At 48.1% G+C, this 142,297-nt stretch overlaps 1 protein-coding gene and 1 non-coding gene across 2 annotated transcripts; one reads left to right on the top strand and one right to left on the bottom strand.

Annotated features, from left to right (window-relative positions):
• Positions 1–21,445: 21,445 nt before the first annotated feature.
• On the top strand, positions 21,446–100,157 carry SEC14L1 (SEC14 like lipid binding 1). The gene is made up of 17 exons (XM_033182324.1): positions 21,446–21,647; positions 23,139–23,243; positions 24,056–24,148; positions 74,295–74,444; positions 74,576–74,707; positions 77,206–77,334; positions 78,417–78,651; positions 79,943–80,052; positions 83,882–84,071; positions 87,065–87,153; positions 89,043–89,113; positions 90,005–90,176; positions 90,498–90,632; positions 93,122–93,256; positions 95,746–95,997; positions 97,098–97,276; positions 97,701–100,157. The coding sequence occupies exons 3-17, from the start codon at positions 24,086–24,088 to the stop codon at positions 97,804–97,806; spliced, it is 2,148 nt and encodes a 715-aa protein (XP_033038215.1). The 5' UTR covers positions 21,446–21,647; positions 23,139–23,243; positions 24,056–24,085; the 3' UTR covers positions 97,807–100,157.
• Positions 33,360–33,494, bottom strand: LOC117068150. The gene has a single exon (XR_004431002.1). It is a non-coding gene; the product is annotated as a U4 spliceosomal RNA (small nuclear RNA).
• Positions 100,158–142,297: the final 42,140 nt, after the last annotated feature.

The raw sequence follows: 142,297 nt of genomic DNA on the forward strand, positions 1-142,297 counted from the left end.
GGATTATATAAACCCACCTGCACTTACACCCACCAGCTCCACCCACCCTTGCCAAAGCTGTCACTATAAGAAGAATTAAAACCTTTGCAGATACATTCTGATCCAATGCCAGAGAAAAGGCAGCAGCTTGGAACGTCAGGAACAACTTCGGGAATCTGACCTTCAGGACATTCCCCAGGCTGCCCTGACCCTCGTCTGGATTTGCCCTGACTGAAAATACTTTCCTGTATTGCACTGAAAACATTTTCACCTCATTTGTTATACTGCCTAAGATCCCATCAGCTGGAGATTAGACTGACAAGCATCTTCTTAAAAATGTGAATCATGGCCAGATGCAGTGGTACACGCCTGTAATCCCAGCACTTTGGGAGGCCGAGGTGGGCAGATCCCTGAACTCGGGAGTTCAAGACCAGCCAGGGCAACATAGTGAGACATCCTATCTTTAGAAATAAAAAATAGGCCGGGCACGGTGGCTCAAGCCTGTAATCCCAGCACTTTGGGAGGCCGAGACGGGCGGATCACGACTTCAGGAGATCGAGACCATCCTGGCTAACATGGTGAAACCCCGTCTCTACTAAAAAAATACAAAAAACTAGGTGGGCACCTGTAGTCCCAGCTACTCCGGAGGCTAAGGCAGCGTAAACCCGGGAGGCAGAGCTTGCAGTGAGCTGAGATCCAGCCACTGCACTCCAGCCCAGGCAACAGAGTGAATCTCCGTCTCAAAAAAAAAAAAAAGAAAAAGAAAGAAAAAATAAATTTAAAAAAAAGTGAATCATGAAGGGCCCATTAGACATGTACATCTAGGAATGAAGTATTGTAACCACCTTGTTTTGCCACTCACATAGGAGCTCAGCTAGGGATTTCCTGGAGCATATCACAACAGTAATGCCATCACAGAGGGACAAGGACAGAGGTCTAGAACATCACTGTGTGTCTGCGTGTTCTACTCCCCAAGTGGGAAATGCATCCACAATCTGAGGCTGTCCCGGAGTTTTTAATCCTTCCCTCCACATTCTTTTTTTTTTTTTTTTTTTTTTTGAGATGGAGTCTCACTCTGTCACCCAGGCTGGAGTGCAGTGGCGTAATCTCGGCTCACTGCAACTTTGGCCTCCCAGGTTCAAGCGATTCTCCTGCTTCAGCCTCCTGAGTAGCTGGGATTACAGGTGCCTGCCACCACGCCCAGCTAACTTTTGTATTTTGAGTAGAGATGGGTTTTCACCCTCTTGTCCAAGCTGGTCTCAAACTCCTGATCTCAGGTGATCCACTGGTCTCGGCCTCCCAAAGTGCTAGGATTATAGGCGTGAACTGAGACTGGCCCCCTTCTCTCCATACTCTGATTATAAGCATCACCTTTCCAACACAGAAATGTCAGCCCTGCTTGGGCTCCGATGTGTGACTGAGATGTAGCTAATTGCATGTCCCCACAGGAGACTTGGACTCGGAACTCACTGAGGTGACAGAGGCAGGGAACAGAGCATCGTTTTGCTATTGTGGGTTGTGGCAGAGGGAGCTTGGCTCTGGAGACAGGAACCAAGGCAGCAACATCCTGACTTGGCAGCTGCCTAATCCAGGTGAGGTGGCAACTCCGTCGGTGAGCTGGTTCTTCAGCGTGATCCTGAGAGTTGGTTGTCCCTGGAAGCCTGCCTAGTGCCTGTATCGCTGGCCCTCCTGCCAGTTACATGAGCTCTCTCTATCCCTTCTTAAAGCTCTTCTGGCTTGAATTGGCTAGGCTGGATCCTGTTGTCTGCAGCTAAGAACCCTGTGGCTACTGCAGACAAAGCAAAGACAAGAGGCGGCAGGGTAAAGAGATGTGGAGAAGCGGTAGGAGAGGCAGAAAGAGATTCAGGAAGTTGGCAAATATTTTGAATAATGGCCACTATTTATTGAGGCCTTGCCATCTGCACTATCTTTTTTTTTTTTTTTTTTTTTGAGACAGAGTCTTTCTCTGTCACCCAGGCTGGAGTGCAGTGGCACAATCTCGGCTCACCACAACCTTTGACTCCCACGTTCAAGTGATTCTCCTGCCTCAGTCTCCCAAGTAGCTGGAATTACAGATGTGTGCCACCATGCCCAGCTAATTTTTATATTTTTAGTAGCAACAGGGTCACTGTATTGGTCAGGCTGGTCTCAAACTCCTGATCTCAGGTGATCCACCCACCTCAGCCTCCCAAAGTGGTGGGATTACAGGCGTGAGCCACCGCGCCCGGCCCATGTGCGCAATCTTTAACCCTCACCACTCTGTTAGGCATTATTCCCATTTTACAGATGAGGATACGGGCTCAGAATGGTTAAGGGGCCTGCCCAGTGCCACACAGCCTTTAACAGTGAATCAGGAACTCGAACTCCAATCCTTTGTGCTCAAAGCCTAGGCTCTCCCTGCTTTGTTAATTTGCCCAGGCCAACACTGCCTGCAGAAAAGAGTGGACCCTCCTTTCCCCATTCTTTTTGCTCCTCTTATCTTCCAACTCTCAGGACCCGGACATTCAGCTAAGCCTGAGGAACACCACAGTTTGCTCTTCTGGCCTTAAAAGGCTGTGTAAACATGCGTTAGTCAGCAGCAGCCCACACACTGGAAAACATTGATATACTGGGGCAAACGTTCCCAGAACAGATGACAAACCGCCGAGTCCACCACTCAGGGGATGGGATTCCAGGAACTATTTGCTTTCTGCCTTCAACAATTGTGCTATTTGAATTTTTTACACACAGTAGGTGGATTGCTTCTGTTATCACACCATATATTGCAATTAGTGCCACCAAATCAGTTGTTGAAGAGAGAAGGGCAGGCAAGAAAACATAAATTGTGGCCGGGTGCGGTGGCTCATGCCTGTAATCCCAGCACTTTGGGAGGCCGAGGCGGGCGAATCACAAGGTCAGGAGATCGAGACCACGGTGAAACCCCATCTCTATTAAAAATACAAAAAATTAGCCGGGCGTGGTGGTGGGCACCTGTAGTCCCAGCTACTCAGGAGGCTGAGGCAGGAGAATGGCGTGAACCCGGGAGGTGGAGCTTGCAGTGAGTCGAGATTGCATCACTGCACTCCAGCCTGGGCGGCAGAGCAAGACTCTGCCTCAAAAAAAAAAAAAAAAAAAAAACATAAATTGTGATTATTATTGAATAGTGAGATTATCAGTAATTTTTATTTTCTTTCTTTTTTTTCTTTCTTCCTTTTTTTTTTTTTTTCAGAGTGACAGGGTCTCACTCTGTCACCCAGGCTCAGTGCAGTGGCACAATCTTGTCTCACTGCAGCTTCAACTTCCTGAGGTCAAGTGATCCTTCTGCCTCAGCCTCCTGAGTAGCTGGGACTACAGGTGTACACCACCATGCACAGCTAATTTTTTATTTTTTGTAAAAACAGGATCTTACTATGTTGCCCAGGCTGGTCTCGAACTCTTGGGTATCATGGGAGCGGTCCTCCTGCCTTTGCCTCCCAAAGTGTTGGGATTACAGGCATGAACCACCATCTCCACTCTATTTTCTTCCTTAGGCATTTCTGCATTAAATGTATTTCTAAGATGAGCATGTGCTCTTGTTGCTGGTAGCTACCACGAACAGATAACCCTGACTCACCCTGGGTTGCACCATGAGGACACTGATAAGAACACAGGACTGCAAGGCAGAAGGAGGGCCCGGTTTGGCCAGAGCAGCAATGCCACCCAAGGCTCTCTTTGCTCTTTCTGCCTCTCCTCTCTGCAGTCCCCGCGTCTCCTCTATCACCTCATGGGCACAGCATGTCTGCAGCAGCCCAATAATCACACAGCATCCAGACACAGAAACAGGGGTTTTCTTTTTTGGTGTCTCCTTTTTTTTTTTTTTTCTTTTCGAGATGGAGTCTCACTCTATTGCCAGGCTGGAGTGCAGTGGTGCAATCTGGGCTCACTGAAACCTCCGCCTCCCTGTTTCAAGCGATCCTCCTGCCTCAGCCTCCCGAGTAGCTGGGACTACAGGTGCCCACCACCATGCCCAGCTAATTTTTTGTATTTTTAGTAGAGATGGGGATTCACCATGTTGGCCAGGATGGTCTTGATCTCTTGACCTCATGATCCACCTGCCTCGGCTTCCCAAAATGCTGGGATTACAGGCGTGAACCACTGTGTCTGGCTGGTATCTCCTTTTAAGAGTGTAGGAACCCTTCCAGAACCCCCTGAACTGGTTCTCAGGCCCACTCTTTTTTTTTTTTTTTTTGAGACAGAGTGTCACTGTGTTGCCCAGGCTGGAGTGCGGTGGCGAGATCTTGGCTCACTGCAACCTCCACCTTCTGGGTTCAAGCAATTCTACCACCTCAGCCTCCTGCGTAGCTGGGACCACAGGCACATACCACCACATCTGGCTATTTTCTTTCTATTTTTTTATAGAGACAGAGGTCTCACCATGTTGCCCAGGTCTCGAACTGCTGGGCTCAAGTGATCTGCCCGCCTTGGCTTCCCAAAGTGTTGGTATTACAGGCGTGAGCCACCACACCTGGCCACCCAGGCCCACTCTTAAGTCAGTCCCTGGCAGGGGGATTAGAATCAGGTCCACCTGCTGGCTGGGCAGGGGTGGGCTTCCCGGCATGTGGAGTGGGGTGGACACCTAGAAAAAGTTGGGGCCTTGGGAAGGAAGATGTGGCGAAATGGATGTCATGTAGACAGTCTGTGTGTCCTCTATGGCAGATTATTTTATAATTTTAAAATTTTCATTGACATGAAAACATTAAAAAAATTATCCTTGCTGTGTTTCGAAGCCCCGCTGAGAACTTTGGCAGGAGCCACGTGGATGTGTTCCTCTGTGAAAGCTTCTGCTCCTTGTGGACAATAATCACAGCCTGCACACAAACAAAAACCATGTCTTGGTCAGGGGTGGTGGCTCACACCTATTATCCTAACACTTTGGGAGGCTGAGGCAGGTGGTCACTTGAGCCCAGGAGTTCGAGACCAGCCTTGGCAACATGGCAAGACACGGTCTCTACAAAAAATACAAAAAGTAGGCCGGGCGCGGTGGCTCAAGCCTGTAATCCCAGCACTTTGGGAGGCCGAGACGGGCGGATCACGAGGTCAGGAGATCGAGACCATCCTGGCTAACACTGTGAAACCCCGTCTCTACTAAAAAATAGAAAAAAATAGCCGGGCGAGGTGGCGGGCGCCTGTAGTCCCAGCTACTCGGGAGGCTGAGGCAGGAGAATGGCGGTAAACCCGGGAGGCGGAGCTTGCAGTGAGCTGAGATCTGGCCACTGCACTCCAGGCGGGCGACAGAGCGAGACTCCGTCTCAAAAAAAAAAAAAAAAAAAAAAAAAAAAAAAAAAAAAAAAAAAAAAAATACAAAAAGTAGCCAGGCGTGGTGGCATGTGCCTGTAGTCTCAGCTGCTTGGCGGGGCTGAGTAGGGAGGATCATTTGCGCCCAGGAGGTCGAGTCTGCAGTGAGCTGTGATCATGCCACTGCATTCCAGCCTGGGTGACAAAGCGAGACCCCGTCTCAAAAAAAAAAAACAAAAACAAAAACCGGAAACCATGTCTTGTTTCTGCTTCAGGATATTGTTCTCTGGGAATGTCAGGAACCAAACAGGCCCCACGAGCCCCACACTTCCTTAGCTGCGTATCACTGGGTCACGGGAGGCAGGCTACTGAACTGGGGTCCCTGTGTTGGCTAGTAACATCTCTTTCTTCAGCTGTAGTGGCTCAAAATTAAGTTTTGTCCTTTGCTGTGAAAAGCACTAAGCTTTTATCGGACATGATTTGATGTAGACCTAAATATTTAAAGGCTTAGCCAAGATAAATGAAATGATCTTAAAGGTGACTCACATTCCAGCATTGCAAAGTTGAGGGTTGGAGTGAGTGAGGCCACTGGAGGCAGCTCTGGTTTACTGAGTCCATTAGTGTTCTCAGTGTTCCTTTCAGCAGGTTGGAACTGGCTGCAGGAGAAATCACTGATCCCTTTCAGCGTATGTTGTACGGTCGCTTAACTGTTTAAAGCAAGTGACACAGAAATTAAGGTGGGGGATCTGATGTCTTCCAGCAGAGAATAAGCTTTACTTTATATTGAGATCCAAATTGTCCTAGCAGCCTTGGCTGCTAGAACATAAGAATAAGTGGATTTATTATTATTATTATTATTTTTTTTTTTGAGACGGAGTCTCACTCTGTCGCCCAGGCTGGAATGCAGTGGCACAATCTTGGCTCACTGCAAGCTCTGCCTCTCGGGTTCCCGCCTTTCTCCTGCCTCAGCCTCCCGAGTAGCTGGGACTACAGGCGCCCGCCACCTCGCCTGGCTAGTTTTTTGTATTTTTTAGTAGAGACGGGGTTTCACCGTGTTAGCCAGGATGGTCTTGATCTCCTGACCTAGTGATCCACCCGTCTCGGCCTCCCAAAGTGCTGGGATTACAGGCTTGAGCCACCGCGCCCGGCCGCTACTTGCTATTTAAAGAATGCATGAGTCAAACCAATCCAACTGCCACACAGGGACCATATAGAAATAATTTAGAGTTGAATATGTCCATGGTTTGCCTGGTCAGTAGGATAGCCCAGCACGCACAAGCATCTACCTCTGCTAGGCCTTCACGCAGGGCCTTCCTGTGCTGGAGGCCCCTAGCCACCCCACATGCCTTATGTGCTTGCCACCAATAGGATTTTCACCATGACACCAGGATGTATAAATCTTGAAACTGGTGACCTGGAAGGAAGAACAAAAAGCCGAAGAACTGTGAAGAACTGTGAGTTCAACAGAAGGAATGGGGCCGGGCGGGGTGGCTCACGCCTGTAATCCCAGCACTTCGGGAGGCCCAGGCAGGCAACTCACCAGAGGTCAGGAGTTCGAGACCAGCCTGGCCAACATGGCAAAACCCGATCTCTACAAAAATACAAAAATTAGCTGGGCATGGTGGCACATGCCTATAATCCCAGCTACTTGGGAGGCTGAGGCAGGAGAATCACTGGAACCCGGGAGGTAAAGGTTGCAGTGAGCCAAGATCATGCCACTGCACTCCAGCCTGGGTGACAGAGCGAGAAGGAAGAAGGAATGAGAGTGCGATAGGAAGAGCTCTGTGAACACTGGAGTCAGACTGTTGGGTTCGGATTCTCTGCTCTGAAAGTCACTTATCCTCTCTGTATCTTGGTGTCCCCATCTGCAAAATGGGCTGTGACGAAGATCATGGTGATGCTTGTTAAGTGCCTAGCACAGGGCCTGGGCCTGATACAATTGGTAGAAAATAGAGGGGAACTGTGTTCATTCTTCAAGGAAACTATAATTGAATTAAATAGGACACTGAATTTAGGCATCATATGGGGAGACAGGAACCATGAACTGGCTCCTAAGCCCTGAATGATCTGTAGGGGTTAAACATACAGAACTCTTTGTGCCTCGGTCTCCCTGGATGTGGAATAAGCTCAGGTTGCCAGCATCGTAGTGGTTCCTTGCATGCTCCTGGAATTGCTAAGAGGCTGGTTCCCAGAGAAGCCCTGTGTGTGCCCGAGTGTGCCACGTGAGCCAGGTCAAACTCTTCTCCAGGTGCACGGGAACCTTGGAACAAGGCCAGCCCTGCCAAGGACAGCAACATCCTTTGTTCTCTGGCTTTCTCAAAGCCCGGAGTCTACAACGTGATGAGCAAGCCAGCCTTGCCCTTCCCTTGGTGTCGTGTGCTTTGTGGGCAATGGTGGTGGGTGGGTCAGGCAGGAGTAGGCACCCTCGGGGTCCAGGAGGCTTACCCTGTCGGGTACAGGCGCCTTTTTCACTGCTCTGGGGTCGACGAGGCAGATACCATTGGCGGGAGAGTGAGCAGGGGCGCCTCCCTTCCCTCCAACAGGAGTTTCTTTCCTTTTCTTTTTTTCTTTTTCTTTTTATTTCTTCTTAAAACAACAACAACAACAAATAGGATACATGTGCAGAATGTGCAGGTTTGTTGCATAGGTGTACGTGTGCCGTAGTGGTTTGCTGCACCTACTGACACGTCCTCTTACGTTCCCTCCCCTCACCCCTCACCCCCAACCAACAGGCCCCAGTATATGCTGCTCCCCTCCCTGTGTCCATGTGTTCTCATTGTTCAACTCCCACTTATGAGTGAGAACACGCAGCGTATGGTTTTCTGTTCCTGTGTTAGTTTCCTGAGGATGATGGCTTCCAGCTTCATTCATGTCCCTGCAAAGGGCATGAACTCATTCCTTTTTATGGTTTCAAGGGGTTTGTTGGTTTGTTTTCTCTTCTTTTCTTTTCTTTTCTTTTTTTTTCTGAGATGGAGTCTCGCCCTGTCACCCAACCTGGAGTGCAGTGGTGTGATCTCAGCTCACTGCAACCTCGGCCCCTTGGGTTCAAGCAATTCTCCTGCCTCAGCCTCCCAAGTAGCCAGGATTACAGGCACCCACCACCACGCCAGGCTAATTTTTGTATTTTTAGTAGAAATGGGGTTTTACCATGTTGACCAGGCTGGTCTCAAACTACCAACCTCAGGTAATCCACCCATCTCAGCCTCCCAAAGTGCTGGGATTACTGGCGTGAGTCACTGTGCCTGGCCAAGGGGTTTGTTTTCTAACCAGCTGTAGAGGGTTGAATGTGGCTCCTCAAAAGATGTGTCCAAGTCCTTACCTTGGGTACCTGTGAATGCGATTTCATTTGTAAAATAGTGTTTTTGCAGATGTCATTAAGTTAAGGAACTTGAGATGAGATCATCATGGATTTAGGGTCCGTGATGATCTCATTCTGGTGGCTTTATAAGAGAAAGAAGAGAGATTTGAGACACAGAGGGGAGAAGGTAGAAGTGGAGACTAGCAGGAGGTGGCCACAAGCCAAGGAACACCCAGGGCAACCAGCAGCCGGAAGAAGCCAGAACGGACCTTCCAGAGCTGCAGGAGGGAGCACAGCTCTGCCAACACTTTGGTTTCACCTCCAGAGCTTACGGCCTCCAGAACAGTGAGACAATGAGTTTCTGTTGCCCTCAGCCACCCAATTCGTGGTAATTTCTTGCAACAGTGCGTCAACCATGGGCACTCCCTGAGCCTTGTGTGGTGAAAAGTTCAGAGCCGTACCTTGTATCCCCGGGGTATGGAGGAAGGTCACGCAGGCTGTTGGTTTTGCGTCAGTGTGGTTGTTCCTTCCTGGGGCACGCCACATCTCCCTGCTAATGTCCGGTAGGCAGCTGGGGGTCACCTCTTAGCACAAGCACAGCGCCTGACCAGAGATTACAGGGGTGGGTGGGGGTGAGAGCTGACAGGTGCAGTGCCTTTTAGGACAAGTTATGCATTCACACTTGAGCATTTTATTTTATTTTATTACTTTTTTTTTTTTTGTTCTGAGACAGATTCTCGTTCTGTTGCCCAGGCTGGAGTGTGGTGGCATGATCTTGGCTTACTGCAATCTCCGCTTCTCAGGTTCAAGTGATTCACCTGCCTCAGCCTCCCGAGTAGCTGAAAACACAGGGGTGCACCACCAGGCCCAGCTAATTTTGTATTTTTATTTTGTTTATTATTATTATTTGAGACGGAGTTTTGCTCTGGTTGCCCAGGCTGGAGGGCGGTGGCTCGATCTTGGCTCACTGCAACGTCCGCCTCCCAGGTTCAAGTGATTCACCTGCCTCAGCCTCCCGAGTAGCTGAAAACACAGGGGTGCACCACCAGGCCCAGCTAATTTTGTATTTTTATTTTTTATTTTGTTTATTATTATTATTTGAGACGGAGTTTTGCTCTTGTTGCCCAGGCTGGAGGGTGGTGGCTCGATCTCGGCTCACTGCAACATCTGCCTCCCAGGTTCAAGCGATTCTCCTGCCTCAGCCTCCTGAGTAGCTGGGATTACAGGCACGTGCCACCAGGCCTGACTGATTTTTGTATTTTTAGTAGAGTTGGGGTTTCGTTGGCCAGGCTGGTCTTGAACTCCTGACCTCAGGTGATCCACCTGCCTTGGCCTTGCAAAGTGCTGGGATTACAGATATAAGCCACCACGTCTGGCCATACTTGGGCATTTTAAAGTTGAGTGAGTTTTCTGAACGTGAAGGGGTGATAGAGACTGTTGTGCCCAGCTAAGCCAGATGACCATCTCGCCATGCTCCCCTAACCCTTGGAGTCCATTTAGCTTATGTAGCTCATAATTATAGACAATGGTTTGCCAAGAAATTGCTTTGTATTTTTTTCAGCCTGTCTGTGCCAAGAGCCGTACAAATGAGCATTGGTCTTTTAATCATATTTTCATATCGGTCTTTTGAACAATTTTCATATTGTTTTTCTGTTGGGGGAAATTTAAGATGGGGAATGATTTATCTAAATATAGACGATGTTGCTGGCAACCAACTAGAGGGGTAGGCGGGACGATAATAATAATCTGTGTGTACAGAACATTCCGGAGGCAGAGCCGTAGGACGCCTGGCGGTGGGAAGCATTTACATAGACTCTAACCATTTACAAAGTGTTTTCATCAACATTTTCTTATCCAAGCTTAACAACCCAGTGAAATTTTCTGACACCAAATTCCATCAACATCCAATTAGTTTTTTTTTTTTTTTTTCCATAGGAGGAGGAAAACCCTAAAAGCTGCTTTGGGCTACTGAGGTGGCTCAGTCAGACCCACAGGTCCTGCCAGCGTGGGAGACGGAATTTTCACTGCAGTGTGAAGTGAGCACGTGTGATTCTCAGCTGGAGGTCACACTGTGTATGTAGAACCTTCCGGGGCAGAGCTACAGGGTGCCTGGTTATGGGATGCATCCCAAATAAGGTATTGAACTGAAACCCTGTGAGTTCGAATCTCCTGGTGAAACAGGAGATTTGGGGGTCTGAAAGATCCTCTCTTTCACTCACATCAAGGAGAACGCAGGAGAGCTCTGGCCTCTGACGAGCCCTGTGTGTCTTCAGTTCTGCCCGCAGAACTGAGGTGGGGGAGGGTTTTCTTTCCCACGGTTAGCCTTGAGACAATTGCTTTAACTAAATGGACTGAGGCTGCTCGACTGTTTATTCTTCATCTAGTCACGCCTTGCGATGCGGCCTCTGGTCTATACCCTGTTAGCGCTACATTCCTTCCTGGGGGTTAATTAAAAGCAGCAAGTCAAGCCTCCCTCCAGTATGACCCACAGCTGCACAGCCCAGGGACTCACTGCTGGACTTGCTAACCTAAGTTCTGGTCCCGCAAAGGAAAGGGAGTGCCAAGCAGCTGCATCAGTCGGTGAAGTGAGGACTATATTTTGTGAAACAAACAAGCCAAAAAGAAGTATGATTGGGTAGGCTATTTTTATTTCTCTGAGTGGGAAGCTGAAAGGCTTGGGGCGCTCCTTTGTCACCCTAAATCTCATTAGATGCAAGCTGTGCTTCCTGCTGCAGAAACTCACCGCCTAAGCCAGGCCTCTTCCCTGGACTTGATGTCCTCGCTGGGTGACACAAGGTACAGTGTGTCTAAAGGTGCCAGTGTGGGGTGGAGGGGTAGTGACAGCATCGTCCCCAAGGATGCTTCAGCTCAGTCCATGGCGGGGGGTGTGGTTTTTCTTTATTTAATTAATATTTGTTTATTTATTTATTTATTTGAGACAGAGTTTCGCTCTGTCACCCAGGCTGGAGTGCAGTGGTGCTATCTCGGCTCACTGCAACCTCCACCTCCTGGGTTCAAGCGATTCTTATGCCTCAGCCTCCCGAGTAGCTGGGATTACAAGTGCACTACCATGCCCAGCTAATTTTTTTGTATTTTTCAGTAGAGACGGGATTTCACTTCACTGTATTGGCCAAGCCGGTCTCAAACTCCTGGCCTCAAGTGATTCATCAGCCTCGGCCTCCCAAAGTGCTGGGAAGACAGGCGTGAGCCACTGCGCCCAGCCTATTTATTTATTTTTGAGACAGGGTCTTGTTCTGTCACCCAGGCTGAAGTACAGTAGCGTGATCACGGCTCACTGCAACCTCTCTCTCCTGGGGTCAAGTGAGCCTCCCAAGCAGCTGGGACTGCAGGCACATGCCACCATGCTCAGCTAATTTTTGTATTTTTGTAAAGACAGGGTCTTGTCATGTTGTTCAAGCTGGTCTTAAACTCCTGGGCTCAAGGGATCCGCCCGCCTCGACTTCCCAAAGTGCTTGGTTTACAGACTGCCTAGGCTGACATGTGTTAAATGCACTCAGAATAAAGGCCTCATCAAAGGCTCATTTAGTCCAACCCAACAGATATTTAATAGGGTTCTAGAAAATGCCAGGTGCTATTAAAATAGGAGAAAATTAGTGACTATGGTACCTAAGCAATGTACAGTTCAACAGAAGACACAGATCCCATTCTTCTACAGTCTAGTTTTAGTCAACATGCCTTATGATGCAATTGCGAAGTGCGTGGGCCATTGGAAAGAGGCATCAGAAAAGCCTTCAGGGAGGAGCTACATTGGGCTGTTGTGGAACTGAACAGACTGTGTTTCAACTGCTAGGTGTCTGTCCTGTAGAGCATGCTGGCACCTTGTAGGAAAATCCGCTTTTCTATAGTGGATCTTTCTTTTTTTGAGATGGAGTTTCGCTATTGTTGCCCAGGCTGGAGTGCAATGGCGCGGTCTTGCCTCACTGCAACCTCTGCCTCCCAGGTTCAAGCAATTCCCCAGCCTCAGCCTCCCAAGTAGCTGGGATTACAGGCACCCACCACCATGCCCAACTAATTTTTGTATTTTTAGTAGAGATGTGGTTTCACCACGTTGGCCAGGCTGGTCTCAAATTCCTGACCTCAGGTGATCTGCCTGCCTTGGCCTCCCAAAGTGCTGGGATTACAGGCGTGAGCCACTGCACCCAGCTGTAGTGGATCTTTCTATACCCCAGTGCTCACTGTGTTCGGAGTAAATTAAGGTGCTGAATAAATGTTTGTTGAATCCACAAAGTAATGAATAAATAAACGAATACAGTGGAGATGAATATAAGATCATTCTGGACAAACGGAAGTTGGGGGCAAGATTTACAGAGGATCTTGAATGGTAGGCTTTGAAGTTTAAATTTAATTCTGTAGTCAACGTACTTTTTGCACAAGGGAATGAGTTGGTATTTTTGAGAGAGAATTCTGCTAGTAGTGCGAAGGGTGTCCTGAAAGAAGGAAGACTCTTAGGTAGATAAACCAACTCGTTATAGGGACTTTGCTTCTCCAGACTGAAATGAAATATTTTGGAAATATGGAAGGTTGGATGATAACTTTTGCAGATCCAACTTCTTGGCCTGAAGTTTTCCCAGGTCAGGAGTGGTGCACTGTGTTAGCTCAAGGCCACTGGCTTATTGCCAGGGCTCAATTAGGAAATTGTGCCTGTAGGGTAACCTACATTTTCTATACTTTTTCAGGCTGGAAACTTTGCCAGATGGTCCATGTCGGGAGAATCAGTCATGCCTTGCGAGGCTGTCTTTAACTCTTTTACTACCAAATGCCAAAGTGCTCGCTTCCTTTATTAGGCCTTTATTCTGTGTGCATTTTTTTTTTTTTTCTTTTTCTGAGCCGGAGTCTGGCTCTGTCACCCAGGCTAGAGTGCAGTGGCGCTATCTCACTGCACCCTCCACCTCCTGGGTTCAAGCGATTCTCCTGCCTCAGCCTCCCAAGTAGCTGGGATTATAGACATGCACCACCACACCCAGCTAATTTTTACATTTTTAGTGGAAATGGGGTTTCACCATGTTGGCCAGGCTGGTCTCAAACTCCTGACATCAAGTGATCCACCCACCTCTGCCTCCCAAAGTGCTAGAATTACAGGCATGAGCCACTACGCCTGGGCAAGTCTGCGTGCATTAAACACACATCTCCCCAGCATGGGCTCTGACATGTCCCTGTAACTGACTGAAGTGAAGCACAAATGCCAGGGTGTATAAGGCCACCAGAAAATAAGGAGTAAGTGCCCCTGGGTCTCTTGGCACAGCCTAGATTATTTGCTGGCCCTGACTCTCAGCATTGTTTAAAGGGATTATTGAGCATTATCTCTTGTTTCTTTTGCTATGGTAGTGAAGGGGTTGGGCTCTGGAGGGTGAAATTTTAGTGTAAGATTGTTACTTGCCTTCCACTGTCTTTCTTGGAGTGACACTCCCCTGAACTATACCCCCAATCCTCCTTTTTTTTTTTTTCCGAGAAAGTCTCACTCTTTCACCCAGGCTGGAGTGCAGTGGCGCGATCATGACTCACTGCAGCCTCAAACTCCTGAGCCCAGGTGATCCTCCCACTCAAGGATCAGCGTCCCGAATAGCTGGGAGCACAGGCGAGTGCCACTACCCCCGGCTAATTTTTATTTATTTATCTATTTTGTAGAGACAGGTCTCACTGTGTTCTCCAGGCTGTTTTGGAACTCCTGGGCTCAAATGATCCTCCTGCCTCACCCTCCCAAAGTGTTGGGATTACAGGCATGAGCCACTGCACCTGGCTGCAGTCCTCTTATGCCACAAATTCCCATGCTGCTTTTGTTATGGTGGAGAAGAGGTTGAGCTCTGGAGGCTGAAATTTCAGTGACTCCTAATATCATGCTAAGAGCAATGGAGGCGACATGGCCCAAGGACCCAGCAACAGCGCCCCTACCTCAGGTTAATCCTGCGGGGGGGAGATGTCCTGCCATGATGCTTCTGCCCACCTGCCGGTGCCTGTGCAGGTGTGACCAGCCTGCTGATACCCCGTCCTGAGGTCAGCTCCAGGCGGCCAAGTGGAACGGCAGCTTCAGACTCAGGCTCCTAATGACGGCTTCTCAACTCACAGTGTCTTGCTATGAACTCTTGGGAATCCTGTGCTTCGGTCCCAAGGGCACCTGGTAAGTGTTGCCTTTACCTGGCACCCATCAAGGCTTCCATTCACCGAGAGAGGCGACAACAGACAGGTGAGGAGCGCTCATTAATAAAGATGCTCTGCGCCAGGCATGGTGGCTTACACCTATAATCCCAGCACTTTGGGAGGCTGAGGCGGGTGGCTCACATGAGGTCAGGAGTTCGAGACCAGCCTGGCCAAGATGGAGAAATCCCATCTCTACTGAAAATACAAAAATTAGCTGGGTATGGTGGCAAGCACCTGTAGTCCCAGCTACTCGGGAGACTGAGGCAGGAGAATCACTGGAACCCAGGAGGTGGAGGCTGCAGTGAACCAAGATCACGCCACTGCACTCCAGCCTGGGCAACAGAGTGAGACTCCGTCTCAAAAAAAAACAAAAAAACAAAAAAAAACCAGTGCTCTGGAAGCGAGGGGCACAGTCACGGTGTTTCAGAGTGCCCACTCTCGTAATTCGACTTTAAAGGGATCCTGTCTGAGGAAAGCAGGAGGTGTGCTGCAAGACAAGGGCAGCAGCCTTCTCTTCTTTGCTGCAGCGCTGTGGTCCCACCAACCTGCCTTCACTGTTTGTTACCTGATGTCACTTACCTTGCCCGGCATTGACTCCACCCTGTTCAGCCTGTGGATGACACTATTAGCTCAGAGAACAGAGAAAGGAGCAGTGCCACTTGAACACAACATGCAACACACAAACACTTTTTTGTTTTGGGAGACATGGTCTCTCTCTGGCACCGAGGCTGGGGTGCAGTGCTGCGATCATAGCTCACTGCAGCCTTAACCTCTTGGGTTCCAGTGATCCTACCGGCTCAGCCTCCCAAGTAGCTGGAACTATAGATGTGAGCCACCATGCCCAGCTAAATTTTAAATTTTTTGTTGAGGCCGGGCGCAGTGTCTCATGCCTGTATTCCCAGCCCTTTGGGAGGCAGAGGCGGGTGATCACTTAAAGTCAGGAGTTCTAGACCACCCTGGCCAACATGGTGAAACCCCAAATCTACTTAAACAAACAAACAAAAAATAAAAAAATTAGCTGGAGGAGGCTGAGGCGGGAGAATGGCGTGAACCCGGGAGGCGGAGCTTGTAGTGAGCTGAGATCCGGCCACTGCACTCCAGCCTGGGCGACACAGCGAGACTCTGTCTCAAAAAAAAAATAAAAATAAAAATAAATAAATTAATTAATTAAATAAATGAATAAAATAAAATATTTTTTGTTGTTGTTGAGACAGGGTCTCACTGTGTTTCCCAGGTTGGTCTTGAATTCCTGAGCTCAAACAGTCCTTCCACATCAGCCTCCTAAAGTGCTGGGATGACAGGCGGTGGCCACCGTGTCCAGCTGCAAACAATTCTTATGTTCTGTTTTTGTTTTTGTTTTTGTAAAAAGATTGTGTCCTGTCACATTGGCTTGAATGTTTATATTCATTGTCCCAGCTTCCATTCTCTCCCCAACCCACTGCTATCTATCTTCTGTCCCTGAAGCCTGGGGAATTCATGTCTAGCAAGGACACCAGAGGTCCTCTTATTACCGAAGCCCAAGAGCTGTCTTATTTCTCCTTCTGTTACCCATCTTTTGACTCTGTTGACCCCATACAACTTGACACTGTTGGGGAGCAGGACATCACTTCTCTCTCCTGGTTCTCCTTCCACCTCTCTGCTTATCAGCATCCTTCCCTGGTTCTTGTTCACATCCTGACCCTTAACAGCTGGAGTTCTTTAGAATTCTGCTCTTGATTTTCTTTGCATCTGAGTGATACCATACTCCCACCAATAACGTCATTCAACCTTGGGTATGTCCCTCCCTATTCAACTGTTTCCGCTCTGTGAGGCTTTCCTCAACTCCCCAGAAACTGGCTCCATAGCACTGTCCCTATTTCTCATTTCCAGCATTTATCACACTGTATATAGACTTCTTTATTCTGAAATTCTTTCTCTCTCTCTTTCTTTTCTTTTTTATTTTCTTTTCTCTCTCTCTCTCTTTCTTTCTTTCTTTCACAGTATTGCTGTGTCTCTCAGGCTGTCTCTCAGACTGGAGTGCAGTGGCACACTGCAGCCTCGACCTCCTGGGTTCAAGTGATCCTCTTGCCTCAGCCTCCTGAGTAACAAGGACTACAGGCATGTACCACCATGCCTGGCAATTTTTTTTTTTTTTATTGTTTGTAGAGATAGGGGTCTTGCTATGTTGCCCAGGCTGATCTGGAACTCCTGGGCTCAAGCAATCTTTTCAACTTGGCTTCCCAAAGATTGCAGGCATAAGCCATGTACCTGGTGCCTCTGTCTTTCTCTCTCTTTCTGTCTCCTTCCTTTTCTTTTTCTCTTTCTTTCTTTCTCTTTCTTCTCTTTCCTTTCTTTCTCTTTCTTTTTCTTTCTCTCTCTTTTCCTTTCTTTCTCTCGTTCTTGCCCTGCCTTGCCCTCCCTTTCCCTCCCCTCCCCTTCCTTCCTTCCTTTCTTTTTTCTTTGTCTTTCCTTCCTTCTTTCTTTTGAAATTTTTCAAACATACATTACCACTACATTTTAATAGTTTGATTATATCCTTGATGAGAGAGACTGTTAGTTGCCACCAATATCATACATCCTTTGCTGCTTTCTTTTTTTTTTTTTTTTTTGAGACGGAGTTTCGCTCTGTCGCCCAAGCTGGAGTGCAGTGGCCGGATCTCAGCTCACTGCAAGCTCCGCCTCCCGGGTTCACGCCATTCTCCTGCCTCAGCCTCCCGAGTAGCTGGGACTACAGGCGCCTGCCACCTCGCCCGGCTAGTTTTTTGTATTTTTTTTTAGTAGAGACGGGGTTTCACCGTGTTAGCCAGGATGGTCTCGATCTCCTGACCTTGTGATCTGCCCGCCTCGGCCTCCCAAAGTGCTGGGATTACAGGCTTGAGGCACCGTGCCCGGCCCCTTTGCTGCTTTCTTAGCAACAGAACTCACAGTTTGTAGCTGGGTATGTGGTCACTTGGCACAGGCTACATTTCCCAGCCTTCCTTGCTCTTCGGTGTACCCAAGTGATTAAGTTCTGGCCAATGGGAAGTATGTATGTGTGCTTATGTGTGTGCACACATGTGTGCGCGCATGTTTGTACATGCACATCATTTCCAAGGAAGTATTCATCAGGGAAGCAGGTTTGCTCTTCTTCACCTTTTCCTCCAACTTGCTGGCTGGAGAGCGAAGACACATTGTGTGGATGGCAAAGTAGCAATACAGAAGGGACCCACGTTAGGCCATTCTCGAATCGCTATAAATAAATACTTGAGACTGGGTAATTTATAAAGAAAAAAGGTTTAATTGGCATTCTTAAGAGAAAGTAATAATTTTTCTTTCTTTTCTTTTTTTTTTTCTGAGACAGAGTTTCACTCTTGTTGCCCAGGCTGGAGTGCAATGGCACGATCTTGGCTCACTGCAACCTCCACCTCCCAGGTTCAAGCAATTCTCCTGCCTCAGCCTCCCGAGTAGCTGAGATTACAGGCATGTGCCACCATGCCTGGTTAATTTTGTATTTTTAGTAGAAACAGGGTTTCTCCACATTGATCAGGTTGGTCTCAAACTCCCAACCTCAGGGGATCCGCCTGCCTTGTCCTCCCAAAGTGCTGGGATTACAGGCATGAGCCACCGTGCTCAGCGACAAGAAAGCAATAATTTCTTAGTATCATCATATGTTCGAATAGTGCTTAAGAGGTTCCACAGGCTGTTCAGGAAGCATGATGCTGGCATCTGCTTAGCTTCTGGTGAAGCCTTAGGGAGCTTTTACTCTTGGTGGAAGGAGAGGAGGGGCAACAGGTAGGTCACATGGCAAAAGCGGGAGGAAGCTCCAGAGAGTAGGGGGAGGTGCCACCCATTTTTAAGTGAGCAGATCTCATGTGAACTCAGAGAGAGCTCACTTATGGCCAAGGGGATGGCCCAAGCCATGCATGAGGGGTCTGCCCTGATGGTCCAAATGCCTCCCACCAGGCTGGACCTCCAACACTGTGGATTACAATTCAACATGAGATTTGAGTTCAGACTATCTCAGGGCCTACATTCCTGATGATGAGGAATAAGACCACCTGCATCCACACAGCTTAGCCAGCAGGACTGAGACCTAAGACCTCTGGGTCAGCATGACTTACTATTTGATCCAGGAGATTCTTGTTCAGGAATATTAGACTGTAAACGAGTACGTGCCTTCACTGTTTGCCTCAATAAATGCATGAAAAGCATTTATTATAACAAAGATTGCTCATCTTGGCAATGAACCCCCTTCTCCGGATGATAGTATAGCCACCCAAGAGGTTCACCTTGCCTGCTGCCTACAGAGAGCTGATTTATCAGGACAGGGGAATTGCAATAGAGAAAGAGTCATTCACACAGAGCTGGCTGTGCAGGAGACTGGAGTTTTATTATTACTCAAATCAGTCTCCCTGAACATTCAGGAAGGAGAGTTTTTTAGGACAACTTGGTGGGTGGAGGGAAGCCAGTGAGCCAGGAGTGCTGATTGGTCAGTGATGAAATCATAGGGAGTCAAAGCTGTCTTCTTGTGCGGAGTCAGTTCCTGGGTGGGGGGGTCACAAGATCAGATGAGCCAGTTTGTTGATCTGGGTGGTGCCAGCTGAGCCATCAAGTGCAGGATCTGCAAAATGGCTCAAGCACTGATCTTAGGAGCAGTTTAGGGAGGGTCAGAATCTTGTAGCCTCCAGCTGCATGACTCCTAAATCATAATTTCTAATCTTGTGGCTAAAGTTAGTTCTACAAAGGCAATTTAGTCCCCAGACAAGAATGAGGTTGGCGGGCTGGGCGCTGTGGCTCACACCTGTAATACCAGCACTTTGGGAGGCCGAGGCGGGCAGATCACGAGGTCAGGAGTTCGAGACCGCCTTGACCAACATGGTGAGGCCCATCTGTACTCAAAATACAAAAATTAGCCGGGCACTCGCCTGTAATCCCAGCTACTCGGGAGGCTGAGGCAGGAGAATAACTTGAACCCAGGAGGCAGAGGTTTCAGTGAGCCAAGATCGCACCACTGCCCTCAAGCCTGGTGGACAGGGTGAGACCGTTTCAAAAAAAAAAAAAAAAGGAAATAAAGTTTTTTGTGATTGATGTCTCAAGTCTGCTTTTTCTTCAAAATGTTTAATTGAAGTATAATACACATATAAAAGCTTGCAAATCATAAATGAATGTATGGCTCAACAAATTTGCCAGTCTCTTTTAATCTGTAGATTGACCCTTCCCCTCTTTTTTTCCTTTGGAATTTGATAAAGAATATATTTGTCTTGTACTGTTTCCCACGGTCTGTACTTTGCCAATTTTTTTCATGGTGTCATTTAGCATGTTCCTCTATTCTGTACTTCCTGTAAATTGGTGGTTACATCTAGAAGTTCATCAGATCAGGTCAAATTTTTTTTTTTTTTGACACAGTCTCGCTCTGTTGCCCAGGCTGGAGTGCAGTGGCGTGATCTCGGCTCACTGCAACCTCCCATGTTCAAGTATAATTCTCCTGCCTCAGCCTCCTGAGTAGCTGGGATTACAGGCGTCTGGCACCACTCTGGGCTACTTTTTGTATTTTTAGTGGAGACGAGGTCTCACCATGTTGACCAGGATGGTCTCAAACTCCTGACCTCAGGTGATCCACCCGCCTGGGATTACAGGCATGAGCCACCGCACCCGTCCTTAAAGCATCTTTTGAAGGTGGATGTGATTTCCACAAACAGGCAAAAGCCAGTCAGACTGAGTGTAGTGAACAATGTGGGTGACCAAGCTGGAAGATGATGGTTTGACGTGGAACACAAGGGGTGATGAGGCCATGAATGATTTGCTTGTGTGTCTGGTAAACTGGCTTTGATGGAAATTCCTAAACAGGCCCAAAAACGTTCTGTCCAATGGCAGCATGAAATGTACAGCCACCCAGGGTGACTAATGTGAACGGAACAACAGTGACATTGACGGTGAAATTGCATGTTGGTTATAAAACCAGCTTTGCTGTGTGGGTGGACATACGAAGTGCCCCTTTGTGGTCATGAGCTCCTCTTAAGGACCCCAAAATGTCTCAGTGGTACCCGATTGAAAATTGGAGCTGGACTGTGCTCTCCTGCTGAAATTCGGGAGCTCCTTAGCAACCCCACCGAGGACCCCTCGATTCCGAGGGGCAGACCCTGGGCGCGTGTCTCATTTTCAAGCCCGCGGCCCGACACTAGAGCCGTTGACAAGGATGCCGCTGGGCTCCACCCGGGCCCTACCGAGCCCTGGGCCGCGCAGCACCGGCGTCCGCCTCCTCCCCATTAGTCGCCGAGAATGCGGTTGGGGCACTGCGCGCGAGCAGGCTGGTGCTCGTGAACAGTCAACAAGAAATGAGGAAGAACGGGGGCAGCCGCCAGGGCGACCAGAGGCAGGCCTCAGAGTAGCAGCCAGGCGGGAGGGCCTAGGTGGCTCTAACCTCCCGCAGACTTCCTTTTCCCGCTCAGCGGAACCCCTCCCCGGCAAGCTGGCAGTCCCCAGAGGCCTCACTCAGCCCCGCCCCCCGCCCCCCGCCCCCCGCCCCCCGCCCGCTACTCGAGAAGTCCCACCCCTGCCCCGCCCCCAACACGTGACGCAAACTGGGCGAGGCCACTAGGACCTCGGGCATAACACGCCGTGCGTCAGGGTCGGCGCCTTCTCCGAGCTCCTCCCGCGCCCGCCGGTCTGGAGCTCACGCCTGCGCAGTTTGGACCCAGGGTGTCACCACCCCCCACCCCCCGCTCCCCTTCCTTAGCAACCGTCACCCGCTCCCGCCCCCGCTCCCTCGGTCGCGGCCGCGCACGCGCGCCCCTCCGGTGCCCGGCCCCGCCCACCCCGTCACCCGTAACAACCACAAGTGCCCTCGCCGCGCCCCTTCCCCCTCCCGCCTCCCCGGCCCCCTCCCTGGAACCGGCGGTCGAGCTGCGGCCGCCGAGCAGTGGAACCGCGACTGCCCAGCGGAGCCGCCAGTATGAGCGTCCCTCGCCACCCCGCGTCCCAGGCTCGGCCTTTCTGACAAGAGGTAGGCGCGTCGTCGCGGCCGGTCCGAGTGCGCCCCCGCCCCGGTCCCGGTCTCCGTGGAGTCCGGCGCCTCTCGGACGGGCCCAGCGGAACTCCCGGCCGTCCGCCCGCTGCGCCCGTGCCTCCCCGGCTCCGGCTGCCCTTGGCCCGGCGCCCGAAACGGGCTGTGCCCCGCCCCCCTGCTCGCCCCTCGCCGCCCCTCTCCCCCGCCCCCACCCCGCGAGGCTTCCAGCTCCCGGGAGCCGCTTTTTGCTGAGAGCGGAGTTTCGGGTCCGGAGCCAGTGCCCGCCCAACTCTCCCCTCGGCCCGGGCTTTGGCCCCGTGGGGCGCAGCCGCGCGGGACCCCTGCTAAGCGGCCCCGGGCGCTGGCCGCCCCTAGAGCTTGCTCGGGAAGCGTTCAGTGGGTCTGGCCATTGGCTCCTGTTTAAACAGCGATTGTCATGCAATAGAAGCCGCCCGGGTCCTGGATGCCACTTGGTCGTTGTCACTCCGGATGCCCGCGTAGGGCGTTATCTGGACCAGAGCATCGGCAGCTGGGACCTGGCTGTGGTTCACGAGCTCGTGAATTAGCAGGTTCTTAAGTGAGTGTAGCCAGTTCTACCAGGCGGTGGAATCCTGAATGGATGTTACAGTTTCTTAAACGAGCATTACGCTTTTTTGCTTCCTCCCCCCACTCTTGTTTGTACCCGGTGATCGTCCTCTTATCTGGGAGAGAATCCTAAAATTAATTTTCCCAATAAAATTTTTAAAAGGTGATTGGATTCCCACTGTGCACCAACACTGTAAGGTTTGCAAAAGTAAAAAGAACGTGGTCCCAGCACATCAGGATGTGTCAGTCCCGTAGTCAAGATCAATATTAGAAAAGCGTCGAGTTGAGTTTGGAGAACTTGGGAGTTTAGCTCTGATTCTCATGATTTTAGAGGTGAAAGTCTTTCAAGATTATCTCCCCGAAAACCTCATTTTACAGAGATGAAACTGAGTCCTAGGGAAGGCAAATGGCTTACTCGTGGTCACCCAGAGTTATTCCTTAGCCGTTTTCACACTGTTAGATGGTGGTGGTTTCCACCATGACCTCCTTCTCTGAGAGGTATGCCAGACATACCAGAGAAAGTTCCAAAACTGTTTAAACGTAGTGCTATAGATAGGAATTTAATACCGGGCGCGGTGGCTCATGACTATAATCCTAGCACTTTGGGAGGCTGAAGTGGGCAGATCCCTTGAGCCCAGGAGTTTGAGACCAGCCTGGGCAACATGGGGAAACCCTCTACAAAAAAAAAAATGTATGGTGGTGCGTGCCTGTGGTCCCAGCTACTTGGGAGGCTGAGGCTGGAGGATCACTTGAGCGCAGGAGGTGGAGGCTGCAATGAGTGGAGATTGTGCCACTCTTGGGCAACAGAGAGAGACCCTGTCTCAAAAAAAAAAAAAAAGGAATCTTAGAAGTTTCTGAAATAAAATATATCTTTGTAATTTTTTTTTTTTTTTTTTTAAACAGCTAGACTTTGGGCTCCTTGAGGATATTCAGTTTTATACGTTTGAATATCCTCTCACCATGTTAAGCGGAAAATACCATTCTTGATGATTATCCTCAACAAGACAGGTAGGCTCATTCGATTTTTCTTTCTCACTTTAAATGGAGGAGACAGAGGACTGGCAAGTCCAAGTGTGTTCTTAGAGCAATCCATGTAGGCTGATGCTAGAGAATGATTGTGCGCCCCTAAGGATGGCTCCCCTACTGTGAATTAGGTGTGAACATTTAACCGATCACTTACAGATAGTAGCTATTTGAGGCTAGAGATTTCAGTGGAGCCTTTTTAACCAGAGTACTTGGCATCTCTGCCACTTGAAGACAGGTCGCCAAAGCTGTAGTGTACACAGTTAGAAACTAGGAATTGACACTTTTCCTTTGAAGCTAGCTTTTGAGGAGTATTCCATAATTTGAGATACAGTCGTATTTTTTTCCAGTTTTATTTCTGTTTTCCCAGAGGTAATATCTTAACATGAGATCATTTTTATTTGACTTCTAGTAGAAGTTGTTTAAGAGAAAATGATCCAAGCACTAATTATGTTGGTTATTAGAATAATAGAATCATAACAGTTCATTGCTGGAAAGGACTCAGGTCAGGTCATGTAATGAATGCAGAATCCTAGTAAGTCGATGAGGGGATTGGAGCCCCTCTCACACCAGTACTGTTTGCCTCATTGCACTTTGTCTGCTTTTTCTTATCGTTTAATTACCTCCCCCTGCCCTTGTGTATTTAAATATCATCTTTTCATTTTCATGTGCATAGAATTATGACCTATAGTGGTCTTTTTCTGTTGTTAGAATGTGGTATGATGTGTCAGTGCAAACTTAACTAATAATTTGTTTCTGCTTTGTGGTTATTTATCACATATATTTATGTTTTGCAGGTGTGAGAGGATTGCTGTTGTATTTCAATCATGGTGCAGAAATACCAGTCACCAGTGAGGGTGTACAAATACCCCTTTGAATTAATTATGGCTGTAAGTACTTGACATTTCAATTTACTCTTTGACTTCTTATTTATAAAATACAGTGTTAGAATTTGATGATCTATATAGATTTATTGTTTGTCTCCATGACATCACTTGTACTTACTCTGTTTTTATGCTTATGAACTGTATCTAGGGTGTGTAAAATGTTTTTAAAACATAAGCCTCTGAAAATAAAAATCTGCGCGTTAAAAAAATGCACCTCAGGGTAATGTATGAATTGAAGTTAATTCTCCCTTTGAACACACGGAAGTGGGATTCTAAGCACTTCTTCTTCGGGATTGTGCTCTTTTTTTTGTTTGTTAGAGCAGCAAAGGGATGTGGAGTGTGGTCTCTGCTGCTCATGTGGAAGAGTGCTCTGCCTGTGAGTGAATTCACTTTAGGTAGTGTTAGAACTGAGCACTGTGCGATGGAGTTTTACTCACCTGATTTAAATGACTCTGTTGAATGAGTTTTTCCCCCAGTATCAAATCCATGAGTTCAGTTAGAATTCCACATATGGGGTAAAGTCTTAATTTTCTTTGTTATTTACCTGAAGAATTTGACTGAAAATAAGCATATTACTAGATGCAAAGCAAACCTTTTCCAGTCATTTTTAGATTAGGGTATTCCTTCTCTTCCTTTCTCTTTTGTGTTACTATTAAGATATACCTACCAGAAAATATGATACCAGCAGGAGGATGTGTCTTTCATGAGCACACACCTGATGAAAACACGTGTGTCACGCTCTGCACACCTGGGATACTGGCACCAAGGTCAGGTAGTCAGGAACCAGAACATAGGCGACCCAGGAAGAAGTCCGCCCTGGTTCAAGTGAGCCACTGTTTTGACTCCTAACACGCAGGGGACTGTTACCTGTTTCTGTTCCTTCTATAAATAGAAACGCAGGTGTTTTAGCAGCTGGCTGCTTCTGCTCAGTGTGTGTTTGTGGGATTTATCTAGATCAATAGTTTTGAAAAACAAAAAGTCCTCTTACAGGAAAAATTTACACGAGAGGGTTTGTTTTAAAATTTATTTTTATTTATTCGTTTAAGACAGCGTCTCGCTCTGTCACCCAGACTGAAGTGCGGTAGCGTGATCTCGGCTCACTGCAACCTCCGCCTCCTGGGTTCAAGCCATTCTCCTGCCTCAGCCACTCAAGTAGCTGGGATTACAGGCTTGCACTACCACGGCCACCTAATTTTTGTATTTTTAGTAGAGACCGGGTTTCTCCCTGTTGGTGAGGCTGGTCTCAAACTCCTGACCTCAAGTGATCCACCCACCTTAGTCTCCCAGAGTGCTGGGATTACCAGCGTGAGCCACCTCTCCTGGCCTATTTTTATTTTTTTATTTATTTTTATTTTTTATTTATTTATTTTTTGAGACGGAGTCTGGCTCTGTGGCCTGGGCTGGAGTGCAGTGGCCGGATCTCAGCTCACTGCAAGCTCCGCCTCCTGGGCCTATTTTTATTTTTGAGATGGAGTTTGCTCTTGTCCCCCAGATTGGAGTGCAATGACATCATCTTGGCTCACTGCAACCTCCGCCTCCTGAGTTCAAGCGATTCTCCTGCATCAGCCTCCCGAATATCTGGGATTACAGGTGCCTGCCCCTGCACCTGACTTTTTTTTTTTTTTTTTAGTAGAGATGGAGTTTCTCCATGTTGGCCAGGCTGATCTCGAACTTCTGCCCTTAGGTGATCCTCCTGCCTCGGCCTCCCAAAGTGCTAGGATTATGGGTGTGAACTACCATACCTGGCCCATTTTTTAAATTGAGGTATAATTTACATCCAGTGAAATGGTCACATGTCAGGTGTACAGTTTGATCAGTTTTTTTTTTTTTTTTTTTTTTTGAGATGGAGTCTCGCTCTGTCGCCCAGGCTGGAGTGCAGTGGCCGGATCTCAGCTCACTGCAAGCTCCGCCTCCTGGGTTCACGCCATTCTCCTGCCTTAGCCTCCCAAGTAGCTGGGACTACAGGTGCCCGCCACCTCGCCCGGCTAATTTTTTGTATTTTTAGTAGAGACGGGGTTTCACCGTGTTAGCCAGGATGGTCTCGATCTCCTAACCTCGTGATCCACCCGCCTCGGCCTCCCAAAGTGCTGGGATTACAGGCGTGAGCCACCGCGCCCGGCCGTTTGATCAGTTATAACAGAAGAATCCCCAATACTTTTGTCAAAAGACAGGACATTCGCATCCATCCCCGGTGAAGGTTCCTTGGTGCGCCTTCCCTTTCAGGTGTGAGGTTTTGGTTTGTGTGTGTGAGTAAGAAGTTCTGTGTTACTCTTAAATATGTGTAACTAGGGCTGTTGAGTATTTTATGTTGTTGACTTACCATGTTTGCCATTTGCATGTTATCTTCGCTGTTTTGGCTTTTGGTTGTATGAGACAAAGACCCTCTCCAGCCAGCTTGGGAAGGAGTTTTGTGAGTGAGAACATGTATAGTGTGATAGGAATCGCACAGGAATCCGGGAATTCGAGCTGGGATGGGCTGAACTCCAGAGCCTGGTGGTGGAGGGAGGTTCCTCGCTGCTCTGGGGGCCTCAGCCACAGTTTTTGTCTAGGATTTTGCCCCGTGGGACTGTGCCTGGCTCCATGTGCTGGAGCCTTCTCCCCCTCCACCAGCTGACTGCTTTGCTCACTCCTGGTTTCCCTTCCTTGTGGCTTCAGCTAGAGGACTTGCTTAGCTGTCCAAAAGCCCTCTGGCCCCAGTTCAACTCCGTGGCATTTCTTGTTGCATTCTTTCAGTTTCTAAGTGACCAATTCCTATCACATTTCATAGTTCACATCCTTGAGAGAAACTTGATCTAGTTCATTCCCCACCCCCACCCCTGCCCTGGCCCTGGGTTTGAGGATATTGGCTAGCCTGCGGATTGTCTGCCTTGGGTGGGAGGCCTGACCCTTGTTCAGTGAGCTGGGCTGGTGGAGCTGGGGAGGAGGCGTTGGGGTTGTGGGCAGTGGGCAGCGCCGGGTAAGGCAGAGTGGCTGCTCACAGCCCAGGGTGGACACAGGACAGAGAGTTGGGCGGGGTGGGGGATGTTTTCCAAAACACTTGAGTGTGACTTAAAAAGCTTCATGCAACCCTCATAGTTTGAGGCAAAGGCTGGTTTCTTTGCCAAACGTTAGATTGAACAAAGAGGAGGTGTTTGGATTGTTTAATGTTTGGACTTCCTTATTTCCCTTACTTCACCATTTTCAAAAGTGTGACGTTTGCCTTGCCAGTTTATGCAGGACTTTACAGAAGAACTCGAAATTCAAATTCTGAGCTGCCACCAAGTTTGTACAATTAAACCATTTTAAAATTATTGTTCTGAGGTAGTGGTTAATTTCCCTTCTTTTTCTTTCTTCTCCTTTTTTTTTTTTAATGATTTAAAACTTACTAGTTAGAAACTTTTCTTTTTGCCTCACCAGCTTCAGGAAATTTTCTTTTGAATTGTTAGACAAAAAATAAATAAATAAACCCACAGGCGCATGCACACACATGTATATTCTTCTACCCTGTAGTAAAAAGAAAACATTTTGAAATCTGAAAATGAAGTATGTTACCTTTTTCCTTTCAGAAGTAGACTGTGAGTGATGTTTGTGTGGTGTGTTTTGCCCACATTTCTTACTGTAGTTGTATGGTATAAAATCCTCAGTATTTGCTTCATTTTTTTCTCATTGAGGAAAACTAACAGTAAAATGAGTTAACCTGAGAATGCCCTTTCCAGTTCAGCATTCAGAGTGAGGAAAGAGGTATAGATCCAGTTAAGGTGAGAACGAAACTGTATTCCGCCAGCGTATTTGTGAGCATGTCAGAAAGCGAATGTGCCTCACTAGAATGCACGATGGCGTCAGGAGTGGCCGGCAGGTGCCTGGCACGCCGTCACAGGAGGTGGGTCCAAGTCCTGGTTTATGTGAGTCCTGTGAGGTGAGAGAGTGGGAAAAAATGCCCCCTGCTCAACTTAATGCCCTTGTTTGTTTTAACCAAGAGTTCACTTGTAATTTAGTATTGCCAGAAAACTGTTCCGGTAAAAAGTGTTGAGTATAAATAGGTACACAGTCGGGTCAGATATGTTAATTGCATCTCACTTGATTTAATGAAAATTTACCATTTGTTTTGAGGTCAGTACCATTAAAAAAACATGTTAAAGTTCTCATTAACTCGCTTCAGTGATATTTACATAAGCAAAATTGAAGTGGAGGTTTTTCAGTAGGCATTTGCGCGGTGTTCTTTTGTTAGATACCACCCCAGAAACAGAATGTCAGAGCTTTCAGCGAGTTGGAGAAATCACCTAGCTCAACCCTCCCTCGGAGGGAGGGCGGGGAATCTGACACTCTGAGGTGGTGAAACTTACACAGGTAGTGCCGAGATCTGATTCTGGAGTTTGGTGTTCTTTTCTCATACTGCGCTTTTTCCTCCTACCCACGGATGTGTACCTGAAACATCTTAGGAAAGAGAAATCAAAACTTCTTGGCCACACACAAACGAAAGCCTCACACCTGACAGGGAGGGCACACCAGGGAACCTTCTGGTGGGATGGTTGCAGATGTCCTGTGTTTTGACAAAGGTGTGAGGGACTCATTTTTTAAATTGAGTTATAATTTACATACAGTGAAATGGTCACATGTCAGGTGTACAGTTGGATCAGTTTTAACAAAAGGGCTACGCTTCCTGGCTTGTGGGGAGGAGAAATGAATCAGTGAAGGACACTCTGATTGATTGTGCTTTAAAGGATTTATGATCTCATGGGAGCATAGTGATATGATCCCACAGATTAGGAACTTAGAGTGGGAGGTATAATTCTAGGGTGCTTGAGTTGAAGTGTTTCTTTTGGAAATTTCTAAGATAAAGCACAAGCTTTAAAAGTTAAACATTGTCAAATGCAATTCCCCCCCTCCCCCCATGTTAATGGCTCCTTAATAAAGGCCTCAAAGGGAAAATGAAGGAGGCAGGAGGCCACCTAGCGTAGGAGGGCGGGGTGGGAGAGGTCAAGGTCAGGAGCCCTTGAGAGTTGTGGGAGAGAGGGAAGAACGTGAGAGGCCACCTTCTGGACCTGATTTCTGTGGTGGCAGCCGCAGGTGAGACGATGGCTTGGACTCCGGTCTGTCTTCTGCTGAGGACAGCTGTCCTCATTGTGACCGGTGGGGAACACACGAATAGGCTCCACTAGCTCCTGTGCATCCCAGAAGCTGCTGCCCTGTCCAGTGCCGTTTCTGCCTGGGCTTTCCATTACACAGCAGATGCGGTCACTTCATTCTTTGCTCTCTCCTTTCCTCTCCCTCATCCCAGTTTCACTGTGCTCTAGGAGTGCTGGCATTCTCCGGGAACCCCTTCAGTATCTGCGTCCTTTCAGCAGACACACCCTTTAGACTGTGCCTTCAGGAACCAAGGCACCTGGTTCTGTCCCTGTCTATCCCAGCACTGCCATCGTTGAAGCGTAAGCCCCTCTCTTTGCAGGGAAAGACCAGGAGTCCCTTGTTCCTTTGCGCATTTACATCTTCCATCCCATAGGTCACTTTGCACTCCCCTGCCACACACTTTCCATTGTGTCTGTCCTGTGTTGCAGGCTTTCCTGTTACCTGTCCTCGCACATCTCAGCTCCTGTGCTTTTTTCGGCAAGGCCCTTTGTGGCTGTGTTCTGCCCCGTTCGTTTAACCTTATTTCGTAATTATGCACATTTCCCAGCTTGAACTTGAACGTTTGTTTCTGTCTTGTTCCCGTTGGCCCGGACACACAGTGCCGTTTCCTGCCCTCTCTTTTCTTTTTTGTTTTCAGACTTCTCTGCCTCAGATATTTGCCATTCCCCATCTGTCTCTCCAGATCTTCCCCATCTTGTCCTGCCCCGCCTCCGCGATGCCTCTGAAGACTCCATTCATGTTTCTCTCCCTTCCCCAGGATGCATTCTTAACGTTGGAGTCGGTATTAGGTACTTTCACTTGCAATGGGAGTTTCTTTATTCACAAAGCCTCTTGAGTGTTGCTCTCCAACTATTTTGTGTGTCCTTCCAGGGCAGTGACCTTGCCAGTTATTTGTCTTGTTCTCCCAAGCACGGGTGCTAAGGACATAGTCTGTAGGCATGCAGATGTGTGTGACTTGTTCACACACACTGTGAGGATGAGGACTTGGTGAATGGTGGACATTCAGATCTAAACTGTATCTCCAGGGCATGACGCCACCTGTCTGTAGTGCAGTTACTTGAGAACGTGGGAGGGTGAGGTGGGAGGATTTCTTGAGGTCAGGAGTTTGAGACCAACTTGGGCAACATAGCAAGATCCTGTCTCTACAAAAAAATAAAAATAAAAATAAATAAATGGTCATGGTGGTGTGCCTGTAGTCCCAGCTACTCAGGAGGCTAAAGAGAGAGAATCCTTTGAGCCCAGGAGTTCAAGGCTGCAGTGAGCTATGGTCACACCACTGTACTCCAGCCTGGGTTACAGAGAGAGACCCTGTTTCAAAAATAAATAAGGAAATAAAGTGCATCTCTGATTCTGTTTTCAGACAAGGGATTTATGTTTTCTACATGGAACAGAAGTAACACGCTATGGTCTCTCAGTTAACCAGTACGTCACCTGGGAGCAAAGCCCTTTTGTGATAAAGTTGGCTAATTTGTGTTTCGTTTTTTTTTAATTTTCATAAATGTTGCAAAACCTTGTTGGTAAACACTCTGATGGCAGTTTAAGTGGTGTGCTTTTCCAGGTTGAATAACCAAAGAGCCTGCTTAGCAGTGTATAGGTTTTGTTTTTGTTTTTAAATACTACTCCTTGCGGAGCGGGGCTGGCCCACGGGCAGTGCTCTCGGAGTAACCACAGTTGTTGATTAAACGACCTAAGTACAACAGAATTTGTTTCGCTCTCCTGATCCTTCTGCTTTATTTTGTTTTGTACTCTGGCATTTGGGGTTTTTTCCCCTTTCCTCTCAGGTGTCTCATGTCTTCCCACTAAGACCAGAGGAAGGAAGAAAAAGAGATTTGCTCTGAGGCCAGATACAAATGTGTGCCTGCCGCAGACCAGCTGTGTAGCCTGCTAGGCCAGGGACTAGTGTAAGACTGCTGTGAGGAGGGGCTGGAGTGAGACAGACAGCAGGGGTGAGGGCAGGCGATGGTGACCTGGTGGTGCCACAGCCTCACCCCCTAACTTCCAGATACCCTGCCCCATCCCACCTCCAAATGCCGGGCGAACTGAATCAGTTTATAAGTGAGTAAATGACTATGGATGTGTATCTCTGTTACATCAAATAGGCATTTACATTGAAGCTATTTCATCCATTCCAATTTCATATACAAAACAGGGAGACCTGAGGGATCCCAGGATGGACTCGCAACTCATGTATCCTACTTCAGGGCGAGGAGATCCTGCTTTTCCTTAATTGGGGCCTTTGTGAAGTGCGGAATTCCCGAGGGAGAACACTTGCTGACGTGCACCTGTGCCATGTTGGTCCTCTGGTTGGTTGGGCAGGGGGCACAGGTCCTGCTCTGCCCTTTCGCCATCTTCGTGGCAGCTAGCTGCATTCAGAAACCATCCATCTGCCCACCCGTTCCTTGCCTGAATATTCTCTGAGCTGCCTGTCCCCTTTTCTCTAACGTTGTTTTCTAACTTTGAGGTCCCGTGCACATCAGATTTTCAGCGTTAATTATTAGGAAATATTTTCAGTCCATCGTTCATCTCAGAGCACAGCTTCTTTCTCTCCTAGATTTCATCCTTGGGCCTTTTTGTATTTCTGATTCGGTTTTTTTCAGTTTCTGATGGTTAGATGTGATATTGAAATACATCTTTTTCATTCATCAAGGTATCCTTAGATCTTCCAGCAGCCTAATGTGCAGTAGAATTTGTTTTTACCCAAACTAATAAGCAATCTACTTTTTGGGGTAGCTGTCTTAAAACCCAACTTTGTTCAAGTCTAGAAGTGGAGGGAAATGTTCCGTTTTCTCTGATGATATGTAAAAGGACCTGGCCAATTAGTGGGAGATAGTGCTATCCTCATTTGTAAAGTTGTGAATGCCATCGTGTGAGTCCTGTTGCATTTAATCAAAGCTGGGGTGTAATTAGTCAGATTTACTTGGTTTTGAAAATGGACAATTAGAGTGAGCTTTCATTACATGCTGCTTTGTACAGAGCCAGACCTTTTCCCTTGTCTTCCGTTTCAACATTGTGCATTCCGGCTGGTTTTCCCCATGCTTTTCCTGAGCTGTATCCAAGTGTTTCTAATGTGCTGGAGTGAAGGCAGTTGTGGTGCAGTAGGAAAATATTTCAAGGAGAAATAAAATGGATCAGATTCAGCTTCTTGCCTCTCTTATTTACCTGGTTTTATAAAAACAAACAAAAAACCCCAAAACCTTGTTTTATGGAAAATTTCAAGCATACACAGGTAGAGAGAATTATATAATAAATGCGATTTACCCACCACACAGTTTCACTGTTATCAGCATCTTGCTGGGCCTGGCGCAGTGGCTCATGCCCGTAATCCCAGCGCTTTGGGAGGCCAAGGTGGAAGGATGGCTTGAGGCCAGGAATTTGAGACTAGCCTGGGCAACATGGTAAGACCCTGTCTCTAAAAAGCAAAACAAAATCTTACCAATATTTTTATCAATTCTCCCCACTTTTTTCTTTCCTGGTGTATTAAAGCAGATTTCAGGTGTCTTGTTAATTGGTTGACAAATATTTCAGCGTGCATCTCTAACCTTTTGCTTTTATTATTTTTATTTTTTTTGAGATAGGGTCTTGCTTTGTCACTTAGGCTGGAGTGCAGGGGCATGATTATAGCTCACTGCAGCCTCGAACTCCTGGGCTCAAGGAACCCTGCCTCAGCCTGCTGAGTAGCTGGGACTGCAGGCTCACACCGTGCCAGCTAATTTTTCTTTTTCTTTTTTTAAATTTGAAATTATATTCCTGTTGCTTAAGATTACTAAGGCGGACTTTTTTAAAAAACCTTTTATATTCAGTCTCCATAGAGACTGTCAGAAATGGCCAGTGCAGGCTGGGCACAGTGGCTCATGCCTGTAATCCCAGCCCTTTGGGAGGCTGAGGTGGGTGGATCATTTGAGGTCAGGAGTTTGAGACCAGCCTAGCCAACATGGTGAAACCCTGTCTCTACTAAAAATACAAAAATTAGCCGGGTGTGGTGGCAGGCACCTGTAATCCCAGCTACTTGGGAGGCTGAGGCAGGAGAATCGCTTGAACCCGGAAGGCAGAGGTTGTAGTGAGCCGAGGTCATGCCACTGCACTCCAGCCTGGGCGACAGAGCGAGACTTCGTCTAAAAGAAAAAAGAAATGGCCAGTGCCAGCTCTATTGCAAGTTGTCTTGTGGTATTGGGAAGTTTTCAATTAGCAAGAATCATGCCTTGGGTAAACGTCATTGACTATGATAGTGCCTCTGTGCAAAGAGCCTTTTTTCCTTTTTAAAAAAACCCACCATGTTGGTATCACACCTAACAAAAGTAATAATAATGCCTGATTTCATCTAATGCACAGTCCATGTTCATATTTTCTCACTTGTCTAAAAAATGTCTTTCGTAAGTTGCTTGGATCCTGCTTCAAATAAAACCGTTTGTATTTGGTTATTATGTTTCCTGGGTCTCCTTTATTCTTTAACATTCTCCCTTTCCTTTTGTTTCCTTTCATGCCATTGATTTGTTAGAGAAACTGGGTCATTTGTCCTGTTCAGTTACCTTAACCTTTTGCTGATTTAATTGTTACTTATAGCAAATAGGCTGTAAGGAGAAGGTGCGGACCTAAATTCAATCAGTACAGCCACCCTTTAGCAGTTCTCTTTATGTATTTATTATTATTATGTTTTGAGGCAGAGTTTCACTCTTGTCACCCAGGCTGGAGTGCAGTGGCACAATCTTGGCTCACTGCAACCTCCGCCTCCCGGGTTCCAGCGATTCTCCTGCCTCAGCCTCCGAGTAGCCGGGACTACAGGCATGTGCCACCACACCCAGCTAATTTTTGTATTTTTAGTACAGACGGGGTTTCACCATGTTGGCCAGGCTGGTCTCAAACTCCTAACCTCAAGTGATCCACCCCCTTTGGCCTCCCAAAGTGCTGGGATTACAGGCATGAGCCACTGAGCCTGGCTAGCAGTTCCGTTGAAACATTTGCTGGCAGAGATGGAAACTAATAGTTAAAACCAGCTGCTCTCCTCTTCTTCCTAGGATTATTCTATGTAATTTTGAGTTGCAAATAAGATGCAAGATTTTTTTTCCCAAATTAAACTGGGCCATTCTATTTATGGTTACTCCTTATTTATTTATTTTTATAGTTACTTTTTAACCCACTGAATGGGTCCTCATATTTTGTACTGAAAGCAGGTGAGAGGGATTAATTTATTGGCAGCGTTTCTGTGTAGTGCACGCAGCAGGCGCTTGGCAGGAGTCTGGCCTGGGGTTGAGGAGGTGGGTGGTGTTTGTGGTCCGAGGTGCCCAGTTGTGCTGGGCAGTCAGTCCTTGCCCTTTTCTGTTGTCTGGTTTATTAGATCTCTGGATAGGGCTATTGGGCCGCCTGGGGAAGCTTCCCCAGAGAAGTTCACCGTCGAGAGGATTTTGGTTGGCAGATGTTATAATTGATCCATCTCTCTTGATTTTTGACCTGTATGCTAGTTAAGCAGACACTTTTGTATAGTTCTAGTGGAATTATTTTGCATGTTGTAACAAGAAGCATATACTGCGTTGTAATTTTCTTGAAAGGTACAATTTGATGTTAAGAGGACAGGAGCCCTCTGTATCCTCGTGTTCTGCACCCACAGATACAACCAATCATGGATCAGAAATGTTCAGGAGAAACAATAAAAATAATGTAACAATAAAACATAATATGAATAGAACACATGTAACAACTATTTACATAGCATCTACATTGTATTTGGTATTATAAGTAACGTAGAGAGAATTTTAAATATATGGGAGGGCTGGTTGTGGTGGCTCACGTCTGTAATCCCAGTGCTTTGGGAGGCCAAGGCGGGAGAATCACTTGAGGCCAGTAGTTTGAGACCAGCCTGGGCAATATAGCGAGACCCTGTCTCTATGATAAATTTAAAAAAAAAATGAGCTGGGTGTGGTGGCGCATGCCCGTAGTCTCAGCTGCTCAGGAGACTTGAGACAGGAGAACTGCTTGAGCCTAGGAGTTTGAGGCTGCAGTGAGCTATGACTGTGTCACTCTGGCCTGTGTGAACAGAGCGAGGCCCTATATCTAAAAGATGTGTGTCTGTGTATATGAGAGGGTGTGTATAGGTTAAATATAAAATGTGAATGCCTCTCCATTTTTATATCAGGGACTTGGGCATCCACGGGTTTTGGGATTGGAGGGTCATCCTGGAACCAGTCCCCTACAGATACTGAGGGAGGACTCTATTGGCCCCTTCCCCGCCCCCCCCTTTTTTTAAGAAAAGTCTCTCTTTATAATTATGGATCAATTATATAAAATAATTGCTGTGTGTATCTTTATATGTCCTGGATCCATTTTCCATTCAGAAATCTGACCTGTTTTTCAGTGATCTGTACTGCCAGGTGTATCAGTAGAGTATCCGAGGTACTGATAAGCATCCAGTTTGTAAATGTCTTGTGTATTTCAGTAGATGGCTGTGTCCTTACTTATTTTCCTTTTAGGTGTCCGGCCTTCCCCTTCTGATTTGGACTTTCTTTATTCCACTTTCTTGCCTTATTAAGGTATGGATGGACGGTTTGTTCCTTTTCCTCTGGTTTTGCTGTTTGGGGACCCCCAGTTTTATATTCTGCATTTTCTGGCAACAATAGGTGTTTTAACGAGCAGTTAATGCTCTTTGAGGCATAGCTGTCTGGCTCTTACTGGGCAGCACTTCCTGGGCAGCCCCATTTAAACCTGTGGCTTCACCTGCCACTTTGTAAACCAAAGATCTCTAAGCTTTATCTTCACCCGAGATACCCCCCAGGAGCTTCCAAACTCCAAACCATCTGCCTGCTAGACATCTCCATTTCACTGTCGCAGGCAGATTTCATGCCTCTGAAACAGAGTTCATCTCTTCCTTCCCGCGCAACAAGCACACACCCCAACAGAAGCAAACACCCACCGACCCCAGTAAAAACCGAACCAATAAAACACCACTCGGAAGCTCTCCCTTTCCCCCGAGCTGCTGCTTTAGATGTTTGGCCCCACAGGTACCTTACCCTCAGAGCAGAAACCCAGGCATCCCTGGCAGCCTTTCTTCCTCACGCCTCAGTCTTGCTGGTGCCCAGATGGGAGCTGGCAGAGATGTCCCCTGGATGGGCACTCACTTTGCTGTTCTGTAGCCTTGGTGGCTTAGCCCCAGACCACTCCTCCCTACAACAGCCTCTGGACCCTGAGTCTAGCCCTCACTCTTCTGCTCTTCGTCGGGGCTGCCGCCAGAGAGGTCAGTACATTGTAAACCTGACTCTGCTGCCTGCAAGTCTCAAATAATGAAGTGGCTGCATCTTGTCTTTATTTATTTATTTTTTAAATTTTTTGAGACAGAATCTTGCTCTGTCGCCCGGCCTGGAATGCAGTGGCGCCATCTCAGCTCACTGCAGCCTCCGCCTCCCTCCTGCCTCAGCCTCCCGAGTAGCTGGGATTTCAGGCGTGAGCCACTTCGCCCAGTCCATGCACCTCATCTTTAAGATGAGGTTCCCAGCTTAAGCTTGGCTCCCAGAATCCTTTGTCATTGGCCTTCTGCCTGGCCCCACAGCCTCTTCTCTACGGCCAGGCCTCTACACCCACTGCACAGTCTAATTGTGTCAAATTTCTTGCCGTTTCCTGGTACACCATTTTCTGTCAGGTGCCTTGACCACATACTTGCCTGGAATACCTTTCCTCCTTTCTCACCGGGCTGCGTCTAGCTGGCCACGTGCAGTTGCTTCTGGTGGAGGGTCCTTTCTGTGCACTGGCAGCCGCTGTAGGGTCCTGACACTCCACTGGTCTCTCTGCCTCTCTCTCTCACCTTCCCTGCAACTGCCAGTGTTCCCAGGGTGAGAATCAAATCATCGTGCCCTCAAAAACAGATTTCTTGGCCAGGCGCAGTGGCTCACACCTGTAATCCCAGCACTTTGGGAAGCCGAGGCGGGTGGATCACTTGAAGTCAGGGAGTTCGAGACCAACCTGGCCAACATGGTGAAACCCCGTCTCTACTAAAAATACAAAAATTAGCTGGGCGTGGTGGCGCACATCTGTAATCCTAGCTACTGGGGAGACTGAGGCACGAGAATTGCTTGAACCCAGGAGGCTGAGATTGCAGTGAGCCGGGATCGCACCACTGCACTCCAGACTGGGCGACAGAGCGAGACTCAGTCTTAAAAAAAAAAAAAAAAGATTTCTCTGAAGAGTAAATGGGTCTTGCAGTGTATGTTTTTGTTTCTTGCATCACTTGTACTCTGTCAGTGAATTTTTTTTTTTTTACTGTAATCCCATGACAATGAAAATTTTGAAAAAAGGCTACATTGGAACATAGTCTTTTGGTCAGGTGTGTTTACTATTTATGGTTCAAAAGAATCTGATGCAAATCATGTTTTGTGAGTAAAATAGTTCAGTGAACTGAAGCTTATAATCCCTCTAGCTGCCTGAAAAGCGTGTCCTGGTTTATGTGTCACTTAGCGTTTTGAGTGACTTTTCTCCTGTAGTGATGAATACAAAGTATATACAAAATCCTATTTCTTTGGTTCTCCTACGGAACATAAATTTATTTTAAGTAAAATTCTTGATTCTGGTAGAATGGTAATCTGATTTTAAGATTTCTCCAAATTTAAACCCAAGAGTTATTACATAATTCTTGTTTTCTTTTTTTTTTTTTTTTTTTTGAGGCAGAGTCTCGCTCTGTCGCCCGGGCTGGAGTGCAGTGGCCGGATCTCAGCTCACTGCAAGCTCCGCCTCCCGGGTTTACGCCATTCTCCTGCCTCAGCGTCCCGAGTAGCTGGGACTACAGGCGCCCGCCACCTCGCCCGGCTAGTTTTTGTATTTTTAGTAGAGACGGGGTTTCACCATGTTAGCCAGGATGGTCTCAATCTCCTGACCTCGTGATCCGCCTGTCTCGGCCTCCCAAAGTGCTGGGATTACAGGCTTGAGCCACCGCGCCCGGCCAATTCTTGTTTTCTTTTTTTTTTTTTTTTTTTTTTTTTGAGACGGTGTCTCGCTGTGTCCCCCAGGCTGGAGTGCAGTGGCCGGATCTCCGCTCACTGCAAGCTCCGCCTCCCGGGTTCCCGCCATTCTCCCGCCTCAGCCTCCGAGTAGCTGGACTACAGGCGCCCGCCACCGCGCCCGGCTAGTTTTTTTTTGTATTTTTAGTAGAGACGGGGTTTCACCGTGTTAGCCAAGAGGGTCTCAATCTCCTGACCTCGTGATCCGCCCGTCTCGGCCTCCCAAAGTGCTGGGATTACAGGCTTGAGCCACCGCGCCCGGCCATCTTGTTTTCTTAATAAGTTATTCCATAACATGAGGTAGGCCTAATCACAAAATGTGTACGTTTCTTTTCTTTTTCCTAGTTTAATGCTTGTGTATGTATTAAAAAACAAGGCCAGAACTAAAAGCTACAAGTACATATTTTAAGAAGTAAATTGATTTAAGTATCAGTAGTGTGTTGCAGGATTTATGGCATTAATATGTAGAAAGCTCTTCTCCGAACACCTGTTACCTTCATTTGAATTTTCTTCACACAAAGTTGGTTTAGAATGTACATTCGAAGAGTTCCGAATCCTACTTCTTCACTGAGTCAGAATTCCTGGAGGCGGGTCCCGCAGTCTGTGGCTTCGCGAGCCTTCTGGGGATTCTTACGCCCGCTCAGCCGGAGAACCCTGGTGTGGATTTACGTCATTTGAATTCGTAGTACAGGGGATAGGAGGAAAGGAGGGTGGTTTCCGTTATAACTTTTTTTTTTTTTTTTTTTTGAGACGGAGTTTTGCTCTGTTACCCAGGCTGGAGTGCAGTGGCATGATCTCGGCTCACTGCAGCCTCCATCTCCCAGGTTCAAGCGATTCTCCTGCTTCAGCCTCCTGAGTAGTTGGGATTACAGGCATGTGCCACCATGCCTGGCTGATTTTTGTATTTTTAGTAGAGACGGGGTTTCACCATGTTGGTCAGACTGGTCCCAAACTCCTGACCTCGTGATCACCTGCCTCGGCCTCCCAAAGTGCTGGGATTACAGGCATGAGCCACTGCGCCTGGCCATAACTTTTATTTAAAAGTTTTTCAGAGGAATGATTTTTTCAACAGGCCATATAAATAGGCTCTTATTACATCATGTCTTCATGTGACAGATTTAACATACACAAGGAGACTGCTTTATGTACTTCTCCAAATTGCTGTTCTTGAGTTTATTTAGCGATGTCCACGTTATATTTACAAGCATGTGGGCTGGGCATGAGCCACTGCGCCTGGCCATAACTTTTATTTTTGTGTTTTTAGTAGAGATGGGGTTTCACCATATTGGCCAGACTGGTCTCGAACTCCTGACCTCATAATCCACCCTCCTTGGCCTTCCAAAGTGCTGGGATTACAGGCATGAGCCACCGCGCCCGGCCATCTTGTTTTCTTAATAAGTTATTCCATAACATGAGGTAGGCCTAATCACAAAATGTGTACGTTTCTTTTCTTTTTCCTAGTTTAATGCTTGTGTATGTATTAAAAAACAAGGCCAGAACTAAAAGCTACAAGTACATATTTTAAGAAGTAAATTGATTTAAGTATCAGTAGTGTGTTGCAGGATTTATGGCATTAATATGTAGAAAGCTCTTCTCCGAACACCTGTTACCTTCATTTGAATTTTCTTCACACAAAGTTGGTTTAGAATGTACATTCGAAGAGTTCCGAATCCTACTTCTTCACTGAGTCAGAATTCCTGGAGGCGGGTCCCGCAGTCTGTGGCTTCGCGAGCCTTCTGGGTGATTCTTACGCCCGCTCAGCCCGGAGAACCCTGGTGTGGATTTACGTCATTTGAATTCGTAGTACAGGGGATAGGAGGAAAGGAGGGTGGTTTCCGTTATAACTTTTTTTTTTTTTTTTTTTTTTTGAGACGGAGTTTTGCTCTGTTACCCAGGCTGGAGTGCAGTGGCATGATCTCGGCTCACTGCAGCCTCCATCTCCCAGGTTCAAGCGATTCTCCTGCTTCAGCCTCCTGAGTAGTTGGGATTACAGGCATGTGCCACCATGCCTGGCTGATTTTTGTATTTTTAGTAGAGACGGGGTTTCACCATGTTGGTCAGACTGGTCCCAAACTCCTGACCTCGTGATCACCTGCCTCGGCCTCCCAAAGTGCTGGGATTACAGGCATGAGCCACTGCGCCTGGCCATAACTTTTATTTAAAAGTTTTTTCAGAGGAATGATTTTTTCAACAGGCCATATAAATAGGCTCTTATTACATCATGTCTTCATGTGACAGATTTAACATACACAAGGAGACTGCTTTATGTACTTCTCCAAATTGCTGTTCTTGAGTTTATTTAGCGATGTCCACGTTATATTTACAAGCATGTGGGCTGGGCATGAGCCACTGCGCCTGGCCATAACTTTTATTTTTGTGTTTTTAGTAGAGATGGGGTTTCACCATATTGGCCAGACTGGTCTCGAACTCCTGACCTCATAATCCACCCTCCTTGGCCTTCCAAAGTGCTGGGATTACAGGCATGAGCCATCGCGCCCGGCCTGTAACTACTTTTAAGTGCAGAGTTCAGTGGCACTAATTAAATTCACATCGTTGTGCAGCCACCACCACCATCCAGCTCCAGAACTTTCTCATCTCCCCAAACCGAAGCTGTGTCCCCTTGAAACACTCATTCCTCATTCTTCCTTTCCCCAGCCCCTGTCAGCCACCATTCTGTCTGTCCCTGTCAATTTGACTACTCAGCACCTCTTATGGCTAGAATGACACAATACTTGACTTTTTGTGTGACTGGGTTTTTTCATTTAGCCTAATGTCTTCAAGGTTCATCCGTGTTGTAGCATGTGCAGAATTCACTTCCTCTTCAGGGGTGAATCGTACTCAATTGTATCTGCCACATTCTGAAATGAATTGTACTCAATTGTATCTGCCACATTCTGAATTGAATTGTACTCAATTGTATCTGCCACGTTCTGAATTGAATTGTACTCAATTGTGTCTGCCACATTCTGCTCATCCATTCACTTATCGATGGACACTGGGTTGTTTCCACCTTTTGGCTGTTGTCTGTATTGTACATTTTTAAAATTTTAATTAATTTTATAGCTTTCTTTCTTTCTTTTTTTTTTTTTTTTTTTTTTTGAGATAGTCTCACTCTGTTGCCTAGGCTGGAGTGCAGTGGCATGATCTCGGCTCACTGCAACCTCCGCCTCCTGGACTCAAGCAATTCTCGTGCCTCCCAAGTAGCTGGGATTACAAACGTGCACCACCATGCCTGGCTAATTTTTGTAATTTTAGTAGAGATGGGGTTTCACCCTGTTGGCCAGGCTGCTCTAGAATGCCTGGCTTCATGTGATCCGCCCAGCTGTAGTGTTTTTTTTTTTGTTTTTTTTTCTGAGGTAGACTCTCACTCTGTCACTCAGGCTGGAGTGCAGTGGCACAATTTTGGCTCACTGCAGCCTCCACCTCCCAGGTTCAAGCAATTCTCCCACCTCAGCCTCCCAAGTAGCTGGGATTACAGGTGTGAGCCACCACACCTGGCTAATTTTTGCATTTTTAGTATAGATGGGGGTTTGCCCTGTTGGCCAGGCTGGTCTCAAATTCTGACCTCAGGTGATTGGCCCGTCTGGGCTTCCCAAAGTGCTGGGATTACAGGCATGAGCCACCACACCCTGCCTCTTTTCTTTTCTTTTCTTTTCTTTTCTTTCCCCTTTCCCTTCCCCTTCCCCCTTCCCCTTCCCCTTCCCTTCCTTTTCTTTGAGACAGAGTGTCGCTCTGTTGCCCAGGCTGGAGTGCAGTGGCACAATCTTGGCTCACTGCAACCTCAGCCTCCCAGGTTCAAGCGATTCTTCCTCCTCAGCCTCCCAAGTAGCTGGGACTATAGGCGCCTGCCACCAAGCTCAGCTAATTTTTGTATTTTTAGTAGAGACAGAGTTTCACCATATTGGCCACACTGGTCTTGAACTCCTGATCTTGTGATATGCCTGCCTTGGCCTCCCAAAGTGCTGGGATTACAGGCATGAGCCACTGTTCCTGGCCCTTGTCTTTTATGTTTGATAGATTCCAGATCCAAAAGACAAGTTCCTTGAGGAATTCAACCACTATTTTATTCCGTCTGTTGAAAATACAGCTTTAATTTACATCTCATGATTACCATTGTTGTTAATTTTTTAACAAAGAAAGAATAGCGTGTAAAAGCCGGTGTGGAATGATGAGCTGAGTGGTGATCCACTTAAATAAAAGGGTGAACTCCTGTGTTGAGGGAATGGAGGTGGTAGAGAAGATAGAGAATTCTACAGATGACCCTACCCCCTGTTAAGTGTTCAAGTCGTAGTGTTACTCCTGATTTTCTTTTCTTTGTTCTTCAGAGTGTGATTTAAATTTTAAGTGCTCCAGGGTCTGTGAGGTACAACCCGCACAGTAGATATTTAATAAATAGTGAATGATCAATATTTTCCTGATGGATTAAACCACTCCTATTGGCAGCCTATGACTCTGCGGAGTTATTATTCTGGTTCATGAAACCAGATAATATTTCCATAGCTCATTGCATTCTTTTATGTGGGCAAACACATGGCATCTTTAAAAGCTGACAGCTGCAGTTCCCTAGAACACCAAATGCTTTTCTGAAGTCCATAAATTTCTCTTTTACACTCTGGAAAGTAAAACCGTATTCTGCCAAGTCCAAGCGAATCTGAAGGGGAATATGCACACTGCTATTTTGTTGTTAGAGAGAGATTTATACTCAGTTTGCTCTTTATTAGACCAAAAAATTTTCAGATTAGGAATGGTTTTTGAATATCATGCATATTTTGGTTTCTGTTGGATGCTTTCAGTATCATGTGATTGTTTTAAACACATGAAAAGCAAAGAGAAATAAAACCTTTCATAGCCCTGTAGACATTCTTGTTTGCCTAGGGCTTAAGCAATTGTGGCATGCAAAGCATTTGACATTCAAGATTTATTGACGGAGATCAGGCATCTTAAGTATAAAGATTTTTATTTAAAGATATGTATGCCTCCATTTTTTTCTAACTGGTGTCTTTAATTCTCTAATGGGGATTGGTTGTCTTTGTACTTTTATTTTGATAATGGAAAAACTACATAGGCACGTTGAGATCATCTGTGTAGCATGCTTACAGTGAGTACCATCAGCACATGCGTGGCTTTTATTTTTTGTGTACAACAAATAATACTATTTTAATGGGTGAAAGTAAATACAAAAAGAATAGGGATGAAATTACTATGTAAATGATGTGTTTGAGCCAGCTAGAGACTGGGGTACTTACTTTGCAGATGGGGAGCTGTACAAATATAGATTTAAATAGAGTAAAATGATGAGAGTAGTGAGTCATCAAACAGCTTCTGCCCAGTTTGAAAGAAGCTGTGCCTCTCCTGTTCAGTTTCATATTCACTTTGAAGGGGAAATTGGTCTTCAACAAATTGTCATTTTCCCCATTAAATGTACATCATTCACATTTTATAATTGCATGAGTTTTTTTGTTTTTGAAACTGTTTGCATCTATTTAAGTAACGTTATAATAAAAATAACTGGCCAGTCAAGGTGGCTCACACCTAGAATCCCAATCCTTTGGGAGGCTGAGGCGGGCAGATCACTGGGGGTCAGGAGTTTGAGACCAGTCTGGCCAACATGCTGAAACCCTGTCTGTACTAAAAATACAAAAATTAGCTGGGTGTCGTGGCACCCGCCTGTAATCCCAGCTACTGGGGCGGCTGTGGCGAGAGAATCACTTGAGCCGCAGGGGTGGGGAGTGGTGGAGGTTGCAGTGAGCTGTGATTGTGCCGCTACACTCCAGCCTGGGCAATAAATCGAGACTCTATCTCAAAAATATAATAATAATAATAATAAAATAAAAATAACTGGTCATTAGACTGAGTTCTGCAAAGGGAAAAAAAGAACTGGTCAACATTAAAGGTTCAAGGAAACATTTCTCGTTTAAAAGGTGGGTTTGTGCATTACTCAAGCTTCATAAAGGATTTCTTTGCCATAGAGATTTTGCTTTACTTTCATGAATCCAAATCAGCTAGGTCCTTAATTTTTTTTTTTTTAAACAGAAGTTAAGGAGGGGAGGAGAATAAACATCCTTGTGTTATCCTATTTGTGTTTAACGTGAGTGCCTGGTTGACTCAAGTACTGTATTTTAATTTTTATTTGTTTTGTTTTGCTCCCTCCCTTCCTCCCCCCCCCTTTCTTTCTCTCTTTTCTTCTTTCTTCTTCTTTTTTTTTTTTTTTTTTTTTTTTTTTTTTTTTTTTTTTTTTTTTTTTTTGTTGAGACGGAGTCTCGCTCTGTCACCCAGGCTGGAGTGCAGTGGCCGGATCTCAGCTCACTGCAAGCTCCGCCTCCCGGGTTTACGCCATTCTCTCGCCTCAGCCTCCCAAGTAGCTGGGACTACAGGCGCCCGCCATCTCGCCCGGCTAATTTTTTGTATTTTTTTTAGTAGAGACGGGGTTTCACCGTGTTAGCCAGGATGGTCTCGATCTCCTGACCTCGTGATCCGCCCGTCTCGGCCTCCCAAAGTGCTGGGATTACAGGCTTGAGCCACCGCGCCCGGCCTCTTCTTCTTTTTTTTAACAAACCCTTGTGTCGAGGGCTGACTTTCAATAGATCGCAGTGAGGGAGCTGCTCTGCTATGTACGAATCCCCAACCCTGAATTCTGCAGGTCATCTGCCAATGGTTTTGAGCCAGGTTCCCCACGAACAGGGGTGGCCCAACAGGCGAGGGGGCGGCTGCGTTTCCCAGGATGAGGGGCTCTCTGCACCGGACCCTGGTCCTGGCATGCGGTGGGGGAGGGACCGGCTGTCCGAGGCTGTTGGAGGCCAACCGAGGCCCTGCCGGCACTGCTGTACCCGTCTGTCTGGGTGGAATTCTGACTTGAAGGCGTTCAGCCATAATCCCACAGATGGTTGCTTCGCCCCATCAGCTCCTTATTGTGGCTCAAGTATTTTAAAATATGGGCAACCCTTCAACGCAAGGAATCAAATTAGTACTGATTTGATAGTCATTTTAACTGAAGTTGATATTGACTGGTAAGGCTGAGATGAGAACGGAAAATAGGAATGACAGTGTCTTCAGTTTCTTCCGGGTGGAATTTATATCTGTGGAAATGAACATGACGTGTATTTTGACCGCATTATTACCATACGGTGGAAAGGTTAAAAAAATACGTTGTAGACCGGGCACGGTGGCTCACGCCTGTAATCCCAACACTTTGGGAGGCCAGGGCAGGTGGATCACCTGAGGTCGGGGGTTCGAGACCAGCCTGACTAACATGGAGAAACCCCGTCTCTACTAAAAATACAAAATGAGCTGGGTGTGGTGGTGCATGCCTGTAATCTCAGCTACTCGGGAGGTTGAGGCAGGAGAATCACTTGAATTGGGGAGGTGGAGGTGTCAGTGAGCTGAGGTGGCGCCATTGCACTCCAGCCAGGGCAACAAGAGCAAAACTCCGTCTCAAAAAAAAAAAAAGTGTTATGGATTCTCATAGTCATGTTTTCTTTTTCATGAAGGATATTTTGGAGTGCTTTGTAGGTGTTGTTACTATCCTGACATAAAACTATATCATGTTTTTAACTTTAAAAGTTTAAAACACTCAAAGCTATTTAGTTTGAGAATATTGGCCATGTGCTAGGGAGACGGGAGTTTGGTATGCCATCGGCCAATGGGATGCAATTCTCCAGCAGCCTCTGCCTCCTGGGCCCTTTGTTATTTCCTGGAGGGGATTGATGTAGCTCCGGCCACTGTGCTTGGTCTGGAGCTTGCAGTGACAACTGAGCCCCTTGAGTTCTGCTCTCAGCAAGTATATAGTCTGTGAAGATCGATGATATGAATTGGACTTACCCTGTCACACCCAACTAAACTAGAGTCGAGAGACCAGGGAAGAAGAAAAGCTGGGACGCAGAGCGTCTGCCCCGGCATTATCTTGAAGGCCAGCTGCCAGAGTGACCTGCTGTAACTTTAAAACCAGTGTTACCTCCTTGCTGCTGAAATAACTGCTGTGACTCTAAGACTGGTTGTTCTCAGCGCCATCACTCACTCATCAGTCAGAGCTTGCCAGCTCCCAGAAACTTCATTAGTACCAATGAGTTTTCAGAACAGTATGTCACCTTTCTTGCTTTTCTTTTTCGTTCTTGTTTTCCTCCCGTTCCCTCCTCTTTGGTTTTATAGGTTAGCTATGAAGGCCATTTATCAGAGTCAAACTTGTTCTTAACAGGCAGAAGTTTTAAGTTCATTCAGAGAGTCCCTCAGACCCTTCTGAGCCTGTTCACGTGCTGAGAGTAGACGCTGTCACCAGGTTCTTTGTGTCACGCATTTACATGGATATTCAGTCTTCATATGCTGTCCAGTTTCTTTAAGATCAAAGGAGCGGCTCGCAGCAGGGCCACATAGATGAGTGACATTTCCCTTTCTCATAAAACCCCCAACCTTCTGTTTTTTCTTCAAACATACCGAAGAGCACCCCGGTCTCTCTCTATGCCCCAAGTTGCAATTCTCTTTTCCCAAATGAAACTGTTTTAGGGATTCAGCTCTTTATTTTTATTTGACCTTGACAAGCCCAGGGTGAAGATGATACTGCTTGGCCTGGAGAGGAGCCTGGGCTCCTGGGTGGCAGCTGGGGATCTTGCCACTGAGCCGCAATTTGCAAAATACTTGACATATAAAAGGTCTAGGAACAGCATTTAGAGAGTGCTTGTGTGGCAGTATCTCATTTATTGCCCACACTTACTTTGTGGGTAGGCTCTTTTATCCCACTTGACAAGTGAGTAAACAGGTTGAAGTCGGTTACTAAGTGATTGCCCTGACCTGGCTGCCTCACCTGCTGACAGCGATATGGGCTCACCAGGTGCCGTGGCCCTGAGCAGGCAGGCCGCCTGTGCCTATCTGGAGGCCATCAGCCCACAGCGCTCAGGAACTTGGCTTTCGTAATTCCCAGTGGGGCCAGTTTGCAGTCTTTGCTTTAAAAGACCTCTCTGGGAGTCACTCTGAACCAATTCTGGTTTGAGGGGGGACTGCCCAATTTGGTCAATTAAACTCAATTTTTGGAAAACCTCCCTATTTCCCACCACCTCTTTTCCCTTTTGCTCTGTCTGATCTGATCCGTCTCCCTGTTGGGCAGTAACCCTTTTTTCCAGCGCTCCATCTTTGTTGGTGGCTTTCGTTCTGTTTGCTTGGACAGGAGGCCTTTGTTTCCGGTTGTTCAGCTGGGATCCAAATCAAGGTCCATTGACACGAGAGCCCAGGCTCTAATTTGCTCTGCCATATGCCTCCCGGGTTTGTGTCTTAGTCCTAGAATGACAGTGCTGGAGGAGTGGAGGGAAAGGACACTTGATAGCCGAGTCGCAGACATGATAATTGGGTGGGTGTGGGTGAGGGTGGTGGTGGGGAGTGGGAGGAAGTTGCTAGGAAAGCTGAGCTTAAAATAGCTGAAGGCCATAGATACTGGTGCAGTGTGGAGTCTGGCAGATAATTGTGTGACGGAGAAGGCTTTTGTCCTGAGAATAGTAGATGACCTCCCAGAACTGTGGGAATAACAGTCTCATGTTTACATTTATTCAGGCCACAATGGAGCTGAGCAATTCGCTTCCTGACATGCAATCTTTCTCTTCCAAGTAGATCGGGTTTCCTTATTCTGTGGAAAACGTTAATGCCATTAGAAGCCAGATTCCGGGCTACCTGTAACTGGAAACCTCTGCAGAGAATATCCTGTTACTCAGTACCCCTTCTCCTTCGTTTGTTTTATGAAAGTTCCCTTTCCACTTGACTCATATTTATCTTCAGGGCCATGCTTTCTCCTGTCCACCAAATATAGTATACCTAGCTAATCAGTGAATTAGATAACTAAATCCACATATTTCCTCTATTCCGTGAACCCCGAATATCTGAGACCGGTCTTCGTTAATTTAGAAAGTTTATTTTGCCAAGGTTGAGAACGTGCGCCTGTGACGCAGCCTCAGGAGGTCCTGACAAGATGTGTCCAGGGTGGTCAGGGCACAGCTTGGTTTTATATATCGTAGAGAGACGTGAGACATCAATCAATATATGTAAGATGTACATTGGTTCTGTCCAGAAAGGCGGGACAACTTGAAGCAGGGAGGGGCCTTCAGGTGGCAGGTAGGTGAGAGAGGCAACCAGAAGCGTTTAGCATTTTTCTCAGGGAGCAGAGGGGTGACTTTGAGTGGAGTGGAAGCGGGTTTGCCTCCCAACTTGACTTTTCCTTTTCGCTTAGTGATTTGGGGACCCCAAGATCTATTTTCCTTTCACAATTTATATTATAAAGGGAGCGTGTTATTCTCAGTGCCTGAACTGAAGTATGATCATTTTTTTGCCATTCCTTTGGCCTTTTCTTTTCTCTGTAGAAGGCAGGAGACCTAATATGCTGTTATTTATACCTAGTTCCTTTTTTTAGTCAGCTAATTATATACTTAAAATAACTGGTTTCTAACAAAGTCTTGTGAGATTTACATCTTGTATTTTTAGGGTCTCGAGTGAGATAATTATTTTAGTTTGGTGAGCACATGGGTTTTATTTGGTGCATTTCAAAGTTTAGTAGAAAAGATAAATGTCCAATGAAAATATTTAGTATTTTAAGCTGTTTGCATTCAGAAGGTCCCCCTCCTCATCTTGTGCAGAGCTCAGCTGGTTCCTGGACTGTGGGCCTAAGAGCGGCTTTACTTCGTTGCCAGTAGTGTCTTCCTCCTTGAGGGGTCCATGTGCCGCATGGAACAGTAGCCATACTTACTGAGTATTGTACTTACTCTTGTTTGTTTGCTTTTGAGATGAGATCTTGCTATGTTGCCCAGGCTGGTCTCGAACTCCTGGGCTCAAGTGATCCTCCCACCTTGGCCTCCCAAATTGCTGGGATTACAGGCCTGAGCCATCGTGCCCGTCCCCATACTTATTCTGTGTCAGGGCCTGCCAAACACTTTATATTTTCTTATTTCAACAATGCTGTAAATTGAAGATGAAGAAGAAATTGAAGCTTAATGAAATTAAATAGCCTCCCCAAGGACCACTTTTAATGGTGGAACTGGGATTTGAAGCCAGATCTGCCTCTTCTAAAGCCTGTGCTCTGAAATAGAATGGTAACTGGAGTGGGGCAGACCTGGGTTCAAATCCTGTCAGCCTCTGAGTTCTCATTTTAAAATGGGAGAAACACTTATTTCATGGAAAGATTATATCTATTAAGGGCCGGGTGCGGTGGCTCATGCCTGTGATCCCAGCACTTTGGGAGGCTGAGGCAGGTGGATCACTTGAGGTCAGCCTCGCCAACATGGTGAATACCCATCTCTACTAAAAATACAAAAATGAGCCAGCTGAGTGGCAAGCACCTAGTCCCAGCTGCTTGAGAGACTGAGGCAGGGGCATGGCTTGAACCCGGGAGGTGGAGATCGCAGTGAGCGAAGATAGCGCCATTGCACCCAGCCTGGATGACAGAACAAGACTCGGTCTCAAAAACAAAAAAAATGAAGATTATACCTATTAAATGCAGTAATCTTTGTGAAGCTGATTAGGGTGCGTGCGTGACTAGGCTCTCCATGTACACATGTTGGTTTGATCATCTCTCTGATGTGTCTCCCCAGATGAAAGCTCTTCCCGGGTAGGGCCTTTGTCTTGTGTTCGTGTGTACTCAGCACTGTGCCTGTTGGAGAAGGGAGTGAATGTTGAATCAGTAATGTTAGAAACTTTTCTAGGTTCTTAAAAGAAGCTTGTCTTTCTGTTTTCTTTTCTTTTTCCTTTTCTTTTTTGAGACAGAGTTTCCCTCTGTTACCCAGGCGAGAGGACAGTAGTGTGACTGCTACAATCTCCACCTCCCAGGTTGAGGCGATTCTCCTGCCTCAGCCACCTGAGTAGCTGGGATTACAAGCACGCAGTACCACACCCAGCTAATTTTTGTATTTTTAGCAGAGAAGGGGATTCACCATGTTTTGGCCAGGCTGATCTCAAACTCCTGGCTTCAAGTCATCCACCTACCTTGGCCTCTCGAAATGCTAGAATTACAGGCATGAGCCACTGCGCCTGGCCAGTTTTCTTACACCATGAGCACAATAGGTTTTTACCTTTAGCCAATGTGTTACTTGATTGCTTTTGTTTCTTTTCTTTTCTTTTTTTTTTTTTTTTTTGAGACAGAGTCTTGCTCTGTCGCCCAGGCTGGAGTGCAGTGGCCAGATCTCAGCTCACTGCAACCTCTGCCTCCCGGGTTCACGCCATTCTCCTGCCTCAGCCTCCTGAGTAGCTGGGACCACAGGCGCCCGCCACCTCGCCCAGCTAATTTTCTGTATTTTTAGTAGAGACGGGTTTCCACCGTGTTAGCCAGGATGGTCTCGATCTCCTGACCTCGTGATCCGCCCGTCTTGGCCTCCCAAAGTGCTGGGATTACAGGCTTGAGCCACCGCGCCTGGTGCTTTTGGTTCTTTTTATCGTATTTAATAGAGTTTATTTTTTAGAGCAATTACAGGTGTACAGAAAATTGAGCAGCTACTGCAGAGAATTTCTATATACCTTCTCCTTCTACCTTACACATTTCCCTATTATTAACATCTTGTGTGGTATTGATGCAGGATTTTTTGCTCCTTAGCTGGGTCTGCGTTCTTGTCTCATGACCAGGAAGAAGTAGGCACGTGGACACTCGAAGAGTGAGCAAGGCGGAAAGTTTTATTGCATGATGAAACAGTTTTTAGTGGGGAGGGGACACGGGGGGGTAGTCCCCTTACCCAAAGGCAAGAGTGTTCCTTGTGTTGGGAACAAGTAAGCGTGCTGGAGAGAAAAACCAGCATTGAGACAAAGGATTTCTCAGCAGGGCAGTTTACTTCTGCAGAAAGGTGCCACCTGTTAACGACCGCAAGAGCACACTGAACAAAGGAGGGAAAGGGTTTTTATCCCTAACGCAGTTCCTGTCCCTATGTCCTTCCCCTATTGGCTAGGGTTGGACTTGCAATCTAAACTGATCCCAGTTGGCTAAGACTTAAACTTTTTCTCATAGGTAAATGCACGATTTGTAAGAGAAGGGGGTGTAGGAGTGGTCTGTCCGTTACAGTACAAGGCATGTCTGGATATGTCTGAGTGTGTCATGGCACAACAAGAGCAGGAGGGTTGTTTGGAGACCAGAAACAAGGGAGTGTAAGGAGGTTGGGCTTCTGAACAAAGATCAAGGACGTTACACAATTAAACCCTTTGAAGAGGAATTCATCATCTCTGGCAGTTTCCCCCTTTGTCTTTTGATAATTCTTTCTCTTCAAATTTTTTCTAACATGATTTGGCTCTGCTGTTTTTCTTGATCACCTAGGAACAAGAGCCTATTTGAGTATAGAGGAGGAGAGGTGGGGAGGTTTTGTGAGAGCTGTTTCTTTTCTTTTCTTTTCTTTTTTTTGAGACAGAGTCTCACTCTTTCACCCAGGCTGGAGTGCAGTGGTGCGATCTCAGCTTACTGCAAGCTCCGCCTCCCGGGTTCACACCATTCTTCTGCCTTAGCCTCCCAAGTAGCTGGGACTACGGGCGCCGCCACCGCACCCGGCTAATTTTTTGTATTTTTAGTAGAAACGGGGTTTCACCATGTTAACCAGGATGGTCTCGATCTCCTGACCTCGTGATCTGCCCGCCTTGGCCTCCCAAAGTGCTGGGATTACAGGCGTGAGCCACTGCGCCCGGCCTGTGAGAGCTGTTCCTGTAAGTCTTTGCGTTGACCCACGGATACAGGGCATGATGCAGCATCCTGCAAGAATGAGTACACCTGTAACAATTGCAAGAGCGGTTAATACTGAAGTCATAAGCCCTTTCCGTGTACCAAACCACTTTTCCATGAGACTTGTGAAGGGGTCCTTTATTCTGGAATTTTTGGCTAACGCATCTGATACGGAGGTAAGGCCTTGTAAAGCCTTCGTAATTGTTCCATCCAGAGCTGTGTTGTTAGGGATGAAAGTACAGCATTGGACTCCAATCATGACACAGGCTTCGCCTTTTTTTTGCTGACATTTTGTTAAGGGCTTTTCTGTTTTCCCAGGCCATTTGGCTGGTGGGGCCTAATTGTTCAGCTGTCCCTTTAACGGCATCTTTTGTGTAATTGACAAACCGCTGTGGATTATAGTAAGTGTAATTTATCTACATTTTCGTTCATCCTTGGCCACCAGAACAGTGAAGATTTGAATCTGAGTCCTGCAGCTGTTGGGTTTTGGGCTTTAAATTTATCTAGTACCCCTCCTGGGATCCCAATAGCATCTCTATAAATGTGAGGGTTAAAAGACCTGTGAGGGGCAACCCCCCCCTTTTTTTTTTTTTTTTTTTTTGGCGCTCCTCTGTCCTGTTACGTTTTCAGAATGTGAAAGGGATGGCCAGTTGGACTAGGGCTCAAGCGCTGCTCCAGGTTTCTAGGCAGAGTGCCTCACAGTAGTTTGCCACAGTGCCACTAGACATTGCTCGAGAGTAGACAAAAGGCAGCTTGACTGGCAAGCTCTTGGGAAGGCCTGGTCTCACTGCACCCTTTGAGGTCTCTGAGGGACGTTAATCTTTCCCCTGCCGTGAGAGACACGAGGTAAAATTCACATCAGAAGCTGGAGGCCGGATGGCCCTTGGAGGCTGACCTGCAGGGCCTTTAACTTGGGGGAATAGCAGTGAGAGAGTCTTGTATGCCTCATTGCCCCAGTTTTGTCATGGGGTGCAGAGAGAACAGCTGTTTGCTTGGAAGAGGGTTTAGAAGGAGAAGAAGGTGAAGGGGGTGGAGGAGTAATGAAGCACATTTCAAAGAATCCTGTGGGGTCCCTTCCAGGAATATTAGCTCCTGGGCCATAGAAGTGACCTAGAGTGGGGTTGGTGTCAGTAGAAGTGGGGACATTAATAGAGATTTGGACAGGGTTACACTGTTGGAGTTGACAACTGGAGGGGGTTTTACCTTTGGTAAAGTGAATATAAGGTTTTAGGTATATAAAGTGAATATAATAGGTACAACCTATTGAGGAGGTCCAGCCTCGATACTTGGTGGTCTACATTACATCTCCTCAAGTATCACAGAACGACCAGTTATAGGATCAGGCTCAGTCTGTGCAAAAGTCAGTTCTATAAGCAGTTTTATTTATCCTGGAAGGGCAAAGGTACTTTTCTGAAGAGGCCAGCTGTGTTTGGCATTGGAGATCCCCACAAGGCATAACAAGACAAGTGTTAAAAGTAATGGTTTGAGGGGAGCTAGATCTGGTTATATTGATAATAAGATGTGAGGTAACTGCGGAAAGGAAGATAAGGCAGAAGAGACAGATTAAACTTTCTTTTTTAATGTTACTCTGTTTGGGGTGGGTCCTGGAACGGTAGTCCATGACTCTGGAGAGGATGGTGCTCCTTTGACTTGGGTGTGATGAGTCCAACCTTTTTTGGTGGTCTTGACTGCCATTTCAGATGTTAGAAGTACTAAATAAGGTCCTTCCTGAGTAGGTTCAAGTTTTTCTCCTTTCCAACTTCTGACGAGGACGTAATCCCTGGGCTGGTGATGATGGACTGGAAATTCAAGGGGTGGAGTTGTGCTAAAAGGCCTTAAGTCCTAAGAGAGGAAAAGGTGGAAGACAAACCTGACACATAGTTTTTGAGAAATTGATCCTTTGTTTAAAAAGTGGGGATATTAATATTAGAGTTTAAGTAAGGCAGTCCATAAAGCATTTCATAAGGAGAGAGGCCAGTGTCCTTTTGGGGGGCTGTTTGGACTCTGAACAGGGCAATAGGAAGACATTTTGTCCAAGGTAGCTGGGTTTTTAAAATTAGTTGGGTTAAATGATTTTTTAAAGTTTGGTTCCTTCTTTCTACTTTTCCTGATGAGGTTGGATGCCTTGGTGTATGATATTCCCGTTTTATTCCTAGTGTTTGAGTGAGTCCTTTGATAATGAGGGCAGTGAAATGGGTTCTATTGTCTGAATCAGTGTTTTCTGTAATTCCAAACCTAGGTATAATCTGTTTTAATAAGTTTTAACTACATTTTTAGCTGTTATGTTTGGGAAAGGGATGGCCTCTACCCAGTGGGTGAGATGATCTGCTATTACTAATAAATAGTTAAGATGGCCTACTGGGGGCATTTCAGTATAATGAATTTGAATTTTTTGGAATGGCCTTAACTCTGGGTTTTTTCCCCCAAGGGGTTGCCTCTTATTTGTTGATTTATTAGTTTTTTTTTTTTTTTGCATATTATACAACTATCCACAATTTTCCTAGCAAGGGTATAGATTTCTATATACCCATAAACTCTGAGAGTGGCATCACACATAGCCTGGGGACCCCAGTGAGTTCCTTGATGGAGTTGAGACAACATCTCTCTTATGAGAGGTTTAGACAACATTTCCCTCCCATCTGGTAATATTTATTTTTCTTCTGAGCTTTCTTTGGCTCCTATTTCCTTTAACTTTTCTTGTTCATTATGGGAAAGGATGGGGACTGCGCTGGGGGAGGGAGACAAGGAGTTAAATGGAAAATGGGTTCCCGTTGGGGAAGAGGCAGCTTGCTTGGCTATTTGGTCAGCAAGATTATTCCCTCGGCTTCCAAAGGAAAGATTTCTTTGATGTCCTGGGACATGAACAACAGCTATTTCTTCTGGCAACTGTAGATTTTCTAATACTTGAATTATTATGTCCCTGTGGACTAAGTTTTGGCCTTTACTGTTAATGAGGCCTTGCTCTGTTAAAATTTTTGCAAAGGTGTAGACCACTCCAAAAGCATACTTGGAGTCTGTATAAATAGTTGCTTCCTGGTTTTGCAGAAATTTTAAGACAATTTAATGCACACAACTCACATGTTTGTGCAGACCAGGTACAGACCAGTTATTAGGTAATCTTCCTAATTTTATTTCTGTGAGGGTATCTTCATTTACTACTGAGTACCTGTTACGCCTTTTTCTTTTATTACTTGCCTCGATTTCCTCCTTTTGACCATACGTCTGGATGGATGTACCGGTTATGGAGGGTAGTGAGCAAATTTAGGGAGGGGAGGAATTTTTCTTGATTAACGTAGAGGCCTAGATTTAATTTTAGCTTTAAATCTCTTCCTAATAGGTTTGTTCCTGCCTCCGGGATTAACAGAAGTGTAATATTTACTCAGTGGTCCTTATATTTAATTTGTTTCTTCTAAGATTTTTGCTTTAAACCTCTCTTTTTTTACTCCCGAAATAAAAAGTTTTTCCCATGAACAAGTTACATCGGGGAAGGTAACAAACTGAGGAGTGAGCAGCTCCTGAATCAAGGAAAAAGGTGATAAGCTCGGGTTTGGATCCCACCTAGAGGGATCCAAACCAAGAGCCATTTATCAAGGGCTCTTGGTGGGACTTGAGGTCAAAAGAGTGGAGCCCCTGACCTCCCGTTCTTCCCCGAAGGTCATGAGTGGAATGACTTCTTTCTCTCTTTCCCGTTTGGGACGTTCCTTTTTAAAGTGGCCTATTTTTCCACACTTGAAACATTTGTTTTGTCCTTTTTTCCCTCCTACTTTTGGGTTCTTTGGCTGTGCTGTTTCGTAGCCTTTACGTGGCCTGGAAAGTGGGGTCTTAATTTCTTTATAGGTTCTGGCCCCTGAGTGTTCTGTTGTGGGGTGGATAGCATGATCCTTGCCTTTTGCTCTTCCTTTTCCTTGTCTCTTCGTACATACACCTTTTGAGCTTCTCTCAAAAGCTGCTCTATAGCTTTATCTTTCTAGTTCTCTATTTTCTATAACTTATTTTTTTGTGATGTCTGGCCAACTATTGGTAACAAAATGGAGCTTTAACATCCCCTGCCCAAGAGGGTTTTCTAAATCTAGACCTGCATATTTTCTCATTTGCTCCTTGAGTCTTTCTAAGAACTCTGTAGGTCCTTCATCCTTCCCTTGTTGTATATAGAAAGCTTTGGTAATGCTTTGGGTGCGGAATACAGATTTTTGAATTCTTTTAATTATCAGTTCTCTAAGGTCTTGCATATTTCTTCAGTGGGCTGCATTGTTATTATCCCATTGAGGATCTGTGGCTGCAAAGTTTTGTTCAGCTGCTGGGACATTCTGACCTGAGGGATGCTGACGTTCCCAAATTGTTATAGCAGCCCTGTGAATCATGCTCCTGTCTTCTCCTGAAAAGAGAATACATAGGATAGACATTAGCTCAGCCTAAGTATATATCTGAGAGTCCAAGAAACTGATTAGTCTGGTCAGCCACTCTATAAGGGTCACTTAAGAGTGGTTTGAGCTCCCTTTTAGGTTTCGGACGTCTGAGCTAGTTAATGGAGCATTGACAAAGCCAGCGCCGCCGCCTCTGAGGGGCACTTCCCTTAAGGGGAAGAGAGTTGGAGCTGACTCTTTAGAAGTGGTGGGGAAAGGGCAGTTTGGAATATCCTTTCTACATTGTTCTGTCTCACTTGGAAGCCTTCCTGGAGGAGGGCCCTCAGGCTGGGAATGATTCCAAGAGTTAGGATTATAAAGAGGGGGCACAATGTGAGTCGTGAGTCGGGGGAAGGGTCCAGGGCGACTGCCTGAGGGGGAGGGAGGTGAGAGGTATCTCGCTGAGGTAGATGGTCTAAAGGATCCCATGCGGGTTCCTTAGGGGTGGGGGCCTTAGTTTCTATAGGGGAAGTAGTTTCTGGCTTATTCTTACTGGCTTTGAAGGGGGTAGAGGAGGACAGGCCCCTGCCGTCAGCACGGGGCATAGTGTGTCTCCTCCTGAGAGACAGGACTCTTGTTATTTACATACTCTATTAAAAGCTGACAAATCCAATCCTCGTTTGACCCAAACTGTGGCCGGAAAACTGATGGTTTGAGGATAGTTTCCTTAGTTCAAATAAAACAACAGTATTTTATCATTTGTTGCTTCTTCTTATTTTTAGTCCTTTCATTATCTTTACAGTATTTTAGCACGAGACCTAAGGGACTATCGGGAAATTCTGTTGTCTTGCTTGGGGTATTTCCCATACTGGAGAAGGTGTTTTCTTGAGTTTGCAGGGCTCAACCTCTCTTACTAGAGATTTCTTGCACCCTTTCTTTCTTTTTTTTTTTTAAAGATGGAGTCTTGCTCTGTCGCCCAGGCTGGAGTGCAATGGCACAATCTCTGCTCACCTGGCTAATTTTTTTTTTGGTAGTAGAGTCGGGGTTTCACCACGTTGGCCAGGCTGGTCTTGAACTCCTGACCTTGTGATCTGCCCACCTCAGCTTCCCAAAATGCTGGGACTACAGGTGTGAGCCACCGCGCCCGGCCTCTTACTCTCTTTCTTTAGAGGCCCAACCCCCTTTACTTGAGATTTCTTGCACTCTTTCGCTTCCACTTATTTCTTCTCTGGCTGCTTCCTTGGAGGGAATTTTCAGGTCCCTCTTAGCATTGGCGGGTCAGTATAATGCCCTGACAGGCAAGACAGGCAAGCCGCCCTAAGCCATATGAGGTGACCATGGAACCGCAGATCCAGACTCCACACTCGCTTTGCACTCAGTTGTGTGTCTCATTCACACACTTTTTCAACCTTCAGGATGTCGCGACCACCAAGGAAATACTTACTGCCCTTGTGGTTTTTCTTACCTTTGTCTCTGCACGGTTACCTGGTCGCCGTGGTATTTGTAGGCCTTTTTCTCCTGCGTTGCCGAGAGTCTGGGTTTATGTGTCACACCAGGTGCGTCTCAATCCCTAACCCTTGAGGCCACCACAGCGAGGCAGTGGGACGCGTCTCCTCATGAGTGGGGACTGAAGACCCTTCCCCAGAGGAGAATGGGAATCCTGGACAGGCCCCCAGATTGTTGGGAACAAGTAAGTGGTGCTGAAGAGAAAAACTAGCACTGAGACAAAGGATTTCTCAGCAAGGCAGTTTACTTCTGCAGAAAGATGCCACCTGCGTCTTTTACAACCGCAAGAGCACACCAAACAAAGGAGGGAAGGGGTTTTTATCCTTAGCGCAGTTCCTGTCCTTGTGTCCTTCCCCTCTTGGCTAGGGTTGGACCGTACAATCTAAACTGATCCCAGTTGGCTAAGACTTAAACTTTTTTGAATAGGATAAACGCATGATTTGTAAGAGAAGGAGCGGGTAGGAGTAGTCTTGTCTGTTATAGTACGAGGCATGTCCAGACTTGTTTGAGCATGTCAAGGCACAACAGGAGCAGGAGGGTTGTTTGCAGGCCAGAAACAAGGGAGTATAAGGAGGTTGGGCTTCTGAACAAAGAACAAGGATGTTACACAGTTAAACCCTTTGAAGAGGAATTAATCATCTCTGGCATTAGTATTGTTGCAGGATTCAGGAGGATGAGAGAGAGACCTCGGGTTAAAACGGGAGGATCTTTTATTGAGTGCACTCGGGCCCAGCGGATTCACATCCAAAGATTGGGCTTGGAACAAAGACAGCACTTGACTTTTATACACACTTCACAAAAGGCGGTGGGCTAGCTTGAAGCAAGTGCATAGTGGTGTGAAAGCAGGGATACAGAGGCAGGACAAAGACAATTAATTCAGTTGTAACAAGTTCATAACTCAGGATTGCACATAACTGTTGCTATGCAACCCAGATGTCTGTTACCTATGTTTGCCTGGGCATGGGCTTATCATATAACCTTCAGTGTGGTGCCCGGGCAGCTGTAGCTCAGGCCTACTCAGGCTTCTCATGACCTTCGTTGTATTTCTTAGATAAAACAGAATACTTGAAGTCACTAGTTATAGAGAACAGGAATCCATAAACTCATTCCATAAAACAAAAGAAAAATTTTTTTCTTCTTCTTCCTGTGTTGGGGGAGTGCTGGGAAAGTCTCCAGAGCACATTAAGATAATATTATCAAGACTTTTCCTGGGTCTGGGCTGTGCGTGTTGCTGCCTCTGGGACAAGTCAGCCTAATACAGGAAAAGTTATTTCTCTTTCTTTTAGATTTTATTTTTCTTTAATTTCCCACCTCAGTATGGGTGAGCCCAGGGGTTTTTATGGGCTCAGAATAAGGAGTGTGTGCTGATTGGTTTGTGAGTATGCATAAAAGGTTAAACAGAAGACATCACTCAAGGTGGGCATGATAGTGTAGAAAACCAGTTACGAGGCTGGGCGTGGTGGCTCACGCCTGTAATCCCAGCACTTTGGGAGGCCAGGGTAGGTGGATCACTTGAGGTCAGGAGTTTGAGACCAGCCTGATCAACATGGTGAAACCTTGTCTCTACTAAAAAGGCAAAAATTAGCTGGGCGTGCTGGTGCACACCTGTCATCCCAGCTACTCAGGAGGCTGAGGCGGGAGAATCACTCGAAACCAGGAGGCCGAGGTTGCAGTGAGCCAAGATCGTGCCATTGCACTCCAGCCTGGGCAACAAGAGCAAAACTCAGTCTTGAAAAAAGAAAGAAAGAGAGAGAGAGAGAAAGAAAAGAAAAGGAAGGGAGGGAGGGAGGGAGGGAGGGAGGGAGACCAATTAGGGAAAGGGTAGGTATACATAAAATAGGTGAAGGATTGGGATCAATCAGAGGAAACTGTCTCAGTCGCATCTGAGGATTTACCCAAGGCTCTCTCCAGACTGAAAGTTGGATTTCACTGGGGACCTGCTCCTGTCTGCCTAGGCATTTGTCTGCCTCCTGCCTCTATCAGTATGTTTGTTAAAGTTGATGAACTAATATTGATAACATTATTTTTTTCCCCACTGGATGTCTCTTACACAATAATTGTGATTTTTTGTTTGTTCATTTGTTTTTGAGACAGAGTCTTGCTCTGTTGCCCAGGCTGGAGTGCAGTGGCGCAGTCTTGGCTCACTGCATCCTCTGCCTCCCAGGTTCAAGCGATTCTCCTGCCTCAGCCTTCTGAATAGCTGGGATTACAGGCGCCTGCCACCATGTCTGGCTAATTTTTGTATTTTTAGTAGAGACGGACTTTCTCCATGTTGGTCAGGGTGGTCTCAAACTCCTGACCTCAGGTGATCCGCCCACCTCGGCCTCCCAGAGTGCTGGGATTCCCGGCGTGAGCCCCCGTGCCTGGCCAATTATGTTATTTTTAACTAGAATCTGTAGTTTATATCTAGGTTCACTCTGTGTTGTACATGTCTTCGGATTTTGATAATATACAGCATTACACATCCTTAGAAATACTTCTGGTTATTTAAGAATGAAGCAAAGACATTTTTTCTTCGACTTAAGTTTATTAGGTTTTCAAATGGTTACTAAGTTGTTAGGACATAAATGCATTTTAAATTGTTTGGACCTAATAATAAATGGTAAATTTTTTAGCCTTGAGGCACCATGGAAGTTACTGAGACATCAAGGAACACATGTGACAGTGCTGAAGGACAAATGTACCCAGCTGAGCCGGTCAGGAATGTCTGAGATGATTATGTTCAGGACAGTGAGCACATTTAAAACATAGAGCCCCCAGGCTAATGCCTGAGATGTCCGTCTTGAGATCTTCCAGAAATGTCACAAACAGTAGAACAATAATGGGCCTTATTTTTCTAATTTAAATTAAAATGCAAAAGATACAGTTAATCAGGCATACTAGATTATACTTTGAATTTCATTTGAAAGCTCAGTAACTCTATGTCAGCCTATTAAGTAGTGTTAACAAAAGTTTCCAGGTAGCCTTGGCTGGAAATTCTTGAAGAAGAATACATTAAAAGTGCTTTAAGAGAAAGTATTCCAGAAGACCTTGTTAAACCAGTTTTAGCTATGGTTAGTTGCAATATATGTTAGTTTCAGCAAGGAGAGAAGGAATAGTGTTTAACTAGAACAATCTGAAACTGTCCTCCTCCTAAAACATTATATCTAAAGCTGGATCTGAAGAGTAGTCTTGCTTTAGCCAAATGTAGACATGCTAGTGTTTTAGCAGATGATTATTTCTCTTTGGAGCGTACTTTTTTGTTTTGTGCTTGTTTTGTGTTTATAGCAGTGCTTCAAAACTCAGGAGCTGTCATGCTCTGCTGGGTACTGTGGAATATTCACATGCACCTAGTTCTTGTGTGTGGACCAGGAACAAATTTGACAGGACACGTGGCTGTCATATGAACAGTATAAAATCACAGCCACTATCACTGGGGGACAGAGTTGGGGTGTCACAGAACTGTCAAATTAGGTTTGGTGGGTAATGCCCTCGTTCTTTGCTAAGGTTTGCTTGCCTGCTCCTGTGCACCTGTGGCTCTTCCCCTTTGTTCCCCGCCTCCTTTGTGTTTTTTTTTTTAGTGCAGTGTTCACGCACTAGCACTTGTTTCTAGGACCCAGAGGTTTACGGAAATTTATGGCAGAAAATCTTAAAGCGGATGGAGCTGTATTTAGTAGCAGCTTCTCTTGCTCTGGAGGAGGAGACTGTCGTCAGTAATTTTGGTTCATAGCACTTGCATCCCGCCTGCCACTCAGATCTGCAAGAACACGGCCTTCCAGAGTAGAGGGAAACGCAGCGTGGGTCTCACCAACTTGAATTATTTTAAGAGGTCAGAAGAAAAACCCTACTCCTGTGTGTTTTTTTGACACTGTTTTAAAATACCATAATGTGGATAAATCAGATGAGTGACCTCTCTGTGGAATTAAACCTTTTTATGTGTGAAGTTTTTAATTTTGTGGGTAATTTTCCCAGGTCCTTTAGAATTGTGTCACTGTTGCCTGCTAATAAAGTCATGTGAAGGTCTCTGTTAAAGCAGTGGTCCCCAACCTTTCTGGCCCCAGTGACTGGTTTGTGGAAGACAGTTGTTCCATGGATTGTGGGGTGGAGGGGATGGTCTCAGGATGCAACTCTTCCACCTCAGATCATCAGGCATTAGATTCTCTTACGGAGTGTGCAGCTTACAGAGTGTGCAGCCTCGATCCCTCGCATGTGCAGTTCACAATAGGGCTCTCACTCCTGTGAGAGTCTGATGCTGCCACTGATGCCACAGGAGGTGGAGCTCAGGCAGTAATGCAGGTGCGCCGGCAGTGTGGCCAGGCTCTCAGCAGTCCACGGACCAGCAGGAGTTGGGGACCTCTGTCTGTTAAATGAAGGTAGTCCAGGTGAAGTTCAGCGTAGGCTGGAGGGTGGAACACACAAATAGTCACTGGATGTAGTGACCTTTCCTTAACAGAGGCTTAACACCCCAGGTGGCACGAATACCTCAAAGAGCCATGCTGTTTCCTAAGAGAAAACGTGGAATTCGGAAGAGATTTTGAAGTTTCTTTCTCCTGTCCTCTAGCAAAAATATATATCATGTCTGGAACTCTTGGAGCAAAGGAGTGGGTGTACGAATGGAAGAAGCTCTGATGGGTTGATGCAGAATATCTCACAGCCCTCCCGGTGTTGGCCCATTCTGTCAGTTGTGTAGTATGATGTGTGTTGAAATGGCTCCTTGATCAAAAGTAAACATAGCTGCTTTATACCATTGCGTGGTAAACTGTGAGGGCAGGCATTGAGAGAAAGATGGTAAAAAGAACCTATTCCTGGTCAAAAATGCTAAAATACTTGGAAATGCAAACGTTTTGGTGCGTGGTATGTGAGCAGCATGTTTACCGTCTGTTCTTTCAGTGATAATTAATGCCTTCTGTGATACTCATCATCATCATACCTTGATGAGAAGGCCCTAGAAAAGAAACCCAGCCTGTTTTATTGGGTTACTTCACATCTATCATGATGCTTTTTCCTTGGATTTATAGCACTTCAGGGTGAACTTATTTTTCCATACTAAATGTTAGCTTTGGAGAAAGGTATCATCAGAACCATGGAGTTTGAGGTTTTCTAAGATGAAGTTCATAATTTAAGCTTCGTATGTGTTTGATCTTAGAAATGTCTTGGATTATGACAAATTTTTGCTTTTTTCTTTTTTTTTTGAGACGGAGTCTCGCTCGGTTGCCCAGGCTGGAGTGTAGTGTTGCGATCTCGGCTCACTGCAAGCTCCGCCTCCTGGGTTCACGCCATTCTCCTGCCTCAGCCTCCCGAGTAGCTGGGACCACAGGCGCCCGCCACCACACCCAGCTAATTTTTTTTGTATTTTTAGTAGAGACGGGGTTTCACTTTGTTAGCCAGGATGGTCTCAATCTCCTGACCTTGTGATCCACCTGCCTTGGGGTTCCCAAAGTACTGGGATTACAGACATGAGCCACCACGCCTGGCCTATATATTTGTTTTTAGGTTTTTGTTTTGTTTTGTTTTATTTTATTTTATTTTATTTTATTGTTTTATTGAGACGGATTCTCACTTGGTCACCCAGGTCAGAGGGCAGTGGCGTGATCTTGGTTCACTGCAACCCCTGCCTCCTAGTTTCAAGCGGTTCTCCTGCCTCAGCCTCTCAAGTAGCTGGGACTGCAGGCGCCTGCCACCATTCCTAGCTAATTTTTGTATTTTTAGTAGAGATGTTGGCCAGGCTGGGCTCTTAACTCCTGACCTCAGGTGATCTGCCCGCCTTGGCCTCCCAAAGTGCTGGGATTTTAGGAGTGAGCCACCGCGCCCAGCCTGTTTTTAATTTTAGTATAGTCATTGTGTTTTCTTGTTTTTGTTTGAGATAAGGTCTGGCTCTGTCACCCAGGTGGGAGTGCAGTGGTGTGGTCATGGCTCACTGTAGCCTCCATCTCCTAGGCTCCTGCGATCCTCCCACCTCAGTCTTATTTTCTGGTTTGATCTAAGTGCAGATTACCAGTCTGCTGTTGTGACTTGATGCGTTTGTCTCACTGAAGACTGGTACCTGAGGCAGGTGACTTTGGTTGAGATGTGGCACTTCTTTCCCTAGGGTAATGTGCATGCCATGTACCATTGTGCAGTTGCCAAAGCGGCCTTTGATCTAGCTGTGGATGCTCTGGGCTGTCAGTATTTGGAGAAGTGGATGGGTATGCTGAAACTACTGGGATCCTGACTTTTCTTTGAAATGGCTCAAGTGTTTAGGTATGAACACATATTCACAAATAGCATGCAATTTGAAACCTTGATTTACCAGTGGACTAAACAAGTCGTTTCACTTGGTAGCCTTCCGATGAGGAAACGAGGTGGGATACAGGAGCCTACAGAGGACTGAATTGTGATTACGTGTAGTCTTCCTGGTTCCTTGTCACTCTTACGGTCTAGAAGTAGCTTCGATGTTTATTTGCTTGGAGTTGCGACGGCAGACCGTGGTGCTTGAAGCTGTTCATGGAGTGACCGCTTGTGTCTGAGCCAGCGTCTGAGGAAACTGGTGTTCTATGAGTGGGGCTGAGAGGCTTCTCTGGAGTTGGCCCCTGCCTTGCTCCCTCTTGCTGATGCTCTCCCTGCCGGGAATGTTGCTGTCTCTCTCTGGGTTTCTCTTTAGAGCCTCTGCAGACGTCATCTCTCCAGCAAAGCCCTCTGTAACCACCCAGCCTGAAGTGGGTTCCCCCTGAATAGCTTAAGCAGGTTTTTTTGTTAATACAGTCCATTTGGTATCAATCACCTCCTTTCTCAGTCTTTTTTTTCTATTGTTGTATATAGTTATACATTTGTTTTTGTTTTTGAGACAGTTTCGCTCTTGTTGCCCGGGCTGGAGTGCAATGGCACAGTCTCAGCTCACTGCATCCTCTACCTCCCGGATTCAAGTGGTTCTCCAGCGTCAGCCTCCTGAGTAGCTGGGATTACAGTCATGCACCACCACGCCCAGCTACTTTTGTATTTTTAGTAGAGATGGGGTCTCACCATGTTGGCCAGGCTGGTCTCAAACTCCTGACCTCAGGTGTTTAATCTACCCACCCCAGCCTCCCAAAGTGCTGGGACTGCAGGCGTGAGCCACCCCACGCAACTAGTTATGAGTTTTTATGTCTTGCCTCTGTAAATAAGCCATGATCCTGTGCCTTCCACTTTTATATTCCTTAGAATTTTTAGTTTAGGGCCTGCATGTGGTAGGCCCCTCTGTAAACAGCTGTTACTTTGATAGTGTGAGAATTACAGAATTAGAACTCTGAGGGGCTTTGGTCAGTTTGCCACGTTTTCTTTCTTCCTTTTTTTTTTTTTTTTTTAAATGCAGCCTACAAAGTTGGACACATTTCTTGATAGGTGGAATACTTGTTTCTTTGAGCACTGGCAGCTTGTAAAAGAGACTTAGGCCAGTTAGTTTTACTTACTGATTGTTTCCAGGGTAAAACCAGATCTGTGTATAAACGAGTTTGAGGGTCAGGTCTGATGCTATAGAATACCCCAGTTGTTGCATGGAAAACAGCTGGCTTGGTGTGTTGGCTAAATTGGGTGTGAATATAGTTCACATTAAAGGTAGGCTCTTTAGGTTGAATTTCTTTTAAAAGGGTTTTTCTGGGGGAGTGCAGCATCCAGCTCATTAATTTTCAAGTTGAAATGTCTTCACAAAAATATGACTTTCTTTAGCACAGTACTAGCTTTTAATATGTCAAAATTGCATTCAGAGGTTGGTTAAAAGCTGCAAGTGCTGTTGCCAGCCTTCCGAATTGCAGGCTCAGAAATCCTTTTGAAAGAGGAAGAGAGTGGGTGTAGGAAGGTGGGAGGAAGCAGTTACCCGGGAGGAGCATCCTCTCAGGATCAGGGTGATGAGGCCCTAGTTTTGTTTTTATTGTTGAAACAATTGCTGTGTAAAAATGAGTGAGCAAATGCCTACAGTAGCTATTTGTCTTACAGAAGTAATTTTTCCTTTAAAAAGGATACCTCAAAGAGCCTTTCTCCCTCTCTGAAGAACTTACTTCTGGGAGAGTTCATTTTGTTCAGCCCTTCTTGATTGTGTGTTTGGTAAATGTTGGGCGGGATTAGGAAATGGCTGGATGACACTGTGGATACCTGGACATTGCTGCTGCTCTTCTGGCACCGTGATTCGAACCTGGTGAGAGTTGAAAAGGGGGTTCTTCCCACATTCTTTTAGTGCGGAGATAAAACGTGAAGGCCTGCTGATGTGGGCTCTGTAGCTCAAATGGGGTTTTAAAAATAGAGAAGCTTTCCAGAAAAGTCCAGGTTGCCGACTGTGCTTGAAAAGCATGAGCTCCCCAGGCTGCTGCTCCTCTGAGCCCCAAGGAGCTGGAGCTGGTGCTGAGGCCCCGGGAGAAGGCCCTGTCCCACTGTGCTGCTCACCAGGCCTGCCACCACCTCGGCCAGAGCTTCGGGCAGACCTAAAATTTGTACACGTTTTCACATCTAAAACGTTGTGGTGTTATATTTAATCAGTTACTACAGAAGACAATAAAAACTGTAGGTTGGTTTCTTGGTTTGTACCAATCTGTGTAGGCTCTGACTTTGTGTAATAAAAGCAGGTTTTATTTTATATGTGGACTTTCTCCCCTAAAGCTACCTTTTTCATACTATTAATGTCTTTCCAGACTTTTTATTATGAGTAATGCTCATTTTTTAAAAAGTTGATAGAGAAGTACTGTGAACACCGGTATGTATGCATGTCCCCTAGGTAAATTACCACATTTGCTTTCTCTCTCTCTCTTTCACAAACACATGTGCACATACATTTTGTAGAAACATTTGAAAGTAAGTTGCTTTATATCATGACACTTTACCCCTAAATACTGAAACATGTATTGCGTAAGAGTAGATATTCTTCTGTCTAGCTGTGATTTTTATCACAGGCAAAGAATTGTGCACCTGTGGTCCCAGCTACTTGGGAGGCTGAGGTGGGAGGATCGCTTGAGCCAGGAGGCGGAAGATGCAGTGAGCCAAGATTGTGCCACTGCACTCCAGCCTGGGTGACCAGAGTGAGACGCTATCTCAGAAGAATACAAATACAAAATAAAAAATGTTATTTAATATGAAACGCATGGTTGCATTTCCTCAGTTGTTCCCCAGATGTTTCAATAGCTATTTTTACTCTAATCCAAGAGCTAATGCAGCATTGCATTTGGTTGTTCTCTCTTTAGATGCCTTTATTCTAGACAGTTCCTTGCTTTTTCTGTTTATCTTTTAAGACACTGACATTTTTGTTTGTTTGTTTGTTTGTTTGTTTAAGCGTCTAGGGTGGTTGTGTAGAATGTTCCATGATTTGGGTTTGTCTGATGACTTCCTCCCAAGTAGCTGGGATTATAGGCATGTGCCACCATGCCTGGCTAATTTTTGTTTTTTTTTTTTTTTTTTTTTTTTTTTTTTGAGACAGAGTCTCGCTCTGTCGCCCGGGCTGGAGTGCAGTGGCCGGATCTCAGCTCACTGCAAGCTCTGCCTCCCGGGTTTACGCCATTCTCCTGCCTCAGCCTCCCGAGTAGCTGGGACTACAGGCGCCCGCCACCTCGTCCGGCTAGTTTTTTGTATTTTTTAGTAGAGACGGGGTTTCACCGTGTTAGCCATGATGGTCTCTATCTCCTGACCTCGTGATCTGGCCGTCTTGGCCTCCCAAAGTGCTGGGATTACAGGCTTGAGCCACCGCGCCCGGCCAATTTTTGTATTTTTAATAGAGATGGGGCTTCACTGTGTTGGCCAGGCTGGTCTCAAACTCCTGACCTCAGGTGATCTGCCCGCCTCAGCTTCCCAAAGTGCTGGCATGAGCCACCGCATCCGGCCTGATGTCCTCATGGTTATTAGCTAAGGGTCAACCATCTTTGTCCTGAGGGCTGCAGAAGCCTGTGGTGTTTGTGTCTGCTTCTGCTGCATCACGCCAGGCTGTCCAGCTGTCCTGTCGCTGGGGCTCAGTTCAGTCATTTGGTGAAGGTGGTGCCCATGAGATCTTTCCATTGTAAAGGCACCCACCTTTGTTCCTGTGTTAAATTTATCTGTAACCTGCAGGGTGATAATTTGAGACTGTGTCTCTTCTGAACCCCTTTCATTAGTGTTCATTGATGATCCTTGTCTGAATCAGTTATTGTACTTTGGTGGCTAGAAAATGGTGATTTCCTAATTGGCACTCCTTCTGTGTTTATTAGATTTTTTTTTTCCTGTAAAATTTTCTCCCCTGTTGAGTATCACTGTGTGGTTTATAATGCTTTGCCACCTTTTTTCTTTCTGGTGTTCAAATTATCCCACACTTGGTGGGTGGAGCCCCTTCAGGCTGGTTCCTCTGTCCCTTAGACGTATCCCCATCTGTCACTGGGCACTCCCTCACCTCCCCACTATCTGTCACTGGGCACTCCCTCGCCTCCTGGTGGGAAAAGTTTCTACCTCATCCTGACCTTCCCATGCTCCAGACGCGTAATCAACCATTTCTCCAAGCAGCACGGGTTCCTTTGTCATAGGGAATGTTATTTGGAAATCAAGATCTGGTTGCCAAGTGTGCTCATCACGAACTCAGATGTCATTGCTTTTCGCCCCTTCCGGTGGAAGGAGCTAGGAGCTAGGACATAGATTGATGTTTTTAATCAAATTAGAATGCTTCTGTTTTTCAGGGCCTGCTTTACACACTTAGTAGAAACTTGAGTGGCTTGTAGCTCATGCTGAAAAACTCTGGTTCTGGTACCTAAGCCACCCCAGAGGTGAAAGTTGCATCTACTTTTTGCAGTCTTTTCATTTCCAGAACCCTCCACAGTTAGAATTGTATATGCTGACCGTATGCAGAATTCACTGACCTTAACATATCTCTGAAAGACGGGTCAGGGTAAGAGAGTGCAGAAACAAAAGGCGGGACTTATCTTTTTATTGAGTAAGCTTGTATTCTATGCTTCAAAACATGTTTATTGAACAATGACTTTGTTTTAGGCATTGAAGTCCTCATTCTGCTGAGGATAAAAAGTCTCTGCCCTGCAGCCTAGCACCCTGGTGGCAGAGTGACAGGCTGGGAAGAGAATGTGGAGAGAGTGAGGGAGGCGCTTGCTAACTGCCCCTGACACTGACAGAGCTCTGGAGAGGTCAGCGCAGCTTCTGAGTTAACTGCTCTTTAGCCTGGATACCTTAAATGCCATCTGGTTGGTCATGCCAAGGTAGAGTGAATGTCTATGCAAATATGAGTCTACATAGATGGATAATTTTACAGGGAAGGGAACGTTTTTAGTGTGGTTAAAATTCAAGGTGAGGCTGCGTGGGTGACACCTTATGCTGACCACTCTATTTCAAGAATTGGAAGGATGGTGTGTGTATTTTGAAAATGGCCTAGTTCACGTGCTTAAATCGGAGAGACCCTAGCTAAGGCTACCTCTTAGTAAGTGCTTACTCTGCCCTTTATGTCACTTACAAAGATTCATTTTGTTGGAAACCTTGGTAAGTCTCAGTTTCTTGATATGTCATAGTACTGGAATGTACAAAGCCAGTTTGGTGTTTTTTTTAAGTAGAGTTTAGATGGTTTTCAGTGTCTGTGTAGAACAAATGGTAGCCAGCCTGTTTTCCTGGATTGTTCGTGTGTTCGGTACTTAATAAATTCTTAGGCCTTTGAATGGGACTTATCTGTGGTGGGATCTGAGCAGGTGATTAAACTTCCTAAGTGTTATTTACATAAAGTGCATGAAGAGACAGATACTGAGTGATTTTTCAAGATTCTGGCAGTAACAGGATTCAGAATACGTTTGAGTAGGAGAGTAGATAAATGTAAAGAATATATTTTTAACTTCCAAAGTAAGAACACTTAAGAAACACATATAATTGGCCACCACATGTGGGTTTTGCATCCTTCCCAGGCCATCCTGCGCCTGACTCTCATACTAATTTTCTGAAAATGTGACCCTGGCCACCTGTTCACGCTCCCTCCGTCCCAGCTCCTGGAGAGGAAGGCCAGGGCCTTCTGGCTGTGCCCGGCAAGGCATGGTCTATGCCTCATCGTCATGCACCACGGCGACCCCGGCCTCACCTCCCACCACTTCCCTCCCCTGGGGGCTTTGGGTCCCTGCCCCCACTGGAGGTCGCCTTGCAGTCGCACTCCTGAGTTCTTTCCTGGAAACGCTCTCCGCCTCATTGACTGTGAACAGACCCTGGCACGCTTCGAGGCCCAGCATGCATGCCTCCTCTCTTTCGAAGGCTTTCCCCACGCTGCCCCTCCATGCAGAGCATGTTCTCCCTCTTCTACCTCCTGGCAGCTGCTTTTCCTTCTGACCATCATGGATGCTATTGACTACCTTCCCTCCCTCCTGTACTGCCTAGCTTGGTCCCTTGTACATAGACAGCTGGAGTGTAGCGTGTGCTTTTCACATTGATTTAACCTTGTAACGTTGTGGAGAGAAAGTGAGATACACGCAAGAAAACTGAGGGTGACTTTGAAGGAATTGTAGTCAAAACCCAGGCGGAGGAATTCCTGTGATTCTCTAGTCCTTCTGGGATCTTGCTGGCAATGTTTGTGATCTGTGTATTACTTCTACTCAGAAGGGCAGTCCTGTTGAAGGTAAACATCAGGGAATTGCTGCCAGAAAGGGAGTGTTTTTAGTATGATAATGCTCTGAAGCTACTTGTACCTTGTCAGAAGGAAAATCAAAGCCGTCTGTGCCATTTTCGTTAATATTTTTTAACACCAGAGGTTTCTTCCTTAACTCTTTGTTTGTGATTAATTTAAGATGGGAATTCACAGTTTTTACCCCGCCTCATTTTTTAGTACAGGTTGAGCATCTCAAATCTGAAAGTCCAAAGTCCGAAATGCTCCAGATGAGAAACTTTTTGAGCACTGACGTGATGCTCAAAGGAAATTCTCATTGGAGCATTTTGGATTTCGGATCTGTGGATTTGAAATGCTCGACCAGTAAATATAATAGAGCTATTCCCAAGATCCGAAAAAAATCTGAAATCAGAAGCCCTTTCTGGTCCCAGGCATCTTGGAGACGGGATGCTCAACCCATACAACCTTACAGAGGGGTGACATCTGTCAGTCAAGCGAGAGCCATCCTGCAGCACCTTCCTTTATAATGAGGCTGACCATAGGGGCAGGCACTGGGTTTCCTTTTTCAGGTTCCTTCTTACAGCCTAGATTCTTACTACCCTATGCCCCCCTCACCCCTTTTTTTGAGACGGAGTCTTGCTCTGCTGCCCAGGCTGGAGTGCAGTGGCACCATTTTGACTCACTGCAGCCTCTGCCTCCCAGGTTCTAGTGATTTTCCCACCTCAGCATCCCAGGTAGCTGGGATTACAGGTGTGTGCCACCATGCCCTGCTAATTTTTGTATTTTTGGTAGAAATGGGGTTTTGATACGTTGGTCAGGCTGGTCTCAAACTCCTGGCATCAAATGATCTGCCTGCCTTGGCCTCCCTAAGTGCTAGGATTACAGGCGTGAGCCACCGCACCCAGCCTTATTACCCTATATCCTATGGTTTTCTGTTCACATGCACCATGAGCTACTGGATTTCTTTTTTTTTTTTTTTTTTTTTGAGACAGGGTCTTACTCTTACTCTGTTGCCCAGGCTGGAGAGTACAGTGGTGCAGTCACAGGTCACTGCAGCCTGCACCCCCTGGGCTCAGGTGGTCCTCCCATGTCAGCCTCCTGAGTAGCTGGAACTCCAGGTATGTACCACCACACCTGGCTAATTTTTATATTTTTTGTAGAGACGGGGTTATGCTATGTTGCCTAGGCTGGTCTCAAACTCCCGGGCTCAAGTGATCTGCACACCTGGGCCTCTGGATCGATTACGTTTTAATATGAATTCTGCAACATCTTTAGTTTGGTAATCTTTGTGGATTGCTACAGAGTAAATTATTCACAAGGAATAATATTGAATAATTTAATTATTCACAAGGAATAATCGTGAAAGATCTCATGTGTTCTTTACTCATCTTCCCCCGGTGATAACATCTCGCAGAACTGCGTGCGCTGTCACAGGATGCTGCCGTGCGTACATTCGAGGCGCAGAGTGTTTCCCAGGCGTCTCTCTTGTGGCCCTTTTACAGCCACACCTGCTTCCCTCCTGCCCCCACCCCTTCCTTAGCCCCTGGCAACCACTCATCTGTTTTCGGTTTCTAAAGTTTTGTCTTTTGAAGAAGGTTATGGAATCATACAGTACGTAACTGCCGAGGCTTTTTTTTTAGCTTAGCGTCATTCTCCCATGATCCATCCAGTTCCTCGCATGTGTCGACAGTTCATTCTTTTTTTGCTGAGTAGTGTTCTGTGGTGTGGCTGCAGGGCAGTTCATTTAGCCTCGCTCAGGAAGGACGCCTCTGGGTTGTTCCCAGTTTCTATTATGAGGAACGCTGCTGTGAATGTTTCTGTGTAGGGTTTTGTGTGAACATAAGCTCTCATTTCTCTGGGATTAATGTCCAGGAGCGCAGTTGTTGGGTTGTATACTGTTGCATGTTTAGGTTTTAAGAAGATACCAGTTTTCTGGAGCGGTTGCACCATTTTACATTCCTGCCAGTGATGTGTAAGGGATTCAGTTCTTCCACATCCTAACCAGCATTTGGTGTTGTCACTGTTTTATTTTAGCCGTTCTGATAGTCGTATAGTGATACTCCTTTGTGATTTTAATTTGCATTTCCCTAATGGCCCTTTTCTCTAGTGAACATCTCTCGTGTGCTTATTTGCCATCTGTGTATCCTCTCAGGTGAGATATCACTTTCTGTCTCTTACCCATTTTCTAATTGGACTTTTTTAAACTCTTGAGTTTTTTTTTTTTTTTTTTTGGATCATGGTAAAAGCACATGAAATTTACCATCTTAACCATTTTTAAATTTCAATTGTGTATCAAAAGACAAAATCACAGCAAATTTAGTGTACGTTAGTGTATGGATCTTAATTGGCTTTTTTGGTTCCAGAATTAGGCAACACCTCGTTCTATAAAATAGAATTCTGTAAAATAGAATGAGGGTTCTCATGAGCCCAGCAGAGGAAGTTGGCTTTGTAGACAGAAAAGGGGTGAGGGAAACAGGCACAGAGAACAGCGAGCAGACGGGTGGTTTCAGAGTGGCTTTCCTTGCAAAGGTGAACGCAGAGGGGACTTCCTTATCACGCTGGCCCAGACGGGCCCATTTGGGGGATTTGCTGTTCTCTCTCTCCTGATTTCTTGGAAAGTCAGATAAACAGCTTACTTTTGGCTTGGTAGTGTGGAGGTTACCAAGAGGGACTCCATTTTGGTTTGGTCTGCTGGGCCTGGTGCAGGAGGTCAGTCCAAACCAGGGTTCTCCTGGTTCACTATACTTATGTTGAGTTTTGAGAATTTTGTATGTATTCTAGGCACTACTCCTTTGTCAGATACGTGGTTTATAATACCCCCTCCCATTTTGTACTTTGTTTTTTCATCCTCTTAACGAGTTTTGTTTTGTTTTGTTTTGAGACGGAGTCTCACTCTGTCGCCCAGGCTGGAGTGCAGTGGCACCGTCTTGGCTGACTACAAGCTCCGCCTCCTGGGTTCACGCCATTCTCCTGCCTCAGCCTCCCGAGTAGCTGGGACTACAGGTGCCCGCCACCACTCCCAGTTTATGTTTTTGTGTTTTTAGTAGAGACAGGGTTTCACCGTGGCTGTAGCCAGGATGGTCTCGATCTCCTGACCTTGTGATCTGCCCGCCTCAGCTTCCCAAAGTGCTGGGATTACAAGCGTGAGCCACTGCCCCCGGCCTTAACAGGGTCTTTTAGCTGGTCAGAGGTTTTTAACTTTGATGAAGTTCATTTTATTTATTTTTTCTCCTATGGATTGTGATTTTGGTGTCACATCCAAGAATTCTTTGCTTAGCCCAGGATCCCAAATATTTTCTATCTTTTTTCTCCTAAAAGTTTTAGTTTTGTGTTTTACATTTAAGTCCCTGATCTTTGAGTTACTTTTTATACAAGGTGTGAGGTTTAGGTCAAGATTCATTGTTGTTATTGTTTTTGCCTATGGATGTGTAATTGCTCCAGTAACGTGGAAAAGACTGGCCTCCTTTCTTTCCCCCATTGCTTTTACATCTCTGTTGAAAATCAATTGGTGTTTCCTGACAAGGTGCAGATACTAAAAAATAAATCCATTGGGTGTATTTGTTTGAGTCTGTTTCTGGGTTCTGTATTTTGTCCCATTGATCTGTATGTCAATTATCCCTCTCCTAATACTAGTCGGTCTTGATTACTGTAGTTGTATAGTAAGCCTTAATACCAGGGTGACTGATTCCTCCCAATTTATTCATCTTTTTCAAAGTTGTTTTAGTTGTTCTAGTTCCTTTGTCTTTCTATATAAATTTTAAAACAATCTCGTCTATAGTTACCAAAACATCTTGCTGCGGTTTTGTTAGGAATGATTTATTTGTGGGGAGAATTGAGATCTTTACTAGGTTGAATCTTCCAATCCATGGACATCGAGTGTCTTTTTCTTCTTTAATGAAGCTTCAGGTGTGAAGACAGACCGTTGTGGCGCTGCCTGTTGCCGTACACCGAGAGGTGCTGTTCCAGGGAGGGCGCGTTCGGCGGCAGGACACCAGGATGTGTCTTTTGCTCACTTGCGCTGTTTTTGTTTTTAAATTTATAGGCCTATGAAAGGAGGTTCCCTACGTGTCCTTTGATTCCGATGTTCGTGGGCAGTGACACTGTGAATGAATTCAAGAGTGAAGATGGGGCTATTCATGTCATTGAAAGGCGCTGCAAGCTGGATGTCGATGCACCCAGACTGCTGAAGAAGGTAGCGGGCGGAACGGGCGTCTTGGAGGGCACCCCCCAAAGACAACGTGAAGTTACACTACAGCTTCTGTGCAATTGGATGTTACTAGTTAACACTTTTTCTCTATATGTCTTCTTCTTTTTTTTTTAAAGATCGCAGGAGTTGATTATGTTTATTTTGTCCAGAAAAACTCACTGAATTCTCGGGAACGTACTTTGCACATTGAGGCTCATAATGAAACATTTTCTAATCGGGTCATCATTAACGAGCATTGCTGCTACACCGTGAGTAATCTGTCACTCCGTGGAAGACGTTCTGCTGACATACGGCTTCTGAGGATTGCTTGATCACCATTTTAAACAGTGCATCTTTTTGTCTTAGAGGGTAGTTCTTCATTAGATGTTGTCACTTATTTCTCATGTGTAGGAGGAAGGGTACCAGGTATGGTCTCCTGCAGAGTGGATTATGTTGTTGTGGCAGTTAAGGCAGCTAAGTGATGCCTTGATGTGGTTTTGCTTTTGTTTTATTTTTTTTTTTGTTTTGTTCTGTTTTTTTTTTTTTTTGAGACACAGTCTCCCTCTGTCGCCTAGGCTAGAGTGCAGTGGCATGATCTTGGCTCACTGCAACCTCCGCCTCCCAGGTTCAAGGGATTCTCCTGTCTCAGCCTCCCTAGTAGCTGGGATTACAGGCACACGCCACCACGCCAGGCTGATTTTTGTATTTTTAGCAGAGATGGGGTTTCACCGTGTTGGCCAGGCTGGTCTGGAACTTCTGACCTCACATGATCCACCCCTTGTCCTACTTTCTTTCTTTTCTTTCCTTTCTTTTCTTTTCTTTCTTTTCTTTCTTCTCTTTCTTTCCTTTCTTTTTTTTTTTTTAGATGGAGTTTCACTCTTGTCACCCAGGCTGAAATGCAGTGGGACAGTCTCAGCTCACTTTAACCTCCGCCTCCCAGGTTCAAGTGATTCTCATTCATCAGCCTCCCAAGTAGCTGGAATTACAGGTGCTTGCCACCACGCCTGGCTAATTTTTGTATTTTTAGTAGAGACAGGCCAGGTTGGTCTCCAACTCCTGACCTTGTGATCTGTCTGCCTCAGCCTCCCAAAGTGCTGGGATTACAGGCGTGAGCCACCACGCCCAGCCTTAGATATTACTTTCATATGCCACTTCTTTTCTAGTCTCACTGTAATATGTTAGAAATATCTAATGAAGTACTAAGATGTGTGCCTTTAAGATTAGTGCTGCGAGTGTTTATCTGTCTTAGTATCTTCACTGCTTACCACCCTGTTTTGATAAAAGTCAAGAACTTTTATCAGATTTTTAGAATACTCTCCTGCCAGATTGCTGTATTTCTGCCCTTCTCCCCTGCAGTGTATTCTTAACACTGAATTCAAAGTGATCTATTTAAAGTATGTCAGATCAAGTCACTTCTCTGGGCTCAAAACCGTGAAGCATCTCCGCAGTTCACCCAGGGGAAGAGCCCAGAGTCCTTATGGTGGCTTGCAAGGGCCTGAGTTCTCTCCTAGTCACACCTTTCCTGTCCTCCTTGCCATGCAGTGGGCATCCCTCAGGGGCTTTGGCTCCAAGGTGCTCACCGCCATGCTGTGCTATTCCTCCCTACGTCTCTAGTCTCACCTCCTTCCATCTCAGCTCAGGTTACTCCTTCTTGGCCAGCCCCAGCCACCCATTTAATTCTGCAGCCCGACACCCCAACCCCCAGTCTTTATTTTTTTTCTTCAGAGATGGGATCTTGCCCTGTCATTCAGGCTGGAGTACAGTGGCACAATCACAGTTCAGTGCAGCCTCCACCTCCCAGACTCAAGTGATCCTTCCTACCTCAGCCTCCCAAGTAGCTGGGACTATAGGCACATGCCACCACACCTGGCTAATTTTTAAATTTCTTTGTAGAGATGAGGTCTTGCCCTGTTGCCCAGGCTGGGCTCAAACTCCTGGACTGAAGCCATCCTCCCACCTTGGCCTCCCAAAGTGTTGGGATTACAGGTGTGAGCCATCATGCCTGACTCCTATCCCTGGTTCTTTCAGCCTGCTTCAAGGTTTCTTTTTTCCATAGCACTTACTTATCTTTAATTTTCTTACTGTGTTTCTGGCTGATTATCTCCTCTGTTAGACTCTGTTGAAAGCTTCCAAGGCCAGTACCTTTTTGTTCATGATGGAGAAGACTGTTGAGTGAGTATGTTGAATGAATGAAGCAAGAATGAAAATGAAGCTCCCCTTTTTTTTTTTTTTTTTGAGACGGAGTCTCGCTGTGTCACCCAGGCTGGAGTGCAGTGACGCAATCTCGGTTCACTGCAAGCTCTGCCTCCTGGGTTCACAGCATTCTCCTGCCTCAGCCTCCCGAGTAGCTGGGATTACAGGCGCCCACCACCATGCCTGGCTAATTTTTTGTATTTTTAAAAGTAGAGATGGGATTTCACTGTGTTAGCCAGGATGGTCTCGATCTCCTGACCTCGTGATCCACCCGCCTCGGCCTCCAAAAGTGCTGGGATTATAGGCATGAGCCACCGCACCTGGCCAAAGCTCTCCTTTTGTAGTCATCTTTGAAATGTTTTTGAACAATTATTTGGATCTCTTCGTGATTTAGAATGTGATTTTGGTCCTGATTTTGAACGTGATTTTGGCATTTTTTCCATCTGCTGTCTTGATGATAGTAGCATTATTAGTAAAGTAAGTGTTTCTTCTGGTCCCTGGTTAAACTGAGGAGGAGACAAATGACGCTCTCTTGTCAGTTCAGTCGGTGAGAATGCTTTCTCTCTATCCGCAGGTTCACCCTGAAAATGAAGATTGGACCTGTTTTGAACAGTCTGCAAGTTTAGATATTAAATCTTTCTTTGGTTTTGAAAGTACTGTGGAAAAAATTGCAATGAAACAGTATACCAGCAACATTAAAAAAGTGAGTGTATCTTGGGATTTTGTGGCAGAGGGTGGGCAGGCGTCTCTGAGATGACCTGTCTTTTTGGAAGGCTGGAGATGGGGTAGCGAAGGATTTGCAGCATTTCTTGGGTGGAAGACGCTGTGATCCCAACCCCCGCCTCATCTTTAGGTATAGGGGTTGAGGTTGTGCTGGTTGCTGATGGGGGAAGGAGGTGCCTGTCGCTCCCGCTATGACACTGTCTGCCTGGAGTTGCTGAGAGAGGTGGAAGTTGGGGAGAGGCAGCAGCAGCTGGCACACAGCACCCAGGCCTTGCAGCAGGATCGGGAGGAGGCCTGGGGAGGTGCTTGCCAGGCAGGCTGCCCGCCTTGGATTGTCAGTTCTTCCACGGAAGACCTTCCTTTCTCGTTTTTGTGCTGTTGCTCATCAGTTGTTATGGAATTGTGGTTTTGAAATCTCTCCATGTGGGGTTATGGAGTGGTTTTTGAAGGCTCTTTTTCAGGGTACTGTGTTGGAAAGAATTGAAATTGAGACAAATCATATATTGAATACAAGTACCATAAATCAGCATTTTAAAATAGTCATATAAAAATTCCATCTCTTTAGATATTAGTTCCTAAACCTTGGAAAAGAACAAGTAAAATAAACGAAAACACAAAACCATTTAGCCTTTTTTTTTTTTTTTTCTATTTATTTTGTAGCAGTTCCGTTTTATTGGTGTTTGAAAAGCTTGTGAGGGACTGGGCGCACTGGCTCATGCCTGTAGTCCCAGCACTTTGGGAGGCTGAGGTGGGCAGATTACTTGAGCCCAGGAGTTCGAGACCAGCCTGGACAACATTGCGAAACCTCATATATACAAAGAACACAAAAATTAGCCAGATGTGGTGGCACGTACCTGTAGTCCCAGCTACTGGGGAGGCTGAGGTAGGAGGATGGCTTGAGTCCAGGAGGTCAAGAGTACAGTGAGCTGTGATCATGCCACTGCGCTCCAGTCTGGGCTACAAACCATCTTCTGTTGGCTAGAAAAAAAGAAAAATCTTGGGAGGGATGAATGATTTGAATGTTGAATATATACTCACCTTTAAATTGCTTTTGTTTTAAAGGGAAAGGAAATCATTGAATACTACCTTCGCCAGTTAGAAGAAGAAGGCATAACCTTTGTGCCCCGTTGGACTCCGCCTTCCATCACGCCCTGTTCAGAGACATCTTTGTCATCCTGCAAGAAGCAAGCAGCGTCCATGGCCGTCGTCATCCCAGATGCTGCCCTCAAGGAGGGGCTGAGTGGTGATGCCCTCAGCAGCCCCAGTGCACCTGAGCCCGTGGTGGGCACACCTGACGGTGGGTCTGGCAGGGACTTCATCCCGAGAGCAAGGCTAGGGAAGTCAGCATTGCCGTTTTCTCTCTGTTTGCTCTGCCTGTTCCCGCTTCCTTGGAACATTAGATAACTCATAAAGAAAAGACCCATTTCTCATTTCTGGCCCTTGTCCTCTAACTTATGTAACACATTCATTTTACTTTTCATTAGATTTTTTGTTAATAGGTCGGAAGGGTTATATCAAGTTATTTTTATTCTTCTATAGATACCGGAAGGTGTTTGTTTGTTTGTTTAAGAAATGGACTCTCACTGTGTTGCCCAGGATGGTCTTGAACTCCTGGGCTCAATCAATCCTTCTGCCTCGGCCTCCCAAAGTGCTGGAATTATAGGTGTGAGCCACCGCGCCTGGCCTAAGGAAGGAATTTGTTTGTTTGTTTATTTATTTATTTATTTTTGAGACGGAGTCTTGCTCAGGCTGGAGTGCAGTGGTGTGATCTTGGCTCACTGCAACCTCCACCTCCCAGGTTCAAGTGATTCTCCTGCCTCAGCCTCCCGAGTAGCTGGGACCACAGGCACGTGCCACCACGCCCGACTAATTTTTGTTTTTTGTGGGTTTTTTTGAGATGGAGTCTTGCTCTGTCACCCAGGCTGGACTGCAGTGGTACGATCTGAGCTCAGTGCAACCTTCGCCTCCCGGGTTCAAGTGATTCGCCTGCCTCAGCCTCTTGAGTAGCTGGCATTTTAGGCATGCACCACCATGCCTGGCTAATTTTTATATTCCTAGTAGAGATGAGGTTTCACCATGTTGGCCAGGCTGGTCTTGAACTCCTGATCTCAGGTGATCTGCCCACCTCAGCCTCCTGAGTAGCTGGGATTACAGGCGTGAGCCACCAGATTTCTTACATTCTTGAACACAGTAGCTCTATTCAAAATAGATTTAGATTTCCTGGATTTTTTTTTTTTTATAAATTTTATATCTTGTGAGTCCTTTTTGTGTTATGTTCCTCTTGAAATTAAAACAGCCATTAATATCTCTTCTAGTCACGAGTAGTATTGTGATTTGGCAATAGAGGTAACTCAGTGGTAATCAGGGAAAGATAATTGAGTCAGAAAGTTGACCTGTGGTTGAGTCAGTGATTGATCTCAAAGCCTGTCCCTAGAGTCCTCTAGGGTATCTGGTTTACATCTGCCATCTCTGCGGTTTCATTTGCCTCTAAGACTCTAGGACCACACGTTAACTCTACTGAGCAGGAAGACTTTGGGAGCCTAAAGCTCCAGTGTTTTTGTTGTAAATAAATGTCACTTACATTCCAGACAAACTAGATGCCGACTACATCAAGAGATACCTGGGCGATTTGACTCCGCTGCAGGAGAGCTGCCTCATTAGACTTCGCCAGTGGCTCCAGGAGACCCACAAGGGCAAAGTGAGTGTCGGCACCACGCCCAGTGTGCAGGGCCAGAACTGTGTGAAATCATGGAATCTCTTCCTGCTCATGGTCACCAAGAGTAATATTCCCAACTTCCACAGCTGGGAAGGTTTCTTCCAGTTTAGAAGTCATTGAATTTGTGTCTCTGTGGAATCTAAGTCCTTCATAGCAAGTTAATAATTCATGACTGACTACATTTTTCTAGACTTTACAGAGTGAGGTCTGGCTGCAAACAGTGTCACATCACAAAGCACCATGTGTTCCAAGTATTCATACATTCAGATTTTCAGAAGGTGTAAAAAGAGTTCAGGGATTTATCAGAGATTAGAAATGTTTGAGCTTTAATTTGCAGGTTTTTGGTGAAATTTTGGCCTCATAAAGGTGTAGATTTTATGGTAAGCCTTTTGTAGTGAGCAGAGCCTGGTATGTATCTAGCAAGTTATTGGCATTATTTAGTAAAAGGAAACTAGGCATGACTTATAGTCGGCCTGATCTCTAATTCTGTCAGCCTGGTTACTACAGAACAAATAACTGAGTGCCGTTGAATACCAGACATCAAGAAAACCACTGCAGTAATGATGGCCACCATTTGTTGTCTACTTACTGTGTATTAGACACTGTTTTCAGGCCTTTATTCCGTCCTTCCAGCAGCTCTCTGTGGTGGTGTTTTTTCACTGGTTTTACACGTGAGGAAACTGGGGCAGAGAGAAGTGAAGTAACCTGCCTGAGGTCTCACAGCCAGCGAGTGGTGGGATCAGGATTTGAGCGCAGGCCATTTTGTTCCAGAACCTACATTCTTAACCACTTCCACGTAACTGTGGTCCTTTCTAAGTGAAGATGATGCCACATCAGTAGGCCACATGCTTTTGAGTTATTTCCCAGGAGTTGGGGTCGTGAGTAGCTCATGTTCCCACCCCCTTCTTGTTCTCCTGATGAACCAGCCTCTGAGTTGGTAAGCACATGACCACGGAGGAAGACACTTAGTCCACGCGACACTCAGAATACGGCCTTGGTCTTGTTCTTCATTCAGGGAGGCCAACCTGTTGATTGACAGTAATGGAATCTGGAGAAGATTCCTGTATGTTAGTCAGCAATACTGCCACATCATGAAAACCCAACATGCTTTTTTGTATTATTTTTCTGTGGTTTTTAATTAAGTCTTATGATCAGTCATAAAATTTAACTTTGTGTATATCTCCTCTACTTTAATCTTTCTAATAAGTTGGCAAAAGCACCATTGCCAATCACATAGACACATGGTAGTTGTACAGTTTTATGTTTTTGAATTTTTTTTTTTTTTAATATACAGAGTCTTGCTCCATCACCCAGGCTGGTGCAGTCTTGGGTCACTACAACCTCTGCCTCCCAGGTTCAGGCTATTCTCCTGCCTCAGCCTCTTGAGAGCTGGGATTAGCTCTGCCACCATTCCTGGCTAAGTTTTGTATTTTTAGTAGAGAACAGGGTTTCACCATGTTGGCCAGGCTGGTCTCGAACTCCTGACCTCAAGTGATCCACCTGCCTTAACCTTCCAAAGTGCTGGGATTACAGGTGTGAGCCACTGGGCCCAGCCTCGAATGACTTTTTAAAGACAGTGCTAAATTATGACTTAGTCTGACTTAAGTAGTAAAGAATTCAAAAGTAAAGTTTAACTTGCTACTATTTCTTGTCATACTGACTTTGAAAAGCATCTGACCTTATAGATTATCTATAAAATGTGAGAAGTGTTAAATATTCCTTATTTGATATTACACATAAACTATACTAAAATGCCTTTTAATAAGTAAAGGGCACCATTTTGGGTACAGGAAATTCTAATTAGATTGGCATAGTTAAGGCCAGAGATATAAAGGAAATATTGCTGCTTTATCTTCAGCCTTTGCCTTTAAGAGGCAAATAAATACAAAATACAGGTGAGTCTTGCTTGATTCTGAGACAGTGAAGGGATTTCCTCGGTATTTAAATAGTCATATAGCCAGTTATGTAACCCAAATATAAAACCAATCTCCAATAGGTTTTAAGATGGCATTTATGATCTTTGTGAAAGTTGAACATTACTAGTGAAGTCTAATCATGTCTTTAGAAGGGGAAAGCAGTGTAGCATTACTGAATCAGAATTATTAAAATTCAAAAAACCGAACATAGTCCTTTAACCACAAGCCAGCATTAGTTAAATCAGGATTGCCCAACAAAAATATTCTGATGATCGTTCATGATCTGAATTCTGGTGTATGAGATCTATTAAATTATGATACACATTAAAAAGTCATGACATTTCTGTTTTCTAATAAGACAGTGACCAATTACTACTCATTAGTAGCTTTTTTGAGATAAACTTTCAAGTCTGCCCTTTCTGTCTTCTTTTTTTTTTTTTTGAGATGGAGTTTCGCTCTTGTTCCCCAGGCTGAAGTGCAATAGTGCGATCTCATCTCACTGCATCCTCTGCCTCCCGGGTTCAAACAGTTCTCCTGCTTCAGCCTCCCAAGTAGCTGGGACTACAGGTGTGCACCACCACACCCGGCTAATTTTGTTCTTTTAGTAGAGACAGGGTTTCTCCATGTTGGTCAGGCTGGTCTTGAACTCCTGACTTCAAGTGATCCGCCTGCCTTGGCCTCCCAAAGTGCTGGGATTACAGGCGTGAGCCACCACACCCGGCCAGTGAAGACCATTTTTGTTCCAAGGATTCTCCAAATACCCCATCAGTGTGTCCTCACTCCAGGTGATGCCTTTGTTCTTATTGGCATCTGTATATAAGAGAATCCAGCAATGTGACCTGTCTTCTGCCCAGAGAGACTGTGGAGATGTGGCCCAGTCTTGTGCTTGCTTCCCTTTTCCGTGGTGTGGCACTGGGCACCCTTCGGAACAAAAATCTTGCCTTTCTCAACATCATCCATGTTTAATTCTCTTTTGTCACTGGCACTATGAAGGTTTCCATTCAGAAGCCAGGTGTCCTGCTCTCTCTTTATTCTGACTTTTTATTTAAATGCGGTATGTGTACAGAAAAGTGCACAGATCGTAGTCATTCGTAGATCTGTTCATAGAATTGAAGCATTTGATGTTTAGGGAATTATTTATGCCTTCGCTCTACTTTGCAGAAACTAAAATGAAATACCATAACGATTATTCAAACTGATAATGCTGATTTTCTCTAGAGCAGTAAGGGAGATTTTTCTGGTACCAGCTTATTTTAAATAGTATAGTAATGCAGCTCACTGTTGATTAAAAGTGGGAGTTTTAGACCTGGTGGCTCACGCCTGTAATCCCAACACTTTGGGAGGCCAAGGCAGGAGGATCGCTTGAGCTCAGAAGTTTGAGACCAGCCTGGGCAACGTGGGGAAACCACATCTCTACAAATACAAAACTTAGCTGGGTGTGGTGGCGTGTGCCTGTGGTCCCAGCTACTCAGGAGGCTGAGGTGGGAGGATTGCCTAAGCCCAGGAGTTGGGGGCTGCCAGTGAGCTGACATCATGCCACAACACTCCAGTCTGGGTGACAGAATGAGAGACCCTGTCTGCAAAAGAAAAGTGGAAATTTTAGGGTCTTACTCGCTTAGCAACTTTTTTTAGTGCAGTTAATGTGATCTCGGCTCACTGCAGCCTCCACCTCTCAGATTCAAGTGATCCTCCTGCCTCAGCCTCCGAGTAGCTGGGATTACAGGCATGCACCACCATGCCTGGTTGATTTTTGTAGTTTTAATAGAGATGGGGTTTCACCATATTGGCCAGGCTGGTCTCGAACTCCTGAGCTCAAGTGATCCACCCACCTCGGCCTCCCAACATTCCCTTCGCAACTGTTAACGTTGCTTAGAAACGTCTTTTTCTCTTAACAGATTCCAAAAGATGAGCATATTCTTCGGTTCCTCCGTGCACGGGATTTTAATATTGACAAAGCCAGAGAGATCATGTGTCAGTCTTTGACGTGGAGAAAGCAGCACCAGGTAGACTACATTCTTGAAACCTGGACCCCTCCTCAGGTCCTTCAGGATTACTACGCGGGAGGCTGGCATCATCACGACAAAGGTACCGGATGGAGTTGAAACTGTGTTTCCGTCATGGTCTTGTGTGTGGCGGGTGGAGTTGAAACTGTGTTTCCGTCATGGTCTTGTGTGTGGTTGAAGATATCTTCCAAGGCCTCCTTCCCTGGAGTTGAGTGGGGCCCCTTGAGTGCATCGTTTCTCCTCACTCTGAGAATTTGGCACCTTCCCCAAGTTGAACAGACTGATACGCTTCCCCGCGGGCACACTCCCATCCCGCCCTGGGCAGGCAGGAAGGGCCTGGGACTGCTCTTTCCTCATGGACGCGCGTCATCCTTGGGCAAATGACTTGACTTCCTCGATGCAGTACGGTTTGTTTTGACCTATTAAAAAGGCAGCAGTGTTTTCAGTAGCGCAGTGTTAACAAAGGGACTTTTCAATGACCTAAACCCTATGAGAGCTTAAAAAGGTTCAGCCAGGTTTTCTACATCACAGCCATGAGCACTTCAGTTCTGCTTTGGGAGTAAGGCCTGGATGAAGGGTGGCGGTGCACCTAAAATGAAGAGTGGTTTAAATGAGAACCGTGAAACACAGTTCCCCAAATGCCTTCCATACCTGCCTTGCAGGAAGACCTCACTGTCAAAACTACGCTGTCTTTCCTGAGCCACAGTTTGAGAGCTGGGCAGGGTGGAATTGGAAGCATCAGCGGGAGGGAAGCACCGTAGAACTGGCTTTTTCCCTCTAAGCAAGTCCTTTCGGAGGACTTGCTCAAAGCTCTGCTTTGTCTGGAATTACCAATTCATGTTTTGTATTTCTCCAGGTTAATTGTAACTTTATTACTTTTTACTGGAAACATAATATGTGTATTTATATTATTCCACTTTGTTATAGGCCTGCCGGTAAAATGTTAAAAAGTTTGTAGTCATTGACAAATGTGTCTTTTTTGCAACAGAGTCTGGCTCTGTCGCCCAGGCTGGAGTCCAGTGGCAAGATCTCAGCTCACTGCAAGCTCCACCTTCCAGGTTCAAGCAATTCTCCCGCCTCAGCCTCCTGAGTAGCTGGGACTACAGGCACCCACCACCATGCCCGGCTACTTTTTGTATTTTTAGTAGAGATGGGGTTTCACCGTATTGGCCAGGCTGGTCTTGAACTCCTGACCTCATGATCTGCCTGCCTCGGCCTCCCAAAGTGCAGGGATTATAGGCATGAGCCACTGTGCCTGGCCTCGACAAATGTGTCTTTAATATTAAACACATTTTGGGAGAAACTTTCTGTAAATAGACCTTTCCATAAGATTTTGGAGCACATAAAAATGTTTTGCTTTAAGTAGACCAGGTCTAGAGCTAGATTCTCCTGGGAGATGAAGTTCACTAGGTGACAAATACGAGATAAATGTTACCCTCCAACCCTTCGTCCCATGTCAGCATGTCACTGCTGGTCCTCTGTTAACCACAGAAGATAAGTCTTGGTTCCTTTTCAGGAGCATGATCCGTCTGCATTCCTTCTGCTGCCCCTTTTGGGACAGTGCAGCAGGAGGCTGGGTAGTGCTGACTCCAGGGATGCACTGTGGCCACCAAGATCTGTTTCCCTTTGTGTGGATGGCAGTATGCGATGAGTTAGGCTCCTCTCAGGCGGCACCCATTCGACCTCCAGGCCATAAAGAAGTAGAGCCAGGCCAGGTGCAATAGCTCACGCCTGTAATCCCAGCATTTTGGGAGGCCAAGGCAGGAGGATGACTTGGGCCCAGGACCTCCAGACCAGTCTGGGCAACACAGTGAGATATTGTCTCTACTTAAAAAAAAAAAGGAGATATTGTCTCTACTTTAAAAAGAGGGTGCGGTGGCTCACACCTGTAATCCCAGCACTTTGGGAGGCCGAAGCGGGTGGATCACCTGAGGTCAGGAGTTTAAGACCATCCTGGCCAGCATGGTGAAACCCCGTCTGTACTAAAAATGCAAAAATTAGCTGGGCGTGGTGGCACACGCCTGTAGTCCCAGCTACTCGGGAGGCTGAGGCAGGATAATTGCTTGAACCTGGGAGGCGGAGGTTGCAGTGAGCCGAGATCGTGCCAATGCACTCCAGTCTGGCAACAGAGCAAGACTTCGTCTCAAAAAAAAAGAAAAAAAAGGAGGCCCAGCACAGTGGCTCATGGCTGTAATCCTAGCACTTTGGGAGGCCGAGGTGGGTGGATTGCCCGAACTCAGGAGTCCAAGACCAGCCTGGGCAACACGGTGAAACCCCATCTCTAGTAAAATACAAAAAATTAGCCGGGCGTGGCAGCGTGCACCTGTAGTTCCAGCTACTTGGGAGGCTGAGGCAGGAGAATCGCTTGAACCTGGAGGCAGAGGTTGCAGTGAGCCGAGATCATGCCACTACCCTCCAGCTTGGGCAACAGAGAGAGAGTCCGTCTCCCAAAAAAAAAAAAAAAAAGAGTAGAGCCAACACAGGCTGTCTGGTGGGGTTTTAAGGATTTTTAGAATGTTCTCATTTATCTTGGTCCTTAGAGTGGGAATTGAGGGAAGCTGGCTTTTAAAAATCTTGCATTCAGTTTTTAGTAATCAGTGACATGAAAAAAAAGATTTTCTAAAAAAGAAAATTTTAATAGTACTCTCTAGTCATAGAAGAAGTGTCTGGATAGTTTGATGTTCCCTTGCTGTTGAAAATCAGAGCTCTTGGGCAGCCCCAGTTGTTCAAGGTGAACCCAGCTTGTGGGCAGTTGTTCAGACTGAGCCCAGCCTGTAGGCAGCTCGAGCTGAGCTCCAGCCGGATTCCCCTCATCCCAGCACAGCCTTCTATTTCCAGGACCCTGCACAGCTACTCTGTCAGTTGGTTTTTGTTTTTCTCATTTGCAACTTTTTGGGGTAAATATTGGTCACACACCCCGCATCACACACATGAATCAGTTGCTGCTTCTAAGAGAAAGATCTTCAAGTCCTCGTGGAACACAGGCGAACACATTTCCCTGTTAAGGGTCTTAGAGTTGTATCCTCAGCTTCAACTGGGATGGTGCCGATAACTCATTCCTCCCCTCCTCTGCAGATGGGCGGCCCCTCTACGTGCTCAGGCTGGGGCAGATGGACACCAAAGGCTTGGTGAGAGCGCTCGGGGAGGAAGCCCTGCTGAGATACGTAAGTGCGCGGCTGAGAGACTCCAGGCTCCACTGTGGCGCCACTTTCTTTCTCTGCCAGTAGGATTGGGGTGTTAACCAGCCTGTTAAAACAAACATGAACTGCTTTTGTAGTTAGAACTGAAAATACATTAATATCTTAAAATTTCAAAAGAAGACAAGAAGTTATAAAAGTGTCTCTCACAGTGGAAGCATCAGTGCAGCAGTCAGGTCTCCCCCGAGATGCCTGTGTAGCAGCGGTTCTCAGTCTTTTCATTCACTGCCACATGGAATTGCCCCCTCCTGGGACGCCACTCACAGCAGACCTCTTGATAGCTTTCTTTCCACTGGCCCTTAACGCGAGCTCTTGGCATCTTTCTCTAGACCGTCCTGAATGCCTGCCGACTCCAGCCAGGCCCCACTCTGCTGCTGCCGCCATTGGCAGCGGTGTGTCCGCCTCGCAGAGAAGAAGATGGTCCTTCAATTTGAAAACAAACAGAAACTAAAAAGGCACATTTATAACCCCATTATCCTGAACTATGCACTTTTGACTTTATTTTTTATTATGTTGAGATGGAGTTTCACTCTTGTTTCCCAGGCTGGAGTGCAGTGGTGTGATCTTGGCTCACTGCAACCTCCGCCTCCCGGGTTCAAGTGATTCTCGTGTCTCAGCCTGCTGAGTAACTGGGATTTCAGGTGCCCGCCACCACGCCCAGCTAATTTTTTTTGTATTTTTAGTGGAGACAGGGTGTCACCATGTTGGCCAGGCTGGTCTCGAACTCCTGACCTCAGGTGTTCCTCCCGCCTCGGCCTCCCAAAGTGCTGGGATTACAGGCATGAGCTCCCTCTGCCTGGCCGGCCTTTTTTTTTTTTAAAGAGACATGATCTGACTCTGTTGCCGAGGCTTGGGTGCAGTGTCTATTCCTGGGTGTGATCACAACTCACTGCAGCTTCAAACTCCTGTCCTCAAGCGGTCCTCCCACCTCGGCCTCCTGAGTAGCTGGGACTGCAAACACCACCACTGAGCCTGGCTCACTGTTGGTGTTCCCTTGTGTATTGTGTTAGTCTGCCCCCACCGCCATGTATGTTTATATATCCCCACATGCACACGGTCACACATAGAAATGGAGATGGTCTTTATCTACAGGGGAAGGGTTTGTTAACCTAAAGCAAAGGATCGCTTGAGCCATGCCTTACGTCTGTTCTAAGGCTGCCTTTTCTCTTGGCTGCCACATGTGGTATCAAGAGTGTTCCCACACTCACAGACGCTCATCTGCTGTTCCCCTGCACTTGTTCTGAAGACAGAGCCCCAGAGCCAGGCCCCTGCTCATCTGGGGATTCCTCTACGCTTCACTTCGGATGGCCGTTACCTTTGATTTGCCGCACACGACAGTGTTTGTTCTCTGTCAAGAGTAAAATTTTTTTTTTTTTTTTTGAGACGGAGTCTCGCTCTGTCGCCCAGGCTGGAGTGCAGTGGCCGGATCTCAGCTCACTGCAAGCTCCGCCTCCCGGGTTCACGCCATTCTCCTGCCTCAGCCTCCTGAGTAGCTGGGACAACAGGCGCCCACCACCACGCCCGGCTAGTTTTTTGTATTTATTAGTAGAGACGGGGTTTCACCGTGTTAGCCAGGATGGTCTCGATCTCCTGACCTCATGATCCGCCCGTCTCGGCCTCCCAAAGTGCTGGGATTACAGGCTTGAGCCACCGCGCCCAGCCAAGAGTGAAATATTTTTGTTGGTGGTGATGTGTTTAGTTAGCGCATGTGAATGTGTAAGAAAATCTGCATAGGTCACTTTTTTGGTTTACACACTTATCTGTAATACGCTGTTAGTGTCCCTCTTCCATAGCTGGACGGGGTAGTTTTAGCCTTAGACTAATCATGGACAATTTTCATGCCCTTTTGTATGTAGGTTCTCTCCATAAATGAAGAAGGGCTAAGGCGATGCGAAGAGAATACAAAAGTCTTCGGTCGGCCTATCAGGTAGATGTGGGGTTTTGTTTTTCCTTTCAACTTACTGAGAAAACACATTAAATATTTCTAGTTGATTTTTGGAATTAAAATCTGCTTATTATTTTCCAGGGTGCTCTAAAAGGTAGAAAAGAGGTGAACATGTAATATGCCAGTGACAAGGGACAGAACAGTTAGGGTTTTTTGACCCCAGGCGCTGCTGTCACATCAGCCTGAGTGGGTTGGCCTGTCTGCTTAGTCTGCGTGGGCTGTGGGAGCCCAGGGCTACAGGTCGTTTGCTTGTTTTTGCCTCCCCTCCCCTCTCAGATGACTCTGTGTTCTTAAACCAAGCTTTAAGTTATAGTAAAGAGTTGTGAAAATGTTCAGTGATTCAAAGGCTGGCATTGATAAGGGTGTAGATGGTTCACTGGGATGTAAGTTCCATGAGAACAGGGATTTTGAGGGCCTTTTGCTGACTGCTGTATTCTCAGCTCCTGAGACAGCGCTTGTCTCTCTCTCTCTCTCTCTCTCTCTCTGTTGAAGCATAGCCCACTGCAGTTCAGACACAATATGTGTTAAAATACTAGCTGTGTGCCCTGTTGATGGCAGGTTAGGGGGGCGGTTTAGCATGTCAAGGACAGCACACTGTGGCTTTGCTTGCCGGCTCACTGAGCATATCTGAGAGAGCTTTTCATGCATTAGCAATCAGCCTTCATTGCAGTTTCAGGCCTTGGTCCTACCACCCTGATCCTGTGGGTTTTGTACAAGTAGATATAAACAGAGTTCATAGCACTGTCATTTTAAAAAACGGATTATGATGTATTTGGAAATAGCTATAAATGACCAAAAAGGAAAAAAAATGAGAAGACGTAGTTTGCTAAGTGTGCTGTCTGTCGAATGAAACACATCTCTGCACAACCGCAGCTCGTGGACCTGCCTGGTGGACTTGGAAGGGCTGAACATGCGCCACCTCTGGAGACCTGGCGTGAAAGCCCTGCTGCGGATCATCGAGGTGGTGGAGGCCAACTACCCGGAGACGCTGGGCCGCCTTCTCATCCTGCGGGCGCCCAGGGTGTTTCCCGTGCTCTGGACGCTGGTGCGTTGAGATGCTTTTTGCGGTAACTGTGAGCCATTTGGAAAGCAGACACGCATGCATTCATGGATGTGTGTCTGTGACCTAAAGTCTTAACTACTTAGGAAAAAAGCATGCAGAGCTGTAAGATTTCTCAAATTGTTTAAGAAAGGGGAAAAACAAAATTTGAGTGTCCTAATGCCATGCAACTAGACTTGACAGAAGAAGTATATAAACTTGAATTTCCTCCCCCCACCCTCCCACTCAGAATACCACATTGTCATTTTAATCTTGGACACTCAGGCAGCAGAGAAATGTGACTGCATGGTCTTCTCCTCCTCACAGGTTAGTCCGTTCATTGATGACAACACCAGAAGGAAATTCCTCATTTATGCAGGAAATGACTACCAGGGTCCTGGAGGCCTGCTGGATTACATCGACAAAGAGATTATTCCAGATTTCCTGAGTGGAGAGTGCATGGTATGTCTTGAGGCGAGAAACGGCACATTTGGCCCCTTTTGCAGGTGGGAGAGGTCGGTGTTGATTTGCACAAATGATTTTCAGAACTTCTAGTCATTTGGATGTTTTGTTTTTGTTTTGTTTCTTTTGGCTGCCATTTCTCTGATCCAGGGTTAAGTTAAAGAGAACCATTTAATTAATTGTTGATACTGTACATTTCTTCATTGTTAAATAAAAATGAGAATTTGTTGTAGAATATAATACAATTGTAGCTTGCTTTATTCACACGGCTTTGTGTGAATCAGATCTTTAAACCATTTTAGAGGAGCTGTCATATTTTTTAAAATACTATTAAAAAATTGAATGTTCTCAAAATGTCCCACCTGCCCCTCCCCCTCCTTGTTTTTTTATGGAGACGGAGTCCGGCTCTGTCACCCAGGCTGGAGTGCAGTGGCACGATCACAGCTCACTGCAGCCTGACTTCGTGGGCTCAGGTGATCCTCCCACCTCAGCCACCCAAGTAGCTGGGACTATAGGCTGCACCACCATACCTAGCTAATTTTTTGTAGAGACAGATTCTCACTATATTGCCCCAGGCTGGATGACATTTTTTTGTTTTTTTTTTGTTTGTTTTTTTTGTTTTTTTTTTTTGAGATGGGGTCTCGCTCTGTTGCACAGGCTGGAGTGCAGTGGCACGATCTCAGCTCACTGCAGCCTCTGCCTCCCAGATTCAAGCGATTCTTCAGCCTCAGCCTCTGGAGTAGCTGGGATTACAGACGTGTGCCACTACCCACAGCTAATTTTCTTATTTTTAGTAGAGACGGGGTTTCACCATGTTGGCCAGGCTGGTCTCAAACTGCTGACCTCAAGTAATCCGCCCACCTTGACCTCCCAAAGTGCTGGGATTACAGGCATGAGCCACCACGCCTGGCCTGGATAACATCTTTAAAGTAAAAAAACGAAGGGAAGTGGTTCTCAACATATGTTTGGGGTTTTTAATACCCTGAGTTGCTGAGTAACGAAGCAGAGGCCTCCTCTTCTTTACCTTGTATTCAGAGAAGCTCAGAACCTTGGGGTCCTTGTAGGCTTCTAGCCTATGGCGCACAGTTGTGGCATGGGAGCATTGCGGAAGCCAAAGCCTGTGGAAGTCCCAGTGACTTGCTCCATGGCACACTGTGGCGGCTGAACTCACAGGGGTGAAGCTTCCTATCAGAAGGGCTCTCTAGTCACCCTTCACATCAAGTTACCCGTTAGAGATGTGTGCCCACTGGGTGTGACTCAGGTATTTAGCTAATGAATTGGACATTCAAGGGACTTTGGACTGTCTGAATGGTTAGAGAAATTTAGAAAACGAATTTAGCTTTCACTTCATCAGTTCCACTTTAAGGAAATTACGGGCATCATCACAGTGCAATGCAAAGAGCAAGTAAGTTACAGTAAAAGTTACAGGAGCAGAATTTAGCAAGTGCCTGTGAGGTTAAACTGGAGGCTCAGATTTGTGGAAACCTCTGAACTCCTTTCATATGAGCTAGCCGTCCCATGTTGTTGCTGTTTCCAATTATGACGCAAAGAATTGAGCCGGAGCACAAGGAGACCTGCCTCACCGCCAGTCGCACCTGTTTGTCACATGCCGACCTCCGTAGTGTGTTTGTAATGCTGAGCGTCTTTGTGGTTAATTGAGCTGTCCAAAAACTCGGGCCTTCTAAGACTTCTTCACCACTTTCCTGAGCTGCTGCTGTTCAGGCTGGTAGTTGAAAGGAGGTTGTTCACTTCTGCTCTCTGGTGGCTGGAGGTTACTAACCAGGGGTCAGTCTGGTATTTTTCCAACACGACATCGCTGCTTTGACCCTTTGCAGGCTGAAGACTGAAGTGTTTCTTTTCTATGTAGTTGCTTCCCAAGGCTAATAGAAAGGAGGGCTTCGATTTTATGAACTTAACTGTGGAGTCATTGTATAAAGGCCAATTCGGAGATTTATGATACGTACAAATTCTAATTCAACTTGTTTCAGGCAAGTTCAAAAGAAGTTCTTCATTAGTTTTTGGCTGGTGTTATAGACCAGTCATTTGACTTCAGACACAAAACATTATTCATTGATTCTACATCTTGACTATAATTTCCTATCATAAAAATGATACCTGTGGCTATTGAGAGCAAAACTCTTTTCTTAGAGTAATACTCTTCCTTTACAGGGCATTATAAAGACGCTAGCGCTCCTGTTGTGAGCCAGTTTAGTAACTGGGGGCAGTGCCTCGCGCGTGTTCGTAGGAATTCTGTGCTACTTCCGCTTCAGCTTGTTCCTGTTGATGCAAAGTAAAACACATGTATTTAAGTGGTTTTTAAAAACATATTGCTCAGCAGTGCAGAGTATTTTACGACCCTGCCAGTGTTTTCCATTTTCTCAGCAACTTCCAGGAGTTAAGCGCAGGGGGATGGTGCTGGCTGGCGTGTCTGGGTTTCGTGGGGTTGGTTTGTGTTTGCACAGGTTTTGCCACTGTGTTTCTGCTTCCAGTGCGAAGTGCCAGAGGGCGGACTGGTCCCCAAATCTCTGTACCGGACTGCGGAGGAGCTGGAGAACGAAGACCTCAAGCTCTGGACTGAGACCATCTACCAGTCTGCAAGTGTCTTCAAAGGAGCCCCGCACGAGGTAAGTCCTCCGCCTTCCTGCACCTGGGCGGGCCCTTCCTCAGCAGAGAGCCGGGGCCCTCGCAGGGCTTCCTGGCAGCCTTTCTTTCAGAAAAGTCCACTTGTTTTTCTGCTCTTTGTCTTTAGGCTTTTGTTGACACTCGATACTTAGTTTCAGTAAATGTCAACATCGAAGAGCCATCTCTCTCAGAATAGAAACTAGCAGTGCTTGATCAGAGTGCCTGGAAAGGAAATTGGATCTCTTGACCTCCATTTTACTAAAGCCACCAAACACAGAGATAGGAATAGCTAATCTTTCCTTGTTGGAGCACTTAACTCCTGAAATGAGTTTATTTCATGGTTTTATTGAACAGGCTTCATCTGCTACTTTTTCTTTTCTTTCTTTTTTTTTTCTTAAGACAGAGTTTCACTCTGTCGTCCAGGCTGAAGTGCAATGGTGCGATCTTGGCTCACTGCAACCTCCGCCTCCCAGGTTCAAGCCATTCTCCTGCCTCAGCCTCCCAAGTAGCTGGGATTACAGGCACCCGCCACCACGCCCAGCTAATTTTTGTATTTTTAGTAGAGGAGAGGTTTCACCATGTTGGCCAGGCTGGTCTCGAACGCCTGACCTGAGGTAATCCACCCACTTCAGCCTCCCAAAGTGCTGGGATTACAGGTGTGAGCCACCGTGCCTGGCCCATTTGCTACTTTTTCTTGACTGGGTTGTGGTTATTTACAGATATTTTGGGAATTTTCCTGTTTCTGTAAGTCTAATGGAGCAAGGAGCATGTTCCTGTGTTCCTTTCTTGCTGTCACTTTTGGTAGAGAAGCAGGGGCATTCCGCGTTCCTGTGCACGCCATATGTTTGTCCTGTAGCATCACGAGTGACCTAAAGCAGGAGGGGCCTGCACCGGAATCTCCCTTCTCAGCCAGTTCAAGGTTCGTGGCCCAGAGTTGTTGGAGAGGATGGTGACGCACTGTGCAGAGCAGGTGTTTGGTGAGGATGTGGTGCTGGCTTGGGCAATGGTGCTGGCCAGGAGCTGACTGCAGCCTGCTTCCTGCCGTGGTGGCACCTGGGTCAGCCATCTGCCAGTGGCTTCTGCTGGGATGTCTTCCTGAGCAGCTCACCTGGTGCTTGCAGGGCAGGTGGATAAGGGAATGCTGTTGCCATGGTTTGAACAAGCAGAGACAGATTTGTTGTGCCTTACTTGGAGATACATACGTAGGGGAATCTCAGATTTCATAACGTCTTGAGGATTATCTGTATTCATTTCTTACCAGGAGGGCAGGCTGCAGGGCCCGAGTCCTTGTTCCTTGTTTGTTAGGCACTATCGCTCTTGTCCATGTTTCAAGAACTTGGGATGCAGTGTGTTTTCGTGTGAATCGGGGGCATCGTAAACATCCACATGGTAAAAACCTCACTTCTGCTTTGGCTATTAAATGAAGCACAGATCCGAGATAGCCACAAACCTAAAGGAAGGCTGAAGCAGAGGCTCCACTGTGAATGCAGGAAAGAGGTGCCGTCAGCATGGGGGGTCAGGGCCTCGGGATGGAGCTGCCTGGGGAGCCGCTTTGCTGAAGAGCAGGCCATGCCACATAGTGCCACCTGCTGTTCTTAGACAGGACTCTGGGACCGCACTGACTCTGCTGTGGAAGGACATTCCGAAGTGATTTCAGTGGTGAGGTGGCAGTGGCAGGATTGAAAGGGAGCCCGGCTTGTGGAGCAGCCACTTACCGAAGGGCACGGCAGGCGGCGTGCAGTGGGCTGACGAGAGGGGCCGCGGCCTGGCTCTGCTGCTTCCTTAGGTGGAGTGTTCAGTGAGTGCAGAACTCTGCACAGCTGATTTTAATTCTCACGTCCCTCCCTCACAAATCTTTGAAACTAACTTTGATCACTCCCTGTGGGGAAGCTCTGTCGGCGCTGTGTCTAAGTTCAGTTTCCGATTGGTTCTCAGCACTCAGGGGGTTGACCGCCTCAACCCCACCTCTGCCATGCCAGGGGCTCATCCCACTCACCCAGCCTCGCCACTGTTCTCCCGTGCGAGCCTCACATGGGAGGCCTGGTTCCGTGCCCCTGCTTCCCGCTCGCTGGGAACACTGTCCTCAGGCTCCCCCGCCTGCTGTTTCTTTAGCTCTCACCTTCTCCAGGGCCTTCTGTTCTCTCCAGCCCAGGGCAGTCCTCTGAACCACTCATGTATGAGCTCACAGTGTTTGGTGTTACTAAGACCTGGCCTCTTAAAGTGTGTCTGAAGATGGTGTACGGGAGATCTTGGGCCTGTAGGTGCAGGTCACAAAGAGCACAGAGCTTGGTGCATGACATGTAGCAGGATCCAGCGGTTGAATGGATGGTGGCGTGTGACTCTGGGGAAAGAGATCCGCCCATGCACATTCAGCCTTTTCCTCCCCAGCTTCAGCACCTGCACCCCGGAGCCCCTGGAGGGGATGGTGCACTGGCAGCACGTGGGCCTGGTGCTCGTGGATCGTGGCCGCCTGACGCTGCGTCTTTTTCAGATTCTCATTCAGATCGTGGATGCCTCGTCGGTTATCACTTGGGATTTCGACGTGTGCAAAGGGGACATTGTCTTTAACATCTATCACTCCAAGAGGTCGCCACAGCCAGCCAAAAAGGACTCCCTGGGAGCCCACAGCATCACCTCTCCAGGTGGGAACAACGTGCAGCTCATAGACAAAGTCTGGCAGCTGGGCCGCGACTACAGCATGGTGGAGTCGCCGCTGATCTGCAAAGAAGGAGAAAGCGTGCAGGTAAAACCTCACACGGGCAGATCGCGCATCTGTGATCCGTACGGCTGGTGATTCTGTCTCGAGTAGGAGTCTTTGCTTCGCTCCTTGAGCAGCCCTGTGTAGCTTTTGAGGCACTGCCTGTGGAGGAGCAGCTCGCCTGGAGGAGCAGAGGGACTCAGGAAAGAGTTCAGGCCTCGCAGTGGTTTTGGACAGAATCTGTGACTTTTCCCGAAAGCAGCATGTGACAGGAAGGGAAGGCATCGCACGCACAGGCCCAGCTGGGCTTCAGAGGATTCTCCCCCCAGCCTCATTTCACTGGGTGGCATTTGTCTTTTTCAAAGGAAAATCACCCTAAATAGAAGTAAGAGGGACAAGTATTTAGAGAACTATTAACTCTCATTACCAAACCTCCTAATTTGTTTCAAATGCTTTCGGTTCCCTTTTCACATTGTGGCTGGTTATTTTGGGTGCCTGTGCTCACAGTAGCCTTGGGGCGGGGGCGGAGGTTGCTTCTGGCCTTCATAATAGATGCCTCATTCTGCTGCCTTTACAGTTTTCAGGGGCAAGCCTTGTCCGTGTTTCAGTAGTCTTAGAGCAGAGTAAAAGAATCCTTTGCCATTTTAAAAACAATCCACAGCTAAGCTGTGTTACCACAGTCACGAATTTCAGAGAGAATGGAGAAAGAGCTTTCTGTGGATTGACGTCTCTCTCTAGGGTGACGCACCTTCAGCCCCGAACATGCTGGATGATTGGCAGCATGTCAGAGAACGTGAGGCCGGGTCCAGGGAGGCTGTGCTGAGCCCTCCCTCCAGCACGAGCGCCACCAGCTCACCAGGCTCCTGCCTCCATAGGTGGGGTGGGCTGGGGTGGCCTCGTGAGGGCCACAGACACGGAGCTTGTCCCTCTGGGCTTCCCAGCACCCGAGAGTGACTACGCTCAGTAGAGGGAAGGACATTGTCAAACCTACCGGTGAAGCAAAATAGGTTCTGAATCCCATTGAGATAGTTCCTGTAGCTACACGAAATCCTAAAGACAGTCCCCCTTGGCGCTTGTCACAGCCTGTGCTGAGCCAGGGGTCGGAAGCGAGTTGCCCTCAGCTGCCACTGCTCTCCTTGTTCTAGGGTTCCCATGTGACCAGGTGGCCGGGCTTCTACATCCTGCAGTGGAAATTCCACAGCATGCCCGCGTGCGCTGCCAGCAGCCTGCCCCGGGTGGACGACGTGCTCGCATCCCTGCAGGTCTCTTCACACAAGTGTAAAGTGATGTACTACACTGAGGTGATCGGCTCGGAGGATTTCAGGTGCGGCCGCTCTCCCCACAGCAGGTGCTGCGGACGGCTGGGCGTGGTTGGAGGGAGGCTGCAGTCCCACGCCATGTGCGGGATCAGCAGTGGCGTCAGGTTTCAGGGATGCTCAGAGGACCAGGAGGGAGTGGCTTGGGGGTCATTTGTTGGCACTGTGACTCCCTGCATGTCTGCAGAGGGAGAGTGTCAGAGACAGAGCTGACTTTGCCTTTGCTTTCGCTCACGCTGCTGTCTGTGTGCAGGCTGTGGGAAGCCGGCCCCCCTGGGTGGGTTACTCAGGTCCATCCCCCGTTGGCAAGCACTGATGGGGTTGAGAAGTGAGCAGAGAGCAGGGTGGGCCACGAAGTCCGGCAGGCAGTGTGGGCAGGCGGGTGGTTGGCAGGGTGGTCCTCACGCCTCGCCCCTCCCTGTGCCATTACAGAGGTTCCATGACGAGCCTGGAGTCCAGCCACAGTGGCTTTTCCCAGCTGAGTGCCGCCACCACCTCCTCCAGCCAGTCCCACTCCAGCTCCATGATCTCCAGGTAGTGCACGCTGCCTGCACCTAGTGTGTGACGGCCGCCCCTCCTCGGACAGCCAGCTGCGCCCGCCCGCCCAGGGCGACATTGTACAGACTCCTCTCACCTCTAGATAGCAGATAGCTCTCAGATGGTAAATGTAGTCATTTGATCCCAAAACTACCTTGGCAGGTAGTTTTAACTCTGATCCTAACTTAACTCAATAGCCATAGATTTTGTATACGTTGTGCACAAAATCAAACCAGAGCACAAGGGCTCTCTTGAAAGAAGAGTAGTAGTTTCTATACCAATTAAAGGATTGACGTAGTCTCAGATGTTGATGCAAAAAATTTTTCCAACGAACTCCGCATTGTCCATTAGTGAATGAATTCCGGTGACACCCTCCAGAGATGGCCCCTCCTCACCTGGGACGGAAGCTGCCAGCTCGCTTCCCCCAAGCTGCCTTGCGGCCCCCACACCTCCCGCCACAGTCGAGATGGTCTGTGGACTTAGGGCCAGCCCTTGAGGCCCTTTTCCTCTGCGGACTCAGAGGCCACCTGCGGAGCACCCTGTCCCAGGGCCAGACCCACCCACACCACCCACTGTCCTGAAGTGGGGCCGGGGGCTCAGGAGGGGCTCTCGGGGACTCCTGGTGACTCTAGGAAAATGCTGCCATCGTTATACGTTACTTTCTCTTTCCACCTTTTCGAATCTTTTTGATACTTTTTACAGCAGGATTTTTCTGTATGTGAACGTGGGGCGGGGGGGTTCGTTCCCTGTTTCCTTCCGCGCGTCGCCCTTCTCACCTGCGGTCAGTTCCCAGCCCAGTGTAGCCCATCTCCTCAGTGCCCTCTGGTGGCTCGTCGTCCTCAGAGCCCAGACAGTTCCCGCCGCTAGGAGGCCATCTTGGAACCAGCAAGTCGCATTTGCCGCTTGACACTGTCCACGGGGTTTTATTAGTAGCTAAGCAGCATCTCCCGCATCCACTTCAGGGTGGCTTGGGGCGTGTAGGAGCCCTGCTTCTGTGTACATGGGAATTGCGGACTCGTGTGTGTGTGTGCGTGCATGTACTGTGTGTGTGCCTGTGTGCATGACGGGGTGCTGGGGGGACGGGATGAGTAGAAAGTTTGAGTAATGAAGGAGTCTTCATAGAAGCAAATCAGAATATGGGATTTGTTTGCCTTTTACATTTTCTGTTTAATTCCTGATTTTAAAGCCTGCTCTATCTAGTACAGGCCCTTATTTTTCAGCTTTTTATGGGAAAAGCAGGTTATTTGAGAATCTGTCCGGAAGTTGCATAGGGGATGGCCTCCACAATAAGGACATGGAACGTGTGTTTCTGTGTGCAGCAGAGGACGTGTTTGTCATGCCAAACCCCACGCAGCTGTCACCTGTGTGTGTGGTAAGCATGGAAATCCTGGTTGTGCCATCTCAGCTCCGCTCTGAAGGCACTGGGTGGGTGCTGCGTGACTGGAGAGCTGTGTGGAGGCTGTGTGCGCCCCGTGCAGGGATCAGGAGGGCGGGGGAGGGACCAAGCAGCCCTCTGGCCCGGCCGGGTCTGCCCTAGTGGCTGCCTGCACACTGTAGATGTCCTGGGGCCTCTGCTGTGATCACCTGTGTTTGGACCACATTTGTGTGTTTGCTCTTAGAGATCGAGCTCCTCAGTGGCACCCGAAGCCTTGCTTCCGGAAAGCGCGGTAGGGTTAGTAGGTAGGGTTAGTAGTGCGTCTGTGCTGCTTCCACCCGGTGCTTCCTGTTCCCAAATCACAAGGACCTGAAGATGGTCCCTGCTTTCTCTTTCTTTCTCTCTTTCTCTGTGTCTCAGATGGCGATTTTGCTGACAGCTGCCAAGAAAATGCTTCACTGAACAGTCCTCATGTGCCCAGAGATGTTTATAGAACTCTTTGAATTGCAGCCATCCCCTGCCCCCTCCCAGGCTGAAGATCTGTTCTTTTTAAGTTGATTTGGGAGTGGCATTCTTTTCTCCCCAAAGAGTTTAGTGCATCGTGAAGAGCTCAAAGCACATGACGGCACAAATGCTTACAGGGTTTCCTCCCGAGTAATCCAGTCTCACTCCCCTTGTAAGGGAATTCTGGGGCAGCTATGTTTTGAGTATGCAGTTTGCATCATGTCTCTACTTTTAGGACCTTGCCACTCTTTTAAAACGCTGCTGTCGTTTCCCGTTTCTTAGTACTAATGATTCTTTGATTTTCCCTCTATTACTTATGTCTTAATTCACTTTCTTTCCTAAATTTGTTATTTGCATATCAAATTCTATAAATGTTTTGTAAACATATTACCTCACTTGGTAATACAATACTGATAGTCTTTAAAAGATTTTTTTATTGTTATCAATAATAAATGTGAACTGTTTAAAGAAAAGAATGTCTTTTTCTTATTGTGAAACACCAGTTTCCCTTGAATAGTTTGAAATTCTTAGGAGAATGTCAGAGATTGAAGAAAGCAGAGAGCTTCTGAAGCCAGAGCTTGTGTGGGATTGTCTCACACACAGGTGAGCGGTCCGTCCTCAGGTCACAGCCGTATGTTTGCTGATGCAGAAGCGAACCCAGTGTTTGTAATCCTCACTTCTCTAAGAAGACATGACGTGGTTTTTCTTAAACGCAGCCAGATAAGACATCACTGTGATGGGGCGATCCCTGCTGTGATGTTTCTGTCGTGATAAAAAGGATTGCTTTCATCAGGCACCTCCAAGAAAATAAAATAGGCAGGTGTGGACCTTTAGAAGCCTGGGTTACCTTATTTCCACTCCCCTGCCAGTCAGTGGGTCTTCCGGTCATAACTCAGTGGGCAGAGCAGGCTGCTGGCTTGGTGAAGCGCAGGGCAGACCAGAAGGCAGCTCAGGGCAGCGTGCCAGGGTGCAGAAGCCAGTTCCTCCCCAACTGGGAACCGCAGGATCATTGACTTTCCTAGTAGTCAGTCTGTCCTTGGTAGGACACAGCCAGGGAGTCTGCCTGGCACCTGGGTGGGACGCGGGGGAGACCGAGGGTGCCCTGCACGTCCATACTGGGCCTGGGCTGTGAGTGTGTCCACGGGCAGTCAGGACCTTAGCTGTGCTGAAATGTGATGACTTAGCCAACCTGCGATGGAAGGAAGAAAGAGGCTTTTTACCTGGGTTCCCTTTATGTCCTCATATTTCTGTGTCTGTTGTCAAGTTGGACCTGCTGTTACCAAGCTTTTGGCTTGGCCATCCAGTTCTCAGGGTGGAAGCCAGAGGCAGCTTGGAAAGTCTGAGGGTTGGAAGATGATAGCCTGCAGCCCGTCTCCTGACCCCCTTCAGAAAGGGCCACGCTGAAATGGAGCATCTTGAACAGCAGTGTGTTTATATTGGGCCACCAAACCATTAGTAATGCGTTTGTTCTTTTTTGTTGTTGTGTTTTGTTTTTTTTTTTTTTGAAACAGAGTCTTGCTGTCACCGAGGATGGAGTGCAGTGGTACAGTCTCGGCTCACTGTAACCTCCATCTCTCAGGTTCAAGTGATTCTGCTGCCTCAGCCTCCTGAGTAGCTGGGGCTACAGGCATCCACCACCATGCCTGGCTGATTTTTGTATTTTTAGTAGAGATGGGTTTTTGCCATGTTGGCCAGGCTGGTCTCGAACTCCTGACCTCAAATGATCCACCTGCCTCGGCCTCCTAAAGTGCTGGGATTTCAGGCGTGAGCCACTGCACCCGGCCAATGTGATGATTCTTAAATATATCATGTTTCCTTTAATACTCCATCTCTGCAGAACTTTGGCAGAGCCCAAACCGTAGGTTGTCTTCCAGTTCTTAGGTTGTGGTGGAGGCGTTCTTATTAATGTCATCATGAAACAAACCAGTTGGAATCAGTGTTGCTTGAAAAGTGAAGGCCTTGGAAAGCCAGGGATTTTGGGAAGATGGTAGTACAACTAGACTGCAAAACCCAAAACCTGTAGACAAGTGAATTGTCACTTTAAAATGGTCGAAATGGCAGCGTTTGTTACATGTTTTGTAGCCAATAATAGAGAAACCTATGGACATCATTTACAGCAAAACTAGGTGATAAAGTATCCCCATAAACCCAAAACTAGAGGCGTGTTGGGGTAAACCACCAATAGTTGCCAAACCTACCAGACCCATAGGTTATCTGTGTCTGGAGGAGAACGCAGAGGATACATGCACAATGTCTGATGGATGGGAGAGCAGGAGAAACCACGAGGCCCCATGAACCCCAGTAGGAGGCACATGAACCCCAGGGGAAGGCCAGTGTGTGCTCAGCAGGTGACACGGACCAACTGGGCTGCACCTGGAGCCTGGGGACATGGAGGCCGTTGGGGAGAGGATAGGGTTGAGGGGAGCAGACCAGGCCCTGCCTCTGGACTCCCTGGACTGACGTGCCAGGTCTCACTTCTGGAAGGAACCTCACAGTGAGGAAATAAAGCGTATTCCACCACTTGGGGTGAATCAAGTCAAGCAGGATGGGGACCAAGTCTGTCCAAGTACCTGGGAGGGTCATGAGGGCAGCCATGAAAGCAGATGGGACGCGGTGTTTTAAACGTTTCACAAAACAACAGAGAGGGAGCACTGCAAAATTAGAGCAGCTTTCTTGAAGCATACTTCATTCTGAATGTTTATGAAATACTTTTCCATCAAAATGAGCATCAGGAAAGTAGCAGTCAAACCTATAGAAGGCTCCGAGTGGGGAGTAGAGTAATACTCCCACCAACAATGAAAGCAAGCCAGAAAGGCATGCCTGCAAAACAGACCAAAGAAAACACATTTAAAAACTATTTTTGTTTTATTTTTATTTTGTATTTTATTTTATTTTTTATTTTTTGAGACGGAGTCTTGCTGTGTCGCCCACGCTGGATGCAGTGGCGTGATCTCCACTCACTACAACCACCGTCTCCTGGGTTCAAGCAGTTCTCCTGCCTCAGCCTCCCTAGTAGCTGGGACTACAGGCATGCACCCCCACTCCTGGCTAATTTTTGTATTTTTAGTACAGATGGCGTTTCACCATGTTGGCCAGGCTTGTCTCGAACTCCTGGCCTCACGTAATCACCCACCTCAGCCTCCCAAAGTGCTGGGATCATAGGCGTGAGCCACCGTGCTGGCCCATTTTTTATTTTGTTTTAAACACAAGGATTGCTATGTTGCCCAGACTGGTCTCAAACTCGGCTCAAGCAATCCTCTTGCCATGGCCTCCCAGTGTGCTGAGATTAAAGGCGTGATCCAAGACACCCAGCCCAAAAATAATTTTTAAAATGAACTAAAAAGCATAAAGAAAATGATAGGAAATCAGAGTCAGAAAAACTCAGAAATGAAGTGACAGAACTCAAGAAAGATTAGAAATGCAGGAATCCTTTCAGAAATTGAGACAAATTAGAGGGAACGCAAAGTGAAAAAACGATGCCAAGTGAAAAATGAGGATGGTTTTATAAATCAAAATAAAAGGATGGAAAGCCTTCAAAAGGGATGCTGTTGAAAATAAGCGAACACATAGGTAATCCCAGCACTTTGGGAGGCCGAGACGGGCGGATCACGAGGTCAGGAGATCGAGACCATCCTGGCTAACATGGTGAAACCCCGTCTCTACTAAAAAATACAAAAAACTAGCCGGGCGAGGTGGCGGGTGCCTGTAGTCCCAGCTACTCGGGAGGCTGAGGCAGGAGAATGGCGTGAACCCGGGAGGCGGAGCTTGCAGTGAGCTGAGATCCGGCCACTGTACTCCAGCCTGGGCGGCAGAGCGAGACTCCGTCTCAAAAAAAAAAAAAAAAAAAGAAAGAGAGAGGGCCTGAGAAGGACCAACACCAAGAATATTTTAGGAAAAGTGCTGGACTTAAAAAAAAAAAATCCTTGGGGCATCCTGGGAATCAAGTTTTTTGAGGACTGAGCTTTCTGCCAGAAGAAAATGGATTAAGACTTTTCAAGGAAAGAGTAAGCCAAAAATTTTATATCCAGCAAGACTGACTTCCAGGTATAAAGGGCACTGATATAGGCCAGGCATGTTGACTCACGCCTGTAATCCCAGCACTTTGGGAGGCCAAGGCGGGCAGATCACCTGAGGTCAGGAGTTTGAGACCAGCCTGGCCAATGTGGTGAAACCGCATCTCTACTAAAAATAAAAAAATTAGCCCAGAGTGGTGGTGGGTAGCTGGCCTGTAATCCCAGCTACTCAGGAGGCTGAGGCAGGAGAATTGCTTGAACCCGGGAGGCGGAGGTTGTGGTGAGCCGAGGTTGCGCCATTGCACTCCAACCTGGGCAGCAAGAACGAAACTCCATCTCAAAAAAAAAAAAAAAAAAAAAAGGCACTGATAAAGCTATCAGTGTACAGCAGCTTGGGCCTGCCACCTTTCCTTCCCGAGCGATCCAGCAACTGGTCTTCAGGTAGTGTTGGGGAGAGCCATGATGAGATCTGGCGGCAGGCTCAGGGTCCTGCTCATCTGTGCAGCCAAGACTAATGAGGACAAGGGGACAGTGTGTAGTGGCTCCAACAATGTATTGATCACACAAAAGTTTTTGTTTGTTTTGAGACAGGGTCTTGCTCTCGCCCAAGCTGGAGTGCCATAGCCCGATCATGGCTCACTGTGATCTCAACATCCTAAGCTCCAGCAATCCTCCAGCCTTAGCCTCCTGAGTAACGGGGACTACAGGCATGCACCACTGCACCCAGCTGATTATGGTATTTTTGATAGAGATGGGATTTCACCATGTTGCCCAAGTTGATCTCAAACTCCTGGCTCAAGCAATCCACCTGCCTTGGCCTCCCAAAGTGTTAGGATTACAGGTGAGCCACAATGCCTGGCCTGTTTTTTGTTGTTGTTGTTTTTGAGACGGTCTTGCTCTGTCACCCAGACTGTGCAGTGGCACAATCACGGCTCTCTACAGCTTCCAACTCGACCTCCTGGGCTCCCGTGATCCTTTTGCCTCAGCTGCCCAAGTAGGACTGCAGGCATATGCAACTACACTCAGCTAATTTATTTTTATTTTTGTAGAGATGAGGTCTTGCTGTGTTGCCTACGTTGGTCTTGAACTCCTGGCCTTAAGCAATCCTGCCATGTTGGCCTCCCAAAGTGCTGGGATTACAGCTTTAAGCCACCACACTTGGCCCGCAAAATTGTGTTTTAAAATGGGAGGAGAATAGGGGGAACATTTGCAAACATCTGTTGTTTTAGTGGTTATATTAGTGGCAACATTAACATTGTTATGCTGAGTTTTTGTATGGTAACAAGTGAGTAATTAGGAGCTGTCCTCAGCCAGCTTTCCCCGGGGTCCTGTGTTGAAGGTTCTGTGTGTGGAGCAGTTAAGTAGAAGCCCTGTAGTCGCCTGCTCAGTGGCTCACGCCTGTAATCCCATCGCTGGGAGGCCAAGGTGGGCGGATCACCTAGGGTCAGGAGTTCGAGACCAGCCTGGCCAGGTGAAACCCCATCTCTACTAAAAATACAAAAATTAACCGGGCATGGTGGTGCACGCCTGTAATCCCAGCTACTCGGGAGGCTGAGGCAGGAGAATCACTTGAACCCGGGAGGTGGAGGTTTCTGTGAGCTGAGATTGTGCCATTGCACTTCAGCCTGGGCAAAAAAGCAAGACTCCGTCTCAAAAAATAAATAAATAAAAAAAGCCCTGTAGTCTCAGATTTGAATTGGAAGGTTAATATGAACTCATGAGGTATTTTTGTCTTTAAATGTGTGTGGGCGTTTAGGTGAATTTACTTAGAAACAATGACCAGCCCATTACAAAGAGAATCTCTAGCATCCAGATTGAACCCAGGCGTTCCTGTTAAAATGGCTCATTCCAGGTCTGGGACAGGAAATGTACCAGATGAGCCTGGGACATCTTGTCATATATCAGTTGGGAAAGAAGCGATCAAAGACTATCAGGGGGTGGGCACAGTGGCTTACGGAGGCAAACGTGGCAGATTGCTTGAGCCCAGAAGTTCGAGACCAGCCTGGCCAACATGGTGAAACCCCATCTCTACTAAAAATACAAAATTAGCCAGGCATGGTGGCAGGCACCTGTAATCCCAGCTACACGGGAGGCTGAGGCAGAAGAATCACTTGAACCTGGGAGGTGGAGGTTGCAGTGAGCTGAGATTGTGCCACTGCACTCCAGCCTAGGTGAAACAGTGAGACCATCTCAAAAAATAAAAAATAAAAAAAATAGGTTCATGTCAAAAGGACTCAGCAGACTCAAAGAGGCTTTCACTGGCCAGAAACGAGTCGATGCAACTTGTCCCAATTATTATTGTCCTGTAATAATAATCGCAGGACGCCATTGAAGGTTAAGATTCATGAGTTCATAATTTTAATATATAACGTAATTCTGGATGATAGGGAACCAGTTATTTTGAAAACTGGTAAATAAGAAGCAAGCATCTATCCCAGCCTTTCCTAAATGCACAATAGATGAAGATTAGTATCTATGAAAGTATTCCAACTTTCACTAACTATAGAAATGATAGAATAACATCATTCCATAATCCCGATGAATAAATAGATATAGGTATTAAGCATCAGCTGCTAAGATCACACACACAAAAGACAAGCAGATGTCCTGTGTCTCCTAGAGATCTACAGTCTTGCCAGAGTTTTGTTATCCAACCTTGAGTAGATCCAGTCTGTGAATCCAGCTGCCAATTTGCAAGAAATAGAGACCAAGGAACCCGTTGAACTGCACTGTGGGAAACTGAAGTCAGAAGGCTCGGACTTTTTATCTTTATCTTTTTTTTTTTTCTTTTTGAGATGAAATCTGACTCTGTCGCCCAGGCTGGAGTGCAGTGGTGCGATCTCGGCTCACTGCAACTTCCGCCTTCTGGGTTCAAGCAATTCTCCTGCCTCAGCCTCCTAAGTAGCTGGGACTACAGGCGTATGCCACCACGTCCAGCTATTTTTTTGTGTGTTTTTAGTAAAGACGGGGCTTCACCATATTGGCCAGGCTTGTCTCGAACCCCTGAGATGATCCACCCGCCTCGGCTTCCCAAAGTGTTGGGATTACAGGCGTGAGCCACCCTGCCCGGCCAGAAGGCTGTGTCTTTAATTTGTAGGAAATGTCCCACCCAATTCCTTTGTTTTTCTTACAGCAGATCTATTGTAAGTTTTTTTTTTTTTTTTGAGACGGAGTCTCGCTCTGTCGCCCAGGCTGGAGTGCAGTGGCCGGATCTCAGCTCACTGCAAGCTCCGCCTCCCAGGTTTACGCCATTCTCTCGCCTCAGCCTCCCGAGTAGCTGGGACTACAGGCACCCGCCATCTCGCCCGGCTAATTTTTTGTATTTTTTTTTTAGTAGAGACGGGGTTTCACCGTGTTAGCCAGGATGGTCTCGATCTCCTGACCTCGTGATCCGCCCGTCTCGGCCTCCCAAAGTGCTGGAATTACAGGCTTGAGCCACCGCGCCCGGCCTATTGTAAGTTTTAAAACGCGAGGAAGTGATCATCACAGCAGCCAGAAGGCGGCTCCTCCCTGGGCAGAGGCTGCGTGTGATGTGGGGTCTGGGCAGTCCGGGCTCCTGGGGTCCTCTGTGCAGCTTGTGCATTTCTGTGTTTTATATTCTGTGTTTTATTTTACAATAAAAAGGTTTGTTATTCTTTGTTTTTTTGTTTTTGGTTAACGGCTTTAGACAGGTTAGCTTGTCTTGAAGAAAAGTTAACACTGGTTATTTACTTAGGAACTCAGGTTTTCTTCTTCTATCCAAATCACAGGGCTGCTGTGACCTGTGGCACAGGTGCCGTCGGGGATGTGCCCTGCACTAGCTCATGTCTGGTCCGGTGTGCGTGCTGGCTCTGCCGAGGGCGGCAGCTTCCATGTTCGTGGTCACTTCTGTTCCCCACGAGAGAATCTGAGGTTGTTCCAATTAAAGCTCTGTCCCCTGCGGTGTGCAGTCTGTGACCTGTCCTCCCATCAGATAGAAGCAACCAGATGATTTCCCACTCCGACCTTGCCTTTGGGCTTAAGAAACTGTCACCAGGACAGGACCCAGTTTTGACAGTGACAAATCATCATGGGCCCTCACCGAGTCTCTGCACTGGCCCCAGCCACTTTATGTCTGATTAGAGACACGAGGGAGAGGAAAACCTGCTGCCTGCCCTCTCTGAGCTCTGAGAACCAGTGAGGGGCAAGAGGCCTGGTGCAACTCCTGATGGAGAGAACAGGGGCTTCAGAGAGAAGGGAGACCCTTCCGGCTCCATCTGCAGAGCCATCTCATGTCTGCTGAGTGCATGTTCAGTCCCAAGTTGAAAGTTAAGTCCTTGTCTGGCTGCCAAGCCCTGCCCTTTCCACTTTGCCAGGCCGGTGTATTAGTCTGCTCTCGCATTGCTATAAAGAAATACCTGAGCCTGGGTAATTTATAAAGAAAACGGATTTCATTGGCTCACGGTTCTGCAGGCTACTGGAAGCATGGCGGCGGCATCTGTTTCCGGGGAGGCCTCAGGGAGTTTTCACTCATGGTGGAAGATAGAGCAGTAGCAGGCGTCTTACATGGCAGGAGCAGGAGCAAGAGAGAGCCAGAGGGAGGCTGCCACACACTTTTTTTTTTTCCTTCTTTTTTATGGAGATGGAGTCTGGCTCTGTCGCCCAGGCTGGAGTGCAGTGGTGCAATCTCGGCTCACTGCAACCTCCGCCTCCTGGGTTTAAGCAATTCTCCTGCCTCAGCCACCCGAGTAGCTGGGACTACAGACGGGCGCCACCACCCCCAGCTAATTTGTTGTATTTTTAGTAGAGATGGGATTTCACCATATTAGCCATGATGGTCTCGATCTCGTGACCTCATGATCTGCCCGCCTCGGCCTCCCAAAGTGCTGGGATTACAGGCGTGAGCCACCGCGCCCGGCCCGCCACACACTTTATAACAACCAGATCTCTTGGTAACTCACTCACTATACAGCACCAAGGGGGAATGGTGTATTAGTCCATCCTCATTCTGCTAGGGACATACCCGAGACTGGGTAACTTATACACAGAAAAGGTTTAATTGAGTCACAGTTCAGCATGGCTGGGGAGGCCTCAGGAAACTTACAACCATGGCGGAAGGAGAAGCAAACACAGGCCCTCCACATGGCAGCAGGAAGTACAGTGTGAAGGCGGGGAAAGCCCCTTAGAAAACCATCAGATCTCATGAGAACTAACTCAATATCATGAGAACAGCATGGAGGAACTGCCCGCATGATCCCGTTGCCTCCCACTGGGTCCCACTCACCACGGGTGGGGATTGTGAGATTTGGGTGGGGACTCAGCCAAACCATATTAGATGGTGCTGAGCCATTCACGAGAATACCACCTGCATCATCCAGTCACCTCCCACCAGGCCCTGCCTTCAACGCTAGGGATTACAATTCAAAATGAGATTTGGGTGGGGACATGGATCCAAACCATATCAGCCCGTTTACACCCAAGAGTGAAGTCAAGCAACAGCCCCCTAAGACAGAGCCCTCTGGAGGTGGTCCTGGCTCTGCCAAGAGCCACTCCTCCCCTGGCACTATCCTGTGTCTCTTGTAACCTGGCTCAAGCTCTCAGAGCTGGGGGCAGTGACAGCCTTTGCCCTTTTAGCTCTGCCCTTGGAGTCAGAGCCACAAGGGGGGAGTCCTCCAGCCCTCATGTCCACTGGAGTCTTACCTGGGTCCCTTTTTTGTGTGTGGGTTTTTTGTTTGTTTATTTTTTATTGATATGGAGTTTCACTCTTGGCACCCAGGCTGGAGTGAAATGGCGTGATCTTATCTCACTGCAACCTCTGTCTTCCGGGTTCAAGTGATTCTCCTGCCTCAGCCTCTTTACTATTTGGGATTACGGTCACCTGCCACCACTCCCAGCTAATTTTTTATATTTTTAGTAGAGACAGGGTTTCACCATGTTGGCCAGGCTGGTTTCAAACTCCCGACCTCAGGCGATCCATCTGCCTCGGCCTCCCAAAGTGGTGGGATTACAGGCTTGAGCCACCATGCCCAGCCTTACCTGGGTACTTTTATGTGTCAACTTGACTGGGCCACGGGGTTCCCAGATGTGTGGTCAGACATTATTCTGGGTGTTTGTGGGCGAGTTTCACATTTAAACCAGTGGAGTAGAGTAGAGTACCAGTGAGAAGAGTAGAGTGTGTTCCCTAGTGTGGGCCTCATCCAGTCAGTTGAAGCCCTGCATAGAACAGAAAGGCTCACCCTCGCCGGAGGAAGAGAATTCTCCGGCCTGCCTGTCTTCAGACTGGGACGTGGGCTTTTTCCTGCCTTTGAACTTGAACGCTGGCTCTTCTTGGGTCTCAAGCCTCAGACGAACCCCATGACCCACCCTCCTGGGCCTCCAGCTTGCCGACTGCGGCAGATCTTGGGACTTAATCTCTGCAATCACATGAGCCGAATCCTTATCATCTGTGTGTGTGTGATTCTCTGTCTCTCTCTATACATATGTACATACATCCTGTTGTTCTGTTTCTATAGGAAGTGTGCTCCAAAATCCTGGAACTGCAAAACCTTTGACTTCTGCAAAAAATGGGTTAATCTGGAATCATCTCTCCTTGGTTTGTGTCTGTGTGCATGTGCATGCGTGTGTGTGTGGGGGGGGGTGGTTTTCTCCCCATCAATAGGCTTATCCCAACCAGTTGTGGTGGCTCACTCCTGTAATCCTAGCACTGTGGGAGACTGAGGCAGGCAGATCGCTTGAGCCCAGGAGTTTGTGACCAGCCTGGCCAACATGGTGAAACCCCATCTCTACTAAAAACACAAAAATTATCCGGGTGTGGTAGCGGGTGCCTGTAATACCAGCTACTTGGGAGGCTGAGGCACAAGAATCACTTGAATCTGGGAGGCAGAGGTTGCAGTGAGCCTAGATCACACCACTGCACTTGAGCCTGGGGGACAGAGCGAAGCTCTGTCTCAAAAAAAAAAGAAAAAGAAAAAGAAAATTACAGCATTTTTGTGGACCCCTAAAGGATCATGGGCCCAGTGGAGAAGGTGGCCCTCCTCCCTTTCTCAGAGCCCCCGAGCCCTGCTCTGTGGAGCTGGGGGGAAGAGGACCTACCCAGTGTCACGGTCAGTGGCCGAGCTGGACGACAGGTAGTCCCTGAGTCCTGCCCCAGCCAGCCCTGCCCTCTGCGCTCCCAGAACCTAGAATCTGGGGAAAGATTGAACAAGCTCTTCCTTGAAGGGAGGGCACTGCCTCCTCTCACCCCGTGCCACGGGCGTCGGTGTGGGGCTGTGCTGGGTCTGTGCTCACCCTCTGCGTCCCTGATGGGGCAGCATCTGGCAGCTGTGGCGTTCCCGGGAGAATCTGCCCAGATTGCCACTGTGAGCTGTGCCGGGGAGGCTCTGGAGGAGAGGAGGAGAGGTGAGCCAGCTGTTGGGCATGGGCCGGGCTGGTCATGGGGCTCAGCTTCCTGGAGGGCTGCTGCTTTCTTAGGCCTGGCACCCGCTCCTCCGGCCGCATGCTGTCTGATTGCTCCCCTGCGGGAGGTGCCAGCCCTAGCTCTGGCGGCATCAGAGGAGCACATGGACCAAATGCTTCCAGAAGGCTCCGTGGCTGGTCGGGAGATGCCTCTGGAGACCTTCAGTGAGTCGTGGCCTGTTCCCTGCTTCTCTCCGTGCCGTTCGATGAGCCTCCTGTGGCATAGCTGGAAGGGCTGGGTGCTGAGGGTGTAGGCATCAGGACAGCTCTGCCTGGGCTGCGCACATTCTCTGCCCTGGGGGGACAGGGGTGGCTAGCGAAGCCCTCGTGTGATGTCTCAGTGAGGTGCCCAGTGATGGGCTGGGGCCACCCCTGTCCTGAGCCTCCCCATGGCCCTCCAGGTCTTCCCTCCCTCCCACCTGCTCCTTTCTCCTTCGTTTTCCGTTTCTGCCCAGGTTGACTCATGACATATCTGAGAGCCTCCTGGCTTCAGCCTTCCCGCCGTCCCCAGAGTAAGGAGGGCTCGGGGGCACACAGTGCTGAAAGAGGCTGGACAGGAAGGCCAGAGGGTCATGATGGATGGCGGCCATCCTCCCTGCTGCCCCGTCTCACCCAGCTCCCGGAGTCACTCATTCGGGATCACTCTGGGTCCTCAGCTGCTCCATCTGATCTCAGCCTCAAAGGTGCGGCCGGTGTGAACGGTTACACATGTGTTCTCCGAAAGAGTAGAGAGTGATGCATTCATTTATCCTTTGTTGACTCTGAAAGTCTAAAGCTCCCAGGGAATCTGGACTAATCTCTCTCCTAGAAGCAGCTGGTTATTTGTAAAAGGATCTGAGCTTGCTGAGTGTCACCTGGCCGTGGGAGCTCCATGCAGGTCCCTGGCTGACCGTGCCACTCTCCTCCCCTCCCCTCCCCACCCAGGCCACCAGCACTGTGCTCCTGCTGTTTCCTCTGCCTGGGACGCTCCCGCCCCTCAAGAAGGAGAACTCAGGAAGCTCTTCTCTGAAGACATTTGTGGGGGCTTAGCCAGCCTCCCTTTGTGTCCCCCTTGTCCCTTGCACAGACTTTTGTGCAACGCTGTGATGATTTATTTTTTATCTTTTGTAGTGAACGGATCTCACCATGTTGCCCAGGCTGGTCTCAAATTCCTAGGCTCAAGCGATCCTCCCACCTCGGCCTCCCAAAAGGCACAGGCACAAGCCACAGTGCCCGGTCCTGTGATGTTCACGGAACTGACTTGTCCCAGGTCTGTCTCCTTCTGCTTCCTATCTCTGTGTGACTGGGTCCTCAAGGTGCGCTGGACACAGAGCAGGTGCTGGTGCATGGCAGGTGGAGGTCAGAAGGGCCTCCCTTCCCCAGTGAGAAGGACAGGTCCTGCCACAGCATGGGTGGGCGCCTGGGATGTGGAAGGAAGCTGAACTGCTTCTAGTCCAGGCTTCTCAGTCTGCATTCGCAGGCCAGAGCATTTCTTTTCTTTTCTTTTTTTTTTTTTTCAGACAGAGTCTCTACCTGTCTCACCCAGGCTGGAGTGCAATGGTGAGATCTTGGCTCACTGCAGCCTCCGCCTCCTGGGTTCAAGCAATTCTCCTATCTCCTTCCTGAGTAGCTGGGACTGCAGGCATGTGCCACCATGCCTGGCTAATTTTGTATTTTTAGTAGAGATGGGGTTTCACCATGTTGGCCAGGCTAGTCTCGAACTCCTGACCTCAGGTGATCCACTCGCCTTGGCCTCCCAAAGTGCTGGGATTATAGGTGTGAGCCACCGCGCCCGGCCCTCTCTGATTGCACAACCCAACCCAGGAGTGCCCCGGAGCCCTCCCTCTGGCCATATGCTAAGCTCAGTACCTCACCCCCACCATTTTAGTCCCTACCCATCCCTGCAGAGTCAGTCCTACTGCCCCCACTGCACAGATGGGAAAACTGAGGCTCAGGGGGGTTGGGGAAATTTACCCACAGTTTCAGCCAACAAAATGGAGAACAGGATCCAGTCTGGCCCCACGCCCTGCTCTGCTGACCTCTATTTTATCTTCCTACCCGGGGCCCAGAGGATGGGGCGCTCCTCAGGGCCCGCCACGGAGCCCGACCGGAGGACTGGGAATGTGCCCACAGCTGGGACAGGGAACCAGCCGGCAGCCTTCCTGGCAGGCCCATCCCAGCCAGGCGAGGCCCCGGCTCCTCTCAGCTTCTCCCACTGCGGGTGCGGGGACATGACAGCAAATAGACCGTCCAATTTCCCTGGCCTCATGGAGTAAGATGGACAGGAACGTTCTGGAGCAGACAGTGACGGCTGCTCCTGGGAGACACAGTAGGGAAGCAGTGAGCTGTGCAGGGGTGTTGGGGAATTGGCGTCGGCCTCTCCCCTGCGTGCCCCTGCCCGCCCCAAAGCCCTCAGTGTCTCAATGCTAGTCTGGACTTTCCCTCCCTTCCTGGGACTCAGGGAGAGATTCTTCCGTGCTGGCCAGAGCGGAAACAGCAGATGCTGCCTGGGCCGGCCTGTGGGGACGGCACCCCGCCTCTGGAAGGCTCGGTGGTGCTGTGGCCAGCCGGTGTTCACCAGGCCTCTGCCAGGTGAGATGGGCCTTCATGGTGGTCTGGCCCCACCAGGTACAGGTGGGGCCCCTGAGGATGCACCCCTCCCCCAGCAGGCAGTGGATTGGAAAGGAGCCCTAGGAGCACAAGGAACCCCAACTCGGGGGACTTCAGAGGTGCCTGCCTGGGAGGGGGCAGGTACAAGAAAGGTACTTCCAGGACCCCGAGGGAGGAGACAGCCCCGGACTCTGAGGCACATAGCCAGAAGGCTGGGAGCTCTGTGAAGGTGAGCACAGGGAACCCAGAAGACAGCAGCAGGCAGGGGCCATGCACGGGGGTCGTGGGGCCAACCACCAGGTGAAGGCTTGATGGAAGGAGGGAGGGAGCCACCAACGGTCCTTGAGGGTCCTTGGATGCCTGTGTATGGAGGAGTAGCCTGACACTGAGAAGTCAGGGGGCATCCAGGTCCCAGGTCTGGGTGAGCCAGGTGATCTGGTTTGGCTCTGTGTCCCCACCTAAATCTCATCTTAAATTGTAATCCCCATGTGTGGAGGGAGGGAGGTGACTGGATCATGGAGGCAGCTTCCCTAGTGCTGTTCTCGTGATAGTGAGTGAGTTCTCACAAGGTCTGATGGTTTTATAAGGGGCTCTTCTCCCTTCCTTTTCCTCCTCGCTCTCCTGCTGCCTTGCGAAGAAGGCTCCTGCTTCCCCTTCTGCCGTGAGTGTAAGTTTCCTGAGGTCTCCCCAGCCACGTAGAACCGTGAGTCAGTTAAACCTCCCGTGTTGATAAATTACCTAGTCTCAGGTAGTATCTTTATAGCAGTGTGGAAATGGGCTAATACAGCCGGTGACCTGGGAATGGAGAGGAAATGCTTCTGGGAATGTCACTCATCTGAAACCCACCTGTAAGGGGGTGGATGATGAGCCACGCTGGTGAACCAATTTCCTGATCCTCAGGGATTCCTGCAGCAGTGGCCCAGGTTCCTGCTCTAGGACATGGGGGTGCAGAGACCGCTTGTCTGGTTCCAAAGCTGGTTCCAGCCTTTGGGGCGCTGCTGAGATTTGCTGGGGCCACAGGAAGAGGAGCCGTTGGCTTCTTGTTTGAGACATTTTCAAGAACATTTTCAGGGTGTAGATGAGTGAAGGACCCACATGCTACTGTGCTCCTGGTTTAGGAACTACTGATCTTTGCTGACTCTATGGAGAGTTCAGTGGATGGAAGGGGTGGAAGGCCCTTTGCTTTTGAAAGCAAAATAGAGAACATCTGAGCTCTGCAAGAAGAGCAAGGACAGGGACATACTGTAATTCTGTGCAGGGCACCCTCTTGATACTCTCCACTCCTGTGGAATTTGGTTTTGCTACCATAGGACTAAGCTAATTAGGACTTAGCTGAGGAGATGTGCCGCGTTTCCCTGTGCTCAGATGGTGATGGTGTTGTGCACCTTCTCTTGCCACAAGACCCAGAGTCAGTGAAGACGGGGACTCCAGAGTCTTTGCACAGAAGCCAGGTCTTCCAGCCAAAGTAGATTCTGTGTGATTACAAGTTTGCTAATAATGCCACCCTGTTTTTTATTTTATTTTATTTTATTTTTTTAAAACAGCAAAAACAAAATGAAGCAATTGAATCGAGTTTCACAATAATGAAGGAAAAGCTTTGTGTCTATTTTTTAATTAAAATTTTGATTGAGATAATTGTAGATCCACATGCCATTGCAAGAAATCATACTGATAAATTCCTTTGACCCTTTACTCATTTTCCGCCAATGGCAACATCTTGCACAATTATAATTCACTACCACAACCAGGCTGTCAACGTTGGGACAATCCACCAGTCTTATTTATTTATTGAGATGGAGTCTCGCTCTGTCACCCAGGCTAGAGTGCAGGGACGTGATCTCAGCTCACTGCAACCTCTGCTTGTGATTCTCCCGCTTCAGCCACCTGAGTAGCTGGGATTACAGGTGTGCAGCACCATGCCTGGCTAATTTTTATATTTTTAGTAGAGACTGGGTTTCGCCATGTTGGCTAAACTGGTCTTAAACGCCTGACCTCAAGTGATCCACCCGCCTCGGCCTCCCAAAGTGCTGGGATCACAGGCGTGAGCCACAGCACCCGGCCCACCAGTCTTATTCCGATTTCCCCAGTTTACTTGTACTCATTCGTGTGGGTGTGTATTTGGTTCTATAAAATTTTATCCACTGCCACCAAAGTCAAATCACAGAATGTTTTCAGTACCATGGGGGTCCCTCATTGTTACCCTTTTATAGCTGCACCCTCCTCCCTCCGGCCCCCTCATCATCCCGAACCCCTGGCAACCACTGTTCTCCACTTCTAGCATTTTGTCATTTCAAAAAATGTTCTGGGAATGGAATCACACAGTATTCATGATGGTTAATTGTATGTGCCCAGAGAGCTGGGAATGCATGATTTCTGGCTGTTTCCAGAAGAGATTAGCATTGGAATCTGTAGAGTGAGTAAAGAAGACAGACTCCACCAATATAGACGGGTGTCATCTGTATTGAACAGAACAAAAGGGGGAGGAAAGGGGACGTGCATCTTCTCCAGCCTTGAACATCAGTGCTCCCTGAGCCTTTGGACTCAGACCAGGACTTACACTGTCAGCCTCCCAGTTCTCAGGCCTGTGGACTCAGCGTGGGAGTGACACGGTTGGCTCCCCTGGCTTTCGGGGCTGAAACTACACCACTAGCTTTCCGGAGCCGCCAGCCTGCAGACGGCAGATCATGGGAGCTTTCAGCCTCCATAACCACATGGGCAAATCTTCCTAATAAATCTCTTTATCTGTATCCTGTTGGTTCTGTTTCTCTGGAGAACCCTGGCTAATGCAGCTTGTAACCTTTTGAAGTTGGCTGTTTTTACTCAGCAGAGTTCCCTGGAGATTCATCCAGCATGTTGTGTGTACCGAGGGTTCACTGTTGTCATTGCTCAGCAGTGCCCCACAGCGTGGATGCACCACAGTTTAACTGTTCTTCATGAAGGACAGTCACTGAAGCAGTTTCCAGTTTTTGTTTATTACAAATAAACCTGCTCTGAGCATTTGTCTACCGAGTTTTATTTTTCATGTAACGGAGTCTCCCTCGCTCTGCCGCCCAGGCTGGAGTGCAGTGGCACGATCTCAGCTCACTACAATCTCCACCTCCCAGATTCAAGCGATTCTCTTGCCTCAGCCTCCTGAATAGCTGGGATTACAGGTGTGCGCCACCACACCCGGCCAATTTTTGTATTTTTAGTAGAGACTGGGTTTCACCACATTGGCCAGGCTGGCCTCAAACAGGCATGAACCACTACACTCAGTCCCAATTTTTTTTTAATGCCTGCTCCTTCTTCTGAGGCAGGTGTACTGATTTGTATGTGAACGTAAACTTTCGTTTCTCCAGGTAGTGCAACAGTCACCATGTCAGGTGGTAGTTAGTTGCGTGTTTTGTTTGATAAGAAACTGCTGTCCTGACGCAGTGGCTCACACCTGTAATCCCAGCACTTTAGGAGGCCAAGGCAGGAGGATCACTTGAGCTCAGGAGTTTGAGACCAGCCTGGGCAACATGGTGAAATCCTGTCTCTACTAAAAATACAAAAAATTAGCCAGGCATGGTGACATGTGCCTCTGGTCCCAGCTACTTAGGAGGCTGAGGTGGGAGGATCACTTGAGCCCAGACGTCAAGGCTGCAATGAGCCGACATCACACCACTGCACTCCAGCATGGGTAACAAAGTGGGATCCTGTCTCAAAAAAAGAAAAGAAACTGCCAGACTGTTTTCCAGAGTAACTGTACAATTCCCACCAGCAGTGTGTGCGTGATCTCATTTCTCCTCATCCTCATTAGCATTTGGTTTTGCCACCATTTTTTGTTTTAGCCCTTCTGATAGTTACGCAGCAATACCTCACTGTAGCTGTAATGTGAATTTCCCTAATGGCTCACGATATTGAACATCTTTTCATGTGCTTCTTTGCCATCCGTATATCATTTCTGGTAAAATATTTGTTCATGTCTTTTGCCCATGTTCTAATTCGATTCTTTGATGCTTTTCTGTTGAATTACACTGAGGAAGGTAAGGGAACCAGCCAAATAGATTCCCGTGAGAACAACATTCCAGAAAGAGAGAAGAGCTAATTCAAAGGCCATGAGACAGGAGTTCCATGTGTTCAAGATAAAGCACCAGAGTTGGTGTAGCCAGGCGAGTGAGCTGCGGGAGGGAAAGGCACATTCACCAAATAATTCATGCCCACCCCCATAACCAGCCCCCCTACAGACAGGCGGCACTGCACAGATGGCCCAGGCCCCCACGAGGGGAAGGAACATGGGCCACTCCTGGGCAGAGGCACTGAGGAGCAGGTGAGCAATGCTTGGCATTCCTTCTGCGTCTTGATGATCGCTGGAGGCCACGCGTTGAGTTTGTTGAAGCACAAGATCGTGGCAGCCTGGAGGGTGAGTCGCCACGTGGAGCCGCTGCTGCTCTGGGGAGCTGCCTGGCTCGCTCGGGACTCAGCATCAGCGAGAAGTACATCTGTAGCACATCATGTCTTGGAGACATCAGGGCTTATTTGTCACCACTGCAAAAATGAGTTCATTCTGACAAATACAGGGATGAGGTCAGCAAAAATGAGTTCATTCTGACAAATACAGGGATGAGGTCAGCAAAAATGAGTTCATTCTGCCAAATACAGGGATGAGGTCAGCAAAAATGAGTTCATTCTGCCAAATACAGGAATGAGGTCAGCAAAAATGAGTTCATTCTGACAAATACAGGGATGAGGTCAGCAAAAATGAGTTCATTCTGCCAAATACAGGAATGAGGTCAGCAAAAATGAGTTCATTCTGACAAATACAGGGATGAGGTCAGCAAAAATGAGTTCATTTGACAAATACAGGGAGGAGGTCAGCAAAAATGAGTTCATTCTGCCAAATACAGGGATGAGGTCAGCAAAAATGAGTTCATTCTGACAAATACAGGGATGAGGTCAGCAAAAATGAGTTCATTCTGACTAATACAGGAATGAGGTCAGAGGGACGTGGCGGGTGTAGGCGGCCGGTCAGGTCCTGCAAGGCCTTATGGGTCTCGGTAAGGACACCAGCTTTTTGGCTTGAGTTCTGAGTGAGATGGGAAACAGCTGCCTTTTGTCATTTGACTTTGACTTCATCCCCTCACCCCCACCCCCTGCAGTGAAAGTTGTAATTTTTATGAAGTCAAATGTATTCTCTTACTCAGTAGCCTCTGCGTTTTGCATCAGCTTGGAAAGGACTTTTGCATGTTTAATTTCCCTACCTTTTCTTCTGGTACTTTCATGACTTTTTAAATTTTTATTTTTATTTTTTTGGAGGCAGAGTCTCACTCCATTCTGGAGTGCAGTGGTGCTATCTCGGCTCACTGCAACCTTCCCCTCCTAGTTCAAGCGATTCTCCTGCCTCAGCCTCCCAAGTAGCTGGGATTACAGGCACGTGCCATGATGCCCAGCTAATTTTTGTATCTTTAGTAGAGATGGGGTTTCACCGCGTTGGCCAGGCTAGTCTCAAACTCAAGTGATCCTCCTGCTTTGGCCTCCCAAAGTGCTGGGATTACAGGCGTGAGCCACCACACCTGGCCTTCATGGCTTTATTTTTTTACATTGAAATCTCTGATGCATCTGGTGGGTTTTGTGTAAGGAGTGAGGTCGAGCTTTTAATGAGTCCTAAATGGTCCTCTAGATTCAATGCCTGCGTGACAAAGCTTATGGCCAGCTCTTTGAAACCCTCTGGAGAAACCCTTTAGGGAACTGATGCTGGGTCTGGGGTGGGAAGGGCATCAGAGGTGGTGAGAGGAGCCCCAGCAGATCACTAGGGAGGGCCAGGGCCGGCTGGTGGCTGCCTGGGACAATTAGACAATTATAAGGAGTGTGGTGGTCGGGCGTGGTGGCTCATGCCTGTAATCCCAGCACTTTGGGAGGCCGAAGTGGGTGGATCACCTGAGGTCAGGAATTCTAGACCAGCCTGGCCAACATGGCAAAACTCCGTCTCTACTAAAAATACAAAAATTAGCTGGGCGTGGTGGCAGGTGCCTGTAATCCCAGCTACTCAGGAGGCTGAGGCAGGAGAAATCGCTTGAATCTGGGAGGCAGAGGTTGCAGTGAGCTCAGATCATGCCACTGCACCCACTGCACTCCAGCCTGGGTGACAAGAGCGAAGTGGTGTCTCAAAAAAACAAAAAAACAAAAAACAGACTGAAGAATATTGGTTTCTCTGTCTCTCTCAAAATACGTACTGAACATCTCTCAATCTAAGGGGCATTGTAGTGTTAGCCAGCTGAGATAAAAAGACGAGACCCATCCATCTTCAAGTGTCCTGGCTGAGACTCTCAAAGAATCAACAAGGCCAGGTGCGGCGGCTCACGTCTGTAATCACAGCACTTTGGAAGGCCAAGGTGGGAGGATCCTTTGAGCCCAGGAGTTCAAGACCAGACTGGACAACATAGGGAGACTTGGTCTCTACAAAAATACTACAAAAAATTTAGCCGGGCATGGTGGCATACGCCTGTAGTCCCAGCTATTTGGAAGGCTGAGGTGGGAGGATTGCTTGAGCATGGGAGGTCAAGGCTGCAGGGAGCTGTGATGGCACCACTGCACTCCAGAGAGAGACCCTGTATCAAAAAAGAGAGAGAGAAGGAAGGAAGGAAAAGGAAGGAAGGAAGGAAGAAAGGGAGGGAGAGAGGGAGAGAAGAAGGAAGGGAAGGGAAGGGAGGAAAGAAGGAAATGAGACAGAAAGAAAAGAGAGAGAAAGAAAAGAGAAAAGAAAAGAAGCTGGGTGCAGTGGTTCACACCTGTAATCCCAACACTTTGGGAGACGGATGCGGGCAGATCACCTGAGGTCAGGAGTTCAAGACCAGCCTGGCCAACATGCGAAGCCCCATCTTTACTAAAAATACAAAAATTAGCTAGGCATGGTGGCAGGCGCCTGTAATCCCAGCTACTAGGGAGGCTGAGGCAGAATTGCTTAAACCCAGGAGGCAGAGTTTGCAGTGAACTGAGATCACACCACTGCATTCCAGCCTGGGTGACAAGAGCAAGACTCCGTCTCAAACAAAAAAACAAAAGGAAAGGAAAGAAAGACACTGAATTAGTTTGGCTCTGTGTCCCCACCCAAATCTCATCTCCAGTTGTAATCCCCGTAGTTCCCATGTGTTGAAGGGGGGACTTGGTGGGAAGTGATTGGGTCATGGTGGCGTTTCCCCTATACTGTTCCTGAGATAGTGAGTGAGTTCTCAGGTGATCTGATGGTTTCATAAGGGCCTCTTCCCCCTTTGCTAATTCACTCTCTCTTGCCTGCTACCATGTAAGACGTGCCTTCACTTCTCTCTTGCTTTCTGCCACGATTGTAAGTTTCCTGAGGCCTCTCCAGCCATGTGGAACTGTGAGTCAATTAAACCTCCTTCCTTTATAAATTACCCAATGTCAGGTATTTCTTTAGAGCAGTGTGAGAATGGACTCATACAGAAACCCAAAAGAAGGCAGAATGGAGGAAAGACAGCAGGTCCAGGACTTAGTCACCTTGATGCCCCAGGTGACATTTTGTCCCACTGAGTTCCCACCGCTGGCTCAGGGCTCAGCCAACTGCTCCTCATGCAATCTCCAGTGTTTGCAGAGCAGAAGGATGTTTCCAAGGGAATCCTACTGGAATATCACCAGAGTTCCCTGGAAGGCATCAGGGACAGTGGTGAGCTTGGCAGTGAGCCTTCTCCACCTCCCTGGTTCAAGTCCTGCCCATTGAGAGTTAGGGACAGTCTTGGTGCTATTGGGCTGTCCTGACCACGGTGGCAGCCGGCAGTGGGCTGGGTTTGCTCATGGCACATTTCTCAGCAGGCACTGCTGATGTGCTACACAGGGTCATTATCTGTGGGAGGAGCTGTCCTGTGTACTGTAGGATGTTTAGCAGCATCTCTGGCCTCTACCGACCAGATGCCACTAGCACCCACCCGTCAATGTCTCCACTGTTTTTTTTTCTTCTTCTTTTTTTGAGACGGAGTCTCGCTCTGTTACCCAGGTTGGAGTGCAGTGATGCGATCTCGGCTCTACAGCGACCTCTGCCTCCTGGGTTGGGTTCAAGGGATTCTCCTGCCTCAGTCTCCCGAGTAGCTGGGATTACAGGTGCCCGCCATGATGTCTGGCTACTTTTTGTATTTTTAGTAGAGACAGTTTTGCCGTGTTGGCTGGGCTGGTCTTGAACTCCTGACCTCAAGCGATCCGGCTGCCTCGGCCTCCCAAAGTACTGGGATTGCAGGCGTGAGCCACGACGCCCAGCCAGACACTGTTTAATGTTCCCTGTGTGAGCAAAACTGCCCCTAGTTAGGAATCATTGATCTAATCTAGCACTTTTATAGCACTGAGAGGAAGAAACTGAGGCCCAGGGAGGTTAAGACACTTGCCCGAAGTCACACAGTGAGCCCTGGGGATGGAGCCAGGGCTGGGCCTCTAGAGCAGGCTCACAGATTGGGGCTCCATCTCTGGAAATGAGGCAGCAGGTGTGGTGTGCATGATTTTGATGAAATATGAGACTGGAATCCACCTAAGGTTGAATTCTCCTATAGACGACTTGAGGTCACAATGCTCAGACAGGACAGACATTAATCTCCTTGGTCATACAAACAGCCAAGCATGATTCAATTCCAGGCCCCCTCGGAAGCTTTTTCCAAGGGCTTGGCAGATGTTAGACACTCTCCCACCAGATCCTGTCCTTGTTGGCATGATCTGAGCAGCTTCTCCTAAGATGGAAGGCCCACGTCCCGACGGGGCAGAGAACACAGCCTTCCAGATCAGGAACTGGGATGCTGGGGACAGATGGCAAAGGGTTCACTTCTGAATAATGCCAGGGTTCTTCCTATTTATCTCGTTTAGCTTCATGGTGGTGTCTTCGTCATTATAAAAAAGCACTTCAGGCTGGGCACAGTGGCTCACGCCTATAATCCCAGCACTTTGGGAGGCCAAGGTGGGCGGATCGCAATGTCAGGAGCTCGAGGCCAGTCTGGCCAATATGGTGAAACCCTGTCTCTACTAAAAATACAAAAATTAGCCGGACATGGTGGTGTGCGCTTGTAGTCCCAGCTACTCGGGAGGCTGAGGCAGGAGAATCAGTTGAACCTGGGAGGCTGCAGCGAGCTGAGATTGCGCCATTGCACTCCAGCCTGGGTGACAGAGCGCAAAAAAAAAAAAAAAGCACTTCAACCCCATGCGGGTGCATACCATGTTGCTCTCGTGAGGCAGGCAGACCGCAGTCTGTTCAATAAACACCTTTACAGTGCGTGAACTCATGTTTTAAAATGTGTTCTGGAAAAGGCTGTTGAAAGAACCCCCAGTAAGAATCCTTCTGTAATGCCAGACTTCTCTTGTGATCGCTTCCTGGTTTTCTGTTTAATACATGAAATTACACATGGTATGGAATTTTCTAAACGCACACATTTATTTAAGAGTTCTGGAGAGAGGGGGTGTGTGTGCACTGGGGGATCAGACATACCCTAAGAATTGAGTCTGTACTAGGACAGGATCCATGAATTCATGCATGCATTCGATTTTAGAATCCTATAGTTAGTGACTCTGGCACAAAACATGGAGATTGGAGAGCACGGAGCAGCGGAGGTTCTACTCCCAGGCTGGGCTCACCAGCCTCCCCGGCGGGCATGCAACAGAGCCCATGGGAGTTTCTTTTTTTTTTTTTGAGCTGGAGTCTAGCTCTGTCTCCAGCCTGGAGTGCAGTGGCACGATCTCAGCTCACTGCAACCTCCGCCTCCTGAGTTAAAGTGGTTCTCCTGCCTCAGCCTCCCGATTCCAGCCTCCCTCAGCTGGAATTACAGGCATGTGACACCACGCCTGGCTAATTTTTGTATTTTTGTAGAGACGGGGTTTCACCATGTTGGCCAGGCTGGTCTTGAACTCCTGACCTCAACTGATCCGCCCACCTCGGCCTCCCAAAGTGCTGGGATTATAGGTGTGAGCCATTGTGCCCGGTTGAAATGTCCTTTTTTATTTTTTGAGACGGAGTCTCGCTCTGTCCTCCAGGCTCTAATTTTAGTAGAGACGGGGGTTTCACCATGTTGGCCAGGCTGGTCTCGATCTCCTGACCTCGTGATCTACCCGCCTCGGCCTCCCAAAGTGCTGGGATTACAGGCGTGAGCCACCGCGCCCGGCCGGGAGTTTCTTAGCTTCCCCCAGCTCCTCCCAGAGTGCTGGGTCAGTGCCGAGTCCTGCCTCCTGACTGCAGATTGCTGCGCCAGGCTGGACGGAGACAGGGCAGCCCCAGTGTGGGCGTTTTTCCTGCTGGGAGTGGTTGCAGGGCAGCGTGGCTCCAGTCTGCAGCTCTGCCATCAGCCAGAGGCACGACCCTGGGGAAGCGCCAGACCTCCTTAAACCTCCAGAGGGTATTCACCGGTGAAAGCCAGCTCACACACTCACACGCCCAGTGTGCCTCACTTCCGGCCTGGCAATGGGTGTTCTGTGAACATCAGCTGCTGTGACAGGAGGAGGATGACAATTCAGGCCTGACGCTCGATGCCCTTCCCATCCCACGCTCAAGGTTCGGTCCCTTACCAGAGGGGAACCACGGATCCGGATCTTCCGCAGGCTCAGCTGCAGCTGGGACCCCCGAGTCTCTCCCACAGCCGGCTGTGTGTGTGTGTGGTGTGTGTGTGTGTGTGTGTGTGTGCTGGCGCTGTCACAGGCTGTCTGTGGGGCTGTTCCTCTTGCTCTGGCTTTTCACAGCCAGCAGGAAGCCCATTTGGTCTTAGAGGAATGAGGTGGGTGGAGGAGCAGAAAATGAGATGAGGTTTTCGGCCTCGCTGGTTATCCTGGCGCCAGCCGGCCTGGGGCCGGGACACAGGAGGCTTTGTGTCCTGGACAGGCCAGGGGAAGGGAAAGTAACCAGGGCTCACTGCCTGCAGCCACGTGGACCCTCCAGGCCAGCTGAGGGGCCTCCTCCAGCTAAGGGGTTGAGGCAGCCTCGAGGGGAGCCAGGCCCCACCCCACCTCATTCTGAGGGAAGCGCCCTGGGCCTGGCCACCCTAACAGCCGGGCGGCCCCCCCGCCCCACCTGCCCGCATCCTCTCTCCACATCCCACGCTGACCGCCAGACCTAGCAGGGCTGAGCACACAGGCCGACCTGCGGGAGCCTCGCGGACTTCAGTCTTCGGCGTCCTCGCTCCCCACCTCTGTGCTCCCAGGAACTCAGCCCCGTGTCCTGCCACACCTTCCGCTTCCCTCTTTACTGAAGCTGCGGAGGGCAGGGGCCGTTCTTTACCATCGGCGGCTCTTCACCCTGGAGACGTGTTTAGTTGTCACAACTTGTGGGACTGTGTGTGCCTGTGTCTAAGGGTGTGTATGTGTGTCTGAATGCAGGGGAGTGTGGCTGTGTGTACATGTATGTGACTGTGTGTGTCTATGTGTGTGTGATGTGCCTGTGTCTGTGTCTAGGTGTGTGTTTGTGTGTATATAGGGGAGTGTGTCTGTGTGTGTGTGTGTGTGTGTGTGTGTGCTGGCGCTGTCACAGGCTGTCTGTGGGGCTGTTCCTCTTGCTCTGGCTTTTCACAGCCAGCAGGAAGCCCATTTGGTCTTAGAGGAATGAGGTGGGTGGAGGAGCAGAAAATGAGATGAGGTTTTCGGCCTCGCTGGTTATCCTGGCGCCAGCCGGCCTGGGGCCGGGACACAGGAGGCTTTGTGTCCTGGACAGGCCAGGGGAAGGGAAAGTAACCAGGGCTCACTGCCTGCAGCCACGTGGACCCTCCAGGCCAGCTGAGGGGCCTCCTCCAGCTAAGGGGTTGAGGCAGCCTCGAGGGGAGCCAGGCCCCACCCCACCTCATTCTGAGGGAAGCGCCCTGGGCCTGGCCACCCCAACAGCCGGGCGGTCCCCCCGCCCCACCTGCCTGCATCCTCTCTCCACATCCCACGCTGACCGCCAGACCTAGCAGGGCTGAGCACACAGGCCGACCTGCGGGAGCCTCGGGGACTTCAGTCTTCGGTGTCCTCGCTCCCCACCTCTGTGCTCCCAGGAACTCAGCCCCGTGTCCTGCCACACCTTCCGCTTCCCTCTTTACTGAAGCTGCGGAGGGCAGGGGCCGTTCTTTACCATCGGCGGCTCTTCACCCTGGAGACGTGTTTAGTTGTCACAACTTGTGGGACTGTGTGTGCCTGTGTCTAAGGGTGTGTATGTGTGTCTGAATGCAGGGGAGTGTGGCTGTGTGTACATGTATGTGGCTGTGTGTGTCTATGTGTGTGTGATGTGCCTGTGTCTGTGTCTAGGTGTGTGTTTGTGTGTATATAGGGGAGTGTGTCTGTGTGTGTGTGTGTGTGTCTGCATGTGTATATGGGGGAGTGTGTGCACATGTGTGTGTGTGTGATGTGCCTGTGTCTGTGTCTAGGGGTGTGTGTATATGGGGGAGTATGTGTGTGTGTGTCTGTGTGTGTGTCTGCATGTGTATATGGGGGAGTGTGTGCACATGTGTGTGTCTGTGTGTGTGATGTGCCTGTGTCTAGGTGTGTGTATATGGGGGAGTGTGTGTGCAAGTGTGTGTGTGTGTGATGTGCCTGTGTCTGTGTCTAGGGGTGTGTGTGTATATGGGGGAGTGTGTGTGCAAGTGTGTGTTTGTGTGTGTCTGTGTGTGTGTCTGCATGTGTATATGGGGGAGTGTGTGCACATGTGTGTGTCTGTGTGTGTGATGTGCCTTGTCTAGGTGTGTGTATATGGGGGAGTGTGTGTGCAAGTGTGTTTGTGTGTGTGTCTGTGTGTGTGTCTGCATGTGTATATGGGGGAGTGTGTGCACATGTGTGTGTCTGTGTGATGTGCCTGTGTCTGTGTCTAGGTGGGTGTATGCGTTCGTGTGTATATGGGGGAGTGTGTGTGCACGTGTGTGTGTTTGTGATTGTGTGTGTGTCTATGTGTGTCTGCGTGTGTACATGGGGGAGTGTGTGAACACGTGTGTGTCTGTGTTGTGTATGTGTGAGTCTGCGTGTGTACATGGAGTGTGTGCACATGTGTGTGTGTGTGAGGGGGAGTGTTTCTAATGGCATCGTATGGGTGGGGGCCAGGAAGGCTCCTAAATACACTATAATGCACAGCACAGGCCCTTGTGACAAAGAACGATTGGGCCCAAATCTCAATTGCAGTGTGTTGAGAAACCCGGTTCACACCGCAGGAGCTAGTGAGCTCTGTGTTCAGGCGCATGTTTGTGGTGGGCGTTGCCGGTGGCCACTGGAGGCTGAAGAGGCAGGAAAACAAGTCTCCCCTCGGATTTCGCAGAGAGAGCCAGCCCTGCCCAAACCTAGACTTCAGCCCAGTGAGACTGGTTTTGGACTTCGGGCCTCTAGAAATACAACAGGTCACTGGTCTTGTATTAAGCCACTAAGTTTGTGATAATTTGCTTCCGTAGCAATGAGAAACTAATGCACTCACTTGAGGAAAAAAGAAAAGACGATGTCAGCGGGACTGGGGATATTTATTATATGGTGATTGATGAGATCTTGGGGCCCAGGGGTGGGAATAAGTCAGGCTTCCAGAAGGACCTAGAATGGAGAGCCAGAAAGCTGCCTGCACTGCGGCTCCATTTCAAAGGCCTGCTCCCTGATGCATCTTGGCATGGTTCTCTTCTCTCCTTGCAGCCGGGCCAACTTCTGCTGTTCCAGCCCCACACAGAGTAGCAATGATTACAGCGTCCCAGCTTAGAGCAAAGGCTGTGGTGGGCCTGCGCTACCTCCTGTGCTTTCTCTGTCCCAATTTCAAAGTTCCAGGCTGGGGAATCTGACGGACTCAGACAATCAGGGACAATCAGTCACAGCCAGGGGCAGGACCAAGGACAGGCCTGACTGCAGGTCTCCTGCCACAGGACAGCTTTGGAGAGGCTGAGGTGTGAGCTGGGTGGACCTCCTGAAGCTTAGGCTGCTGTAAGAAACAAGGAGCAGTTGGCTAAATCCGAATGCAGTGGCCAGGCGCGGTGGCGCACGCCTGGAATCCCAGCACTTTGGGAGGCCAAGGCGGGTGGATCACCTGAGGTCAGGAGTTCGAGACCAGCCTGGTCAACGAGGTGAGACCCTGTCTCTACTAAAAATACAAAAATTAACCGGGTGTGGTGGCGGGTGCCTGTAGTCCCAGCTACTCGGGAGGCTGAGGCAGGAGAATAGCAGAACCCGGGAGGCGGAGCTTGCAGTGAGGCGAGATCGTGCCACTGCACTCCAGCCTGGGTGACGGAGAGAGACTCCATCTCAAAAAAAAAAAAAAAAAATCTGAATGCAGCCATCCTCCAGGCAGTCCATCACTGGAACACACATCCATGCTGCTACCTGGGGACGTGCTTTGTGCTAACTTGTCTACTGTGTCTAACTCTTCTACTGTGTCTGCCAGTGATGGGAAGGTCTACCACATTTCCCCTCCCTCCCTCCCTCCCTCCCTCCCTCCTTTCCTCCCTCCCTTCCTTCCTTCCTTCTTCCCTCCCTCTTTCTTTCCCCTTCCCCCTTCCTTCCTTTCTCTCTCTCTCTTTCTTTTTTTTTTTTAAAGGGATCTCACTCTGTCACCCAGGCTGGAGTACAGTGGTAGAATCAGGGCTCACTGCAGCCACGATCTCCTGGGCTCAAGCGCTCCTTCTGCCTCAGCCTCCCAAGTAGCTGGGAATACAGGTGTGCACCACCACGCCTTAAGTAGAGGTGGGTTTCACCATGTTGCCCAGGCTGGTCTTGAACTCCTGGGATCAAGCAAGCTTCCTGCCTTGGCCTTCCAAAGTGCTGGGATTACCAGCGTGAGCCACTGCACCGTGCCTGCATACTATCATTTTAAAAGTCAGATCATCTCTTCCATGAGGAAGGGAGTAGAACATGGAGCCTCGACCGTGTGCATGGTAAGAATCCATGTTTCCCCCTGGGGAAATAGCCCCTATGGGCTTAGGTGCTCAAGCAAGAGGGACTTCAGCCTGGATGAAAGCATGAGTCTCATTTTTGCATTTTCCTAAGGAGCATCATCTGCGCCTCTAGGAGTTTACTATCTGAGCCTCCGGGTTGTTCTCCAGCTGCTGCTGAGGGCGTGAAGCCATCTGGGGGGTGGCCATCTGGGCGCAGGTGTGGAAGGAACAAGTATATCCAGTCCCTTGGATGTGGCAGGCTCCCAGTGTGCATGGGGGCGCCCGCAGCGGGCAGTCCCTCTCAGCGGCATCCGCCTTGAGGTTATTCTCAGTTCTGATGTGGCCCCAAAGAGAACCAGTTCCATTATGGATTAGTGAGAATTTATTTTGAACACACTGTGGGAAGACAGCGGCTGCAGCGGGTGCGGCAGGGGGAGGAAGCCCATTAGAGGACACCAGGTTTCCCTCCAGTGAACCCCCTTGGACGTTGCTTCTGCCCAGCCCAGCACCTCGATAGACCCCCTTTGTTGGCCTGTCCACCCTGCTCAGCAAACCCAAACCTGGGGGTCAGCCGAACAGTGCCCCCACTCTGGCGTTCCCAAGTGGGACCGGCGTGGGGTGACTCAGCTTGTTCCACTCCGTCTGTTAGAAAAGGCACTGGACCGTCCAGGGCTGAAGTGGGGTGGGATTTTAGGGGTCCCTCCCTGCAAACAAACATAAATCAACTTCTATCCTGCCATACGTTCTGCTGATAATTGAGAGGCAAGCTAATGACCACAACAGTTTAAAATTCACTCTCCAATATCTATCGAATTGCACTGGATCATTAAAAATCAAAAGAGTCTAGCCCCCTAGACCAGCCTTCTTCCTGGGGACGCTGCCCCGAGTTAGGATTTCACATGACACCTCTGGCGTTTTGAAAGGGCCAGCCCTAGAATCGCTCACTCCCCAGCACGTCTGGGCTGCGAGCGGCACCTCAGGTAAACACAGTGGCCCCGCACTAGCACGCTGCTGAGAGACGCTGCCACGACACTTCTGTCCTTGACTCCGGTTTTGGGGATGTTGACGTGTGGACAGGTGAGCAAGTGTGGCTCCTTTTGTGGACCAGCCTGCTCTGCACGCTGTGGGGAGCTAGCCTTGGAGGACCCTTTGGCCACCATCACCAGAAAGCCTCCAGTCCAGAGACCTTTCTTAGGCGCTGACAGTTTATCCACACTTTTCCTAACAAGACTCCAACACCTCCAGTCTCTTGGGAACTAATTGGGAGGGCAAGTAAACACCTTTTCAACAGAAATGGCTCGGCGGGGGGCCCTGTCGTATACCCCACTGTGTCCCAACAAACCTCTGCCAGCCTCAAACAACAGGACAGAATCCTCCCAAGGGCCCTGGAAGTGAGCTGGGGTGACTGGTGCCCCCTGGCAGGGCACAGGGCTGGTCTACAGGGTCATGTGATTGGAAGAACAGCTTGAAGTGGGTTAGAAGCCTGGCAGGTAGATGGGCACCTGGCCCCGCAGCAGGTGCCATAAGTGATGAAGTGGGTGGAGGGGTCTTGGGGAGTGGCACTGCTGTCCCAGGAGCTCACTAGGCTCCACTGGCAGTGGCTTCCCCATGGTTCCAGAATCCTCTGGGCTGCTCGGAGCCTGGGCACCTCCTTGTGCCATTTCTGGGCCTTTCCCTGTGTCCGTCCCCCTCGCAGCACTCGCAGTGGGGCATGTGAACCATGGCTGCTGAGTGAACACAGGAGCATCGAGGGCTTTTGTCCTCTGACAAGTGCACGCTCCCCCGGGGAACCCACGTGGAATTTCAGACCCAGTCACTTCTTCCGGAGAGCCGGTAGTTTGCTTTCTATTGTTGTGTGACTTTAAATGTGTTCTAAACATCGTCCTTTCACGCCTGCGTCCTCCCCTGTGATGTGCATATTTTATTAAACGTTGACAACAACTCTTTATTATGGAAAATCTCAACCTCGGGAGAGTGCAGACAGCAGCCTTACGAACGCCTCCAGATCCAGCTTCTATATTTAACAGTTGCTAACATTTTGCCATATTTGCTTCATCTGGTTTTCTTTTCTAAACTAAAGTCAATTACTGTCTGTGTGACATTTCCCCCTAAATCTTTTTTAGACATTTTCTTTTAAAAATGACATTTTCTTTTACTGAACCACAATACCATTATCACAGCTAACAAAATTAACCCTGATTTTCTAATGTCATGTCCTGCCCAGTCCATGTTTGTCTGGTTGTCTCCCAAATGGCTTTTCCCGCTAGGCTTGTTCAAAACAGGATCCCAGGCTGGGTGCGGTGGCTCATGCCTGTAATCCCTGCACTTTGGGAGGCCGAGGCGGGTGGATTATCTGAGGTCAGGAGTTTGAGACCAGTCTGATCAATATGGTGAAACCCCATCTCTACTAAAAATACAAAAAAAAAAAAAAAAAAAAATTAGCCGGGACTGGTGGCGCATGCCTGTAATCCCAGCTACTGGGGAGGCTGAGACAGGAGAATCTCATGAACCTGGGAGGAGGAGCTTGCAGTGACCTGAGATCATGCCACTGCACTCCAGCCTGGGTGACAGAGCAAGACTCTGTCTCAAAAAATAAAAATAAAATAAACAAAACCCAGGATCCTGATAGGCGCATGTGATACATCTGGTGGTTTCATTTCTTAGTCACCTTTAATATGCTGCCACTTTTTTTTTTTTTTAATTTTTTTTGAGACGGAGTCTCACTCTGTTGCCCAGGCTGGAGTACAGTGGTACAACCTTGGCTCACTGCAGCTTCCGTCTCCCGGGTTCAAGCGATTCTCCTGCCTCAGCCTCCTGAGTAGCTGGGATTACAGGTGCCTGCCAGCGCACCCAGCTAATTTTTGTATTTTTAGTAGAGATGAGGTTTCACCATGTTGGCCAGGCTGGTCTCGAACCCCTGACCTCAGGCGATCCGCCCGTCTTGGCCTTCCAAAGTGCTGGGATTACAGGTGTGAGCCACCACGGCCGTCCGTCCTGTTTTCATAGCTGACTGTGGAAGAGACTTGGTTGGGGGTGCTGTGGGCTTGCAAGGCATCCAACTTCGGGATCAGCCTGGCTGCTTCCTCTGGCTGCGGTATACATACTCTGTTGCTTGATGTGGCCTATGAAGTCGAAGTTAGAGCTAAACTAGGTCTGATAAGATTAAGGTTGGACTTTCAGGCCAGAGGGTCTTACAGGTCATCAGAAGCACATTATGGGCCAGATGTGGTGGCTCACACCTATAATCCCAGCACTTTAAAGGCCGAGGCAGGAGGACCACTTAAGCCTAGGAGTTCTGAGACCAGCCTGGGCAACACAGCAAGATCCTCTTGCTACAAAAAACTTACAAAAAGTAGCTAGGTGTGTTGGCATGTGCCTGTAATCCCAGTTACTTGGGAGGCAGAGGTGGGAGAATCTCCTGAGCTCAAGAGGTTGAGGCTGCAGTGAGCTGTGATTGCACCACTGCACTCAGCCTGGGCGACAGAGTGAGACTCTGTCTCCAAAAAAAAATGAAGGCACATTATGACTCTCGGGATTCTAAGGTTAGTCCCTAGTTTTGAGGTGAGAGCTGGTCCTCTCCATTGTTAGAGCTACCTCTTCCCTATTGGGGGTACCAAGTAAACCCGGGAGGACACATTGGCCAGGGTGAACGCCCAGCTCCCTGTCAGTCTGTCACCAATATCCCCTCACCCCAAAACAATCAATGGCAACACATGGCTGGGCTTCCACAGTCTCTCCTTGCACGCTTATCATGCCAGGGGCTGAACCCCATGTGGCCTCAGAGCATTCACCCCACTACATAATAAACCAGAGCATTCACCCCACTACATAATAAACGTTCCTCCAGCATTCAAAGCATTTCTTAACGGAGGGAGGTCCCCAGATGCATTTACAGCCTTGGTTCAAAACCTCAGGGCCACCTGTGTATAGTATTCTATAAAACTGGTTCCTTAAGAATCCACTTTGGCCGGGCGCGGTGGCTCAAGCCTGTAATCCCAGCACTTTGGGAGGCCGAGACGGTGGATCACGAGGTCAGGAGATCGAGACCATCCTGGCTAACACGTGAAACCCCGTCTCTACTAAAAAAATACAAAAAATTAGCCGGGCGAGATGGCGGGCGCCTGTAGTCCCAGCTACTCGGGAGGCTGAGGCGAGAGAATGGCGTAAACCCGGGAGGCGGAGCTTGCAGTGAGCTGAGATCCGGCCACTGCACTCCAGCCTGGCGACAGAGCAAGACTCCGTCTTAAAAAAAAAAAAAAAAAAAAAAAAAAAAAAAAAAAAAAGAATCCACTTTGAAGGCCGATGCAGTGGTTCAACCTGTGATCCCAGCACTTTGGGAGGCTGAGGTGATCAGATTGCTTGAGGCCAGGAGTTCTAGAACAGTCTGGGCAATACAGTGAGACTCTGTCTCTACAAAAAGTAATAATAATCATAACTAAAAATAAGTTACTTTTTAAAAATCCCCATAATGATGTTAGTATGAAACAAAAATTAAAAAAAAAATCCACTTTGAAACCTTGTGGCCTAGTGGGGTTTAACATGATCAGAGCAGTGAGGCATGGGGGGTGGGCTGGGCTGGGGGGCTCAGTCAGAAGCCTGGAGCAGAGTGACAAGAATCAGAGCAGGGTGCTACAGGGGATGTGGAGGGGAGGGCAGAGGTGATCAACATTGTAGATGACAGAGGAGGGTGGAGAGAAAAAGAGGGAGCGGAGGGAGTTGGGGAAAGGAGAGGGGGTGTGGTCAGAGCTTTGGGAAGGAAATGTGGAGGGCCCAGCCAGACTCTGAGAGTTCGTGCAGGCGAGGGACAAGTGTCACAGTTCATCTCTGCAAAGGTCAGGTGCATGGTGAGGAGGTGATGTGACTGAGAGACAGCAGAGTGCATGGAAGAGAGAAGGGTTTCAAGTCATTTTGGAAGGACACAGCGCACGCACAGCCCCCCCAGACCCAGACCCCTCACTATCCTCCACAGAGCCCCAGGGAGCAGCCCTGGGCTTCCCTGTGGCTGAGACCAGCCTTTGGCCTGGTGTGTGTGCATATGTTTATATGAGTATGTATGTATGTCAGTATGTATGTATGAGCATGTGTGCGTACATATATGTGTATATCTGTGTACACACATGTGCATATGTGTGCACATGAGTGTGTATGTGTGTGCATGTGTACCTATGTGTGTATGGATGTGTGCATATGAGCATGTGTGTATCTGCCCACGTGTCTGTGCATGCATGTGTACATGTGTGTATGGATGTGTGCTATGAGCATGTGTATGTGTGTGCATGTGTACCTATGTGTGTATGGATGTGTGCTATGAGCATGTGTGTGTGTGTGCATGTGTACCTATGTGTGTATGAATGTGTGCACATGAGCATGTGTGTGTGTGTGCATGTGTACCTATGTGTGTATGGATGTGTGCACATGAGCATGTGTATGTGTGTGCATGTGTACCTATGTGTGTATGGATGTGTGCACATGAGCATGTGTATGTGTGTGCATGTGTACCTATGTGTGTATGGATGTGTGCACATGAGCATGTGTATGTGTGTGCATGTGTACCTATGTGTGTATGAATGTGTGCACATGAGCATGTGTATGTGTGTGCATGTGTACCTATGTGTGTATGAATGTGTGCTATGAGCATGTGTATGTGTGTACATGTGTTTACGTTTATATGTGTGCATATGAGCATTTGTATGTGTGTGCATGTGTACCTATGTGTGTATGGATGTGTGCATATGAGCATGTGTGTATCTGCCCACGTGTATGTGCATGCATGTGTACATGTGTGTATGGATGTGTGCTATGAGCATGTGTATGTGTGTGCATGTGTACCTATGTGTGTATGGATGTGTGCTATGAGCATGTGTATGTGTGTGCATGTGTTTACGTTTATATGTGTGCATATGAGCATGTGTATGTGTGTGCATGTGTACCTATGTGTGTATGGATGTGTGCATATGAGCATGTGTGTATCTGCCCACGTGTATGTGCATGCATGTGTACATGTGTGTATGAATGTGTGCTATGAGCATGTGTATGTGTGTGCATGTGTACCTATGTGTGTATGGATGTGTGCATATGAGTATGTGTATGTGTGTGCATGTGTACCTATGTGTGTATGAATGTGTGCACATGAGTATGTGTATGTGTGTGCATGTGTACCTATGTGTGTATGGATGTGTGCACATGAGCATGTGTATGTGTGTGCATGTGTACCTATGTGTGTATGGATGTGTGCATATGAGCATGTGTGTATCTGCCCACGTGTCTGTGCATGCATGTGTACATGTGTGTATGAATGTGTGCTATGAGCATGTGTATGTGTGTGCATGTGTTTACGTTTATATGTGTGCATATGAGCATGTGTATGTGTATGCAAGTGTGTATGTTTATGTGTCCACGTGTGTATGTATACATATGTGTATATGAATGTGTGCATATGAGCATGTGTCTGTGCATGTGTGTCTATATATGTATATGAATGTGTGCATATAAACATGTGTATGCAGGTATTTATGTCTGTGCATGTGTGTTTATATGTGTATATGAATGTGTGCATATGAGAGTGTGTGTGTGCATGTATGTGTGTGCATCTGTGTTTACATGTATATGAATGTGTGCATATGAGCATCTGTGTGTGTGTTTATATGTATATAAATGTGTGCATATGAGCGTCTGTGTGTGTGCATGTATGTGTGTGCATGTGTGTTTATATGTGTGTATATGAATGTGTGCATACGAGCGTGTGTGTGTGCATGTGTCTGTGCATGTGTGTTTATATATGTGTGTATGAATGTGTGCATATGAGCATGTGTATGTGTGTCTCTATGCATGTGTATACGTTTGTATGTGTGCATATTTGTGGCATGTGGCTCTGGGGACACAGGGCCATAGGTAGTCCCATGACTCTTTTCCATCTCATCCCTGTGACAACTGCCCCTACCGAGTCTTGTGCTCCCTCTTACCTCTTCCCTGGGATGACAATGGTCAGTCTCCCCACGTTTTGGATGAGGCCCGCTTGTCCCCAAAGTCCTTCAGCACGAAGGCGACAGGTGTCCGTGGACTACTCCTGTGAACGGCCAGTTACCTTCCAGGTGCGTTACAGCTGCTCCTCTAACCAGCCCTGCAGGGATCTTATTACAGGGGGGAAAGTGAGGGGCTGCAGGACTGTGGAGGGGTCCAGGTGTCACGGCCAGGACTTGAACCCGAGCCCGACAGGAGCGCCCACCCTCAGCGCGGCCAGACCCAGGTGTGCGGACATCCAGCCCAGCTGTGCGGATGGCGCCCGCCCCCACGGAACCGCCTGGCCCGCTCGGGGACCGGGGTACACTGAGAAGCGGGTACTGGGGTTGGCCCGGTGCGAAAGGTCACCCTGTGCCCCCGCACCCAGGTGAGGGGGACGCAGGACCCCGGTTGGCACAGGCATCGGAGCGGCCGGGAGTTGGGGCAGGGGGTGGCAATGAGAACTCCCGGGGAGGGGCTCGCAGGGACCGCACCGGGCGCCTGGGCCAGCGGGGCGGAGGGAGGTGCCCAGCTCTCCCGTCCTTCCCTTCCCCGCCCTCCCGCCCCGAGCACCGCCTGCGGGACACGCCTCGTTCCAGGGGCGGCAGCGCCACCTGCTGGAGTGTGTGCGTCTGCGCACTGGGCCGAGTTCCGCAGGTCCTGGGACTGCGCCCGAGACCCCGGACCCGGTCTCCCGAGCCTTCACCGCTTCCCCGGCGCTTGGGGCGGTAAGGGGCCCTTTCCGCAGGGCGACGTTTTAGCAGTTCTGGAAGGAAGGGCCCACTGCTGTTGCCCTCTGAGGACTGAGGCCGGGAACCTGGAGGGCGTGGAGAAGGGTCTGACCGCCGGTTCTGGTCCTCGGGCTCTTGGCGACAGCGACCTCCCTCCTCCTCCGGGCGATGGTGACGGGCGCTCTCAGAGTGGCTGCCACAGTAGACGCAGGGCTGTCTTCCAAGTATGCGGTCCTCTCAGACTTATGGAGTTGGTGCTGTTCTGGCGCCCTCTTAAAGAGGGGGAAACTGAGGCACAGAGCAGTCCCACCACCGGGGGTCGGGGTGGAAAGGGCCTGGGATTGGAACCTAAGCGTGTTGGCTCCCGTCACCTGTGGTTCTCTCTGCCTGAAGATTCTTTCACCAGCCTAACTCATGAGCTGCTGCTTACCCTTTGGGTGGCATTGGATGTTGCCTTCTCCAGGAAGCCCTCCCTCCCCCTCCACGAGGGTGGGCGCTCCTGCTGTGTGCCGGCCTACCCGCCCTCTGCAGGCTGGATCATCACAGTCTGTTCACTTGTCCGCCTTCACCCCCTTGTTGTGGGCTCCCAAGGATCATTTGTGTCTGTCTTGTTCACCTGCCCTTTGTAGTGAACCAAACCTTTAATTGCACAATTTTAAATTGATTTCCAAGGGGGCTGAGAGCTATGGAGGAGGAGCCAGGTCAGAGGGTCATCTTTTACTGAATGTGGCTGGGGGCCCTCTGGGGGTGTCCCTCCAAGGAAGATGCTGAGCTAGGCCTGGAGCACCATGGAGGCAGGACTATGTCTGCCATACTCAGAGATGGGTGCTGGGGCGCTGGCTTGTCACTCAAGACTCCCCACTCCATCTGCCCTCCCCCACTCTCCCATGAACCAGGGGGGACCCACGTGCCCCTCTGGTCGCCACTCATGCTCACAGGTGCTAGGCACTCCAGGGACAGGAAGAATGCTGGGTGTTCCTGGCTCTGCACTGCTTCCCAGGCCTGGTCCCCATCTTTCTGCACCTGCCTCATACTCATGAGCCTCTGCTAGACTGGAAGCCTCCAGAAGGCAGGCGCTGCCCCTTTCCCCTGTGCCTGGATTCCACTGGCATCTAATCACACACGAGGGACTGTGTCCCCTTCTCCACCTCCGTGGAAGCTGCGTCCCCCTCTCTATTCCAGGCCGAGCTGTCTGTCCTCTGCTGGAAGCCTTGTGCCGTCACCCCTCACCTCCCACTTCAAGCCTAGACATTCTCTCTCCTGGCATAAATATGTTCTCAAGGCTCCTTGCTCTAAAAGCAAGGAGTTGTCTCCTCTCCCAGAACTACCTCCTCTCTCTCATGAACTCCCTGCCCCTCCACTCCATCCCTCCTCCATGACCTCCCCCTACTCACCATCTGCCCCTTCTGCCAACCCAGCAATCTGCAGGTCTCCCTGGCGTGTCACTCTCTAAACCTTCTGTCTCTTGGCTACTAGTGCGGTTCTCGCCTGGATTTCTTCCCGGCTCTTTGACTTCTCCCCAACTCTTCTTTTTCTGTTTTCCCCTTAAAGGTGGACATCCCCAGGTCCAGGACCTGATTTCCGTCCCTTCTCCTCTGAATCATCTCAGTGGCGTTTCTCCCAGATCCCCAACTGCAGCCACAGTCACATGTCAATTAGGTCACCTCCATGTCCCAGCTAAGATGTGCCTCCTGGCCCCTGATGTGCCATCTGCCAGATGGAAGTGCTATCGTTGTATTTCTGCTCTGTCCCCACCAAAGGCAACACAAAGCGTCTCCATCTGTCCCTTCATGTCGCCTACTCAGTGAATGACCCCTCATTTACCCACTGGCCCAGGCTCAGCGTGGATGTCCCCAGGCCCTCATGTCCAGATCTCATCTTCAAATCCTGGTAGTCTTCTCCCAGGAGCTGTGGACCCCTCTTCTCTGCCCGCCGCCCCTGCCCTGTCCAGCATCCACCTCTCCCAAATGGCCCCCCTGCATCTAGGAGCGGCCCTCCTCCAACAGTTGGAAAGGTCTTCTCAAAACACAGATGAGACCTTGTCATCTTGAAACTCTTCAATGGCTCTGAATTGTCTTAGGATCAAGCCCAAACTCCTTCAGAGTCTGGGAAGGGGCCCTTCGTTCTGGGCCTGGCTCTGCCTCCCAGGGTCTCCCCGGCCTTGTCTGCTCTGTCTGGCCACGCTGACAGTGCCTTGATGGGCCGTGTCCTCTTCCCCTCAGCACCCTTGAGTGTCCCAGCTTCCTGAGCCCAGACAGCCCTCTCCCCATTTTGGGGGGCCCACCTCACCTGTCAGGGTGCAGCTTCTCCTCTGAGAAGACTTCTTTGCTCCCCAAACCTGGATTTGATGCCATCTACCTATATTGACCTGGCTAAGCCAACACCCTAGGCCTAGGCTACCCTCGACCAATGCCCTGACCACACTGTGTGTGAATTCCTTCTTTCCTTGTTTCTGCGCCCATTCAAGCTGTAGACCCCTTTGGAAGAGACTGGGCCTTCGCAATTATCATCTCAGCACCAAGCACAGAACCCACCTCAATAAATAGTTCATTTGAGACTTTGATCTCTCTCTCTTTTTTTTTCTTTTTTTTTTGAGACAGATTTTTGCTCTTATCCCCCATGCTGAAGTGCAATGGCACAGATCTCAGCTCACTGCAACCTCCGCCTCCCGGGTTCAAGCGATTCTCCTGCCTCAGCCCCGCAAGTAGCTGGGATTACAGGCGCCCACCACCATGCCCGGCTAATTTTTTATTTTTTTTTTAAGATTGATCTAACTCTGTTGCCCAGGCTGGAATGTAGTGGCGCAATCCTGGCTCACTGCAACCTCCACCTCCCGGGTTCAAGTGATTCTCCTGCCTCAGCCTCCTGAGTAGCTGGGATTACAGGTGCGTGCCATCACACCCAGCTAATTTATGTATTTTTAGTAGATACAGTGTTTCACCATGTTGGTCAGGCTGGTCTCAAACTCCTGACCTCAGGTGATCCACCCATCTTAGCCTCCCAAAGTGCTGGGATTACAGGCGTGAGCCACCACGCCCAGCCGAGACTTCTCTCTTTTAATTTGTGTTTATTTATTATTTTAAGAGTCAGGGTCTCACCACATTGCTCGGGCTGGAGTGCAGTGGCTACTTACAGGTGCCAGCACAGCACATGGCAGCCTCAAATGCCTGGTCTCAAGCGATCCTCCTGCCTCAGCCTCTCAAGTAGCTGAAACTAGAGATATCTTTCTTTTTAATGTAAATATTTAGTGCTATAAATTTCCTTCTCGACTGGGCACAGTGGTTCACGCTGGTAATCCTAGTACTTTAGGAGGCTGAGGCAGGAACATCGCTTGAAGCCAGGAGGTTGAGACTAGCCTGAGCAACGAAGCGAGACCCTGTTTCTACCAAAAAAAAAAAAAAAAAAGCAAGCTAGGTGTGGGGGGCATGTTCTTGTAGTCCCAGCTAACCAGGAGGCTGAGGTGGGAGGATTGCTTGAGCCTGGGTAGTCGAGGCTGCAGTGAGCTGTAATCACACCACTATACTCCAGCCTGGGCAACAGAGCAAGATCTTGTCTCAAAAAAATAAAAATAAATAAAAATAAGAAAATTTCCTTCTCAGCATTGCCTCAGTTACATCCCACATATTTTGGTATGCTGTCCTTTAATTCTCATTCAGTTTTATAGATTTCTTAATTTTCTTTTTTTCTTTTCTTTTCTTTTTTTTTTTTTTTGAGACGGAGTCTCGCTCTGTCGCCCGGGCTGGAGTGCAGTGGCCGGATCTCAGCTCACTGCAAGCTCTGCCTCCCGGGTTTACGCCATTCTCCTGCCTCAGCCTCCCGAGTAGCTGGGACTACAGATGCCCGCCACCTCGCCCGGCTAGTTTTTTGTATTTTTTAGTGGAGACGGGATTTCACCGTGTTAGCCAGAATGGTCTCGATCTCCTGACCTCGTGATCCGCCCGTCTCGGCCTCCCAAAGTGCTGGGATTACAGGCTTGAGCCACCGCGCCCGGCCGATTTCTTAATTTTCTTTGAGACTTCCTCATTGACGTGGATATTTAGAGGTGTATTGTTTAATTTCCGAGTGTTTAGAGATTTTCCTGTAGTCTTTCTGTTACTGACTTTTTTTTTTTTTGACACAGAGTCTCACTCTATCACCCAGGCTGGAGTGCAGTGGCACGATCACAGCTCAACCCACCCCCATCAGCAGTCTTGCCCCCCGCAACCCCAGGCTCAAGCAATTCTCGTGCTTCAGTCTCCCGAGTAGCTGGGACTACAAGCACATGCCACCACACCTGGCTATTTTTTCTATTTTTAGTAGAGACGGGGTTTCACCATGTTGGCCAGGCTGGTTCCAAACTCCTGACCTCAAGTCATCCACCTGCCTCAGCCTGCCAGACTGCTTGGCTAGCAGGCGTAAGCCACAGCACCCGGCCTTCTTTCTTTCCCTTGTTTGCTTTAATCATCACATCACTTCTGGCCTCCATAGTTTCAGATGAGATCATTTGAACTGGCGTCGCTATAAGTAATGTATTCTTTCTCTGGCAGTTCTCAAGAGCTTATTTTGTCTTTAGTTTTCAGAAGTTTAATGATGATATCTTACTGTAGATTTCTTTGGCTTATTCTGTTTGAAGTTCAGTTTCCTAAATCTGTAAGCTTCTGTTGTTTACCAAATTTGGAAAGTTTTCAGCCATTAGTTCTTCAAATACTCCTTCAGCCTGTCTCTCTTTCTTCTGCTCCTTAGTCCCTGTGACGTGAGTGTCAGATTTGTTTGTTATGGTCCCATTGGACTTGGAGGTTCTGTTTATTTCTTATCCGTCTATTTTCTCCCTGTGGTTCAGATTGGGTACTTTGGATTGATCTGTCCCCAAATTCACTGATTCTGTCCTCTGTCATTTCCACTCTACACCTGAGCCTCAGGGACTTTTTAAAATTTCTGCAATGACATTTTTCAGTTCTGTAATTTCCATTTGGTTCTTTCTAAATACCTACTATTTCTTTGCTGAGAAGTTCTATATTTTCATTGGTTTCAAGAGAATTTGTAATTGCTTGTTGAATTTTTTATTTTTATGTATTTTTTTTTTTTTTTGATGGTTGCTTTAAAATCCTGGTCACATGGCTGGTCTCAGTGGCTCACGCCTGTAATCCCAGCACTTTGGGAGGACGAGGAGGGTGGATCACTTGAGGTCAGCAGTTCGAGGCCAGCCTGGCCAACATGGTGAAAGCCTATCTACTAAAAATACAAAAATTAGCCGTGTATGATGGCACATAACTGTAATCCCAGCTACTCAGGAGGCTGAGGCAGGAGAATCGCTTGAACTCAGGAAGCAGAGGTTGCAGTGAGCTGAGATCGTACCACTGCATTCCAGCCTGAGTGACAGAGTGAAACTCTGTCTCCAAAAAAAAAAAAAAAGTAAAATCCTGGTCACGTAACTCCAACGTCTGATTCATCTGAGTGTTCAGTTGACGGTTTTCCCACTCACATTGTGATTTTCCAAGTTCTTGGTGGGATGAGTGAATTTCACTGTATCCTGGTCATTGTGGCTATTATGTGAGGAGGCTCCAGATCCTGTTTACATTTTTTATTTTAGTAGCAGCTGCCCTGCTTAGGTTTAGCACACAGGTCTTGGGCGACTTTTGCGGGGCTGTGGTTCCAATGAAAATCTAATTTGCAGAGCCTCTGCAGTGCTGCTGAGGTCAGCTCGGCTTGTGTGGTGCTGCTTAAGCGGGCAGAAGGAGCTTTCTCAGGCTGGTCCCAGGCTGGACGTTCATTGCTTCCAGTTGGGAGAAGGGAGTCTTCCGCTCACGGGACAGACAGTACTTCTTAGGCCTGCTGCTTGTGGTGGGCTTTCTCCCTGCCTTCAATGTCTTCCCCTTTCTCTGCTGTGCAGTGATTTTGGGTGGGGAAGCTGAATTTCAGGCCCAGTGAGGAGGAGAGGGTGAACCCTGGCCGATAATTAGCAGGAGGTTGCTGGGCCAACCCCTTTGGTGGTTCTGCCTGGCTTGCTTGGTGGGTTTTTTGTTGTTGTTGTTGTTGTTGATTTTTTCTTTTCTTTTTTGGAGACAGAGTTTTACTCCCGTCGCCCAGGCTGGAG

This window comes from Trachypithecus francoisi, unplaced genomic scaffold, assembly GCF_009764315.1.
Source record: "Trachypithecus francoisi isolate TF-2019V2 unplaced genomic scaffold, Tfra_2.0 Lachesis_group20, whole genome shotgun sequence".
Classification (NCBI taxonomy): Eukaryota; Metazoa; Chordata; class Mammalia; order Primates; family Cercopithecidae; genus Trachypithecus; species Trachypithecus francoisi.

Excerpts from the sequence above, each read along its gene's own strand:
- SEC14L1 (XM_033182324.1), top strand. The coding sequence starts at position 24,086 with ATGGTGCAGAAATACCAGTCACCAGTGAGGGTGTACAAATACCCCTTT. Across the intron at positions 74,708-77,205 it reads ACGAGCATTGCTGCTACACC|GTTCACCCTGAAAATGAAGA; the intron begins GTGAGTAATCTG and ends CTCTATCCGCAG. Across the intron at positions 93,257-95,745 it reads TCAAAGGAGCCCCGCACGAG|ATTCTCATTCAGATCGTGGA; the intron begins GTAAGTCCTCCG and ends CGTCTTTTTCAG.